General features: G+C 49.6%; 3 protein-coding genes across 6 annotated transcripts; 2 read left to right on the plus strand and 1 right to left on the minus strand.

The window, feature by feature from the left end:
- Positions 1-2,348: 2,348 nt before the first annotated feature.
- Positions 2,349-21,918, plus strand: SCNN1G (sodium channel epithelial 1 subunit gamma). The gene is made up of 13 exons (XM_063143663.1): positions 2,349-2,484; positions 3,887-4,211; positions 7,650-7,941; positions 8,654-8,847; positions 10,260-10,363; positions 12,637-12,800; positions 17,352-17,450; positions 18,065-18,182; positions 18,786-18,864; positions 19,609-19,666; positions 20,059-20,120; positions 20,263-20,338; positions 20,819-21,918. The coding sequence occupies exons 1-13, from the start codon at positions 2,367-2,369 to the stop codon at positions 21,233-21,235; spliced, it is 2,106 nt and encodes a 701-aa protein (XP_062999733.1). The 5' UTR covers positions 2,349-2,366; the 3' UTR covers positions 21,236-21,918.
- A 16,589-nt stretch (positions 21,919-38,507) lies between these two features.
- SCNN1B (sodium channel epithelial 1 subunit beta) lies at positions 38,508-83,963 on the plus strand. Of its 2 annotated transcripts, none has more exons than XM_063143179.1 (15): positions 38,508-38,595; positions 50,368-50,693; positions 64,973-65,291; positions 66,317-66,602; positions 67,158-67,348; positions 72,674-72,777; positions 73,973-74,136; positions 75,038-75,136; positions 77,931-78,029; positions 78,282-78,399; positions 79,018-79,093; positions 79,489-79,546; positions 80,338-80,399; positions 82,524-82,599; positions 83,347-83,963. In XM_063143179.1, the coding sequence occupies exons 2-15, from the start codon at positions 50,651-50,653 to the stop codon at positions 83,746-83,748; spliced, it is 2,097 nt and encodes a 698-aa protein (XP_062999249.1). In that variant the 5' UTR covers positions 38,508-38,595; positions 50,368-50,650; the 3' UTR covers positions 83,749-83,963. The 2 variants fall into 2 exon arrangements, with proteins under 2 accessions (XP_062999249.1, XP_062999250.1); XM_063143180.1 differs by lacking the exon at positions 38,508-38,595 and adding an exon at positions 43,954-44,000.
- A 5,100-nt stretch (positions 83,964-89,063) lies between these two features.
- On the minus strand, positions 89,064-139,132 carry COG7 (component of oligomeric golgi complex 7). 3 transcript variants are annotated; one of them, XM_063143347.1, is made up of 18 exons: positions 139,007-139,132; positions 133,706-133,897; positions 130,583-130,731; positions 129,275-129,391; positions 128,391-128,559; positions 110,326-110,408; positions 109,045-109,167; positions 101,783-101,981; positions 100,484-100,611; positions 99,233-99,387; positions 98,611-98,727; positions 97,867-97,932; positions 97,461-97,644; positions 93,385-93,522; positions 93,053-93,136; positions 91,868-91,982; positions 89,745-89,888; positions 89,064-89,470 (listed from the first exon to the last, which is right to left on the minus strand). In XM_063143347.1, exons 1-18 carry the CDS (start codon positions 139,014-139,016, stop codon positions 89,304-89,306), a joined length of 2,340 nt encoding a protein of 779 aa, XP_062999417.1. In that variant the 5' UTR covers positions 139,017-139,132; the 3' UTR covers positions 89,064-89,303. The 3 variants fall into 3 exon arrangements, with proteins under 3 accessions (XP_062999417.1, XP_062999419.1, XP_062999420.1); XM_063143349.1 differs by having other exon boundaries at positions 138,973-139,029; XM_063143350.1 differs by lacking the exon at positions 139,007-139,132 and adding an exon at positions 138,678-138,788.
- Between the last annotated feature and the right edge of the window lie 2,546 nt (positions 139,133-141,678).

Here is a 141,678-nt window from a genome sequence, read left to right on the forward strand (position 1 = left end):
CTGGTCTCAGAGAACTGAGGAGGTAGGTGGGAACCTGAGGACATGCACAGTAGACGGTGGAGGAAACTACTACCTGCCAAAACTACTCAGCTTTAGAAGTTCCGGAACGAGCTCAGCGCAGCAGAGCCCATATGTGAATGCACAGATGACCACTCAAAGAACCATAGTTACAGGTAAGCAACCTGTTCTTATCCCTGTGTTATTTATTTATTTATTATTTCTATGCTGCCCCATAGCTGAAGCTCACTGGGCAGTTACATAAGATTATAGTGGTGTGGCTGGACCACAGTGACAAAGATGGCTCCAGGAGAACCCACAAGCGTGCTTCTTCAGGGGGAGTGCAACCCCATCCAGAACAGGTTGAGCCCCCTCTGGCCTCCATAGCTGGAGCTGCCCAGACCATCTTGAGATACCAGATTCACAGGGGTTTACATCACTATGCACTATTATGACTTGGCCCAGGGAAGGAGCTCCCAATTAGTATAGCAACAAGATGAAACTTTTGACATGATTTCACAGTTCTTGACAGAAGGGTTGTTTAACATTCACATAACCCCCGCCATCCATGTTCACACAACCTTACAACTCACAGTCGGGGTGCTGTGGCTTAAACTGTAGCAGCTGGAGCAAGGTCTCAGAAGCTGAATGGAGCATGCAGGGATGAATGGTCAGAAGAAGACCATCCTGAGATACCAAGGTCACAAGCCATTTAAGGCTTTAAGGTTAAATTCAGCACTCTTAAAGGGCCTGCTGCCTAGCGTTCAGTTTCCTCTCAGTCAGTTGTGTGTTGCCTGGGCTGGGGAGTGGGCACTAGGTAACATGAGGGCCACTTATTGTCCACTTGCATTTCTTTTGTGTAGGGTGACCATATGGCCCCTGTATCTTTAACATTTGTACAGAAAAAGGAATTTCAGCAGGTGTCCTTTGTAGGCATGCAACACCTGCTGAATTTCCCTCTTTCTCCTGGGCCGGATCTACACTACTGGTTTAAAGCGCTTTATAACAGTTATAAAGCGCTTTAACTGCTTTAAAGCGCTATAAAACTGTTATAAAGCACTTTAAAACAATAGTGTAGATCCGGCCCTGCACACAGCAGGGGATAGCAGCAACTTCCATCTTTAAAAATAAGTCGAACTTACTAGGCTGTTTTTTCCTGGCGAAGAAGAAAGCTAGAAGGTAAGAGGCACAAGGGAGGCAGGGACCCGCGAAAATCTGTGAGTGAGCGTGCAATAAAACACTCATCTGATGGAGCTCTCTGCTTGGGATTAAGTTTGCAACCTTGAGCAACTCTCCCATTGCAGTCAGGCTGTGCTTGGGTGGTGCCTCGCTCTGCTGCTTCCTTGCTCAGGACTCATAGTCCTGATAACTGTGGTACCTCCAGTATCGGAGGCAGCAAGCCTACACCACTTGCTGGGGAACATGGGCGGGAGGGGGCCACTGCACCCATGTCCTGCTCCTGGGTTCTGGTGGGCAGCGTCGTGAAAGGAATGCTGGACTGGACGGACCCTTGGTCTGAAAGCTTCACTCCACGTACCTGTTTCCCTCGAATTATCCCCTACAGCGCTAAGCTGGCGTTGTTGTTAAAAAATCACACCCTGGGCGGCAGCGCTCCTAAGATCCTTTGCAAAGGGTTTAAGGGGGGAAATGTAAAAAAAATAATTTAAATGGATGACTCAATCCGATTCAAATTTGGTATACTTAAAGCTCTCCTTAATATCTATTACTGTGCCAGTTTATCTTTAAAGCTTATGCAGATGTAAGCACTTGTTTAATTTTCTTTAAACATATCAAATCCTGCTCCTGCGCCCCCAGTGGCCGCTCGGAAAACAACAAATGTTTCGCTCGATATAGCACAATTAAAGCAGAATGCATAGAGTACTTCCCAGTCAAAGCAGATTATAAGATGGAAAACTTCTTCGGAGTCCTTTGCACGCAATTTGCAGTGATTTTGCACAGTATAACGCTGGTGTGATAAAGCTCTGATGCAGCATCAGGGCGCTTCTTACGTCCTTATGTGTGGGCGCGGGGAGGGGCGCGTCGGAGCCCGCAGCTCCGCGCCCGCCTGGCCCGGCCCCCGCGCCGGCTCGGCGTCCTTGGTGCCGCCAGAGGCCGCGCCAGGCCAGGGCAAGGCGAGGCGAGGCGAGGCGCGACGCGACGCGACGGCCGCAAGCGCGCGCTCGCTGTCTGGGCGCGCGCGACGGGGCGGCGGAGGCGTGGCGAGGGCGGCGCCGGGCAGGGCGCCGGAGGTAGAGCACGCCGCGGCTCCGTCCGACGGCCACTGCCCTCTCGCCGCCGGCCTCATGCAGCCGCAGGAGCCGGCCGTAGGTGTCTGTGAGGGCGCTTCCTCGCAGCAGCTCGAGGGCGGCATGCCGGGCTCGGGGGAGCCGCCGCCGCCGCATGGGGAGGAAGCAGCGCCAGAGCGCCCCGCCGGGCTCGGGCGCGTGTTGCGGGAGAAGACCTGGGACGAGACGGGGCTGGCGCGAAGTGAGCGGCCCGGGCAGGCGGGGTCGGTTCCGCGGGGTCCTGCTCGAGGCAGAGGCCTCTCTCCGTGCCCGTCCTCCTCCGGCAGCCTCTGCGCGCGCGAGTCGCCAAGAAGAGCCGCGGCAGACGCCGGCTGCTGCTGCTGGCCGTCGGAAGAAGCGGCGGCGGCGGCCCTCGCCGTCCCTTTCCGCGGCCGCTTGGCTCTCCAGCGGACGGGCTGGCCGCTCTGCTGCGCCATGCCGCCGTCCAGCGAGGGGCCGGGCTGGCACCGGGAGAAGCGGGGCGAGGGCGAGGCCCCGCGCTTCTGGCCCGGGATCGGAGAGCAGGGCGAGCCTCCTTGGCTGCGCCGCCTCGGGCTCCTCGGGTGGGCTGGAGCTTCGCAGCATCGTGTTCCGGACCCTTCCCCCAGCCGGACCCGACTCTGCCCCCCATTGCCCTCTTGTCCTTCGGGACCCCCGCGGCCGCCCTGTCATCTAACTCGACCCCGCAGTACGTGCAACCAGCGCTTGGGCGCAGCAACAAAGCCCCGTCGAACACACCGAGGAGCCGGGCAGGATTTTAGGCATTAAGCCTTTTAGGCAGGAGCCTTTTAGGCATTACGAAATGGCACCAAATCGCGAGTTATTTGACGTTCTCCTCCTCACGGAGGGGGACAGAAGCGCGACGTGTGAAAATAGCTTAACCTGCCTTATGCCACCCCCCTCCCGAGCACTAGGGAAGAAAGGGGGCACCAGTGGCTGCTCCGCCTGGGAGAGAAAACCCCTCAGAGACCCGGGTCGGACTGGGCTGCCCTCTCTCGCTTCCCTGCTCCACTGTTGTGTCAGTGAAATGGGGCGGGGGGGGGGGATGGACTGGTGTCTTTTGGGGGGCAGGGGGTTGCTGTGTGATGTTTGAGTAAAAGACCTGAGGCGTGAGTTGTGAAGCTGCTTCTGCTTTACCCTCTTGCAGTCCCAGCTGCAGCCTTTCCTTTGGAGGAAGTCAATGGCCGGTTAGGGCGGTTGGTTTTAATGGCCCTCTTGATTATCCTGTTATCTGCGTCCCAACAGTGCCTTTCAGTGTGTTTGAAAGGCAATGCAAATATAAGAACTCAGCATGCACAGAACCAGGAGAAAGGGACAAAACATTGGAGCAGGGCAAACCTAGGCCAGATCTACACTACTGCTTTAAAGCACTTTATAACAGTTATAAAGCGCTTTAACTGCTTTAAAGCGCTATAAAACTGTTATAAAGCACTTTAAAGCAATAGTGTAGATCCAGCCCTAGATGAAGGAACAATACCCCCCCCCCCCATATCTGTGGTTCAAAGCGGAGTTGTGATGGTTAAAGAGGTTTGCAACTGGTTTAACTACGCAGTAGGGACACCTGGTTCAGCTCTCCATTGGTTTTGCTTTGCTTCTCCTTAAAGCCTCCAGCCTGGCTCCTGCCAAGAAGATCAAGGCCAAGATCAAGAAGACGTTGCCTGTGACTGGCCCCCAGGCACCAACCCTGCATGAACTCATGCACTGGTACTGCATGAATACCAACACGCACGGCTGCCGGCGCATCGTCGTGTCCCGCGGACGCCTGCGCCGGTGCCTTTGGATCCTACTCACCCTGACCGCTGTGGGGCTGATCCTGTGGTACTGTGCACAGCTGGTCATGAACTATTACGTGGCCTCTGTCTCCGTCACAGTGCATTTCCACAAGCTCCCCTTTCCAGCCGTCACGATCTGCAACATCAACCCATACAAGTAAGTGGGGATGAGTAATCCTCCTGCATTACCAGGGACAATAAAGAGTGAGGATTAGGCTGGGCTGTTTTCAGCAGCTAGGAGAGACGAGGAGGCATGATGGCCCTTCTGTTAGAGTGATGGAGGTGAGTAACAGTGAACACAGTTAAATCACACTTCTGAGCATTTGACACAGTTCACGTATATGAATAATCTCCCAAGGATGCCACCCTCTGCTGTAAATTCAGCTGAGGGAGTTCTGCTGAGGCTGTGGCCATTCACCTCTGGAACTCCCTGCTTAGCAAGGACGACGATCTGGCCTCTTTTAAGACGCCGGTAAAAACTTCCCTCTCTAGGAGGATGGCTCTCCTTTCTCCCTCTTGTGAAAATGTCTGGAGTAAGAAATGCTCTGCAAATTGGTGGCTTTACAGTGGTTTTAATTTTTTATTTGTTTTGATGTCTTTGGATTTGTTTTCAAGTGTTTTAAACCCGAGTGAGTTTTTATACAGGAAATGGAGTAAAAATAATATATATAATCTATCTCAGAAGTACTTAAAATAACTCTGCTAGGTAGACTTCTAGAGTTGTCTGCATTGCGAATCTGAGTGGTCATAATAGAACATAATAGATTTTGTGTTTTGCTGTAAACTATCTGGGGTGTTTTAGTTAAGCATGATTTTATATTTGTTTTTAATATTTACTGTATTGTATATTATGCTGATAACAGCCCTCAGGATTCTAAGGAACCACTTTTGGAATGCAAATGACAAAATAAACGAATTAATTTTTTCCCCATGTTGCAAACAATGGCTGAGCAATATTGCCTCCCTAAAGAGCTTCCCTCTGTGGTGAGAGTTCCTGTAATCCAATCCACTCAGCCTTATAAATTCAGTGGCGCTTACTTCAGAGTAGACATGCATAGGATTGTATTGCCACTGACTAAAGTTCATAGCCCTGGCTGTCAGTTTTCACTTTAACAATATAAATTCTTGGTGGAGAAGGATATCCATGGCTACTAGTCCTGATGGCTATGCCTCCCAGTATCAGAGGCAGTAAGCCTGTGTGCACCAGTTGCTGGAGAACATGGGTGGGAGGGTGCTGTTGCATGTGGTGGATCCTGCTGGTCGACAGCTGGTCGGCCACTGTGTGAACAGAATGCTGGACTAGATGGTCCATTGGTCTGATCCAGCATCAGGGCTCTTCTCATGTTCTTAAAACTTTTCTGGCACAGAGACTAAAAGTGTGTGTGTGTGTGGGGGGGGGGGTTCAATAAAAGAAGGGTTTTACATGCCCAGGCTGATATTAACAAATTAAAGTGAGAGTTGCCTGAAACAGGAACAGGAATATCCCTTGTACCAACTTTTAGATTTAAGCTCCTTGGGGCAAATACCTGTACTCTTTAAACACCAGGTACATACTGTAGCTGATATTACCGTACATAAATAATAAGTAACAATAATGTCAATTAAGGTACAAGCTGTCTGGTCTTGCTTGAGATGTCACACTAGACCCATATGGTGTCAGATAAAATACTTTTACATATACAATTTTATTATTTGTCAATGCCATTAGAGCATAGAAAGTTGTAGAGCAGGGCTTCTCAAACTTTTGAAGTCACAAAATGATGACAGATGGAGATGGAGTTGGCAAAATCAGCTGGGAATTGCTGATAATCATTTTATATTACTAACTAATCACTCTTTAAAAATGCTATTTTTTTGCCACAGCTATTTCCTTGTAGCAGGGAGCTCCATAACTTAGCTCTCCTGAAGTTGAGTACAAACAGTGGCGCTGGAGATATCATGACTCAACATCTCCATTTCAGGAAGAATTTGCTGAACCAGAGGCTCTAAGCCTGGGTTTTCAAGATGGTGCCCATAGACACAACTGTTGGCACCTACCAGGCCTTTCCTGATTTTAATTTTATTTCTTAAGATTAACTTATTTTTTTGTTTAACTGGGAGTCTGCTGTGTGTGATTCTTTATTTGGATCCAAAATACTTGGGTTCAAAAGAGTGTTTTTGTATTCTGTAGTTCAGCACCGCCACCGCCCCCATCTCTGCCTTGTACATAGGTTCTTGGGATGGTTGCTTTTCTGTTAGTATCACCAGTTTGCATTCTGTGAAATGAATGTTTTGTGACTGGCCATGTCCAACAAGGCAGCCATGTTATGAATGAGCAAGCTTCTCCATGGCAGCCATTTTGTGAGAGTGCTCATGACACTGTTAAAACGTGCCCTCTAATCCTCAGGGCAGGGGAATGCCATGCCACTTACTTTTCTAAGCTGCTCTGGCAGCCTGTTTGGTAGCAAGTAAGCAAGACTGGTTCCCTCTGCAGCTCCCTGCCCAGGCCCCTCCCTGCTCTACGGAAAAACTCTTTTCTCTAATCAGGGCTTTCCTCTGCTGAGTGCTGAGAAAGGGAGCCTTTTCCAGTACTCAGCAGGGTAATGCTCTTGCCTCCAATCTGCTGCTAATTTCCTACTGGCAGAGGGACTAGGGCTGGGTGAAGAAACTAGTGGGCTAGATGGAGAATCCCCACGGGCCACATATGGCCATGGGCTGGAGGTTCCCCATCCCTGATTTAAAGATGTTGCACTGATCCTACTATGGTTAGAGGCCGTTACTTAGGGTGACCCTATGAAAAGGAGGACAGGGCACCTCTATCTTTAACAGTTGTATTGAAAAGGGAATTTCAGCAGGTGTCATTTGTATATAGGGAGAACCTGATGAAACCTGGTTAAAGCTGCAGGTGTCCTGCCCTTTTTAAAATCCGGTTACTCTAGTATAACTCCTGCACTTTAACTGTTGTGATGAAGAGGGAATTTCACCAGGTTCTCCATATATACAAATGACACCTGCTGAAATTCCCTTTTCTGTGCAACTGTTAAAGATACAGGGGCCCTGTCCTCCTTTTCATAGGGTCACCCTACCTTACTGCCACATTCACATTCTTCTGGAGAAATTTCACCCTCAGGTAAATGAAGATACTTTGAACTAGAGTCTTGAAAAAGCAAAAATGGGATTTAAGCAAATATTTAATTTTGTATAATTACTGGTGGGAAAAATGGGGTACAAACCTCTAATTAAAGAGGAACCTGCATTATGCCAGTCAGATTGTTAGGAACCTAGGAAGCTGCCTTATCCTGAGTCAGACCATGGGTCCATCTAGCCCGGTATTGTTGACACTGACTGGCAGCAACGTGTCGCCAGGGTTTGAGGCAGGACCCTTTCCTCGCCCTACCTGGAGAGGGTGCTAGCGATCGAACCTGGGACCTTCTGCCTGCAAAGTGGGGCTTCTGCTACTTCACATTGTCCCAAAAGTGTTTCCATCCCAGTGTGGATCTGAGTGGAGGCAGCCAGATCCTGGCTGTTTCATTTTAACACACATACACAGGATGTCCGGCCTCTGCACATCCAGACAGATTTTCCCTCTCAAAAAGAGCTCCCTTCTCCTCGGCAGGTACAGTGCTATAAAAGGGCATCTGGCGGAACTGGACAAGGAGACCATGGCTGCGCTGAGGTCCTTATATAACTTCTCAGAAAGCAAGCCCAGGGACCGGCGTGATGCAGGCAGTGAGAAGTCTGACAAGAGCAAATTCCTTAAGCACTTTCCCCTGAGGAAGATGGATTACCTACATCCCACGTCTGTGGCCAATTTTTCTGCTGGCCACAAGCGACGGATCGACGCAAGCATCAACCCAGAAGGCCCTAGCATGGTGAAGAACCCCCAGGACATTGTGGGCTTCCAGCTGGTGAGTCTTCCCTCTGCAGGACCCTGGAGTGCCATGGGGGAGAACTGGGAATTCTCTAGGTCTGCGGCCACTAACACATTTGGAATCTGTGGCCCTTTTCTGAAACTCATGTGGGGCAGGGGGTTGGCCGAAGCTCTGGAGGATGGAGAGCCCTTTGCAATGTCTTGAGGTCGCCTGAATGGACTTTCCCTCCCTACAGCACATGACAGGAGGCCTCACATCTGCAGAAGTGGGGATGAGCAAGAGAGAGGTCTGAGATCTCAGAGTACTTTTGCTGCACTGAAACGTGTGTCTTGGGTTGTGCCCTGAGTGCTATTCCAGTGCCCGCTGCTCTCGGAAGTCTAGCTTTGGAAACATGTGGGCAAGGGGGGAGCTTATTGTGGTGCCCATTATGTGGGATTTCCTGCCGTACGAGGGTGGTTGTTAGCCACTTTGGGCATCTCCATTTGAGGGAGGGAAGTGGGTTGTACCATCTACTACAAATAAATGCTCTGAAGGTTTTCTTTCTAGAACGCCTTCCTTGCCAAATCAGAAGCACCTGCAAGGACATTTCCCTCCCTGTTTCCATCCTGTTCTGTATCTCTGCTTTGTTGATCCACCTGGAGCCATCTCTCTTCGGAGCAGCACCTCTGGGAAGGGCCCCGGAGTGCCAGCCGCCCACCCCCTCGCTGCCTGCATGCCTGAGTGCCCTCTTTCCACTTCTTTTTTCCAGTGTGATTCCAACAATAAGAGTGACTGCGCCCTTTACACGTTCAGCTCAGGCGTCAACGCCATCCAAGAGTGGTACAAGCTGCACTACATGAACATCATGGCTCAGATTGATGCCGAGGAGAAAGTGAGGATGAGCTACTCGGCTGACGAGCTCCTGCTGAGCTGCTTCTTTGATGGCAACTCCTGCGACTCCAGGTCAGTCAGGGGTGTCCCGGCTCTTCCTGGCAAACACAGGCAGCGGTGAGGCAGAGTAGCAGATAAATAGGGAAAGAGACCCATCTGAGACAGCATAGTTTGGGGCAAATTCAGTCTCCTCATCTGCAAAATAGGAATAATAGAGGCCAACTTCTCTGGGCTGTTAAGCAGGGGGGGGGGATCTACACTATTGCTTTTAAAGCGCTTTAAAGCACTTTGAAAACGTTTTGAAAACTGTATATGCAGTGTGTCCTGGGCCCCAACAGTTGTCAAAACTGTTCTAAAGCGCTTTAAAGCAGTAGTGTAGATCCCCCCCCCCCCCCCCGGTGAATGCCATAAAGATCGCAAAGCCTATTTCAAGTGAAAAATGCAACACCCCGGGGAGTTAATGGAACCGTTTCTCCGGTGTCCTTGAGCAGGCAAGCTGGGTGGCAAGTGCTGAATATGGGGTGGTATTTGGTATCCGAAGGACCTTTTACTTTGATTTTTGGTTTGTTTTTGTTTTCTCAACTACATCTTGAGCCTTTGTGATTTGTGTGGCTGGAATGAATTTCAGGCTGAGTTCTTCTCATGGTGAAACTCCGAGGCAAGGCAGTAAGCATGCGCTGGGGTCGGTGCTGTTGATGCCCTAAAGTCCTAAACATGTTTGTCTAGGAGGAAGTCTTCTTGGATACAGTAGAACTTACCTCTTAGTAATTGCGCTTAGGATTGTAGCCTTTGATGTATTTGCATGACACCCCACCCAGATGCAAGGCTATCATGAGTTGATAGTTGTTTTTAAATGACTCACAGAGACTGAATAAAGAGAAAATCCACCCTTCTGGAATCTGTTGCCCCAAAGCAGCTGTTCCACGTCACTCCATGGCAACGACAGCTCTGGTTGGTTTCCACATTGGGATAATGATGAGGCAATTCAAATACCTCTTCGTCACAAGCAGAACCCAGACGCTCATGCCTGCATAGCCATTGGGTTAAAGGTTTTTTGGCCTGGCTTAAAATGCTACCTGTGGATACTTTAAACGTTTTTGCTCGATGCCTGCCTAAGCAGTGATGCTTTGTTGGCACAAAGGAATCTGCGTGGGTGCTGGGCTGCCTCTGGCGTTCTCTGGGTGGGGCTCAGGTGCTTTCAAGGGACAAGAGGCAGACATGGGAAGTGATACCTTTGTGCTGCCTCCAACCCTGTTGTGTTTTGGAGTGTTTGAGCACTGCCCAAATAATTTCCAAATTAACAGTGTCCTCATCTGTTGAGAAAATTATTTACATTGCCAAAACTCCCTTCATAGACATTTAGTTTATTTTTAATGGAAATTAGTTGATTGGATCATTTTAGGTTTTTGTAGAGTTGATATATAACAGGTGGAGAAACTACTTTTAACATAAATAATAGCTGGGCTCTGTTTGATCTGCATCAGGAACTTCACTTCCTTCCACCATCCAATGCACGGGAACTGTTACACCTTCAACAGTGGCCAAAACGGGGAGATCCTGAACACATCCACAGGAGGCAGTGAAAATGGTAAGGAGGCCCTGCAGTCCGGTTAGCCCCGCCTGGTCTTAATGGGCGGTGAGGCCCTGAGTTAGCGCGCACCTCCCAGATGCCAACAGGAGGTTGTGGAGTCACTGCTGGTACTGCTGGCTGTTTTCCCAGCTGCAGTTGGTCCCCAGCACATTCAGTCACCAAATAGCTCTAGATTGTAGAACATGATACCGAATCTCCTTGGGCTTCACCAGGGCTAATTCTTTGTGGAAGCCACTGACTCATGCGCTGCGCAGCCTGGCCCAGCGTGTCCATCTCTGCTCCACTGTTTCAGGCTGCCCCGTACCTTCCAGTGTTGTAAGAGAATGGCTTTAAGACCAAGCCATGTGGCTCACTGGCACAAATGGTTCACTGAAAGGGAGGGAAAACAGGAGTAGAGAGTGCTGGGGTGTGTGTCTTTGGCCCATGAATCCCCCCTGCCGCCGCCAAGTAAAGCTGCTGGAAGTGTGATTGCTGTGCCAAGGCCCAGAAGGCTCCCCTTCTGCTCGCAGACTGTGCCCCCCTTTCTCACCCTTTCCTCTTCTCCCATCTATGTTTTGGAATTTTTAAATGAACCGCACCCCACCCCCTCAGCAGTGCCCGTCTCTGTTTCCAGCAATACTTTTCAGCCTCTTCTATTTTCCAAACTCTCTAGACCTTCTTTGCCACTTCCCTCAGAATCCATTGTGTTTCTGCTCTTCACATGCAGGGGGATGCAGGCATTGCTTAGCTGATTGCTGAATTTTAGCATGCTTATGATTCGATTTAGCTATAACTGTGTTATTTTTTTTCAGTTAGAGAGAAATTTAGTATTTATTGTGTTTTTTTAAAAAACTCAACTTACATCAAATTTTAATGTTAAAAATCTGATTTTTAAAATTTATTATTTTCAAATCATCCATTTCATCCAGCTGGCTGCAATACGGGGGCCCTTATTCTAACCCCACAGAGCTAGCCCTGGAGAATTGCCCCCGTCGCTGGTATCACAACCGTCAGGGAGAGACAGGGCAAGCAACCCGTGCGTCCCCCCCTGCCCCTTTCCCGATATCCATCCAAGTGACCTAGGCCAGTTCTAGCCCCCAACCAGGCCTGAGCCCAGACTGAAATGGATCCTCCCAGAGCTCCTACAGGGCTGATGCACCTCGTGTGCCGAAACTACTGTGGGCTCTCCCCCTCACACGGGCCTGGTCTCCTGAGCCCCGGCATCAGGTGTTGGCTCTCTACCTGGACAGAACTGGTGACTTCAGGAAGAGCACAAGTCCCAGGATCGGGGCGGGCACATTCCACCGGGGCCGGGGCTGCATCGGCCGCCCTGCTCTAGGGAGCTGTGGTGGCTGACGTCTGCCAGCTCTCCACGTTCGCCCACTGCTCTCCGATGTCCAGGCTGGGATCGATGCTTCCTTTGGGAGGGCAGAGCTCAGCCCTTTGGCTTCTGTACACCTGCCCACCTCCAGGAAGTCCTCTCGCTCCCTGGCTCACAGGTGGGACGGTGCGGAGGCCATGAGGAACTAAGGCGGGTTGTTTGCCCGCAACTGCCATTCTTCGCGGCTGCCTTGTAGTTGCCCACCCAAGCTTCCTCCCTCACTGCTGGCGCCATGACGCCTTTCCACTGCCATTGTGTCAGGCGAAGGTGAGCAAAACAGGAAGGCGGGAGCCGCACCCCTTGAACACCTGATTGGAGGGTGGGGGTGGGACTCCCTCCAAAATGCCAGCCAAGCTATAGAGGTTTCCTGAATGGAGCTCTGCACAGGAGCAGGACCCAGCTGTATGGCTGCACACTGTCTCACTTAAGCAGCCCATCTTTCAAAGGATTTAAATCCAAGTTTTGGGGAGAAAATTCGAGCTAGATTTTTTCCTGCCAAATTTGCTAAAGCTTTAGCATTAGAACTAATGATTGTACAGCAAGTACTGTAAGTTCCCTCAAATTGCATCCCCAAAGTGGCTCCCATGCTATAGGACAACAAGGCTCTCCCAGTTGGGTTACATTGCTGCTGCTTTTTCTCCACCAGGTGATAATGTGGGTTTCCGTGCTGTTATGAATGGCTTTAATTTGCCTCTGTGTGTTGTGAACTTTGGGTTTTAAAACAAATAATGTTCACTTATATTTTGTAAACCACTTCCAGTGCTGCATGAAGTGTCTGAAGAACAGATGCACACAGGGGTGGGGAGAGAGACTGCAAAGCTTCTGTGAAACTGCCAGGCTTTTACACCCTGTCTCTGGTGCTTTCTCTTCCACTGGGCAGCCCTAATTCTGTGCTGCTTTCTCTGCACAGGACTGCAGGTGATCCTGTACATAGAAGAAGCCGACTACAACCCCTTCTTGGTGATGTCCACAGGAGCCAAGATAGTGGTCCATGACCAAAATGAATACCCCTTCATTGAAGACATTGGCACCGAGATAGAGACAGGCATCGCCACCTCTATCGGGATGCACTTTGTGAGTGGTGCAGCTCAGCCCCCACCCCCACCACCAAATTTGTCCTCTGAAGTAAATTCTGGCTGGGGCCAGCCTCCAGCAATCCAGTGCCCTGGCTAGAGGCCCTTTGGGGAGCAGGTATGCCCACCATGTTCTCGGTCGGGCACTGCTTTGGCTAATGCCTGGGGTGCATATTTTAGAAGTTCTTAACCATTCTGCATCTTTGCCACCTGAAAAATGACACCTTTGCTTCTGCTGTGTAGTTTCCTCTGCTTCTGCTGGTCCTAAAGGGAAGGAGGTTCATGGCTGCAAGTGATGCACAGCCCTGAAGTCCCATTCCCTGTGGCCTCCAAAGGCCTGGTCCAGCACTGCTTGCAAGGACTGAGGTCCATCTTTTCAGCTGCAAAGGACAGTGAATTTGCTTTTCAAAAGAAAATGGAGAAATGTGGCTGATGAGTCCCTTGCTAAAGTTCAGCTTCTTCCACAGTGGCTTGATTAGATCATGGACTCTGGTGGAAGAGAGTGAACAGACTTCCCAAAAGTGATTGATTTGGGCCTGCTGTGTTGACAAAGAATTCTAAAGGAATTCTCACCTTTTCCATACAGTCTAGGAACGATATGAGGGGGAAAGGAATTGAACATGGGCAAAGTGATAAAAGAAATGTGTGAAAATGTTTCTATTCAGAAAGTACAACTCATTAGCATATATAAAATCAAAGCAGGAAACCACCCTTGAATTTCCATTTCAAAATGGCGGCTGTGTGCTAATTTGTAGTTAAGTGTTATGCACAGAGCATGGCTGATACTTCACAAAGTTCACTGTTTCGAGTCATTTATAGAAAGCTCTAGATTTTTCAATCCTAGAAAATCATGAGGTGGTGACTGAGCCTTCCCTAGGAGGCCACCCGCCCCCCCCCCCCAATGGATAGTTGCATGTACTATCACCACCGACTGTCGAAGGCTATAAATGTTGGTTAACTTCTGTCATTATATTTGAATACTGTGAATCTCTCATGGAGGTGTTCATATTTTTTACTTTCCTGTCTATATACATAACACTGTGAGAATGGGCCCTTGATTGATCCCTGCAGGGAAAGCTTTTTGTCCCTGTGGAGCAGCCATAGGGGTTTGTGGAGGGAGAAGTGATCCCATGAGAAAATGGGATCTCCTGAGGAGGAAGGAGAACAGAGGAGATGGCAGTGTTCCCCTGATGGAGCTCATGACCTGAGGGAGCAGCTCCACAGGCAGCCAGCGAGGAGCGATGACCTGAAGGCCTCATTGTCAAGTCTGAGATATAATAATAGTGATGGTGACGATGATGATGGCTAGGTTGTCAGACATCTGTGTATATCAAAGTTGTTTCAGAAATCTCTGCAATGGAAGAACATCCCACAGCAGTATGCAAGTAATGAACATCTGGCCAAAACGTTCAATGATTACACGACATTACGTAGAACTGAGGACATGACGTTACTTAGAAGCAAATGGTGAAGAACAGCCGACTGTTACAGAACTCCTATCACTAATGAGTCCATTCCTTGAAGGTGGCCGTTCACAAGCATAGGATAGAAGGCCCATCTGTGAAGGTTCTGAGCCCCGCCCCCTCCAAAATGTGAGGCAAGGGAGGCTCACTGTGCAATTGACAAAGTCTTTATTCAGTCAGGAAACTCCCCCCCCCCCACCTCTTCACACCTGTAGCAGCTGTGAAGGTCACAAGCTGTCCTCTAACCTAATTCACTGAACAAAGCCAGGCAGTTGCCTATCTACTGAATGGACGGTTTCCCACCGAACCCGACAGGCTTTTGCCAGACTTCTTGAATAAAGTGCTCGTTGCCTGCTGGCTCGGCACAGATGTCACTGATATATCAGAAAGTATGTCTGTTCTAGTTACAGACAAGGCAGACCATAATAACTTGCACACCCTTAATGACTGCATTCCATAGTATGGGGAACATTGTGATATTTGGAGCATCCCTGCAGGAACACCTGTCAGGAAAGCCATGAGGGTTGTTCCGAGGCAGGACAAACTGGCCATGGCATAAAGCCCACAGGGAGAGCAGCAAAGCACTGGCTGAAGCATATCCCTCATGCGCGGCGCTCCCCATGCTGATGAGCGCCTGCAGTCAGCTGGATGCTGCAGCAGATGCCATCCTCGTGTGAAACATCAAAACCGCCAAGTTGGTCTAGAATGATGCAAGTCGTTCACAGTGACTGAACTTCTGACCATATTGGGAAAAGCAGCAGTTGTGTTGTTGCAAGACATTGAAAGGACTGCAAATGAGTGGACTTGTTTTGGGAGAATCCTGCCCATGTCTAGAATGCACCAGCTATTATATCAATGCAACACTCAGATGCGCTGCCCAAACGCACGCTCTATGGCTCTAGCTCTGAAAGTGATGCAATCTAGCTGCGAAATAGGATGGCCGAAAGAATGCAGATGAAATGGCCTGCCTTCTTCAACTGCTTGTGGTAACTGGCAAGTCAGTGGATGTGACAATGGTTTGACAGGGATGTATGAAGACAACGATTGTGTTGAATAAGTCATTCATTGGATGTTTTCCCTGGAAAAAGTTTTATTACTTAACATAATTCTATTAGTCTATTTTTAGTTTACTGCTCTTATATATCATAAATGCAGTGCCGTGTCCCTGGGGCTGCAGTGGTTATTTCTTAGGCCTTTACAATTAATTACTAACCACTGGGAAATTACAAAATGGAAAAATAAAAGTTTAACAAGAAATGATACTTAATTGCAAATTAGCCCAAGGTCGCCATTTTGAAATGCAAATCTGAGGTTGTTCCCGTACTTCAATTTTGTCAGATTTTGGCTATGATAATCAGTTACCATTCCTGAATGGAAAACCGTTTCAAATACTTCTCTTACAATTTTGCTCACATCAGACAGTATTTTTCCCCCTAGAATAATAATATCTGGTGTATGAAAGAGACTCCATGGTCATTCTCTTACAGAGAGTAGGGAATGTAGGCAGCATGTGGTAAGATGGTTGATGGCATAGATCCTTTCTGCACCTCCCCACAACAGAAACACCCGTTGTCTTTCCACGCATCCTCTCTTTGCCTACAGAGTGACATTCTTCAGTCAAGAAGTGCCCCTCAAGGAAAGATCCCGTTTTTCACAGATATTGTTAGTGGATGTGGAAATGAGGAAGCCCACCCATGCTGCATGCTCAGTTAGGGAGGGGCCTGGCATGAGGTTTGGAGGGAGGGTGAACCTGGCTCTGAGTACCAGTTGCCTACTTATAAGTCAGTGATTTTAGGACCCAGATTTGCCATGTGGAAACTTTCTGAACACGAAGGGCTGTGTTTATGCCAAAACCTCTTGGCCATGTGCTGCCCCTGACAGGACCTTTGTGGGTTTTGCACATGGCTGGGTTAGCTTCTCACAAGGGAGCATTTTGTAAGCTAAGAGATTTACATTGGAGGTATTGTGCAACATTTGGAACAGCTTGGTGGAGCTCTTTGAATGAGGTGACTTGGTTGTATAGGCAGGGAATTGTTTTATTGTTCCTTCTCACTTTGCCCCATCTCTGCACCGAGATGCCTTTGTTCCCAATAGCTATTGCAAATGGCTGCGATAAGCTTCAACAGGCTCCGGGTGGGGCGGAGGGTGGGGCGGGGCGGGGAGAGGAGAGAGCTGCCTGGGTGCTTCGCTTGTTCTCTGTGACTTCATTTAAACATTGTTCCAGTTACCTCTGGAGGGAGCAGTCCAGGACGATCAGTCTTTCTAGTGCCACATGGGGACGAGAGTATGCCAGGCTGTTCAACAAGCACCTTGCTTAATTACCTGATCTCTCTGGTTTGGTAGATTCTGTGGGTTGACGTGTTGTCAGAACAGTTCCACCATGTCAGTCCCTTGTTTTATCGTGGCCTTTGGCGTGTGTTTTTCCTTCAGGGCGCCATCTGCATCCTTCACTGCAGGGCGCTGTTGTTTCCCCTCAGTTGTATTCTCTCCCCACCCCTGCCTGCCCACTTTCCTGGCACTCTTTTTGTGCTGCCCTCCAACCCTCCTTGCCTCGATATTGGTCCACTTGTGTGGGGCACCCTGTGGACCAGAGGTGTAATTGTAGATCCCAGCCACTGCAGTGAAGGGTATTCCTAGGAGTCCCAAGTGCCTGAGGTGGCCTGGGGCACACCCAATCCCTGCAGGGTGGCATTCTGTCTGCGTGGCCACCAGGGGCTCACTGCTCGTAGTGATTTAACCAATCCTAATTTCATTGGATCACCTGGAGACTAATTTCAGCCAGGAATTGCCAACCCTGAACACCGTTTTGGAAACAGGCTATGGCTAGCCTAGTTAACTTGGGAAATACTATTAATGCAGAATAAAGTGCATCTGAGCATTTGCAAAGTGCCTTTCCAGCACTCCTCACCTCTGGGATAAAGTGGGACATGTTTCTGCATTAGGCAGCCTTGACAATGCCCACCCACCCCATTTCGGGTGTTACGCACTGGGCAATGGAGCAACTGGATTTGGGGTGCCCATCGGCCATGCCCACCTGCCCCCTCCTCGGTGATCTCAGACCAATGGATCTCTTCCTCTCCATTTTGTAGACAAAGTCCCATCGGCTCAGCAAGCCGTACAGCAACTGTACGGAGAATGGAGCAGGTGTCCAAGTGGAGAATCTCTACAACAAGACCTACTCTTTGCAGGTGAGCTTTCTGTGGTGGCTGCAGGATGACCTGATCCCATCGCTGGGCCTTTGGCCTTCTCTGGCTGAACCACGGGGCTTGTTCCCAAGCCGCTGGTGCTGCAGCTGGCGCACTGCATCCCTCTGGTGCTGCTGACTGCATTGGACAAGCATGGCTTGGCAGTCCTGGTCCTCTAGCCCAGATCAGGCTGAATGGGCAGCTTCTGCCATCTCCGCTGGGTCCAGCCAGCCAGGCCCTTGCAGCAGACTCCATTCCACGGGCAGCGTGTGCGCTGCGCCTGGCTCTTGCTCCACCCAGTTGGAGCCCTTTCCACTGTTCTTGGGATCGCAGCTATCCTGGCAAGCTTGGGCTGGCTTTGATCAAGAAATTCTTGGTACTGGGCCAGCAGCACCAATCCTGGGATGTTCCTGATCATTGCCTCAGCACTCTTTCTTTGAAACTCAGTTTAGCCAAGGCTTATAAAGCAGTACCTAAAGATCATTGCGCCTTGGCTGAAAGTATTTCTCCTTCCACCAAGAACTCCCACATCACTACAGGTATTTGGAATTCGGGTAAATGGCTTCCAGGCTATCTTAGCCTTTGGCGTTCACCGCTGCTTGGTTTCTTCTTCATAGATCTGCCTGCATTCCTGTTTCCAGAATTCAATGGTGAAAAACTGTGGTTGTGCTCAGTACGCCCAGCCCCTGCCTGCTGGAGCTGAGTTCTGCAACTACAAGAAATTCCCAAACTGGAGTAAGTCCCCCTGCGGCAGCTGCTGCCTTTCGCTCCTCGGGAGTTGGGCCAAAGGCATCCCTGCAGAACCCCTCCAAGCGTGGGTCATAAGTTCGACACATAATGGAGATGACGGGGTCGCTTCCATGAACGTATCCAGCTCTGCCTTGAATCCGGCGTGCTTTCTCAGCTTTCCCGAGGAGCACGTTTCCCTTCTCTGAAAGCTGTCACCCTCCAGCCAGGCCAGGCTCTGCAGAGGCGAGGAGAGGAGAGGCAGCAGCAACCTCCCTCCTACTGTTGGCCTGTCTGCAAGCTGGCCTGGCACAGGGCTGCAGCGCTGCCTCCCTTCACAGCCGCTGCCTCCCTTCACAGCCGCTGCCTCCCTTCACAGCCGCTGCCCCCACCCCCACCCCCACCCCCAGTGGCTGGGGTTGTTGTCACTCACTCTCTGAAGGTTTCAGATGATTCCACTCTGGTTCCTGGGGAGGCGGCAGGGGCTTCAGCCCTTCTGCACTGCCTGCTAGGGCTGTCCTTTCCGATGTTGTGGGGAGGGGGGGTGTCAGGGTGGCCCCTCCCTCCCTCCCTCCCTGCTCCTAACTGATGCTCTTGCATGCTCTTCTGCAGTGTACTGCTACTACAAGCTACACGAGCAGTTTGTGAAAGAGCAGCTGGACTGCCAGCAGATCTGCAAAGAGGCCTGCAGGTAAGCTGCCTCGAGAACTCGTCAGCCGCCGCCACAGTGCAGGCACTGCCCTGACACCGCTGGGATTTAAAGCCCCTGCTGTCTGTCTGGGATTTCTCTCCCAGCAAGGGGCTGGCAGCTGCTGCTTTCTTCTCACTGGTGACATCCTCAGCCACACTCCTACGGAGGAAGCGACGTTGCCCCAGAGAGGCGCTGGGCTTGCAAGGCCCAAGAGAGAATGCCTGCCTGCACCTTGGCCCTTCATTTGCACGCTAACCCAGAGCAGCCGGGGGTCTTCTGCCGCTCATCCCATTGGTTTCAGGGCAGCCAAAGCAATAGCTGACTCGCTGTCAGCAAAGGACTCCCAGTTGAACATCCTGCCTGGTGCTGGGTCTGAGCTGCTCAGGAGGAGCAGAGGCTTTTAACTAACTCCCGAGGAGCCCCCTTTGCAGCAAGTGCCTCAGTCAAAGTTTGCAGGGAGCGTTGCCTCTGCCGACTCCTCATATAAAAATTAGCAACGTTAAAGCTTTACGAATGTTTTTGCAAATGCTAATATAGGGCCCTTAAGAATATTTGTACAGTTTGCTTACATTTAGGAACATAAACTAGATAGAAGTGAAGACAAGATTTTTAAACGTGACTTCACATTGTGAGGAGGAGCAATAAGCTTGAATTTGGGTTTCAAAAGCTTCGTAGGAGCTTCTTTCACTGCCCTTTGGGGCGGCCTCATGGTCTCGCCGGCTCACTGCCTGCCTGTCTCCTCAGATTGAAAGAATGGACGCTCACCACCAGCCTCGCTCAGTGGCCTTCGACTGTGTCTGAGGTGGGTCTCCCTTCTTGCTTGCCCCACCCTTCCATTGACCTTCACACAGCTGGCTTTTTCTGTACGAGGAAGCAGAGGCACAAGATCCGCCGTGTGCGTAGTGTGTCATTAGCACCACCGTGGCCTGGGGCCAGGATGGAGCATAGTGCTCCTGCACTGCCCCGAGGGCTCCTAGACTCTGGAGGGGTGGGCAAGGCGGGGGTTTGGGGCTGGTTTCAGTGCTTGGCATGCTAGTAACAGGCGCAGGACAGGACAGGCCGAACTGGCTGGGCGAGAGAAGAAGTCCTGAAGCCTCGACCCGTGGGGAGCAGGAGGACGTGTCCTGGCACCAGGCAAAGGGGGCCCATAAAAGTGGGGTCAAGTAACCCATGCCCCTTTTTTCTTTCTTGAAGGAGTGGATGCTCAGAGTTCTCTCTTGGGACAAAGGCAAGGACAGCAACAAGATGTTAAACAAGTAAGCTTCCCTTCTGTCTCCAGCCCTGAGAAATTGGGCTGAAAGCGTCTGCAGCTGGGCAAGCCCTGCCACCACCCCCACCCCCACCCCCACCCCTGCTTTCCTGAGCTCTCACCCTGCTCCTTTTCTCCTCCCACCCCAGGACAGACCTGGCAAACCTCATGGTGTTCTACAAAGACTTGAACGAGAGGTCCATCACAGAGAAGCCAACAAACACCGTGAGTCCTGAACGCGTCTGGCCGAGCTCTGCACAGCCCCTCCCTTCCTTCCGGCAGGACGCTGGCCAGCCCCCCTTGGAGCATCAGCCTCCCCCCTGCCCAGCCCGGCCCTGTCTTCAGATTTTGTCCAGTGCCAAGCAGCCTCTCCTCAGGCAAGGCTGCAACGCGCCACCCCGGAGAACTGGCCCTGAGCCTCCTGCCCTCCCCTGCACAATGTTTGGGCCCTTGCTGGGGGAACACACCTCTTCCATACTGAGGAGTGTGTGAGCAGGGCGGGGCGCACTCTGGTCATCAGGACATGGCCTCCCGTGGCGGGGTGGGTGGGCAGGTGGTCTGAAGAGCACTGTGGGCTTCAGGGTCAGGCTTACCCCCCCCCCAGACCCCCCCTTCTGGGCTTAGAAAGTAATCCCGGCCAGGGATCCCGCCTGTGCTGTGGTCATGTGATGTGATGAACACCACGAGGTTTGCCCTCCCTGCCAGGTGGTTCTGCTCCTGTCCAACTTTGGTGGCCAGCTGGGCCTGTGGATGAGCTGCTCCGTGGTCTGTGTCATTGAGATCGTGGAGGTCTTCTTCATCGACACACTTTGCATCATCTTGCGCCACCAGTGGCAGAAGGTCAAGAAGTGGTGGCAGAGTCGGAAGGGGGGGCGAAGCCAGGAGGCCACGCTGCCCCCCCAGAGCGGCACACTCGAAGGGCAGGGCCATGACAACCCTGCCTGCACCCAGGATGATGACGACGACGATGACGACCTGCCCACCTTCAACACGGCCATGCGGCTGCCGCTTCCCCCACAGCACCTGGCCCCCAGGACTCCGCCCCCCAACTATAGCACATTGCGGCTGGCCAGCCCCTTTCCTGAGCAGCTGGAGGACACGCTGGAGGTCCGGAGGCAGTGATGCTGGGGCGACCACGCTCTGCCCTGCGCTGAGGTGAGGGCGAGCCGGGCCTTTTGCAGCAGCTGCTGTTGCGACGCTCTGCATTGGCGGAAGGCGATCTGTGGCCTTGAAGCACGGAGAGAAGTGGTGGCTCCCCCTCCCGGAGAGTAACGGCTTCTCCGGAAGAAGGGGGCACGTCCAGCTGCACCTTCTGCGGAGACCAGGCCAGCCGTGGGGGGACCTGGCAGAGCCTCCCTTGGCAGCAGTGAGAAGCGGCTCTGTGATGTCGCTGACGTGGAAGTGGGCCATTGGAGTGGTGCGGGGGGGAGTGGGGGGCAACTTCTTGATCCCATGATCACTCTGAGGCGCAGGGACTGCTTCTGATCTTAAAGCGGCTGCCATTGGCCACTTTTCTCCTCCTCCTGGCAAAGCCTGCAGACCTCTGCAGCCGCACCACATGTGCAGAGGCACTGCAGCTGCACTCGTTGGGATGAGAGGGGTCCATCTCCTCCCCACTTCCCCTGGAGGAGCTGCAGCCCAGGCACAAGGAGGCCGAGCAGCGAAGGTGCAAGCATGATCAAGGACTTTGCACATGTGCAATACAATGTGTTGTCGTTCTTAAATGGAACTATTTAACAACAGCCAAGCCAAAGGCTGGGAAACGTAGAAGGGAAAATATAATTTTAATAAAGCTTTCTAAGGGACGGTCTGACTCCGTGCGGTGGGATCCTTCCTCTGGGACGGAGAGATGGATTTATCCATTCCCGGAGTCTCCCTCCTCCTCCTCCTCCTCAGGCACTGCCCCAGCCCAAACCAACGGGGCAGGAGGCTGTCACCTTCCGGCCCATGAGCCTCTGCAGCCGCTCCCCAAGGATGCCCCCTCCCTCTGCCAGGCTGTGGCAGCCCTTGCGCCAGCTTTCCTTCTGCACCATGGAAAGCTGCCCAGAGGGGAGAAGTGGATCCTCGTCCATTCCCCCCCCCCCATGAACTGCCTTGCTGTTCCTCTCCAGAAGGAGCAGGAGAGCAAGGAGCTGCAGGCCCATTGGTCTTCCTCCTCCCTCCTTGAAACGGTCCTCCAAGGGCAGCTCCTCACAGCCCCACATCCGTCTCTTCTCCCTCCAGGCAGTGAGTTCACTGCTCCTGCTCCAAAGCAGCAGCTTCTTCCCTCTGCATGTGGGGAGGGGCAAGGGCCCCTCCCTCGGCCAGATCAGATGGAGGGTAGGCTGTGGTTGGTCCTGGCAGAGCTGGAGCCTGAAGGCATCTGCCTCTGCAGGATGTGTTTTGACCTGGGGCCTGCTCCTGCGCTGCATGGCATTAGACGCAAACCTAGGAACTGCCTATTAGCTGGAGATGCCAGGTGTCTCCAGTCCTTTGGGCCGCTGGAGCCAACAGTAAAGATGCTGGGAGCTGGATCTCACTCTGGGGAACAGCCCCAGGCCCACTGCAGTCCCAGTCAGGAAGGAAACAAGCCTCTGCCTGGGCATCCTGAAGACGTCTTGATTTGAGGGCACACGGCTGCCCAAGGGTGGTCAACTGTCAAGAGTCAGATAGGCCACAGCACATTTCAATCCCTGGGCAGTGTAGCATCTCCAGGTAAATTAGATCTCAGGAGCAGGGTGGGGAGGGCCTTCGGGCTACTGCCAATTGGCATAAACTGGGCCAAAGGGCTTCTAGCTCAGCAGAAGGTAGCTTCATTTTTAAGGTTGCCCATCGATGCACCACAACAAGGGCAGGTTCTGTCTTCTGCATCAGTGCCATGGAAGTGCAGCATGAAATCCCACCGCACGAAACTCTGGGATTGCTGCTTCTCAGGTCCTTAACTTGTCCCCCATGGAGCAAGATGTTCCATCGAGTTGCAACAAACTGTTGTGAGTTTGCTACACCCATTTGTATGAATGTGCCCACCCCCTTGCCTGGCCTGAGAAACACGAGTGATAAAAGGTCTTTAATCATTCCGAATGGCCTGGAACTGCTCTCCAGCCCTGGAGATGTGAACCAGCCCATGGGAAGGGCCAGCAGCACAGCTAGAAGCAGCCTTGCCGCTTCCGTGTTGAGCAGAGAGAGTCGGGGTGTTTCCAGGCAGCCTCCTGGCATCGCCATTGAGCCTGTGTAGCAGTTCTGTCTTCCTCTCCTTAGTTGATTTTCTGTGGTTAGAGAAAAGATGGAAGAAGCTGTGGAGAAGCGAGAGGGTCACGAGGGGGAAACGACGACGTCTGGAGCCCCCTTAAAATTCTGTGAATGAGGGGGGCAGTGGCATGCCAAAGCCTCCCATGGGAGCCCCGGGAGTATTTGAAGAGAGGGTTAGCAGGGCTGGAAACGGACCCTTTTGGGGTGGGGGGTGGGCAGGGGGCGGTAATTGACCCAGGCCTCACACATGGAGGGGGCACATCCATGTTGGCAACCAGAACTCTCTGGCTGAGAAGAAAACGGCGACCTTGACACAGAGTGCAGCGAGAGGGAAGGCCCTCCCCAAGAACGTGCATTCAGCCCCAAAGCATCCCAGACTCTGTAGCTTTTGGGCATGTGGGGCAGGATCAGTGGTTCTGCTGCTTCCCCGCGTCCTCAATATTACAGAAGTTGCCTCAGTCCCGGGCGCTCTCACAGCCAAAGGAAACTCCGCCCTGTAAGGCTGGCCCCACGGCCGGCCGTGTGCTTCTCCTTACTGTGGGCCCTGCAGGCCTCTTTCCAAGGAGGGCCCAATGGCACCAATCCAGACCGTGTGTGTGAGGTTCCCTTGAAAGCCTTGAGGTTTCCTTGCTTTGCAGCTCTGACTGTTGCTGCTGTGCCCGGGCGAGCACTGGCTGGCACAGGCAGCCTTTTGCGCACGGTGTGAGCTGCCCCCTGGCGCTTGTTTCCCAGCTGCTTTGGTGCACGAGTGGGGCCATCAGCTGTCAGCAGCCACCATTCCCCACTGGCTTCATGCCAAAGTGGGGGAGGGAGCCTTTTCCTTTGCAACATAAACCAAGGGCTTACAGCGTGTTCCCACTACCTGAGCAATAGTGATTTCTGCAGTGGGGGAGGTTGGATCCAGAAGACAGGCCCTTGCAGGTGCTGCTCCAATTGCAGCCCAGTGCTATTGCACGAGAGGAGGGTGGGCTGGGGAGGAGCCCCTGCCACGACACAGGCTCTGAACACCAGACCTCACGGCTGCCACCACTTCTCATGGGGCGACACAGGCTCTGAACAACAGACCCGGCCGAGGCCACTCCCTGCTCAAGCCAAGCACCACCACTTGATACGCCTGAGGCAAGGGATAAAGCCCACCTTCCTCCAAACTATGTGGAGAAAGGGGTTTAAAATGGAGAATGGATTTTAATATATATAATAATGCACTGTGAGTTATATCTGCTTAGGTGAATGATTGTCAGAGTGGGTGTTAAATGTGTAAACTTAAGATGATAAATGCCAAACAGACACGTGGGATTTTTGTGGTAGTTTTAAAAACAAAACAATTAAAATTTATTTTTAAAAGTTCATAAGCTTTGTTTCAAATAACAACATTTAAAAACCTTTTTGAAACCTTCCATACAATCCTGTCACTCTCACATTCGCGCTTTCCTTTCTCTCACACAATCACTCTTGAACTTTCTTTATTCTCAGTATTGATTAATATACTTCCACTACGTGCACACCACACTCTAAAGACACCACTCACTACACTGACTCTCAAATTTCCCAGAACTTAAGTACCATAAATACAGAGAGCACTACAGACTCTAAGAGTACCTAACAAGTCTCCCTGAAAGGTTCTCTCCTGAAAAGAACAAGAACAAGAACTCACAATCCCCTCAGTCATTCCCTTATATATCACTCCTCTCCCTCCCAAGACATTCTAACTCCGCCCACTCAGGCCAACATTCTAAAAACCACAGACTTACACACTGCAGACATACATTTGGAATTGACTTGTGGGGTGTAACGCCACAGCCCCCCCCCCCCCCTCAGTCTTGCTCCCACACACCATCTTGAAGCACTGTGGTGCAAGGGAGAGGCAGTGGCGCATTTCCATGCTTGAAGCGTTCCTCCTCACTGGGAGTTCAGCCAGGGTCATGACTGTCTAGGAATGCTTCTGCCCCAAACCCGTGCCTGGGTGTTTCATGGGCCTGAAAGACACTCTGTCCCACCCAGGGTGTGGGGAGCCACTGGCAAGCCATTGCTCCGAACGGAGGGCTCACACTCGCTGACCTGCGCGCGCACGTTCTCACACGGCACCCGGAGTCTCCCGGCCCCTCCGCAGCCCCCGGCCCTGCCCAGTTGTGTGCTGCTCAAGTCTTGGGACATCATGCTCGGGACATCATGCTCAAAGAGAGAAGGGGGCGGGGGAGGGCAGAGTAGGGGCAGCTTTGCCCATTCCTTGGCCTGCTTTTGCTCAAAATCACACATATACGCACAGAGCTGCTTTCCTTTACTCTTCTAGGGGGAACAGATCTTGCGTTGCTGTGGCATCTTTGACCAGGGGAGAGAAAAGCTACTAGAGGCGATAGGCAAAGAAATGGCAGCAAATGGACTGTGTGGGATGGGGGGTGCTTAAAAAACATGTAAGAAAAATAAGTCCGCCCATTGTTTGCTTGTCCCCCACCCTCCAATCTCTCGAGTGGAGCAGTGGCCATGGGAGCCCACCTTCCCCATGCCTCCAGGGCTTTCCCCACACGGCTTAAAGTGCACGCACTTCCTGAATTCAGCAGAGGGGAAGGCCATTGGAGGGAGGGGGTGATGCTGACTGGCAAAGGCAACGATTAAGCCAGGGTTGGGTCATGTTCGGATGACCGCGCTGCCGGGGGAAGAAGCGACTGTGGTTTCTCCACCAGCCCCTGTGGGGCCGCCATTTGCATTATTCCCCAGGCTGCAGCGCAGGTTGGCATGACGTCCAAACCTGGTACGCAGCATGGGTGGCTTTGTACTCACACTACACCCTCTTCTGCACATCCATGCAATAGTGGTGAAGAAGTAAGATGGCTTTGCTGCCATCACCACCACAGAATAAGATCACAAATGGATTCTTCCCTGTGTTCGATAAAATTTTTATAAGTCTTCTACCATTTGCATTCTAATGGGTAACATAGATGTTTCCTTGCCCTCAACTCCTCTGAATACTCAGGAGCTGACACAGTTCTACAGCTGGGTCAAGGACGTTTGGGAGCAATTATATTAACAGCTCAGGCCATCCTCTCATTCCAAGCAAAGACCAGGGCCCTGGCAGGGCTACCAGCGAAGCCTGCAGGAAAATCCCCAAGAGACCTCAGAAACCCACCTAGAGTTATCATTCCCCGAGGGACAGACCGTCACACCCCTGAAGAGGTTACAGGTAGCCTGAGAGTCAAAACTGATCTGATAATGATCTGTCCATGCCAATGGATTCACTTCTGGCTCCCCCACCCACAGATCATTTTCTCCCAATCCAGTTCAGAAAACCAGGCCCAAAGTGTGAGTTGGGCCAGATAATACCAAAGACAAGCCCATGGTTGACATGGTGGCCATGAAATCCTGAGCCAGTCCTGGTAATGTTGCCTCAGTGAATACTAAAGTCCCCCCAAGACCATAAGCTTGGGGTCCTCAATACTACATTTGAGACCACTTCAAGGCAGCTCAGGCCAGGAAACTGTTATGCAATGAGGTGGACAGTTTACCAGCAGAATTCCCAACCTGTCTCAGGCATCAGGTACAGACACTGGATGGGATAGCTGGCCAGGGAGATGGCATCCCTATCACCAGCATTTGCCCCTCTTGCTACAGGGTTGCCCAGCTTGTACAAGCCAGCAGATGCTCAGGATAGGGCCTTGGTTCGCTTCCAGGTCCAAAGAGGGTCAAGGTGCTCAGTTTTCCAAAGAGCTGGGCTCCGCCTCCCTACCCATTCCAGGCCTTGGGGGAAGGGGGAGGCGGCGGCGGCAGCAGCAGCTTCAGGTGGCCTTTGAAACTCTCTTGTGACCCAAAAGGAAGCCACTCTGATTTTTCCTGGTAAATGAGACTAGAGAAGGTGCTGAGCAAGTTCTACCAGCTGCTGCTGTCAATGATGACTTCATGGGCATGTTTTCCTCCCAAGTCATTGCATTAACTAGGTCAAACGCCATTGGCACCCAGCCATTTTCAGAGGATCATGGCCCAGCCTTTGCAGGGTTGAGGAACACATTCTCACAGCAGCACTATCTCCCTCCTCTTATTCATCCTGATGATGCAGAGTGCAATTGAGGTGATGTCGTCCTCACATTTAGCCATCCTGGATGCATTGCTTGGAGCAGGCAGCCTTGGCTTTCCAGGATTTGGACATGGGTGGTGGGAATTCCATTCCCCCCACCCCGTTTGACTCAAGGTAGACTCTCTTCCATTTGGCCAGGAACCACGAAAGCCTAATTCAGGAAGCAACGTGAATGACTCAAGAGAGACAGGGAGCTGCTTTAATGAGAGCAAGGCAGTGATGCCAACGGGAAGCCAGGGCCATCAGTAGGAAGAGGTCAAAGTGGAGCCCCTCCCAGCTTCATTGCTCTGTAATGGGGGTTGGAGACTGGTGGGGGGAATTTGCTGTCCAAAGCACTTCCTTTAGGGCTAGGCCAGCCCTTGGGCTGCCTCTTAATGGTACCAGATGCTCGTGTCCAGGCAAAAAAAAGCGAACCGGCAAAATGCCCAGAGCTGTACAGGAGGGTTGAAAGGCTTCTGCTTGGAACTGAGTGTTTCAGAAATTCTGGAAATGTTCAGCCCTTGCAAGTGGCGTCCTCAGTTGCCTTGTTCATATCATCCTACACTCTTGGACAAGGAGATCTGTGCTCATTCGTCAGGTTTTGGGGGCTATATGTGGCTTCCTTAGGAAGTAACAGTGCCAACAAAGCCCCATTATTATTTATTTATTTATTTATTTATTTATTTATTTATTTATATAGCACCATCAATGTACATGGTGCTGTACAGAGTAAAACAGTAAATAGCAAGGCCCTGCCGCATAGGCTTACAATCTTGAACCAGGGAAGAGGGAAGAGCGCTGACGAGTCCTCCGCCTGGAAGGACGGAAGGGCAGGACGTGCCCCGTGACGGCTGCTGCAGGCAGGGCAGGTCTCAGGAGAGCAGAACCTCACAGGGTGGCTTGGGTCCTTTAAATGCACCCAGATCATCCTTGTGTCTCAGGCAGTGCAGCTAATCAGTCTGCAAACTTCAATAGTTTTTCTGGGATATGTAAGTAACAGGGGCCTATATGCCCTCTCCAGAGACTGCAGTGGGTCTCGTGAGGTCAAAAACGATCCCCCACCCCAGAGGAGCTCAGTACAACATGTGGGATTTGTTTGTTTGTTTGTTTCAAAAAGAGCAGCAGCAGCTCTGATCATGAGAGAGGAGCAGTCAGACCATAGTCTTCCAAGACATACATCCAAGCCAGTGCGATGGTCACAGCCTGACGCCTGGGCCAGGGACGGGCAGCTGGGCCTTGCTCTGACCCAGCAAAGCCCTTCTTGAGTTCTTCAGCAAAGGGATCACTGGACACAATTATGCCGCAACTGTTCAGAAATCTGATCCCAACTGTGTACTCTTGCTTTGGAACTGAGCACTTGTCTGCGGTCCATGGGGACCCTAATAACTATAAAGTCAAGACTGAAGTCAGCAAATCCTGGCTCAGAACCCCTTTCAGGAATTAGGAAATGATGCACACATGAAGTCACCATCTGATAGTTTGTCCTGGACCTCTGCAAGGCCGCCTCGCCAGAGTTCAGAATGGCATGGATTGCAGCCGCCACAGCAGGGAAGTTGTCACCCTCCTCCTGCTGCGTTTTGCAACGTCTGCGCAGGAGACCACCCAGGGCATCATGATGTGGCTGAAAAGCAGCATGGGGACATTTCTTCAGGCAATGCGTGGCTTTTGCTTTGCGTTCTGTTCCTCTAGTAATTGTAGAGGGTGGAATTGTTCAAAATACCTGAGCCTGGCCTCCCTCTGATCTCCAAGCAGGGAGATTAGAAAGACAAAACATGCCCGGAGCCAGGAGGCTTGAGCGATGCTCAGGTCAGCACAGAGTGCCAGCAATCAGCCCAGGGCCCAGTGGTCCTCTTTCCTTGCCTGCACCAGCCATTTTTTCCAGAATAATATTGAAGTCGCCCCTACTGGGCCGCATGACGCACAGCTGATCCCGAGTCCACCACTCAGTTATTCTGGGATATCCCTGACTGGATTTGTTGCTGTCCCCCCCCCCCCTCCTTTGCAACAATCCCGAGGTCTGAGACCAGTCTGCCCCCTCTCGCGAGTTCATGACTCAGCGAACAGCCAACCAGATGCGAGGGGAGTGTGCAAGGGTGTCGAAGGTGCGCAGGAGGTACTACTGATTTTTTTTTTCATACAAACATATTTCTGCCCAGGAGCACATATTTGACACAGTTCTTATCTCCCCGTGTGTTGCTGCGCATTTGTGCTCTTGCACATCCCTCAGCAGTCAATAAAATCAAGAACACCTGGGCCCTGGGCCCAGCCCACTTCTACCAATATACATGCGCAAGCGCTGTCAGGGTGCACACGTGCTCCCGCCACGGCACTCCTGTCATTGTGGGAAAGATCAGTCGCATGTGGCCCGTGAGCGCCGATCGTGGAAGCAGGGACGTTCAGAAGCAAAGAATTCTGTTGCAAAAGGGGTGTGAGCGTAGATGAGCTTTGGGTTGAACACGGCCACGTTCTGGACAAAAGGAGCCGCTTCCGTCACAGAAGCCGCCCCCTCGTTGGCATATTCTGCGGGAGGGGCCTTGGAGGGCCCCTTCCCACTGCCCAGTTGTGGACCATCTTCTGAATGGGTTCCACTGGGATTGGGAAGATTTGTGCAGCAAAGGATTTGAACTGCCCAGAGAGCTTGTGAACCGCCCAGAGAGCTTCGGCTATTGGGCAGTATAAAAATGTAATAAATAAATAAATAAATAAATAAATAAATGAAGCCGCAGGAACCTTTTGGCTGCAAGCTGTACACAAGCTCACACCACTGGCTGGCGCTCCACGGCTCATTCTCTTCACCTGAGATGGAAGCTCCTTCTTCTTTATCTAATTAGGGCCAAACTACTTGAGATGGGAGGGGAAGTGTGCGTGCGTGCGTGTGTGCGTGCGTGCGTGCAGGGGGGTGTCTTTATGAAATTAACAACTGTTAAAGCTGCAGGAGCCCTGCATAGCATGACCAAAGAGAGCAGGACTCTTGCAGCTTTAACAGCTGTGATGAAGAGGGAATTTCACCAGGTGCTGCATGCATATAAATGACACCTCCTGACAGAAGTTAGCCAACATTTATGGCCCTTGACAGTAACTCGGTGGTGATAGTACATGCAACTATCCATTGAGGGGGGTGGGCGGCCTCCCAAGGAAGGCTCAGTCACCACCTCATGATTTTCTGGGATTGGAAAATCTAGAGCTTTCTATAAATGACTCGAAACAGTGAACTTTGTGAAGTATCAGCCATGCTCTGCGCATTACACTTAACTACAAATTAGCACACGGCCGCCATTTTGAAATGCAAGTTCAAGGGTGGTTTCATGCTTTGATTTTGTATATGCTAATCAGCTATAATTTCTGAGTGGAAAATACTCGCACATATTTCTTTTATAGTTTTGCCCACGTTCAATTCCTCCCTCCCCCTCCCCTCCCCCACCGCCCCATATCTTTCCTAGCCTACCTGGCAATGCCCTGTGAGGGAGCTCCGTCCCATGCTTCTCTTTTCACAAGGAGAGCCCTAAGCCAAGATCTTGTCCCTTTAGGTCTGTGGTAAAGCCAGGGGCTGCCTTCTCGGTGCCAATTAGGGCGCTTCACCCCCAAACCCCATGGTATCGCTGCTGCAGGGTGGCATCGAGTGATCCTGACAGAAGCAGGTACATGGGCTTGCCCTCTCCCCCTCCCCCTCCCCTGGCTGACAGCGACCAATCCAAGGTCGCCTTTTGCCAGGGAACACCCTCATGCTAACCTCACTCCTGCAGGAGAAGTCCCCAACTTTTTTCCTGCGCATCTTTGCCTCTTTGCCCCATGGTGGCTCTGAATTGGCGGCTGCATCAAATAACCGATGCAGGACCGATTCGGAGCCACTGCAGGGCAAAGATGACGTTTAGACAGCCTCAATCTTCAAAACCCAGCCTCCTTTGGCTGGCATCTCCCTGGGAAGTCACTGGCAGACAACCAAGGTGTGTAGACAATGTACCATGTGCACATAATCATGTTTCCATGTGATTTAGTTTTCTTGCATCAGTATCCTATAGTGGCCTACCTTGCAGGGTGGTTGTATGGATTACTGAAGTCATATGTATGAAGCCCTTTGTATGCTTTAAACTAAAGCACCATATAAATGCTGGTGGTAGTAGGAATAGCAGCAGCAGCGAGATACCCAACATGTTTGACAGGCATGGAAGTAGGGAGGAATTTCTCATTCCCTACAACCCTTTGAAGCAGAAGGCGAAACAAGCCCCACCCACCCCTGGATCCCGATTTTGGGGGGGGGGGGGTAGAAGAAACACACACACGAAAGCAAACAGCAGCCAAATGCCTTGATAAAGGCGGACGTACAGGGCTGCCATCTGGACGGCTGCTACACCTCTTCCTTGTTTGTTGACCCTACCAGAAGGACAAAAGGGCTCACCCAGCCCTGCCTGCAGAGCCACGTCCTTCCGGGGCCCTGAGTCCTCAGCACACTAAAGCTGACACAGCTGGCTGTTATGACTGTAGGAATGCCTGCCCTTCGAAGAGCAGCCTTGTAGCTGAGATCAGTTTGCTCAAAGCTTCCCAGTGAGTTCTGGAGTTCAGCAAGGATTCAAGCTAGTGGGCTTCTTACATGCAGACACTGCCGCTCTCTAGCCACCACACTGCACAGGTGGCCAGTGGGGCTCTCGTGCCCTGCAGGCTCTGGAGCGTACGTGCCGAGCGCTGATGTGCTTTTATGTCTTTTTGACACTGAGTGTGGGGGGGGATCGCATTTCCTTACCGTCGCTTCTCTGCCCCCGCTTCTGTCACTCATTCTTCCCGGCCAGGAAAGAGGAAGAAAACAAAGACCATGTGGCCCATTCAGGGGGTGTTTTTATCACACTGCTTTTCATGCCCACAGCAGGAGATTGCAGCACATTCCAGTTTTTTAAAAAGTTGGATTTTGCGACAGAAAAACGAGTGGGAGGCTTGTGGGAGGGGACACGCGCACATCTGTAAGTGGGCAGTAGCGAGCGTGCGATAAAGTGCTCGTCTGACCGCTTCTGTGTGTCCATCTTAGAGGGAGCAGTGGTGGCCTGGATAGTCTGAGGGGTGGGGGCACAGGCTCTCACTGGGCGACCTCTCTGGCCAGGGCCCCAAGCGTCCTCCCCCATTGCCCCCTTCATGGTGGCTGCCTGCCTGCCTGCCTGCCTGCCTGCCTGCCTGCCTGCCAGCACCCCCATCCCCCACCTGCCCTCATCCCTTATCGGACCCCTCCCAGGTGGCCTCGGCAGGGACTCCGGCAGCTGCCTGGAACAGGTGCAGGGCCCCGTGGGCAGCTGGCCCCAGGCACTTCTGCACACCAGCCCCAGTCCGAATCCTGCAGTCACGGTCACCGCATGAGGAACTCGAGTGGCGGGCGGGTTGGAGCTCCACGGCCATTTCATGCCCCGTCTCACAAGCGGCTGCAGTGTTTGGGCTACAAACACAGCTGTGGAGGGGGCTGTTTGTCCTCCAACAATTGTGTTCATTGAAATTTTAAAACGTGTGTTGGAGAAACATTTTAGCGTTTATAAAAAAACATTTGTCTATCAAATCTACTGATAGCATTTAAAAGAAGCATTTTCACCAGCTGGATTTTTTCTTTGTGTCATAACAGGTGAAATTATTTGTTTAACGTGTTTATATTCTACCTTTAAATTTAAAGAAAATCCATATTAAAAACAATATAAACATCATTCAAAAAATAGAAAAGTACAATACAAAATTAATAAAAAGCACCCTGTAACATCAGCAGATAAAAGTAATTCATACTGTTCAATTAAAACCCTGAGCAAATAAAATTGGTTGCCTGAAATCCACAGCTGGAGCACTTGCGCCCCGGAGGCCTCTTGCTCCAAAGCCCTGTCTGAGGAAGAGGCTGGTGGGTCAGATGCCAGTGGGGCATTGGATCCGCTCTTGGTTTCAGTCAGCACAAGTCAGAACTCTAAAGGAGCCACCCAAGATCGCTCCTTCAGAGCTCTGACTGGTCCTGACTGAAACCCAGAGCAGATTCACTGCCCCACTGGCATCAGAGCCACCAGCCTCCACTGCCTCATAGGAACATCTGAACAACCAGACAGTCCCTGTAGGAAGAGCACGAGGTGGTCCTTTGGGGCTCAAGGTGAGAAAAAGGGCTTGATTTTAAATAAACAACAGTGCTTTGACTTGCACCTGGAAACATTCTGGAAGCCAGTACAGCTGTTTTAACACTAGTACGATATGTTCCATGTAGCAAGTTCCAGTCAATATATTTTGCACTTGGAATGTCTAAGTAGTCATTAAAGGCAGTCCCACATATAACACATTGCAGTAGTCTAATTTGGATGGCTGGTTAAAGGGGTGCTAAATTTTGACAGGTGTTGTTTAAATTCAGAGTCAGCAAAGTTCGTCCATGTCATAAGAAGTCACTTCTGATGCAAGTTTATTGCACATTATATTCTAGGTCCTGGGATGCCTTGTCTTTTAAAATCTTCCAGTTTGAAGAGAATTGAGAATGAATGAATGCTTCTTTGAGGGAGGGAATGGTGCCTCCCATCCCAAAGACGATGGTTCTGAACCTTTCTGAAAAAGAAAAATTAGATTCTACAGTCTGTGATAACCACCTCTTCTGTCCAATCCTCCATTTCTGGAGCAGATGATGGCTTCTCAAATCTAGGTAGTCTTGGAGAATAAGAACACAAAAAGAGCCCTGTTGGGTCAGACCCAACGGGGCCTCTCTAGTCCAGCATCCTGTTCCACAGTGGCCAAGCAGATGCCCTCATGGGTAGCCCACACGCAGGGCATGAATGCAACAGCACTCTCCGGCTCACATTCCCTAACAACTGGGATTGAGGGGCATACTGCCTCCGGTACTGGACTAGTAGCCATTTATCAGGACCAGTAGCCATTGATAGCATCCTCCATATAATAGTATTGATTTTCTGGATCTGTCCCCATCTGGGTTCAGGCCTGGCTTTCAGATGCAGGTAGGTGGGGTCATTGCAGAGGGTGACCACAACAGTTTCTGTTCCAAAACCAGGACTGACACAGGATTGAAATGGATCTAGAAAATCAGTTTCCTCCGCTTGAGCACCAAATCCAGGAAGGGGATGTTAGCAACCAGACTATAGTTGCTTTCATCCTCTGGGTCTAGGTTAGGTTTCTTTAGGAGTGGGATGACGTCTGCCTCTCTCTCTCTCTTTTTTTTTTAAAAGGCTGATATCTCCCCCCTCTCAGAGAGGATTTTACAACCTCCTGGACCATCTGGAATTCCATCCCTACTAGAGGTGATAAGCCAAGAGGGTCAAGTGTTGGCCAAATTTGACAAAGCACCTTGTGTGCATCCACAGGCCTCAACAACTGAAAGTCCCTCAATGTAAGTGGGCCAGGTGGTGTTCTGGACACCCACCCTCCACTACTGGAATTACACTAACTGCGGGGTCTTAGAGCCCTATCACACCAACCTTATAGTCTGTTGTCGTGGCAAATTGCTTGCAAAGGACTCACATGACGTCAACATGTTGTAAACCGCCCAGAGAGCTTCGGCTGTGGGGCGGTATATAAATATAATAAAATAAATAAATAAATAAATAAATAATAGTCTGCTGTTGGGGCGAGGAACTCCTATGATGCCGACCATATCCTGCTATAATTGTAGTTGCCCCCCCCCCTTTGGTGTGTGGAAAGTCCGGTTCTTCCGTTCATGTGAAAGTGCCCCACTCAAACTGTAGCATGTATTTTCATCAGTTTTGAATCCGGTGTTCTGTGGGCGCGTTTTCAAGGGGCGGTATCGATGACGAAAGAAAGGGTCATGGCTTGTCTCCAACGGGTGTTTTTAACTGCTCATTCAAATCCTTTCCTCTGCCTGCTTCCTCCATCTTAACTTGTTCATCTTAACTTGTCCATCTGAACTGTACTACCACTGGATCGAGGGAAAGAAAAAGCAGACAACTCTAGTTCTGTTCTTACACCCTTAGGAGGAAGCAACGCAACACTGTTCACTTCCTCGCTGGTGGCAGCAGAGATGCCTATTACAGGGACTCATGTGTTCGTCCACCCGTGGTTCTTGCTGTCCCTACAGGGTGAAGGCGATGGCGAAGGAACGGCAGGCGATGCAATGCACCCCAGTTATCCAATAATCTTTAAACAATTTACTTTGGAATCAGTTACTGGTAGGGCTGTGCAGGGACCCCCCAATCTGCCTCAGAGGCTGATCCGGAGCCCCCAAAGCAGCCCCAATCTGCCTTGAGGCTGCCTCGTGGGTTCCCGACCTGCCTTGACACCGAAGCCGGGCCAAATTCAGACCCTCCGAGGTGACTCAGGAGTTTTCTGGGTGCCAGGTGTCCCCACTTACCTGGTGCCTCCGCCGCCTGCCATTGCAGATGGCAGAGGCACCAGGTAAGCTCCCCTCCCCCTTTCCCCACTTATTTGTTCCACCACCGCCTCTGTCTTTGTGTCCGGCGGCTGCCACTGCCGCCAATGCATAAGACTGGAAGTAGGCTGCGTGCTTCTTTGCCACCTTCTCTGCCACGGAACAGGCTTGACCATGTGCTCTAGCTGGGGTTCCGTGGGATCCAGCAAGCGCTTTCCTCACCCATGTCCTAGCTGCCATCCCTTTTTCAAACGGAGAAGCGGGTAGGAAATAATAATAATTATTATTATTATTATTATTATTATTATTATTATTATTATTATTTCTATATTGACCTCAGCACAGATGTATACCAAGAAGCTGGTGTGAGAGAACGTTTGGGCACACTTGGATCTCCCACCTGGGTCATATCCCTATGCCAGAGAGTGACCAGGGCATTGGCAGGTGCACCACAGCCACACCGGCAGGAAAATGCCCAGGACCCTCCAAGGCTGGACCATTTTAATAGGTCCCCCACTCTGGCGGTGGGTGGGTGGGTGGGGGGAGAAGCTGCTGGCAGTCTAAACCTCAGCAGGAAATGATCTGCCCATGACAAGCATGTGGCTGTGAAACCCCACACCGTCAGATCCTCCTGCTGCTGCCTGATTGAGAAAACCACTCCCAGCATGTGTCCGGCTGCCACATATGTTGGGCTGATGACATGTTGGGGCAGCCCCAGAGTTGTCATGGTGGCCATGAAGTCCAGAGGCATCGTGGAACCCCTGGCCTTGGCATGCATGTTGAGTTCTCTCAAGACAATCATCCTGGGAGTTCTCAACACCAAGTCTAAGACCATCTCCGTCAGCTCAGTCTGGGAGACTGATGGGCAGCAGGGGTGGGTGGTGGACCAGCAGAACCCCACATCTATCCCAAGTGCTCAGCCCAGGAGGCAAACACTCGAGATTGGCACACAAATGGACAGGTTGCCTGGAGAAGGTACCCCTCTAGACCTCCATGCCATCCCCACTCCCTGGCCCTCAAGTCTATGCTGGTGCTGTATCAAGGCAGCAAGAGGCAGCCTGGCAATGCCAACCCCAATAACAGGCTGGTTTTGCTTCTGTTTCTGCTGCATCATCCTTCCTCCATCCCTCTGCTGGTCACAAGGGCAAGACAACAGGTGTTCCAGGCACATGGACCTGTCGCCCAACCCTCGGAGGTCCTGCTCAGACCTCCCTCCAGTTGCAGTGATCACCATCCATCCAAACCAGCAAGTGCTGATTGAGAGTCAGAATATGGCATTGTTCTCCAGTATGGAGTTGCACCCAGTGTGTATCAGTTCAATTGTCAAGGCTGCCACTCAATAATCCCGAGGGCCGTAGTTTGCCAATGATGCTCACGCTGCTCAGCCAGGGATCCTCACTTGGGGAGAAAGAAGGACCGGAGATATTAAAGGACTGGAGATATTAAATGGACTGGGGACCTCCTGGCTCAAAACCCAGACCTGGCAGGCCAGAGTTCAAAGCACCGGCCGCCCACCTGAGAATTGGCTTGCTTATCAAACCCCACAAAAAGAAGAGAGAGCAAGGTAATTAAGAACAGAGCCCATGGGAGAGCCACCACAGGAGGGGTGGGCAACTTGTGAACCCCAGATGTTGGACTGCAACTCCCATCAGCCCTGGGCAGCACAGCCAATGGTGAGGGACAATGGAAGTTGCAATCCAATGACATCTGGACCCCCTCCCCCTGCATTGCAGACTCACACTGGCTTGCCCACTCTTCCATTTGCCCAGAGACCTCTGAGGACCATAATCTTTGAGCAGGACTGGGGGGGGGGGGGGCTCGATATTTTCACCAAACTTCAGCCCCAAGGGTTCTCTTGGGGGAAGCAAGCCCAGCCAAGGCAGCAGCAGGAGTACAAAATGGACAGATCTTGAGTCTGGTTCTCTTCCTGACACTTCAGGTAAAAGGCCAAATTTGTGAAAATTGGCTGCCTATTATGGCAACATTCTTTACTGGGGCTACGATTGCCATTCACTGGATGGGGACCCCAAAAGCATCAGGGCAAAGTTGTTGATGAAAGCAGAGACTATGTGGGTCTGAGGTCAAAGAAGGCAGCTTGGCAGAAAGGAGATTTGGAACAGGAATTTGGAACTAAACCCGGAACTTTGTGGTTTGGGGAGGAGCAATAGGGCCAGTGGCAGAGCCCCGGCTTGGCACGCACAAGGTCACTGGTTCAATCCCCAGAGGCATCTCCAGCTAGGGCTGGAAAAAAATTCTTCCTGCTGCCAGTCAGTGTTGACAGTACTGGGCCCGATGGGCCAATGGTCTGACTCAGTACAAGGCAGCTTCCTATGAACACAGTCATCATTATTTGAAAAGCAAAAACACAACCAGTAGTTTCCTCCATGGGTCTAAACTCGCTAAACCTGAGCCATCAGGAGATCTCAGAAAGGGAGAAGCAGGAGTTTCAGGCAGAGGAAGAGGCGGGGCTTATTATGATGCATGCCAGGGTGACATTCAAGGCCAACGTGGCTGAAACAGGTCAGAGGTGCTGGGAATGTGGGTGGAAGGGCAAACATTTGGCTAAGGAGAGTCACACCCTCGATTGGCTCGTGTTCTGCAACATTTCGTACAGTCTACTTTGAAAGCATCCAGCATTACATCGTAGCTGAAGCTACATGGATCTGAGCTTCCTCAGGGCCTGGAATGGGAGACTGCAGGGAACCCCCTGCCACAGGCCGGCCACTCTGCGCTCTCTGAAGGGGGAGGAGCCTGGAAGTAGTACAACGCATCACTCTTCCCTAGCATTGTCTCTGGAATGGAGGGCCGGGTTTGTAGGCAAACATTGGCTTCAGAGTTTTCTCCATTTCTGTGACCTCTATGACAACCTGACCGGAGCAGGTAAGAAGCAACAAAGTGAGAGTGAAGACGCCTGGGACATGTTTAGGGCAGTGGGCTGCTTTGGAAGCTCCCTCAATGGGGTCTTCAGTCCAAGTGTACCTCCACACCCACCCCAATTGAAAAATGATATAGAACGACATGACAAATTAGGCAAAGGTAACACAAGGTAATTAAACAAGCACACAAAAAGCACGCATAATAGGTATTACACAAACAGAAGATAACACCGAAGCATGAATGTTTTAAACACAGATGAGCAAAGGTTTTAGAGGAATCCAGTTTCAGTCTTGTTTCATCATGCACAGTTTCTTCAGAAAAGCAAGCAATAGATTTGTGTTTAAGAACGCCGCTAATGAGCAAATGCCGTGGGAATAAAGATAAGGCGAACACTTAGGACATCTCTCCCACTCAGGATGTCTTATTAATTCTCCCCGAAAGAAGATTGACTCAAATTCCCGGCAACACAGTCAGTAAAGCCTCAGTGGCGGTAAGTTCTGCCAGCATGTGATCCCTGTAAAACTTTGCTCATCTGTGTTTAATGACGGTTTTGCCTAATTTGTCACATTATGGATCATTTTTCGATTGTATTGGTTTGCTTATCTCCCCTTGTCACCCTTTACAAATATTGCTTTTCTGTATTTTTGTGCAGCTGTATGCTCTTTAGCCTTTATTTTTTGGCCTTAGAAAAGATGTAAGCCCATTTCTCGCCAGGGGGGCATCCAGAGCAGAGCCTCTGGAAAGGATCCGCACAGGTGCAGGAAGAGGCACCTCCACCTCACATGATGCCAGGGGCTTCACTGTGATTAAAGTCCTTAACGAAAGGCTGGCCTGGCAGCTGATCTGGAAGCCCTTTGGCAAATCCATAGTGAACTCTCTCTCTCTGTTTACATTGCTCTGGGTTCCTGTGCCAAAGAGGTGCCCTGGGTATCGTCTCTGTGTGTTTTGCTTGTCTCGGAGCTGGTCCTTTTAAGATGATGTATTTCCTCAGAATCTCATTGAAGAAAGCACAGCTGCCAGCCACCAGCCACACTTTGCACAAGGGCTTCCTGATGCAAATAGCGGCAATTGCACATGAAACAGCACAAAGAGGGAAAATAGGACCAGTGGCCGGGGGAGGGGGGGCTTCAGGCCCACGGTACAGTGCCGGGGAAGCTTTCATGATGGGCAGTATATTAAACTTTCATATATAACAGGAAGGAACAACATAATCTATGTCCAGTGCCAGAAATATGTTAGGGAAGAAGAGTTCCTGTAAGCATGTGCGGAGCAAATGGCCCTTTCTACACCTAAGGATTATATCAGGAAAATGGAGGGATCATCCCTGCCTCCTCCCCGGATCCCGTGTGTGATTTGGATGCACAGGGATGATCGGGGGTGTGGGGTGGGAGGCAGGTGTAGACATGCCCATTGTCTCTTACTACTGGCTACAGCCTCCCTCCTTCACCTGTCACAGATTAGGAATCTAGGTCAAAGCTCATGACTTCAGCACTCACATCCCATTTGAGAAAATCAGGAGTGCTGGGTGGGAAGGTGTACAGGGAGCCCACATTCTCTTGAACATAAGAAGAGCCAGGCTGGATCAGACCAAAGGCCTCCCTACTCTAGCATTCTGTTCACACAGATGCCCCAATGGGGATCCCAGAAGTAGGGCATGAATGCAATAGCACCATCCCACTCGTGGAGCTGCATCACATGCGCGCATGCGCACTTTAAGTCCGCTGTTTCTCCCTCCATTCCTTCAGCGAGTCTAGCGCCGGGCACTTTCACGTCTGTGTGCTGTCGGGCTTCTTCAGTTCGTGTCATCTTTTCACCTGTATCGCTACAGATATTGCTATTGTGCCGACTAAACCCTCCTCCTCCACCACCCCCCACATTCTCCTTCCCCCTGCAGTTAATTTATATATAGTTCTATGTTTTTATTTCTGTGCAAATACAAGAGTACGGCAGCCTGAAACTGCACAGTTACGGCAAAACAACACACTGTGCTTTCCCCTAAGATCATGTTAAACAATATAAGTGAAGAGAAAATATTACAATCAGTTTTGGAGAAGTTTGTGGTCAATGTTGGCATGGCAATAGGAAACAGACATTGTTCTGGTCATAAAACCTAGACATGCCTACTCAGGAGTAAAAACTATAGCGTTGAATGGGACTGAGTTCACAGGCTGAACATGAGCCAACGGTGCGATATGGCTGCAAGAAAGGCCAATGCTATTTTGGGCTGCATTAATAGAAGTATAGCTTCCAAATCACGTGAGGTACTGGTTCCTCTCTATTCGGCCCTGGTGAGGCCTCATCTAGAGTATTGCGTCCAGTTCTGGGCTCCACAATTTAAGAAGGATGCAGACAAGCTGGAGCGTGTTCAGAAGAGGGCAACGAGGATGATCAGGGGTCTAGAAACAAAGCCCTATGAAGAGAGACTGAAAGAACTGGGCATGTTTAGCCTGGAGAAGAGAAGATGGAGGGGAGACATCGTAGCACTCTTCAAATACTTAAAAGGTTGTGACACAGAGGAGGGTCAGGATCTCTTCTCGATCCTCCCAGAGTGCAGGACACGGAATAACGGGCTCAAATTAAAGGAAGCCAGATTCCAGCTGGACATCAGGAAAAACTTCCTGACTGTTAGAGCAGTGCGACGGTGGAATCAGCTACCTAGGGAGGTTGTGGGCTCTCCCACACTAGAGGCCTTCAAGAGGCAGCTAGACAACCATCTGTCAGGGATGCTTTAGGGTGGATTCCTGCATTGAGCAGGGGGTTGGACTCGATGGCCTTGTGGGCCCCTTCCAACTCTATGATTCTATGATTCTATGAGTCCAGGAATGGGCAGCAGTGGCCGCACTCACCTTCTCTGCGGGGTGTTCGGGCACCCTCTCTTCCTCCCCCTTCACGGTTAAGCAGTTGAGTGGAGAACTTCACCACCCTCCTCTTTTGTCAGTGAGACTGCCCTTCGACAGCCCCCAGTAAAAAACGGGATGGTCTGATATAGCGCAAGGACAGTAATACATGGGATGCAGGAGCGGCTTTATTGTGCACGGAGGGGGGAAACAGGACTTTCCCTGCTCCAAAATAAGATGGAAAAGGGAGGGGAAGAGGCAAGATTTGCGCAGGACAGGGACGACATAATGTGAGGACCCCCCTGCAAAAACACATGCCAGGCATGGCGAGAGTGCAATAAATCTCTGGTGTGATGGAGCTCACGTTCCCCAGCCCCTAGTATACAAAGGCATACTGGCTCAGATTCTGGCGGTGGCATATAGCCATCAGGACTAGTAGCCACTGATAGTCTTACCCTCTTTTCGTTTGTCTAATCCCCTTTAAAGCCAATCCAAATAGGTGGCCATCACTAAGTCTTGCAGTAGCAAATTCCACAACACACATCTATTTGCTGTGTGAAGAAGGGCTTCCTTTTGTTGGTCTTGAATCTCCACCAATCAGCTTCATGGGACGACCCCATTGGGTTCTAGTATTTTGAGGAAAGGAGGAAATATACCTGCCCGGACCCTAAGGTCATCCTCAGGGGTCCTTCTCCGCGAGCCCCTGCCAAAGGAAGTAAGGCAGGTGGCTACCAGGAGAAGCAGGGCCTTCTTTGCTGTGGCACCCCGGCTGTGGAATGAGCTCCCTAAGGAGGTTCGCTTGGCACCTACATTATATGCTTTTAGACGCCAGGTGAAGACCTTTTTATTCTCCCAGCATTTTAACAGTCTATAAATAAATTTTAACTTGGTGTTTTAAATTTGTAATTTTGCATTGCTGCTGTTTTTATCTGGTTGAGCTTTTATATTGTATTGTATATTATGGTTTCATACTGTTGTTTTATACTTTGAATGGTTTTAATTTTTGTGAACCGCCCAGAGAACGGTATATTGGGCGGTATAGAAATGTAATTAATTAATTAATTAATAATTAATTAAAATGTCTCCCTGTCTACACTCTCCACACCAGGCATACTCTTGTACTCCTGCTACTTGCCTTTTTTCTAAGCTGAACAGTCCCGGACATTATAACCTTTCCTCATCAGGGAGTTCCTTCAGTCCTTCCCTTGATCATTTTCGCTGCCCTTTTCCAGCTCTACAATATCCATTTTTAGGTCCGGTGACCAGAACTGTATTCCAAGTGTGGACATGTAACAGAGTTGTATAAATGCACTATGACTCTGGCCGTTTTATTCTCAATTCCTTTCCTAATTATGCCTAACGTGGAGTTTGCCTTCTTTACAGCCGCCGCACACTGGGTGGACCCGTTCCTCAAGCCCCTGTTCACCAGAACCGCAAGATCTCTTTCTTTGTTGGTCACCGCCAGCTCCCATCACATCAGGGGATACAAGATCTTGAGATCTGGGGCATCCATGTTCGAAATAGTCAAAAATGATGCACAACAAACTTGGTTTTAAAATATTCACATGAAACTTGACAGCAGAACTGTAGCAGCAGCAGCAGGAGGAAACCAAAAGGCCACATCTCCCTGGTAAACCTCACCACAGTCCCCGGAAAGCGTTTTGCCCCCTGCAGGGAGGCTGGCGGGAAGGAGGCTGGCGGCCTGTGGCATCCCAGAGCACGAGCAGGCCTGGACAGAGAGCTCCAGGCCTGGTCGGGGCGCACTGCAGGGAGCGCGAGGCACAGCTCGGGTGGCCCCTTCTCCGCCTTGGCCCTAACACCTGCACCAGAAGGGGCCCTTGGGAAAGCCACAGCAGGCAATTTCGGTGGCAGGAAGGCGTCCCGCCGCCGGCGCAGAGCCCTTCCGTCTGGGCTCCTCTCTCAGAGGGGGCGCACGGGCGAGCGCCACGTCGGAGCCAGCCTGGCCTATCTCGGCGCCCCGCTGGGCTGGAGGGGAAAGCTGGACCAACGGACGGACGCGCCGCCCCCGGCAACACGCACGGAAGGGGGCGCCCCCCTACTCGGGGACACCCTCACGAGCTGCGGACGGGGGAACCGCTAGCCATGATAGCCCAAAGCATAGCGTCTCCTATCAGAGATGGCAACTGATGCCTCATAGACGAGAGGGCCTCTGAGCAGGTTCAGAGTGCCTTTTCTTCCCTAAGGCCCCCGTAGGGGCGCCACGTTTTTCCTGGCTCGGCTCCCGCGCCTTTAGATAGCAGGCAGAAATGCGGCGAGTGAAGTGCCGCCCCTCGATCTCCATGCCATGAAAAGCTTCGCCGGCTGCATTTCTGCCTGTCGGGCAGCTGGATAAAGGCGCAGGGGGGAAGTGGCGAGCCGAGATTTGGCGGCGGGGGTGGCGCTTGAACGGACGGAGCTGCGAGCAGTGCCAGGGGCAGGCGGAGGCCGGCGGAGGGGCGGGGAGCGGCAGGAGCCGCCGCCGCGCCTGCTGGGTGTCACTCTGCCCGCCCCGTCGGGGAGGACGCGCGAAGGGAGCAGCTGCGCCAGCTGGAGCGCCGGGCGGCCGACGAGGTGAGCACTGGGCGGGCGGCCGGGCGGGCGGGCGGCGGGGGAGACCGAGCGGCCGCCTTCCTGTCCCCTCCCTCTGGCGCGGCGCGCCCTGCCGGGCCGCAGAATTGCCCCTTGGCGCCGGGCTGCGTGTGGCGAGCTGGGCTCTGGGCTTCGGGTGGCCCGTCGAGCCGCCGGCCTGACACCCTGCCAAGGCCGACACTGCCCTGACCTCCCAGCGCCGGGCGCGGCAGGACAGGCCGGGCGCCCGCTTTCAGGCGACACGTGTCCCTTGCTCGGGAGCACCGGGTCATAAAACGCAGCCCCGCAAGAACTCCTGCGATGCCCCCCCGCCTCCGCCTCCGCCCCCCTCCCGACCCATGTCTTGGGATCCTAGAACAGCCCTCCTCTCCCGGGTGAGCAGGGCCAGGGGCAGCGGCATTCCCTCCAAGCCCTTCACCACCGCAGGCCTCTCTGGGCAACCGTGCCCCACTTCCACCCCACTCCCCTGCCGGTCTCATCCCCTCCAGCAGCAGCCTCCTTTCTGGGGCAGAGACCTTTCCAGGCTGTGGGCTAGCCCGGCGGTCTTCACTGGTGGGTCGCAAGATCAGTCCAGATGGATCGTAGCAAAGCTGTTGTCGGCATGTTGGGCATGGAGAAAATTGTGAAAGTGGGTCCCATGTGGCAGGTTGGGAGCCTGAGGTGGGTCTGGACCAGTTGAAGACCACTGGGCTAGAAGACCCCCTGGCCAGGAATGCTCCAGCCCACCTTGTGAGCATCCTACCTGCAGGGTAGGATTGTGAGCTAGCCCATGGCAAGAGACCCTCAGGATCCACTGGGAGCCTGGCACCGCACCACCCCCGCCCAGGCATTGAGCAAGCCATAGCCTCCTTCTCAGCTACAGACTCTGGGCTCCAGTCAACGCACCCTCTGGAGGCTGGCCAGCCATTCTGGGCCATGAAAGGCACCGAGACTGAGCGTGAGCAGGCAACCGTCCACTGCCCCGCCCCGCCAGAGTTTGCTGGTGAGATGAGCTGGTCTCAGCAGGGCCACACCCCTTCTTCATCTGTGGTGGGCTGCTGTGGGCATTAAGATGGCAGAAAAGTGAAGTGATATACACTGGGGGGAGGGGGGAGGGGATCCTGACTTCACGTATACACGGTTGGGGGCTGCGCTGGTGCAGATTGGGCAGGAAAGGGCCCTGGTGGTGGTGGAGGAGGAAGAGGAGGAGGAGGAGGAGGAGGAGGGCAGCTCGATGCAAACACCGACCCAGATGTTCTTCACTGCTCTGGGAAAGGCAAATTCCATGTTGGGCATAATTAGAAAAGGAATCAAAAGCAAACCTGCCAAGACCATCCGGCCTCTGGAGCATCCACACTGGGGATACTGTGAATGCCTCTGCTTGCTGCCACTCAGAAAGGACATTGTAGAGTTGGGAAAGGTGGAGAAAAGGACAAGCAAGCTGAACAGGGAACTGTGAGGAAAGGCTACAACATTTGGGGCATTTTAGTTTGGCAAAAAGGCAAGGAAGGAGGGACATGGCAGAGGTGTAAACAATTATGCATGGCATGGAACAAGGGGATCGGAAGATCTCCCCCCCCTCAGATAATACTTAAAGGGGTCACGCTGTGAAGCTGAATGGTGGGAGATTCAGGACAGATAAAAGGAAGTTCTTCACACAGTGCAGAGTCAAACTATGGAATTTACTACTGCAGGATGTAGAGATGGCTACCAATTTGCATGGCTTTAAAAGGGAGTTGGACAAATTCATGCAAGAGGCGTCGGCGGTGGCTATCAATGGCTACGTACTACCTCCAGTATCAGTAAGCCTATGTACACCAGTGGCTGGGAAACATGGGTGGGAGGGTCCTGTTCCACTGATGTCCTGCTTATGGACTCATGTCATACTTACTGGGGCATCTGATTGGTCCCGGTGTGACCAGAAGACTGTACTAGAAGGGACTTTGATCTGATCCAGTACAGCTCTTCTTACGTTCTTTGATGCAAGTTGTCTCACAGTAGAGCCTTCACATGTCACTTTGCATGTTTGTCATTTTTACTGGGTCTAACTGGTTTTACTGGGTTCCTTAATGATTTTGACAAGGAAGTGCAGGAAATACTTATCAAATTTGCAGATAACACAAAATTGGGTGGGATAGCTAATACCCTGGAAGACAGAAACAAACTTCAAAGTGATCTTGATAGGCTGGAGACCTGGCCTGAAAATAACAGAATGAAATTTAATAGGGATAAATGCCAAGTTCTACACCTAGAAAAAAGAAAACAAATGCACGGTTACAAGATGGGGGATCCTTGGCTCAGTAATACTACAAATGAGAAGGATCTTGGAATTGTTGTAGATCACAAGCTGAATGTGAGCCAACAGTGTGATGTGGCTGAAAAAAAAGCAAATGCTATTTTGGGCTGCATTAATAGAAGTATAGCTTCCAAATCGCGCGAGGTACTGGTTTCCCTCTATTCAACCTGGTTAGGCCTCGAGTATTGTGTCCGGTTCTGGGCACCACACTTCAAAAAGGATGCAGACAAGCTGGAGCGTGTTCAGAGGAGGGCAACCAGGACGATCAGGGGTCTGGAAACAAAGCCCTATGTGGAGAGACTGGAAGAACTGGGCATGTTAAAAGCTCCATCACACCGGGGAGAAACATGCTCCCTACCGGTGCTTCTCCACACTGGAGAAGAGAAGATTGAGGGGAGACATGATAGCACTCTTCAACTACTGGAAAGGTTGTCACGCAGAGGAGGGCCAGGATCTCTTCTCGATCCTTCCAGACTGCAGGACACGGAATAATGGGCTCAAGTTACAGGAAGCCAGATTCCGGCTGGACATCAGGAGAAACGTCCTGACTGTTAGAGAAGTACAACAATGGAACCAATTGCCTAGGGTGGTTGTGAGCTCTCCCCACACTGGAGTCCTTCAAGAGGCAGCTGGACAGCCATCTGTCAGGGATGCTTGAAGGTGGATTCCTGCACTGAGCAGGGGGTTGGACTCAATGGCCTTAGAGGCCCCTTCTAACGCTACGATTCTATGATTCTATGTGCCTGCTGGAAAGCATGCATTTGTCATGTGTAGGTGTAACAAATGTAACAAAGGTCCTGTGGGGAGCAAACGGTTGAGGACAGCCAGTTCAGAGCAGATAGTTATGGCTGTGTGGAAGAGGGTGCAGCAGCGTGCAGGGTAGGGACACGAATGTACTCAAGGGAAATGAGGGATCAGCATAGATCCAAAAGAGAGCAGCAGCAGTGTGCTCTTGCGTGAAACCCACGCAGAGAGGAAGTCTACCATTGCCAACAAAACACCCAGTCCAATGCCTTCAATAGTACCCTATTGAAGATTAGTTTAAGCGAAGAGTGTGAGGCAGCAATCAATCCATGTTCAAGAGAATCCTGTTGGTGGCATCCTCCTCCCTAGAACACATGCCTGTGTTCTAGGAAGTCCCTCAGCCAAGCATGGAAGCAGCCTTAGGCCAGACCTCTCTGCCTGTCCAAATGGCATTGAGACCAGAGCAGGAGCCAAAGCTCAAGAAGCCGAGAGGGCCCTCTCGAGGGCAGCCAGCTCTTCGCTCTTCCCCGACTGAACAGTTTGGGGTCTGAGCTGCGAGGCCCACTGCCAGCTGGCTGAAACTGGAGTGCCATTCCATTTGCCATTCCAATGAAAGCACTTCCCTTCTACCTTGTTGCTTAACCACCTTGTCAAAACCACTAATCCTTGAACGAGAGATTCTCTGCAATGGAAAACATGGGGCTTCCTCACGGGCAACATGTGTCTTGCTTGTTGGAAAGCCATGTGGAAGCTCTACCAGGTGAACGGTGTCCTGCAGAATGTTCTTTGCTGCTGCTGCAGATAAAGGACTTATCAGATTTCAAGAATGATGTAGATTCAAAGCTCCTAACTGAGGCAGCAAGCCATGGATTGGTTAGTTTCAGCAGCTGGTCAGACGATGAGTCTGGCTGGAACTGGCCACCAAAGGCTTCCCTCTCAAGGGGACCCCCACCCGCCGCAACGGTTTTCTCCTTCTCACATTCCCCTTTAGTTCTCAAGGTGCTTCCAGACAAGGTTTTTACCCTGCTTCATTCACTGATTTTTTTGGGGTGTGCATGGAGGGGGCAGACTTTGCCGCCTTCTGTTTATAAAAAACAACAACCCTGAGTTTTCCAACCACTTCTCCCATCTCTTTTCATACCAGAAGCAAATCTGTTAAGGAGGAAAAGACAGACTAGCTGCACATGACCTAGGAGCCCTCCGTCCATCTGGCAGCCCCTCAGTTGCACAGCTGATGGCACAGCGCCCAGCCCTTCTGGGACCCCTCCACCACCTGCCCCTCCTGAGTCCTCCAGCTTGCTGGTTTCCATCTTTATTTTATAAAGTTGGCTCATATTCGCAAGCTGAATATGAGCCAACAGTGCAATATGGCTGCAAGAAAGGCAAATGCTATTTTGGGCTACATTAATAGAAGTATAGCTCCAAATCACGTGAGGTACTGGTTCCTCTCTATTTGGCCCTAGTTAGGCCTCATCTAGAGTATTGCGTCCAGTTCTGGGCTCCACAATTCAAGAAGGACGCAGACAAGCTGGAGCGTGTTCAGAGGAGGGCAACCAGGATGATCAGAGGTCTAGAAACAAAGCCCTATGAGGAGAGACTGAAAGAACTGGGCATGTGTAGCCTGGAGAAGAGAAGATTGAGGGGAGACATGATAGCACTCTTCAAATACTTAAAAGGTTGTCCTGCAGAGGAAGGCCAGGATCTCTTCTCGATCCTCCCAGAGTGCAGGACACGGAATAACGGGCTCAAGTTAAAGGAAGCCAGATTCCAGCAGGACACCAGGAAAAACTTCCTGATTGTTAGAGCAGTACGACAATGGAACCAGTTGCCTGGTGAGGTTGTGGCCTCTCCCACACTAGAGGCCCTCAAGAGGCAGCTGGACAAGCATCTGTCAGGGATGCTTTAGGGTGGATTCCTGCATTCTATGATTCTATATTTATTTATTTATTTATTTCATTTTTATGCCGCCCAATAGCCGAAGCTCTCTGGGCGGTTCACAAAAATTAAAACCATAATAAAACAACCAACAGTCTAAAAACACAAATACAAAATACAGTATAAAAAGCACAACCAGGATAAAACCACACAGCAGAAATTGATATAGGATTAAAATACAGAATTAGAAAAGTAAAATTTAAATTTAAGTTAAAATTAAGTGTTAAAATACTGAGAAGATAAAAAGGTCTTCAGCTGGCAACGAAAGGAGTGCGGTGTAGGCGCTAAGCGGACCTCTCTGGGGAGCTCATTCCACAGCCGGGGTGCCACAGCGGAGAAAGCCCTCCTCCTAGTAGCGACTTTGCCCATGTTTTGTCTCTGCTGTCTCAGGAAACAGAGGCTGTTACCATGGGACTGATGTGCCCATCCCAAATAAACTCCTTCTTGCAAACGCTCCTGGGTGCGTCACGTAGATTCAGAGATCCATGAGGTTAAAGGACCCGTGGTGACTAGCAGGCCCAGGGAGAGAACGTCTTTACTCTCTTCTGTCCCCCCCCCTTCTGTCCCCCCACTCCACCTCTTATCCCGTTGAAAGAAGGTTAGCGATGAACCCTCTGCAAATTCTAACTTTGGCAAAAATGTTGAAACCTCTGTTCATACTTGCAGATGTTGAAATCACTACCTTTCGGGTTTGCAATTCATTGCATCGGGGGTCTCAGAGTGGGAGGGGGCCTCTGGAGTCGTCTCACCCAGCCCCTTGCTGAGTGCAGCTTCTACAAGGCGGGTGCCGCATCCCAGAGCCCAGGCTCTGCTTAGATACGTGCAATAAGGAGAAGCCATCACCTCCTAAGGCAGAAATGTGTTCCATTTTGAGGGTGTTTTTTTTTTTTTAAGCTGTGCCCCTCCCAGGTCAGTGAGATCACAGGCCAACGTACTTTCCTCATTTGAAAGAACGAGGAAAGTCCGTCGTCCTGTGATCTCACTGCCCTGGGAGTGAAAACACAAAAACCTCCTAAACAATATTTTTTTGTTAACCTCTCTGCCTGAAAAGGTAGAGTGTTTTGTGTTTGCTTACAATGGCTTCTGTCCTGCCTCTTATGAAGGCTCAAGGTAATTAATGTGTTTTGGGGAGTAATTAATATAATAGAAATCAGTACACAGTTAAGATCAGTAAAGCATAGAACAGTTTGAAGCATCCCCACATCTGCTGTTAGCGGCCAACCCAAGGAAGAGGTCTTGCAGCGCTCCCAGGCTCACCCTTTGACTCTTAAGGGAAGACGTTCCACACTGAGGGACAACCACCAAGCACACCTGTCAGGTTTGCAGGTTGCTGAATGGCTGGCGGAGTCTTGAGGGTCTATGCAGGTGTGTAATTTGCCCTTCTTTTTATTGCAGGTGATGCCAAGCCCACCCACCTCCAGGTGCCAGTAGCTGTTGCTGGCCGCTCTCTCCAGGGGACCTGCCCTGTTGTGCACGTGTGACCCTGAAAACAGCCACTGCTGCCAATGTTTGAGACATTCAGCGCCAAAGGAGACCATTGGTTGAAATGCTGCTTGCTCTGCCTGGCACTTGAGCAGGTTTCAGGACCCACCCTCTCTCCCTGGGTGAATGGACAGCGGTGCATTTCCCTGTGGCATCTTTTGAGTTGAAGCAGCAACGGATGCAGTTCTAGATTACCATGGATCCGCTGGCTATTACAGAAGAAGCTGGGAGCGTGCCAGGTAAGGGAACGAGAGACTGGGTTGAAATGGAGGTTGTGGCTTCTCCAACTTCAGAGGTTTTTAAGCAGAGGCTGGGGCACCCCACCTCTTGTGGAGGGTTTCATTGGTTTTCCCGCACATTGCAGAGGGTTGGACTTGTGGTCCCTCCCTGCTCCACAGTTCTATGGTTCTATGGATGCCCCAATGGGAAGTCACACACAAGCCAAAGGTAGCCATGTTGGCCTTAAGACAAGTTCCCCAAAATGTGCAAGCCTTTGAGATCTCTTCATCAGATAGTCCAAAAAGTAGGTTGGGGGAATGTGGGCTGAGGGGTGGGGAGTCTGAATTCATGGAGTCTGTGTGGTCAGAATCTTAAGATGAAACGTGAGGAGGGGGCTGCAGACATTTAAATTGGGCTCTGCCGGTTGAGGTCTTGTTTCACTTTTTGTTTGTTTGTTTGTTTGTTTCGCTTTTTTGTGACCATTGAGTTGGCCCAGTAAAAGTAAACTGCCCAGAGAGCTTCAGCTGTGGGGTGGCATATAAATGTAATGAATAAATAAATCAAAGTGTGGCTCTTCCGTTTGCAACCGGACACGATACTGCCACATGCTCCATGGTGAAACAGGTGGTGAGCATGAGAAGCACTGACCCAGATCCCTCTGAACCCTTTTCTGGCTGGCGTTTGTGCCCTCCGAGCTGCAAGCAGACGTGGGCAGAGGCTGGAGCCTCGACACCGGACCCTCCCTCCCTCCCTCCCTCCTCCTCCTCCCTGTCCGCTTATCCTGACTCCTCCTGGGGAGGGGGCTGAGCCCCTTGCTTGCTGGGGACCCAGAAGGATGGGTCTCCTCCTCTTCCAGTTCTAGCCTGCTCCAGCAATGGGAAATGAAGGGGCAGTCACGAAGCGAAGGGGTGGGCAGGGCAGGGCCCTTGCAGGGCAGGCCAGAGTGGCATTCCAGTCCTGCTGTGGGTCCAACAGGAGGGCCCTCTTGCCCCAGTCCTGCTGGGTGACGAGAACTGAACTTGTCCTCTGGAATTCTTCCACATTGGGCTTGTAAAAATCTACACCTCTGTGTACCTCTTTCCAGGGTGCGGGGGAGCTGCTGCTGTGCACACACTGCACTTGGCACAAAGCTGTGCAAAGGTTTGTCGGGGTGGGGGGGGCGGCGGCTCCAGTTCAGAGTTTGCCAAACCCAGGCTATTATTTCTGGCCTTGCGTGTACTCCCAGTGAAGCAAAACGGTGGCTGATCAAATTACAGATCCTGTGTGTTCTGCAAATGTTTTCCTTGCCTGACCACACCACATCATTGCTGGGTTCTGTTGCTCCTTGCCAGCCCGTTGGCCTGTGACATTTGTGATGAATGGCAAAGGGCTTGAGAGGAGAGCCTGTGAACCATCCGGCAAGTACTGGCTCTGTTTACTGAGCCCGGCCCGGCCCAGGCCTGGTTGCCAGACTTCTTGTAGAATTCACTGAGCAGGTCAGCTGAGGCTGACTTGGGCGAGCTTCAGCCTCTTACCTTCACCTGGTCTCAACCAGGGGTCTGCCAAGTGGCCACCCCAGGTTATCATTTGCTAAAGGCTGCGACCTTGTTCTCTAATGGTTACGAACAGTTGCCAGTGTTGATACAAGTTGCCCCTTTCCCCAGCCCGGTTCACATGACTCGGGTGGTTAATAAGCCACAGTGCTGGTTCCGTGCCACCCTCATCTGAACCAAGCAAGGGTAGATAGCTGGGGTGGTTAACAAACTGCCCAAAACCGATGGCCTCTTGTAGGTTTGTGGGTTGGTTTGTTAACCACCCCACAAGCCACAGCCACTGGGTTCTGGACCACGTGAGAAGCTGCAGGGGCATGAATCAGCAACCTGGAGCTCATGGGTACCACAACCCCTTGTGGCTTAAATAAGCCACAGTGGCTTGCAGTGATCAAGTGAACACAGGTGACGTAGGGCAGAGCAAGAGCACATAAGGACCGTTCGTGACGTATGACGTCGCTGCCACTCTGCAGGAGCTGCGTGGCTTCCCTCTTAAAAAGGAGAATTTTCACAGTCCTTTTGCTGCATCTTTTTTCCTTAAATGCAGCTCCTGATTGGTCCCACTGCAGTGTGCCCTGTTCTCCCAAATTAAATCCTGCGTACTGGGCGTGCCTAGGGGTGTGTCTGGTGTGTCTGCCCCCTTTCTCCCCTGCCTTGGCAGGAGCACCTTTCCCTGCGCAGCACCATTACACCAGAGTAATGCCATTTCGCTGCCCGCCTTGCCTTTGCACCATTTATCAGTTGCTCTGTTTCATTTCTGTGTAGAAAGGAGGCTTCAACATTGCTATTGTGCATTAGCACAATAGTCACAATTCAGTTGTACTGGGGTAGTAGCTCAGGCAGGGAGCAGGGCTTCAATAGTGCTGATTCTCGGTCCTGGTGGATGCGAGGAGAGAGGCGTGGGGTAAGCTGCGGGACGTCATTCATCTCTTACATGAAACTACCCTGAGCAGGGGGGCATTGAGAGGGGCTCTTGTTCGACGCTTGATGACTGTCAGTTCTACTCACCGGACTCCACCCATCCGACCCCGAGGTTTTAGGAAGTGGGTATACTTCACTTTTCTTGCTTTGTGTGCTGCTGATGGAACAAAGTGATTTCATGAAAATCGTGATAAAGCCCGAAAACGCTTCTGGAACTGTTTCTGTGTAGATCGGGCCACTTTCTTGGCTTTGCTGAGCCTGCATATTCATGCCACCTTTTCTCCCACTCTTACTGCTGTTACAATACTACTTTTAGTAAATCATGTATATAGAAAATCATTTAGGGGCGATTTCTATTACTATTTTTCCTTCAGCAATAAAATATATAATTGGATTTAGGGTTTTTCTAATTGTTACCTTAATATTTAATAAGTATTTAAGTGCATTGGACCAGGGCCAATTTCTTTTTTGCATTTCCAACAATTAGGGTGGTGGTGGTTGTTGTTGTTGTTGTTGTTATTATTATTATTATTATTATTATTATTATTATTATTATTATTTGTTGCATTTTTATACCACCCAATAGCCGAAGCTCCCTGGGCGGTTCACAAAAACTAAAACTTGTAACTTCCAGTTAACTTCTTAATTTTGACATAATGTTGAGACAGTTTTACTCAGATTTGTACTTAGAGGTTGGTGCTTCAATTTTTGTATCATCATCATCATCATCATCATCATTTCTCTTTTCTCGCTGGTGGCAGTTTTTCTAGACAGGCATGACGAGCTTTGCCAAGTCATGCTGTTCTTTACTGACTCAGAAATCTCCTTACTATTGGACATGTTTTAAGTATGACTGCTTTCTGGATGTTGGTGTGGATGTATTTTGGTACACCCAGTTTCTGAAGGTGTTTCTGTATAGTTTTTTGATGTGATGCCAGTGACTGATGTGACTAACAGAATAATTGTGACCTTTTCCTGTTGCCACAGTTCTTTAATTTCCATAGCCAGTGGTGTTTATTTTTCTCTCTTTTCCACAACATTTTTGTCATTAGGTATTGCTATGTCATTGAGGTAAGTGTGTTTTCTTTTTTTGTCTGTAACTGTTATGTCTGAGTTTGCAGCTGTATTGTGTCTGTCCATATAGTCCATTCAAGCCAGATTTTTACATCCTCCTGTTACATGGTCTATTGTTTCTTGGAATTGATGACATTTCCTACATGAACCTGTTGTTACACTGTTATGTTTAATGATGTATTTTGGGTATTTCTTGGTTGTTATGACTTGATCCTGTATGGCTATTAGGTATTCTTCTGTTTCAGGAAATAGCTCGCCCTTCCTAAGCCATTCATATGAGTGTTCTTTGTTTATTTGTGTGTTCTGTATTATGTTGTAGTGCTTGCTACAAAGTGCTTTTTGTGCCCATTTTTCTTTTTTCCCTACGAGTGTGAATGGTCGTGTTTGGTCTTCGTTTTGAAGTGCTAGGTTGAGTGGGGTGTAATTTTTATCTGCTTTTACTATGGCTTTATGAATGGGGGTGTTTTAGTGCGAAAGAATTCTCTGAGTGATTTTATCTGTTTAGCATGAATTGTGTCAATATACAGCAGGCCTCTTCTTCCTTCTTTTCTTCTGATTATTATTCTTCCAATGAATGAATTGGGATGCAACATGCTGAATTTTGTGAGTTTTGTGCAGTTGAATCTGTTTATTTCTTTGAGGTCAGTGTGTGACCAGTGTAGGCTTCCAAATGAGTATATGAAGATGAGTATTGCGTAGGTGTTGATGGCTTTGAATGGCTTTGAAAATGTTCTATTAAATGTAGTAGTAATAGTAGTGAGAGTTGGAGAAGAAGGCACGTGAATATCCAGGCTCACCAAAGCCATCACCGCAGCCCACCACGGTGCATTTAGCTGATATATTTGGCCAAAAAGGGACAAATTTATCAAAGATCATTTTTCAATTTGCTCTTCATTCTTTCTGAACAATTTGCCATACTTATTTTTGAGGAGTTTACTTCCTTCTTTTGAAAAATGTATCCCTAAATATTAGATTGCATGTGAAGAAAGGTGTTTCCCTATGTATTGTTTTGATTTGGTCTTCAGTTTTGGTTGATTTCTGCCTTTTCTTTAAGTCCAGGCAATTTAGAGCAAACTAACAGTATGAGCTCCATCACCCCTACTTTTTTTACCGGGTTTTCATCCGCAGTTTCCCCTTCCATTTCCTTAGCAAGTCAAGCTTGGTTTTCTACACCCCCTTTGGACCCCTGCAATTCTGGGCTGTTCTACATCATCATCACCAAAAGCAAAGGCTGCTTCATAAGCAAAAGCAAACCAACCCAGAGACAGCTAATACCTTCCTTAGGACCAACCAAAAAGTCACAGAAGTTAGCAAGCTGTGAGGTTTCCCAGAACTCTTCATCATGCTGATAAGCATATGGCATAGGAAGCTGCTTGATACGGAGTTAGTCCATTTCGCCCAGTATTGCTGATACTGACTGGCAGCAGCGTCTCTCCAGGGTTTTTCAAGCAGGATTCTTGACTAGCTCTGCGTGGGGATGCTGCTGGGGGTTGAGCTCGGGGCCCTGGGCTTGCAAAGGAGGGGTCTCCTCCTCTGCCCCGGGGCTACAGCCTCACAAGAAGGGTGGTCAGGAAGGAGCTGGCTTGGTGTTACAGCCGCAAAGTTCACATTTACCCCGTCCCAAGTGGCTGGAATTACACAGCACCCTCCTACCCATTGAACTTAATTGAACTTAATGGGACCTCCTTCTGGGCAGACATGGGCAGCAGGATGCTGTGAAATTCCAGCCACTTGGGACCGGGGGTGGGGTGGGTGCTAAATGTGAACTTTGTGGCTGTAAAAACAGGCTCACTCCAGGCAAGTGGGCGTGGGGTTGCAGCTTGAACTGCGTTAATTCTCTGCTAGATACGATGGCGGGGGTGTGGTGGGGGATCTACCCTACGGGCCCTTTTGGGTCTGAGGCAGCAACATGCCAATATTTTCAAAATGCAATTGTTGCTGTGGGGGCACATGCTAATGAATTAATTGCCACATTCACCATGTTTATATCATGATCGCGCACGGCACATGCATGCAATTGCAGGAGAAGTCGTAGGAGCTTGAAAAGTCCTGGGTGTCCTCTGTCGTCTATGTTTGTAGCACAAGCGCATGACACAAACCTCAGTATGTTCTGCAATTGCAGGGGAAATGGCTGTTTCAGTTTCCTTCTTTCTTTTTTCTTTTCTTTCTTTTTTAACTCTACTCTCTGCATGCACGCCTTCAGCAGTGCACAGCGACAGAGGTTTAAAAATAAGTTGCGTAGTAATTCACAGCTTCACTCCTCCATAGGTGTACAGTCCAAAGTTGTTGTTTATTCGTTCAGTCGCTTCCGACTCTTCGTGACTTCATGGACCAGCCCACGCCAGAGCTTTCTGTTGGCCGTTGCCACCCCTAGCTCCCCCAAGGTCAAGTCTGTCACCTCCAGAATATCCTCCATCCATCTTGCCCTTGGTCGGCCCCTCTTCCTTTTGCCTTCCACTTTCCCTAGCATCAGCCTCTTCTCCAGGGTATCCTGTCTTCTCATTATGTGGCTGAAGTACTTCAGTTTTGCCTTTAATACCATTCCCTCAAGTGAGCAGTCTGGCTTTATTTCCTGGAGTATGGACTGGTTTGATCTTCTTGCAGTCCAAGACACTCTCAGAATTTTCCTCCAACACCACAGTTCAAAAGCATCTTTCTTCCTTCACTCAGCTTTCCTTATGGTCCAGCTCTCGCAGCCATAGGTTACTACGGGGAATACCATTGCTTTAACTATGCGGACCTTTGTTGTCAGTGTGGTGTCTCTGCTCTTAACTATTTTGTCAAGATTTGTCATTGCTCTCCTCCCAAGAAGTAAATGTCTTCTGATTTCCTGGCTGCAGTCAGCATCTGCAGTAATCTTTGCGCCCAGAAATACAAAGTTTGTCACTGCCTCCACGTTTTCTCCCTCTATTTGCCAGTTATCAATCAAGCTGGTTGCCATAATCTTGGTTTTTTTGAGGTTTAACTGCAACCCGGCTTTTGCACTTTCTTCTTTCACCTTTGTCATAAGGCTCCTCAGCTCCTCCTGGCTTTCAGCCATCAAAGTGGTGTCATCTGCATATCTGAGATTGTTAATGTTTCTTCCTGCGATTTTAACTCCAGCCTTGGATTTGTCAAGCCCAGCACGTCACATGATGTGTTCTGAATACAAGTTGAATAGGTAAGGTGAGAGTATACAACCCTGCCGTACTCCTTTCCCAATCTTAAACCAGTCCGTTGTTCCGTGGTCTGTTCTTACCGTTGCTACTTGTTCGTTATACAGATTCCTCAGGAGGCAGACAAGATGACTTGGTATCCCCATACCACCAAGAACTTGCCACAGTTTGTTATGATCCACACAGTCAAAGGCTTTAGAATAGTCAATAAAACACAAATAGATGTTTTTCTGGAACTCCCTGGCTTTTTCCATTATCCAGCGGATATTGGCAATTTGGTCTCTAGTTCCTCTGCCTTTTCTAAACCCAGCTTGTACATCTGGCAATTCTCGCTCCATGAATTGCTGGAGTCTACCTTGCAGGATCTTGAGCATTACCTTGCTGGCATGTGAAATAAGTGCCACTGTCCGATAGTTTGAACATTCTTTAGTGTTTCCTTTTTTTGGTATGGGGATATAAGTTGATTTTTTCCAGTCTGATGGCCATTCTTGTGTTTTCCAAATTTGCTGGCATATGGCATGCATCACCTTGACAGCATCATCTTGCAATATTTTAAACAGTTCAGCTGGGATACCGTCGTCTCCTGCTTCCTTGTTATTAGCAATGCTTCTTAAGGCCCATTCAACCTCACTCTTCAGGATGTCTGGCTCTAGCTCACTGACCACACCGTCTGAGCTATCCACGATATTATTATCCTTCCTATACAGATCTTCCGTATATTCTTGCCACCTTTTCTTGATCTCTTCTGTTTCTGTTAGGTCCTTGCCATCTTTGTTTTTGATCATACCCATTTTTGCCTGGAATTTACCTCCGATGTTTCTAATTTTCTGGAAGAGGTCTCTTGTCCTTCCTATTCTATTGTCTTCTTCCACTTCCGCACATTGCTTGTTTAAAAATAATTCCTTATCACAAAAATAAAGATCAGGGAGAAGGAGAAGAACGTGTGTGGGGGGGAAGGGTGGAGATTGTGGTGCTGCCTCCCCTCCCCCTGCCTGGGCAGGTGCTGATGGGGGACATGCGGGGGCCCACTGTCTGCCTTCCTGCTCCTTTTCTGGCTGCCTTGGAGCTGCTGCCTTCGCCTCCTCTGCTTGTGCCTTCCACAGGCCACCCAGTGAGGGACCCCACCCACCCCAGGCCCCCTTTGCCTTTCTCACTCACTCTCGCGTGGGGCCCGCCATTCATCCAAATGGCTCCTCACCCAGCTCTTTCCCCAAAGTTGCCCAACCTTCACTCCCTTTGCAGTCGTCCTGCCCGCAGATCTTGTTATAATCTAGGGTGACCCTATGAAAAGGAGGACTGGACTCCTGTATCTTTAACAGTTGCATAGAAAAGAGAGTTTCAGAGGGTGTCATTTGTATATATGGAGAACCTGGTGAAATTCCCTCTTCATCACAGCAGTTAAAGCTGCAGGAGCTATACTAGAGTGACCAGATTTAAAAGAAGGCAAGGCACCTGCAGCTTTAACTGTTGTGATGAAGAGGAAATTTCACCAGGTTCTACATATATAGCAATGACACCTGCAGAAATTCCCCTTTCAATACAACTGTTAAAGATACAGGAGCCCTGTCCTCCTTTTCATAGAGTCATCCTATATAATCAGTGTGAGAAAAGAGCAGGAAACCAGAGGAGGAGGAGGACATGGGGAGGGGGGAGGGGGAGGAAGCTTTAGGGCCACTCCCACTGTTAAGGGTTATAATACCACCAGGTTGGAATGCTGCACACGTCTCCTTAGCACATAGAAGCTGCAAGCGTCGTCAGAAAGCCCACCTGGAAAGTAGTTTGGGAAACAACCGAGGGAGACGCAGCGAGAGGTCTGCAGGTGGGGAGGGGGGCTGTGTGCCCCACCTGCGAGGCGAGTGTTACAATATCAGAAAAAATGCAGGTGTGAACCGGGCCCTGGTGCTGGACTCGCCTGCCCCCTTCGCAAACATGTCAGGCTCAGAACACGAGTATGGAGCGGCTGCCGGAGCCCCAGGAGTTTGCACGTTTTTGTCAAAGTGCTGTGCAGAACCCTTTCCGCAGTCTGTGAGGATGCGACTGGCTGAACCTCCCCTCCATGTGCCTCCCTGTGCCACGCCGGAGGCATTTTCAGTTCATCCAGGCGTCCTTCCTTACACCTTAAGCCAGGGGTGTCAAACATCTCTCATCCTGCGGGCCGCATCCCATTTGGCAGATGCTCCCAGGGCTGCATCCCAGTGATGAGAAAAGGGGTCGAAGGACAGAATCCCAAAACTACCCGCCTAGCTTAGCCTCCACCTCTCCTGCCGCTCATTCGGCCTCAGGAGCGGCAATTCAGCCTTTTAGAATGGGGGGAAACTTCACAAAACCCAGCTGGGGAAACCACCTGGTGGGGGGAGGCGGGGCTTGGCCCTCCGGGGAGCCCCAGGTGGCCTGTTTGGGGCCACAGCCATCAATCATCCAAGCCCTCTCGTCTGAACGGCAACAGGCTGTCTCTTTTCCTGCACTTGTTTTGAAATCCCACCTCGGGATATAAAGATTCAGAAATATGCGTTCTTGCCTTGCAGGAGGAGGACAAGGTGTGCCTTTTCGGACTTGCACGGCCAACGCAAACTATGCCACAACCCTCCATGGGCAGGACAAAATGTACCGATGGTATCTTAAAGGCGAAAGAATTCGAAACACATCACCTGTAGCCCTGTCCCTGCTAGGCAGGCCTTCAGTCTCAGGGAAAGAGAGGCGTGGTGAGGGGGGGGGTCCGTTTCCTGCTCCTCAGGGTTAGGCCGGGGGTGTGTGTGCAGTTGCCTCGCCTCAAGACACCATCAGGAGTCTCCCCCAGCAAATCACTTGAGGACAGGGATGGGGGAGCAACCAAGTCTTATGCCTGTCGAGCCCCCCTCTCCCCTCCCCGCGATGCTCTTTTCACCTCTTTCTCGCTCACAAATGCAAGCACTGGGGAGGGGGGGTGTTGAACAGGGGGAGTGTGCATTTTCCAACAGGTAATAGGCACAGTCTTCTAAGCGTGCACCCAAACACGCTCCCCACTCCATTAATTAAAGCATTTTAGAAAATGCACAATTTTAAGTGCACATTTTCAAAAAATGTCGCAAGCTCAAAAGTGTACAAGCATTTCCCGAAAGTTGCACTCACATTTTCACTCACATCCAGACTTGTGAGCAGCATGTTTTCGAACATGAATGAAATTTCCATACATCCCTGCTTGAGGTCGCAGTTCTAGAAATATTGTGAGGTGCCCAAAATTTTGCTCTAAGCCAGTTTGTGTTCATGCAGCATTGCGCATAGATGTCACAATCGAGAAACTTCAGTCCATGCATGCTCCCGCTGTGCCAAGTGCACCAAACATAGAATCATAGAATCATAGAATAGCAGAGTTGGAAGGGGCCTACAAGGCCATCGAGTCCAACCCCCTGCTTAATGCAGGAATCCACCCTAAAGCATCCCTGACAGATGGTTGTCCAGCTGCCTCTTGAATGCCTCTAGTGTGGGAGAGCCCACAACCTCCCTAGGTAGCTGATTCCATTGTCGCACTGCTCTAACAGTCAGGAAGTTTTTCCTGATGTCCAGCCGGAATCTGGCTTCCTTTAACTTGAGCCCGTTATTCCGTGTCCTGCACTCTGGGAGGATCAAGAAGAGATCCTGGCCCTCCTCTGTGTGACAACCTTTTAAGTATTTGAAGAGTGCTATCATGTCTCCCCTCAATCTTCTCTTCTCCAGGCTAAACATGCCCAGTTCTTTCAGTCTCTCTTCATAGGGCTTTGTTTCTAGACCTCTGATCATCCTGGTTGCCCTCTTCTGAACACGCTCCAGCTTGTCTGCATCCTTCTTGAATTGTGGAGCCCAGAACTGGACGCAATACTCTAGATGAGGCCTAACCAGGGCCGAATAGAGAGGAACCAGTACCTCACGTGATTTGGAAGCTATACTTCTATTAATGCAGCCCAAAATAGCATTTGCCTTTCTTGCAGCCATATCGCACTGTTGGCTCATATTCAGCTTGTGATCTACAACAATTCCAAGATCTTTCTCGTTTGTAGTATTGCTGAGCCAAGTGTCCCCCATCTTGTAACTGTGCAATTGGTTTCTATTCCCTAAATGTAGAACTTGGCATTTATCCCTATTAAATTTCATTCTGTTGTTTTCAGCCCAGCACTCCAGCCTATCAAGATCACTTTGAAGTTTGTTTCTGTCTTCCAGGGTATTAGCTATCCCACCCAATTTTGTGTCATCTGCAAATTTGATCAGCGTTCCCTGCACCTCCTCGTCCAAATCATTAATAAAAATGTTGAAGAGCACTGGGCCCAGGACTGAGCCCTGCGGCACCCCACTCGTTGCCTCTCCCCAGTTTGAGAAGGTTCCATTGATAAGTACTCTTTGAGTCCGATTCTGTAGCCAACTGTGGATCCACCTGATAGTTGTTCCATCTAGCCCACTTTTAGCTAGTTTGTTAATCAGAATGTCATGTGGTACTTTGTCAAAAGCTTTGCTGAAGTCAAGATATATGACGTCCACAGCATTCCCACAGTCCACAAGGGAGGTTATCCTATCAAAAAATGAGATCAAATTAGTCTGACAGGATTTGTTCCTGACAAATCCATGTTGGCTTCTAGTAATCACTGCATTGGTTTCAAGGTGTTTACAGATTGACTTCTTTATAATCTGCTCCAGAATTTTCCCAGGGATGGATGTCAGACTGACTGGTCTGTAGTTCCCAGGTTCCTCCTTTTTGCCCTTTTTGAAGATAGGGACAACGTTAGCCCTCCTCCAGTCATCCGGCACCTCACCCGTCTTCCATGATTTTGCAAAGATAATAGACAAAGGTTCTGAGAGTTCTTCCGCTAGCTCCTTCATTACTCTTGGATGCAGTTCATCGGGCCCTGGAGATTTGAACTCATTCAAGGAAATTAGGTGTTCTTTGACCATTTGTTTATCAATCTCAAACTGCAATCCTGCCCCCTCAACTTCTGCTTCACTTTTTCCAGGGGGGTCATAGACCCGCTTTTGGGAGAAGACCGAGGCAAAGTAGGAATTGAGCACTTCAGCCTTTTCTTTGTCATCTGTTATCAATTTGCCATCCTCATTAAGCAGCTGAACCACCATTTCTTTCCTCTGTCTTTTACTACTCACGTATCTGAAGAAAGCCTTTTTATTGCTTTTAGCATCCCTCGCTAATCTCAGCTCATTCACAGCTTTAGCCTTCCTGACGCCATTTCGGCACTTCTGCGCCACTTGTCTGTACTCTTCTTTTGTAGCCTGGCCTTCCTTCCACTTCCTATATGTATCCCTTTTTGTTTTCAGTTCATCAATAAGCTTTTTGTGGAGTCACATTGGTTTCCTCTGTTGTCTTCTATCTTTTCTCCTTGTTGGAATTGTTTGTAACTGTGCCTTTAAAATTTCATTTTTTAGATACTCCCACCCATCCTGCACTCCTTTTCTCTTTAGGCTTCCTTGCCACGGGACCTTACTTATTATAGTTCTGAGTTTATTAAAATCAGCTTTCCTAAAATCCAGAGTACGTGTATGGCTACGCTCGACTTTTGTCTCCTTCATAATCAAGAATTCAAGTATGACGTGGTCACTTTCCCCCAGAGTTCCCGTAACTGCCACTTTATCCACTAAGTCATCCCTATTGGTCAATAACAAGTCAAGGATTGCCGATCCTCTAGTTCCTTCCACCACTTTCTGTAGGAGAAAGTTATCACCCATACATGTCAGGAATTTCTTGGAAGGGCCGCTTTTGGCAGTAATGGTCTCCCAACAGATATCAGGGTAATTGAAGTCCCCCATCACTACTACATCACACTTCCTTGAAACACTGGTAATTTGTTTCTCAAAAGTTTCATCCTCGTCTTCTCCTTGATTGGGTGGTCGGTAGTAGACTCCGATTATCATATTCTTTTTATTCCTAGCCCCATTTATTTTAATCCAGACGCTCTCGACGGGGCTCCCAATCTCATCCGCCTGTATTTCTGTGCAGGGATAGGTATTTTTAACATATAGTTCAACTCCACCTCCCTTTCTATTTCTTCTGTTCTTTTTGAACAAGTTATATCCTTCAATTGCTATATTCCAGTCATGGGAGTCATCCCACCAAGTTTCAGTTATACCTATCAAGTCATATTTGCCTTCATGTAATAAGAGTTCAAGTTCATTCTGTTTGTTTCCCATGCTCTGGGCATTAGTATATAGACAGTATATAGTATATAGTGTATAGTATATAGTATATGTGAGTCCGCCATGTGGAGGAGGCAGCCTGCATTCAGCATGTGGTCACACATGTGCTAGTCTGCACATGAGGCCTGTGAACGTGGTGCTAGTTGCAGCTTTGTTCATTTTATTATTGCACTTATATCCTGCCTTTTTTTTCTCTTGCAAAGAACCCATTTTATCCTCACAACCTACCCTGTGAGGTAGGTTGGGCTGAGAGTCCGTGACTGGCCCAACATCACCCAGGGAGCTTCCTGGCCAAGTGGGGACTAGAACCTGGGTCTCCTGAGTCCCAGTCCAGCACTCTAACCACTATACTATGCCACCTGAGCACAGCTATTGCGCTCTGGATCATGGCCCTTTTCTGTGTATATGCTTTAGGGTGGATTCCTGCATTGAGCAGGGGGTTGGGCTCGATGGCCTTGTAGGCCCCTTCCAACTCTGCTATTCTATGATTCTATGTAGGGTGGTGCCATTGTATTATTTCACATATCAGCTGCTGTGCCGTACGTGTTTAGAGACAGTCACATTCTCAGGCTTTTCTCAGTACACTTGTGGTTGAGGCAGCAGTCACAGCTCGCAGGAGGAGAATTGTTCTTGGGAAATTCAGGTGAGCGCCAGGATCGCTGAGTCCAGAGGGATGAGGCGACCACCCAGACCCCCTCTTGCTCTGGCCTGAGTCCATCTCTGCTGGCCTTGTGGCCTTGCTTCTGCCCTCTTGGGTGGCTGTGCTGAAATGTTGGGTCTCCACTCGCAGCTCTGGCTACTGCTACCCAAGCGCTCTGGCTCTTATTAAAGGGCGGAAGGTGTAGGTGACAGGCAAAGTGGACGGATTTCTTGCAGCAGGAGCTTTGATAGTTGACAGTCCGCATCATCAGGTGCACAAACTGTCTAGATGGGCTGACATAGATTTTGGGGCGGGGGTCATGCTTGGTCCTCAAGAGAAGAGGAACGCCAAGACCCTGCCTAGATGGCCAGAGAGGGAAATGAACCGTCCTGGTGTGCTCTAAGTTCCATTGGTGCCTGAGGTGGACCATTCAAGTGGCACCCTACTACACACATGCACACACTCCCATCCGTGAACAAGGGAGTACAAGCCACCAGGGACTGAACCATTTCAGAGAGGCTGGCCATGAGAAAATGCCGGTGGGTTGTGCCCCATGCCTCCCTGTTGGCTGCCCTTAAGCCTCATGGTAGGGTCTGAACTGGCTGGTGCTTCAGAGCACAAACCCAAACACTGGAAGGAAGATGACACCTTTTTGTGTGAGGAGGAAACAACAAAACCTGTTCCTTATTCTCGGCCTTTTGGCTAAGATCAAGTGTAGTATTGGGTTCCTTATTCAATCCCCTGAGAAATGGTGTCAAATGATGTTGCTGATGAATTCCAGTTTTCATTCCAGCTGTCCCTGTTTTTGCCTTCTCATCTTTCTGGAACAGACTCCCAAATGACACTGAAGAAGTACTTTGTGAGAGCGCTCCACCGCCTCCAGAAGGGCCCTGGCTACACCTATCGGGAGCTGATGGTCTGGTACTGCGACAACACCAACACCCACGGGCCGAAGCGCATCATCCGAGAGGGTCCCAAGAAGAAGGTCATTTGGTTCTTCCTGACCTTGCTCTTTGCCTCCCTCGTGTTTTGGCAGTGGGGGATCCTCATCAACAGTTACCTGTCCTACGACGTCACGGCCTCCCTGGCCATTGGCTTCAAGACCATGACGTTCCCTGCCGTCACCATCTGCAATGCAAGCCCCTTCCGGTGAGTTCCCTTGGCATGGACTCAGGCCAGACAAGTGGGCCGCCCAGTGCCGCTGCCTCCAGCAGCAGCGGCGAAGAAGAAGGAAAGGCCTGTTTACCACTCCAAGTGGATGATTTTCTGCTGCCATGAATTTCAGCGACATAGTGGTGGAGGTCAGCGGGGGGGGGGGGGGCGTTGCGTGCAGCCTACACGTGGCCCACCCCGATCTCGCTGTTTGTGGCTTGCCTGACAAGCGATGGGTGAGGGGGGTGAAGCCCTGGCTCTCCCCCCTGCCCTCCGCTTGGGATGTGAGAGGGTGTGTTTTGTCTCTCGCAGACTGTGAGGGATGTTGTGGAACAGGCGTTTCACGCTGGGGTGTCCTGTACAAAAATGGCCCTGGCCCTCCCAAAGCCAAAAACGCAGGTCTATTCACACAATCAGGTTTTTCTTGGTGGTGGTGGATTTCTCCAGTTGTATTGTTATTATCATTTAAATCTCTTAGGCACCTTTCTGAAGAAAAAGTCTCCAAAATTGAAACATACAAAATTTAAAGCAGCTACAACCACCATCCATTAAAATGCAGCCAGTGATGAGGCAGTTGCCCTCTGCATCTGCTCAAGGGCACTCTTGTCTACATTTACTTCACAGATTCCAGGAAAACAAGGGCTGAGGCAAGGGAGGGGGCGCCATTACGGGCAGCAGCGGGTGGGACGGCCACAGCCCAGCCAGATGTTCTCCTTTACGGGCAGCAGCGGGTGGGACGGCCACAGCTCAGCCAGATGTTCTCCTTTACGGGCAGCAGCAGGAGGGACGGCCACAGCTCAGCCAGATGTTCTCCATGGTGAGCCTTGCTGGAACGCGCTGGAGCTGCTCAAGGGCTCTTGCTTCTCTGTTCCACAAGGCTGGAGCTGAGGACCCCCAGCTGGGCTGGGCCCTGTCTGCCGCCTTCATCTGTGGCAGCTCCGATGGGCTCTCCTGGGCGAGGTGCCCAGATGCCTTTGGCCGCCCCACGCTCCTTGCCCAGCGTGCCTCTGGTTGCCTTTCAGCTACTCGAAGGTGAAGCCCTTCTTGAAGGACTTGGATGAGCTCATTGGGGCAGCCCTCCAGCAGATCCTGCAGAATGGGACGGGGTCTCCCCCAGCTGGCCCCAGTGAGGAGCTCAATCTGCGGCTGTGGAACCAGATCCCCTTGGTGGTGATTGACGAGAGCGACGAGGCGCACCCGGTCATCCTGGACCTCCTCGGGAACAGCTCCGTCGGCTCGGGGGGGCAACACAACTACTCCTCTTTCGCCACCCCAGAAGGAAGGAGATGCAAGCTGGCCCTGAAGCTGGTGAGCAGGGCTGCTGGGGGCGGAGTGGGGCGGGGGGGATCTGCCAAGCAAAGCCCCCCCTTGCCTCGGCTCCTACCCAGGCCTTTGGCCCCGCCTTGTCCCGTCCTGCCATGGTGCTCATCAGAGCCCAACGCACACGTGCGTCCATGTGGGGCAAACCCGTGTGTAAGGCCCCATAAGGCCGCTGGGCAGCCGGGCTGGTGAGTGGGCTCCACTGGGCCTCCCGGAGGAGCTCGCAAGAAGGCCAGGGGTGGGGGTGGGGGGGGAGAAGTGCCAGCAAGTCCCGGTGCTTCTGCCCCAGGGAGAGAGGGCTGAGCTGCTGCGTGGGGAGAGAGAACCCGGGACATGGGGACCCTCTCCTCTGCTGGACCTTGCTGGATGAGGCCGAGGGGGTGGGCTGTGCTCCATCTAGCCCAGCCGCCTGTTTCCTGGCCCCCAGGGGCAAAAGGGGCGCCGTCCCCTGCGCCGTGCTGCCCTCGGCCGTGGCGCTTCCATCAGCGGCCCGGCTGAGAGCTCTCCCGGCCCCTTTGCCCCCCTCTCTGGCTGTGCCTGCAGTGCACCGACAACGGCTCCCGCTGCACCTACCGGAACTTCACCAGCGCGGCCCAGGCAGTGACCGAGTGGTACGTCCTGCAGTCCACCAGCATCTTGTCCCAGCTGCCGGTGAGCAAAAGGATCGAGATGGGCTACCGGGCAGAGGACATGATCCTGGCCTGCCTGTACGGGGCGGAGCCGTGCAATTACAGGTGTGTACCCCGGGGCCCACATCACATTCAGCTGGAAGGGCAGAGAAGCCACACGTGCCCCATCCGCTGAACCTGGGAGGGGGCGAAATGTCGAGGCGTGTGATGCGACGGCAGCCATTGGGGGCTGGGGCTGGGGGGTGGCTGTAGTCAATGCCTCTGGAGGGCACCAGGTTGGGGAAGGCTGTCCTTCTGCCTGCGTCCTGAGGAACCTTTTTGCCTCTACTTCTGAGTGGGAAATAGTGGCACAGGTCCAGGATCAGCACCAGATCGATTCTGAATTGGGAAGGGGTGTGCGCAGAAATCTCAGGGCATGCACTTAGTTAGGCCATGACTGCGCTGGACAAATGCAGGCCTCCTCCTTGTGTGTCAGGTCTGCAGAGAACGCCGGATTGTCCCTCTCACCACCCAAGCCCAAGCTGTGCTCCCTCTTCAGTGGTGCTGCTGAGCCGGTGCCGTTAATTGGTGGCCATTCTCTGCTTCAGTGGGGAGGGGGGGTGAGCCCGCTTGCTCCCCCATTTCCCTGGGTCTTTGTGACTGGTGCTGATTGCTTGATTTGATTTAATTAAATTTTTGCTGTAACTCAGTCCCAGGGTTTGGGGTGGATTAGACTCTGAAAAATAACATTCAGTGGACTACAGTCGGATTAAAATAAAATCCTGGATCCTGAGAAGCTTCAGCCTGTCTGCCACAGGCCAGAATAAATAACAAGGCAGGTCTGCAGTTTGCCTGAGTGAAACGTGGGTGTTGGTGAGTTTCCAGGGCAGCGGGCAGGGAGCGTCGGCCACTGTCTCATCTCAGAAACGACACAGATGTTGTCTAAAATGTCAATGGCTGTGTCAGTCGCACCCAGCAGGAAAAGCAATATATGTGGGTGAGTTTGCACAACACGACAACCCTTCCTGGTGAATAAACTACGTGGTGTGGGTTGTCTGCAGAACACCCCCACGGTGAACCCCACAAACGATCGGGCTCCCCTTTCCCCCTAGGCCCTCCAGCCACCTCCACTGCGTAGTCCTCTGGGACTTGGTGGCAGAACCTGTCTCGCTTGCTCCGATTGCAGCCCTGAGTCTGCAGCGAGTCTTTCTAGCAGAGATCCTCAGGGCGCCCCCTTTTGGTTCCCATTTGCACTAAACTGTGGCAACCTTTGACAATTGTTGGGGACTCAGGCAAGTGTGGATTTGAAGCAGGGCACCCCCGAGTGCCAGGGCAACACGGAGGACGCGGGAAATCTATAATGTTTCAGGTTTCTATGGCTAGGATGAGGAGGGGCAGATTGCAATCACTCCCAAGACAAAAATAAATAGATATTTAACAGAATTTACTCAACGTTAGAATATTTGTTAATAGCAATATTAACAAAATGATAATCCAATAACCTTACACCACAAGACTCATAACAATTCCTTGTCCCAGTTCCATTAGAGTTTTGTGTCCGGTCTCCGTTGTGGAGGTTCACTCTTCTTCTACTTGAAGGCTGCTTTATTAGTTCCTTCCTTTTCTTCACCACTCTGCTGGTTTCCCCCACTTTCCTTCTCAGCCCTTCTCTCTCCTGCTGCCTTCAGCACTCCTCTTGCACATCTGCCCTTTTTCCAACAGATGTTTTGCTCCCCCTCACTGCATTCCATGACACACACCCCACTTGACTCAGCCAATATTCCAAGGCCCTCAGAGACGGGCATTACAGCGTCCCCTTGCTAAAGGGGTGAACTTGACTCCTTTTCCTCACCTGGCAAATCATCCCATGAACAGTCTCTGCATGTTTGCCAGCTGAAACGGACAAGGCAACAAATAAAGTAAGCCCATTTGAGAGCCAGAATTTAATTTTAGGTTTTGCACACATTCTTCCTGGGGCTAAAAAGGTTTTTTAAAAAGTCAGCCTCATTTGCACACATGCCAGGGCCCGAGCAAATAATAATAATAAAAAAGGAGGGTTGGCAAACGAGTGACAGTTCTTCAATGAGCTGCGCTTGCTGAGCAACACCCTCACTGACGCCCACAACCCACCATGGATTGGCAGTGCTGGTTTTGGACGACGTGACAACCCATTGTGGGTTGAAACAAGCCGTGGATTTTCAGGGTGGCTTGTTCCCCACAAACAGTACAGGTTTGGATGACATGACAAACCACCTAGCTTGTTCCAGACAACAACCCACAGTGAGTTGCTGTGTCATGCGAACCCAGTCAGTGTCAGAGCAGCTACTGGTCAAATTGCTTGAGCCAGACGTCTTCTTCAAACACAGATGTTCAAAGCACACATCATATTAACATTCAGGAATGATATAACATGCTCTGGCTGATGTCAGCTTGGTAAGACTGTTCTTCCGTATGAATGGTTTCACGTGGAATGGTGTAAAAGTTCTTGGAACACTCTAATGGCACTGCATAAGTGCCAAGAATGATCAACAGCCGGGTCTTGCTTTGAACACTGAGTTGCCAATGGCTGAGCTCTGTATAACTCCGGAGTTCACTGCCAGCAGCTTGAACATGAGCAGTCCTATCAAATAACTGCCTGGCTTTTCCCCGTGCCTTGTAAAGGGCTTTTCTGCTGCTCACTCACCCCTGTCCAGTACACTGCAGTGAGTTATCAGTCAGCAAACACCGGGTGATTTAATTAAGCGGGGCACAGATTGGTTCTCACAGCTCCAAGCTCAGCAGCAGCCTCGGCTTGCCGCACCCGGGTGCTCCTGGCTACATGCCACATTTCTGAAGCCCCAGAAAGGACCGTACTAATATTGTCTCCCGGTGAGCCGGAATGAGTGGCACCTTCCTCCTCCTCCTGGCTGCTTCCTCCGCCTTCTCACCTGGGCTGTGACAGCTGCCGTTGCCTGGGCCCCCATCCCCTTAAGAGCCCTGCAAGGAGGACGGGGGCTGCTTCATCCATGGACTTCAGACACATGTCCAGATCCAGTTGTCTCCTGCACAGACAGGCGCTGGGGTTGTTGCTTTGTCCTCTGCCTTCCCCCGTCACCTCCCAAGGCTGAGGCCTGGCTATGGGTTGGGGTGGCTGAAAGACCAAAGCAGTCCTGGCCTGCCTGCCTGCCTGCCTGCCTGCCTGCCTGCCTGCTTCTTCATGGCATAGGCCTAGCATTGGGTGGGCTCTGGTCACAGCCCTGCACTGGAGCAGAGCCCTTGAATTGGAGGGGCGGGCTCTAAAGGCCGAAAATCCAGAGCGGGGGCAGCCCCCTGGGAGACGGCTGACCAGACTTCTGCTTGAAGACTTCCTGGGAGGCCGGCTCACCCAGCGCCCCTCCACAACCCCAACCCCACCCTGGGAATGGGCTCCCAGGGGAGCTGCGTTTCTCACCCGACGCTTGAGCAAGCGCTCCCCTCCTGTGACTTAGGCCCTTGGAGCTCATGCTGCCCTCTGGGGCAATGCTAGCCTGTCCCTCACCACCTTCTCTTCCCTAGGCTAAACATATAGGACTCAGTGCTTCACAGGAATTCTCTGATCCCGTTTCAGTTTGCCTAAGTCCTTCTGAAAGTGCAGTGCCCAGAAGCGGAGGCCGGACTCCAAGGCCCCATCTACACCAAACAAGATATAGCACTATGAAAGTGGCATGAATGCGGTATATCAGGCAGCTGTTGCTGGGCAGTCACGGATTTTGGTGGGTCCCTCGCATGACCTCATTTGCCTCCTGCCCTTCCTAGCTGTCTTTGTGCCTCAAAAAAAAAAAAAAAAACCCGCCCAGAAAGTCCAATATATTTTTTAAAATGGAAGTTGCCGCTGTCCCCTGCTGTGTGCAGGAGAAGCAGCAGGATCGGAACGGCCCACTGAATGGGCCACGTTAGGTTGTTTACTTCCTCTTGGGAAAGAGGGCGTATCAAGGAACGAAAGCGTGGGCGAAGAAGCGACGGCAGGGAAACGTGATTCTCCGCCCGCCCCGCCCCCGTCCCGTCATGAGCCCCAACAGTTGTCAGTGCACTTCTTTACCTCTGTAAAGCAGCAGGGTAGACCCTGCCCAAGTGAAATCTGACGAGTTCAGAATAAAGTGGAACATCGACCTCCTGTGACATAGAAACTGACTTCATTAGCGCATCCTAATATTACATGACCCGATCTCTATTGCTCGCCCATCTCCCGTACCTCCTCTGCTGCTTTACCTGATTCTGGCTGCATTTGACGTTCCGCGGCTGATCGATTGACTGCATTTCTATACTGCTCAAGAGCCAAAGCTCTCCTGGCAGTTAACAACACTTAAAACCATAAAATACATTCCTTGGGTTTGCGGAGGGGACGACTTCGGATAAAAGTCAGATGTCACCACCTGGCATATTCCTGACCATCGCTCTGCTCCCGTTTGCCCTCTGCTCTTCACTGCAGGCCCTGCCAGGCCCCTTGTCTTCTGTTCACAAGGCCCTTCGGCATGGGATTCCCTGGAAGAGCCCCCAAAGAGCTCTGCCCAAGCGGCCAGTGGGCCTCCTGCCGCTTCCATCAGGCGCTGCTGCCTTCCCGTCTTTCAACAACCGGCACGTGGAGCATCTCTGTCCAGAAAGGCCCCTTTTCTCAGAACAAGCCTGGGCCCACCTGGTGGCGCGGTTCTTCCGCTGCAACAATGGTGATGGATGCTCGGACGGTTGTGGGGAAACTGAGGCCATCCCAAGAGATTGCCTCTCGACTTGCATAGCGCCCCTTTCCTTTACCAGGTGGTGCTGCCACCAGCACCCCCCCCCCTTCTTCTGGACACTCATCACTAACGTATTGGCAAGAGAGGAGACGGGGGGCCCTTTCTGCAGGCATTCAATAAGGTTGCTGTTACTCTTGTCCTTTAGGATGTTTTGATGGGATAAGAGTTGCTGATGTCACATTTTGGCTCCGACTGGCCTGTGAGCTTTGGGGTTTATTTATTTATTTATTTAATAATAAATACCCTGTAATGTGTAGCTTGGCTCATTGGCTTGAGTCTCCTGTGTCTTTCTCCAGTGTTCCTATTGTCTGCTTGTGGCACAGACTGTGTGTTGGGCTGATGGAGTGTTGGCCGCTCCCTACCAGCTCTGGCTGTGGCTTACTAGCTCTTAGCATCTGATAAATACAGACAGCTCACTAGGGGCCAGAGTGCTGTAGGGCTGGAGCGTTCACTGTGGAAGACCCAGGCTAAAACGCCACTGTGCTGCATGTCATGATGTCTCAGCCCTGACTTGTCTGGGCAGGTAAGAACGCTTTTCTAGATCTCTTTGCACAGGGAAGGAGGGAGCTTGCGAGCATTGGCTGCGCGTGAGACAGAGGGGAGGGGAGGGGAGCCCCTCCCCCCCCTGACCTGACCCCCTGACTAGGTCCCCTTTTGCCCCTTCTGAGCAGGATCCCTTGATCACATCGGCTTTTTTCAGAAACTTCACCCACCTCTACCACCCGGACCACGGCAACTGCTACATCTTCAACTGGGGAATGGACAAGAAACCGCTCATCTCCTCCAATCCCGGGGCAGAGTTTGGTAAGTGGAAGAGCCAAAGAGGCAGCAAAAGGGGGTGAAGGAGCTGAGCGGAGGCCTGGCTTGGCGGGAGGGCAGCTGCCTCTGGCGGTGGGGGTGGGGTGGGGTGGGGTGGGGGCTTGGTAGCAGCAGCCCCCAGCCAGCCAGCCACAGCGCTGGGCGCGCCAGGCAGCCTTCCCGGCACCCCACAGCCAGCCTGCTGCCCTCGCATGCGCAGGATGCTGCCTTGCCTCGAGGGTAGACGAAGATGCAGCTGCCGGTTCCGTCCTCCCTATGGCCTGGGGAGAAGCGCCTCCGTGCCCCTCGCCCCAGGCAGCAGCGTCTCTTGGACTAGCCCCGTTCCTTCACCTAGAGCTGGGGGGGGGCATGCGCACCCATGCGTGAGCACGCTGGAGACTCATGGTGCCACTCTGGAATCTTGTCTACAGATTCCAGACTTAGTCTACAGCAGAAGATAGCCTGATCAGGAAATCAACGAGGAGGCTGGGCGTTCCTTTTTTTCAGGACAGTTGCTGGGGAACATGGGCGGGAGGGTGCTCTTGGACTCTTGTTCTGCTTGTAGGCTTCTCAGGGGCATCTGATTAGCCAGAGTGGGAACAGAATGCTGGATAAGGTCTGATCCAGCAGGTCTCTTCTTATGTTCTTATGACCTGCCCCCCACCCCACCCCACCCCGCCGAAAGAAATCTCTGCCAGGAGTGCCCAACACTTCGGGGCCTGTGGGCACATGTGGACATTTGAGGAACTGCTCTAGGCAGCACCACCACAAAATGGCTGCCATGGGGGCACAGCTAGTCACAAAGGACAGGTAACGTGCCCAAGACACTACAATCAAAGCAGAGTAGCATCGGGAGCTGCCTCCTACTGAGTCAGACCCTTGGTCCATCCAGCCCAGTGCTGTTGACGCTGACGGGCAGCAGCAAGGGCTCCCCAGGCTTTCCGGCAGCATGCCTTCCTGGCCCTCCCTGGAGAGGCTGCCGCCAGGAATCGAACCCGCAGCCTTCTGCATGCTAAGCATGGGCCCTTCTGCCACAGCACCACGCCCCCTCCCCAACGCGCTAACCAGCTCCAAACGCCCATGCCCATATTTGATTCCAGAAAGAGCAGCCAGACGCCCACTTCCCAGAAGGCAAGCTGGGCCCAGACGCCCGCCCTTTGTCACCAGGGTCAGCAGCTGACGGGAGGCTTTGCACCCACAGGATTGAAGCTCATCCTGGACATCAGCCAAAACGACTACATCCCGTACCTCACCTCAACTGCTGGGGCCCGGCTCATGCTGCATGAGCAGAAGAGTTTCCCGTTCTTGAAGGACCAAGGCATCTACGCCATGTCTGGGACCGAGACCTCCATTGGGGTCTTGGTGGTACGTGGAGGGTGCCAGTTGGGTGGAGAAGGGGGGGTGGCGTGCCACCTGAGCCACTTTCTGCTGTGACATCCAGATGGCCACTTGTGGGGACACTGCAGAGGACTCAAATCCCAAGTGAAAAGGCCCAGCTTGAAGCCAGGAAATAACGGAAGGGGCACCTCTTGGGGTGCATCTAAAGTGCTGGGCCATCAAGAGTTGTGTCCAGGGGTGGGGTGGGGGAGGGGAGGTTCTTGCCGTCATGCAGGCTCTGGGTGCTGTTGGTTTGTAGGTCTTCAAACAATCCTGCTGGTGCTTCTGGTGCTTTCGAATAGGGCTGTGCGCTGCTTCGGATCTGGATACAATTTCTGAGCCAAAGGGTTTGCTTGGCCAGGATGCAAAGCAGGGCTGGGTTGGTCCGAAATGCCCCGAAGCCTCTCCTCCTCCTCCTCCTCCTCCTCCTGCCCCACTGGTACCACTGCCACTGTGGTAGCAAAGATGAGAGGAGAAGGATGCTTCCTTCTTTTCCTCTCATACAGCTGCCGGCGCCTCCCTTCTCCTTTCATCCCAATTGCTACCGCAGCGGCAGTAACTCCAGTGGGGCAGGAAGAGGACGAGGGACTCTCATCCTCTTTCTGCCCAGCCGGCAATGCTACTGGAAAATGGACGTCCAAGTAATTTGATCAGGAGCTGAAGTGGGCCGGATTGGGGCCAATTCGGAAGAAGCGTGTTAGGAGGTCTTTCTAACACTTTGATGGTATGCAATAAATGGAGAGTTTATGCATCACTTGATTTCAGAACAGTATCGCTGCCATGTGGGGATGTGCTGCTTCCTTCCTGGGATGGCGCCAGAGAGAGAATCATGGCCAACTGCCATAGGGTTTGCTTGCGCCTTTAGATTCTTCTCTCTCTCTCTTTCTAGGATGAACTTCAGCGGATGGGCAGTCCCTACAGCGACTGCACAGCAAATGGGTCAGACATTCCTGTCAAGAACCTGTATGAAGACTATCCTGCTTCTCAGGTACCAGGTCCTGGTCCCTGGCCACCTGCAGGCCGGCTTGGATGGCTGTTCTCCTCTGAAGCAGCCCAGGCGCTGCCCGACTGCCAGAGGAAGAGCGGTGGCATGGGGCGGGGGCGGGAATCAGGGTGTTCCTCTGTCCCCTCTCACCTGCTTGGTGCAGGCACAAGCGGGGAGGGGCCCCTAGCCGGCCGGCCGAGCGCACCCAGCAGCGGCACATTTTCCGACGGCGTGGAAGGGGCCGTGTGCTCACGGAGCACCTCGGTCTGATGGGCCAGATTGGAAGAGCCGTATGTGCACGCCCCTCCATGCGCATGCACGCTTTTAGCGCTGAGACTGGAGGTGGAGCGGAACGCTGGGTGGGCTTGGAGGCAGGTGGCAGGGCTTTGCTGTTTCTTCTCCTTCTCCTTCTCCTTCTCTTTCCTCTTCTTCTTGAAAAGCACTTGTCGGAGGGTGGGGTCTTGAGCCCTGGAGTGGCTGGAGGTGGGGGCTGTGCGGAGAGGACTGGGGTGGGGGAGGGGAAGCCCAGCTCTTGCACGGGTGTGTTTCCCAGGGCATGGGGGTCACCAGCAGTGTGTGGCTTGGCCCTGTGAAGTTTGGGGCCCAAGAGGCCCCCCCTTGTGTTCTTGGGGGCTGCCCTCGCAAAACTGAATCAGAATTCAGTATCTGCTCCCCTGGCAGTAAGGTATCCTGAGCGCCTCCTTCGCTGGGAGGGATCTCGGTGCCAGAAGCCAATAGTGACATGGTTGAGGCGCGCCTTGGCTCCCCTAACCAGCTTAGGAACCTGTGGGCAGGGTGTCCCTGGGCGTGTGCAGAGTCTGTCTTCAGTGAGGCATTCTGTTTACTCGCACATTGGGGGTTATGAGGCAGGAGCTTCCAGGCCTGTGGCCTGCAAACACGAGCCCCGCAGCACCTCATTTCCTCGTGGAAGCCACGTTTCCTTTGGCCCCCTACTCACGGCCGCAGCTACAGAGAAGACGGCTGAGCAGCTTGAGGGCTTCAGTTCTCCTTGTCCCATCTCCTTGTGGGATCAGTCATTCCTGCTGGGCTGCTTTCTGCAGAGCAAGTAGCGTGGCGAGTTTCCCAGCATTCCATGATGTTGCACAAAATCCCAAGCATCGCTTACAGGCGTCTCCTCCCGCCTCCCGCCTGAAAATACGGCGTGTGTTGCAGACTGCAGGAGGCTGCCTCCCTGGCCCTTGAGCATGGCATGCCCTCCACGCTGTCCCAGCTGCCTGCCTTGCACAGGGTCAGGCCATGGCTCCATGCAACCCCAGCACGGCCCACAGACCGGCCGAGCGCTGCAAGGGCTGGGCCAAGGCCGCTTTCCACCCTGCCGTCCGAGTTTGTTCAGGTGGGAGGCGCCGAGGCGCTGGGCAGGAGCCGGGACGTTCCGCAGGTGCACCAGGGGCCCTGGCCCCCAAAGCCTGTGCCTCTCTTGCTGTGGTTGGCATTGAGGCTGCTGGTCAGCTCTCCAGGAATGGGTGGCAGCACGTGTGGGTCCTCCTGATGTTTACGTCAAGTCCACTTAACAATTCGTAAGGCAAGAAGTCTGGGCTTTGCTAAATGAGTGCTGCATGCCCAGTTGTTGTGGTTTTTAAATGCCTCTAAATCCAACAATTACTACAATTTGGAGCGTTGTAAAGTGTGTGTGTGTGGGGGATATTGAATAGGGGGTGACAGGGTGGGGGTGACTGGGAAGCCCCCAGGCAATGGGCAAAGGGACCGTCTGGCAACAGTTCTGTGCACTGTGCATCACCGTGGCCGCACCAGGGCAGAAATTAGGGGCAAACTTGAAGCAACACCATGGAATGAGCCATTTTGAAAGTCCGTAGTGCCAGCGCAAAGAGCAGGTGCAGGCCCCCAAGCCAGATGGGGCCCACCACGATGGGCAAAGTCCTCTGGGCCCCTTGGGGGTTTTGGCCTGGGGGCTAAATTCCAATTTGGGAAGGGTCTGGGAGGGGGCAAGTATACCTGCTTTGGGCAGGGCCAGGTGTCATCCTTACAGATTTGGACATTTTCCCACCAAGCATGCAGCACATGGCTCAGAAGTAAGCCCCAGGTAAACAGCTTTCATGCCTGCAAAGGTCAGCTCAATTCCAGGCCTTTAAGCTGTTCCGACGCAAGCGGCTTCTTCCCTAACTGGAGGCTGGTTGTCTTGTTTGGCTGCTGCACTTGCTCAATGGGGGAAACAAAGGCTTTTTTTCTCTAGGAAATGTCAACAAGGTAAAAGTCGACAGGGGAAGAATGGGTGGTAAATATGTGCCTGATGAGGCTGGGGGGAAACCAAAGAGGGTGAAGCCAGCGCTGCGGATCCCGCTATTGTCTGGCAGTCAGCCGGGACTTCCTTGTTCTCAGGAGCAGAATAATATCTCTGGGAAGAGGTTTCTCCCAAAGTGTGCTTGACATTAGGAAAAACGTAGTGGCTGTTGGAGGAGACTCGGTTTAGACTTGATGCAGTTGCATTTCTGCAACGCCTCCCAGTTGGCTGGTGGGCCAGAACTGCTTAGAACTCCCCGTGCTCGTGATGGGACCTGTGCATGGATTCAGGCACATTCCCCAACCTCTGTGTGTGTTGTACTTGATTTTGGTTTTCCTGGCCACTGCACGTTGCAAATGGAGTAGAATCCATTTGCCTGAAGGTCTCAGCAGCACAAGGTCGATGCCGCTGTTCACACAAGAAACGGTCAATGCCCAAGTGGTCTAGATTATTCCTCACTTTCAGGGACTGGGAAGAGCGATAAGGAAGGGTCTCTCGGCACCGCCAGTATGTTGCACCTTTTCCTATTCCCCACAGGGTGACATCAGTCCAGTGGAGCCCTGTACCAACTGCACAGCTGACGGAGGCAGAATTGGCCCCACAGGAAGCCGGTACAAGACAATGTATTCTATCCAGGTAAATAGCAGAGATGTTCTTGGCCTCTTCCCTGGGCAATTTCAAGAGGGCCTGAAAGTGGTGAGTTGCTGAGACCCTATTTGGAAGCAACCCAGGTCTCCTCTGCCTAGAAATGCAACTATTGTTGCTCAGTTGCTCTCCCTGCTCAGATGGAGGGCTGAGAGAGGGCCTGGGCACCCAGCTCTTTGGAACAGGCTGGCTCTTGGCATCTCTGACTCTAACCAGGATCTCTTCCTCCTCCTCCTCCTGCAGGCCTGCCTGCGCTCTTGCTTCCAGGATCAGATGGTCAAGTCCTGCCAGTGCGGCCACTACTCCTATCCTCTGCCCCAAGGGAAACATTATTGCAACAATGAAGATTACCCGAACTGGGGTAAGAATGGGCGCGGCCTGGGCATGGCTAGCTTTTTCGGGGACTGGCGTGAGGAGGAGTGGGCTGCCTTGCCCCAGATGCTGCAGGGTTGTGAACCCTGGCTGTGCAAGATGCAGACCGGGGTTGGGGGCCGCGGTTGCCGTTTGCAGGAAAGCCAGTGTGCTGGACTCTGCACTAAGCTCTATGGTCACTTCCCAGCCTCTGCAATTAAGAGATCTAAAAGCACCTTTATCCTGCATATTGAAGCCCATTTCCAAGCAATCAAGGGACACTGGAAAGCTGTGTACCCCCTTGAATGAACTTGGATTTGACATTATTCTTACAAATATTGCAATCATCCTTAGTTTTTAAAGTGTCCTTCAATCAGGTTTTAAAGGTGAAATTTCAAAGCTTGTAATTTTAGGTTCTGTTTGTGAAGACATTACCAGTTTTGTGGAAATCTTAGTTCTAGCTCCAACCAGTGCAGGGGGCAGCTTGAGTTGGGGGTAGGCACAGACATTTGAGAGGAACAAAACTCAAATCAGCAGCAAGTCAATGCACAGCAGACGCCCCGCGCACAGTTCCTGCCGGTCAGCTTGTGCTTTTTCTCTCTCCCCTCTGCCCCCCACCCCCACCCAGCGTATTGCTATTCCACCCTGCAAGTGAATCTTGAACAGCGGCAGAATTGCATCAAGTCTTGCAAAGAGACCTGCAAGTAAGTGCAAAGGGCATCTTGGGCAGCTCTTGAGGCAGAGATGTTCCGCCCTTCATTTTGCCATGATTTAAATGCCTCCCCTTGAGAGGAGCTTGAATAAGCTTGGCTGGGTTTGCACAGTCACTGCTGCTTAAATAAGCCACGTTGCTTATTGAAACTACGGCGCTTGCTTACCCGCCCAGGCGTGGCTTGGATTGGATTGGATTGGATTGGATTCTACTCTGTTCTACTTGTACCCTGCCTTTCTACCCCAAAATGGGACCCAAGGCAGCTCAAGGTGCCTGTCTAAACCTGGGCGGCGTGGCTTGTTGGAGGGGGACACAGCCCTCCGATCGTCCGGGGCTGAGGGGGGAAAGGCCCTTGGTTGTGACTCTGTGCTCCAATCTCTTCTCCAGCAACACCCAGTACAAGATGACCATTTCCATGGCTGACTGGCCTTCCGAAGCGTCCGAGGTGGGTCGTGCCTTTTATCTGGCTCTTAGAAATAGGCGGGAGGCAGCTGCTTGGCAATGGCATTGTGTAGATTCTTAATGCCCTCAAGCCTAGAGGCTCTAGCTGGGTAAGATTAAATTTTAAAAAAAGCACTACCAAGGCAGCTAAATTAAAATGAATATAGTTGTTTCAGTGTTATATACCTTTTTTTAAAAAAACCCAACTATTTCAATGCTTCATAATTCTAAAAATATGCACCACATTAGAAAGGCAAGTAATATGTTTTAAATTATTTATTTCCAAGCACTTTATGCTGGTTCAGGCACTGTAGAAGTAAGAATAAAAGTTCTTCCTAACAGCTGTGTCACTAGTCTAAGAGCAGCTGCATCGGTCTGACTCCCTGCCACCAAACAAGGCCTTCGAATGCTCCAACGGATGCAGCTCTGTGGGGCGGCCCCCAGAAGCACCACTCTGCATGCGTGCAGAGGACCAGTGGTGCTGCTCAGTTGATCGGTAAGATCCTGAGAGAAGCAGCCCTGTACAGGGAGGCATGGAGGAGGCCGGCTGGCCGGCCGGCACCTATCTCACCAGGGCCCACATGGGCATGCAGGGTGGAGCACAAGCGGCCGCCCAGTCCTTCTGGCGTTGCCTGCATTGGGCACATATGTTTGACCTACAGGGATCAGATACACCAGAGGAGCAAGCGCATCCCTGCGTGAGCACCCGAAGAAAAGCCACCGGCCTTTGGCTCACCTGCATTGGGCCTCTCGCCTGCACTCAAGTTATGGCATCATTTTGTTTCCTGTTTCTAGGACTGGATTTTCCATATTTTATCCTATGAAAGGGATTTGTCTACCAATGTGACTCTGGATAGGTACGTAAGTGAAAGCAAGTCCCTCGCTGAGCCACGGGAGCAGGTGGGGCGAGCCCTGGTTCTGACCGGGAGACGCGTGGAAGCAGGAGAATGGAAGGCATCTGGTTTAGTGCAGGGCGGGGCGGGATGCCGGGAAAGGCAGCGAGCTAGCAACATGTTATGAGCCTATAGAAGTTGCGGTCAGCGTGGGGCAATGGCCGGAAGGGGTGTGAGGTTCATGGGGGGGGCAGGGGCTCCTCACCCTGCGGGCGCAAGAGCTCTGTTGTTGCCCAGCATTCCCGGACTGCTGCCACCACTTGAGGAAGCCTGTTCTATTACCCACAAGTATACAAAGGTAAATATGTTGCTGCCGCTGCTGCTGTGAAAGCTGGTAGCCCTCTCCATGTGGGAACTTTGTCCAAGCCCTACTGGAGAAACAACTAATCTTCCTTTTAAATACTGGTGTCATAAAGCCAAGTGCATCTTTAAACCATAATAAAACAAAAGCCCTATTTGGCCATTCAAGCACATATGATGCAAATTGCAAGGGGAGGCGGAGGGAGCTGTGTGCAGAGGGAACCTCTGCACATGTACTACTGAGAACCCTCATTTTTCGGGCTTCTCAATTGCACCACCGGGAGCCCCTACCAGTACAGCAGGCTCCCCACCCCCAGAGCCTTCTCCCGTCCTGCGCGTGGAAGAGAGGCAGCAGTCGGGGCGAGTCCTGCACTTCCTCCGTGCCGGCTGCCCCTGTCGCCTGAGCAGAGAGCTCCTGCTCTCATCCTGCCCCCTTGAGATCCGGCTGCTGATTTTCCATGCTCTTCTTCTGCCAGCCGCAGGGCAGCACTGAACGCCCCGCCCGGCCCCGTTGGCTTCTGAGACTTTACCAGTCCGGCAGCCTAACAGCTTCTGATTCACCATTTGAACCCCCCAAGCCCAGAGCAAAAAAATTTTTTTTTACAATTTTATTGTTTTTTATGAAGAAATAGAAAAAAAAGACAAAGAAAGAAAACATAGCAGAACATCAGACACTTAACAATACAATACACTACATCTATTAAAAACACATATGCAAAACATGTAAGGCCATCTTCCATTTGAGGCAATCTTCATGTCAGACGTAGAGGCTATCAGGAACTTCACTTGAGCCAGCCCAGTGTCATGGACCACAGGCGATATGTAAAAACCATCCCAGAGCAAAACGTGAAAGATGCCCAGAGCAGCAAGTTCAGGCTGAGGGCGCCTCCACTGTTCAAGGCGGCCCGGAGTCCCTCGCCACTGCCCTGCTGCTGTGAGCCTTTTCCCTTGGCTGCGTGGGACGGGCGGCGCTGTGGCATGTCCCAGCCTTCCCCTGCCCGCTTCCACCAGGTCCACCCTGGCTGCTGCGCTGCAGCGGGGAACCAGCTTGCCAGCAGCCGGGCACCAGCCGCCCCTGGCTTTATCAGCCGCCTTTGGGGCAGCTTTGTCGGCTTGTTCCTTCGTGCCGCTGATGGGGAGGAAACCGATGGGATGCTGGCGGCAGGCTGCCTGACGTGGTCCTCTTGAGGAGCAGGGAAGCATTCGCAAACCGTTGCAGGCATCGGGTGGGTCTTCGGAATAGCCACAGTTGGAGTCCTAGAAACAGTTTCCCAGAGGATCGGGCAGGCATAGGGCTATTCACAGCCCTGACTGAGGACTTGGCAGCTCAGCAGCATACAAGCAAGGGCTGCACAGCAAAACGTGCTAATCCCGTAACGCCTTAGGAGGGGGCTGTGGAGAAAGCCAGGTTCCGGTCCACTACTGTGAGCCATTCGCGCACTCTGGTGAGAGAACCACGTAGGCTGGATAAATGTAATGAACCCATTGCAGTGTCACCCAGTTACACCAAAAAGGCCAACCGCCCCGCCCCCCCAGCCTTGGCCAAGCTGCTGTTCCAAGCTGTTCAGCCCTGACTCCCCCCCCCCCAAACCCTTGTCTTGTGATAGTGCTCCTCAGACAGACATTTGTAGGCACAAGAGAACGTTGTCGAGGGAAGGGTAGGTATTGTCAGCAACTCAGAAAAGTGGGGGGGGCCATGGAAAAGGAGGAGCATAATCTCAGACAGCTGGGAAGGCCTGATGTCTTCAGGAACAGGAACTGCACCAATTCTTTTTTTTCCTTCTGCAGAAATGGGATAATCAAACTGAATATCTATTTCCAAGAGTACAACTACCGAACTATCTCTGAGTCAGCAGCTACAACTGTAAGTGGCCCATCCAGACTCCAGCCTTGCTGGGAGCACCTGGTCCTGCCCCATGCGAGCCTTTGTGGGTTGGCCCAGGTCCCTTCGTTCATTTTGCTGTTTCATGATCATTGGCTGGGGGGAGGGAGACAAGCGGAGGTGAGGTGACAGCCCCGTCCTCTGAACGTGGTGAAGGAAATGCCCTCTGCTTGCGCCCAAGGGTACTCTTCTTTATTATTATTGCCTTACATGTTGCAGTGATGAGTCACTGGGGGTGGGAAATTATTTGAGCTAGACTGGGGTGGGTGGGTGGGAGGGCAGCGCATGAACATGGCTCCTCCTGAGCATTCAATGGACAAGATGGCGGGGGCATTTTCGAGCAATGCCTGAAAGCTCCTTCTAACTTGAGAACAGAACTTTGCACACACACACACACAATGCAAACTTCAAATTCACATTGAACTTTTTAAATCTCTATTTTCAGCATCACTACTAGTTTCCGAAGTTGTTACTTTTCATGGAAAGGATCTTGGCTATTGGTCCTTGGATCCAATGGCATCCTTCCTTAGGAATGTTGCAGCAAAACAAAGAAAGCCCACAATAAGGGTTTTTGAGAGAATGCCTAGGAAGGAGGACTTGCTTAAGAATCCTCCTGGATTTGTTGCCCTGGACTAGGAAGCCCTCGCAGCAAGCAGTGGTCCCCTGGGCTGGCCACAGGCCGGGGCCTCCCTCTCCTGGCTTCTCACATTCCAATTCTCCCCATTGCAGATCGTCTCGCTTCTCTCAAGTTTGGGTGGCCAGTTTGGCTTCTGGATGGGAGGTTCTGTGTTGTGCCTCATTGAGTTTGGCGAGATCGTCATTGACTTCCTGTGGATCACCATTCTGAAGCTCATTGCTTGGGTCAAGGGGCTGAAGCAGAGGAAGACCCAGACCTCCAGCCCAGATGCACCTCCGTCTGTCTCTGAGAAAATGGAGGCCCACACAAACCTGGGCTTCCAAGGGGAAGATGCTGACGGTGATCCTGCGGGTGAAGGCTCGGTCGTTATCGAAGCGGCGTCCGAACCAGGCACGCCACCTCCCAAGTACGACTCACTGCGGGTGCCACCTCTACACCTCATGGATCTGGACAGCGACGGAGAGGCTTCTGTAGCTGACCTGAACACAGCGTAATGCAACACCTGGCTTCACTGTGCCTGCAGCAGCCCAGCTCTTTCTGCCAGGCTGCCCGTCCCATCCCAGTTGGCGCCTTTCAGGAGTGCCAGCACCGTGTGGAAAAGTCAGATAGTTGCTGCTGAAACAAAGCACTTTCTTTACTCATCTAACTTGATTGGACCAACATTGGGTGGTGTAGGCATGCAGAGCTTTCGCCTGCACTCTTCGCTGGGCAGGAGCTCTGTTGTGGAAAGCAGAATGGCCCTTGGCTCAGTCAAGGATCACATTTTACATACTTTGTGGCCGTTCGGCTGTGCTAGCATGTCCGTGTACTTGACACTCCCCTACTTTGCCAGGAGAGCACAGGTCCCCTCGCCATCCCCACGGGTGAGCTTTGAAGTGTCTTGAAAGAGGAGGCAGCTGGTGCAGTTCTGTTGGGCAGGGCGAGAGCCCTTTGTAGCACAAAAGCTGGTCTGCAGTGGTGGAAAAGTTCCCATGAGCTGGACTTGCAGGGGGCCCCACGGCCAAGCTTGCGGAACCAGCCCTTCGTCTCCCTGGGCTTGTTTTGCTAGTGGCTCCGCTGCCAGGTTCCATGCCTTCCACAGCTTCCTCCGCCTAGGTCTGCGGGGCTCGCAATAGAAGGGTGGGAACAAGCCTCTGCTTCCTGGAACGGACTAGTGTGCCTGTGCCACCTTTGCTTTATTGGAGCTGGTGAACTGGTTAATGTGTGTGAGGTAAAGAACCATTTTATGCTCCAATAAAGGAACGGGTGACTCCGCTTTCAAAGCCGTTTCCCAGGATGAACCCAGTTTGGTTTAGGGTCAGGTTGCCTTTTTTCCTGCCGGAATCAACAGAGGCTCCTGGGTGCCTTCCTGGGACCTGCTTTGCGTGCACGTGTGATGGCCATATCCCCCCAACAGGAAACAAGTCATGCTTTCAATGGGTAATGTGCTTGGCCTTTAAAATATTTTTATTGGTACTCTGTTTAGGCGTCAGGAAGAGCAGTGGGAACAGCCTGCAGTCCGTCTGCTCCTGGCTTTGCTCTGACTTCCAGTAGAGACTGCAAAGAGCTAAAAATGGCAAATTAGTGTTGAATCAAACTGCCCTGCCTAGGATGAAATCAGCCAAAAGAGGATTCCCTAGTTTTATCATGGCCTAATGGGAGGAATGCTGAAGCACTCAGAGAAAGGATATTGCAGAGCTGGAAAGGTGCAGGAAGGGGGCATCAGAAATGATCAAACCAAGAGAGTCTTGTGGCACGTTAAGAACTAAGAAATTTATTATGGCATACCCAATTTATTATGGATAATAAATATGTTAGTCTTTAAGGTACCAAAAGCTTCTTTGTTGTTTTTGCTGCAACAGACTAACATAGTGACCCCTCAGCAAAGTATCGAAATGATACCGGAGGCACACCTGTGTGAGTGAGTTTGAGGGCTTTTCAGCTTAGAAAAAGGGCAGGTAAATGGGGACAGGATAGACATATATCAAATGTACGTTGTATGAACATAGACAGTCTTAATTCATCATAATAGCATCCAGTTAATCCCCTGAAGCTGAGTGGTGGGGAGATTCAGGGCAGACAAAGGTCGTCTTCACTCAGCACGTGGTTAAACTATAGAACTGGTACCACACGATGGAGAGATGGACCCTAACTTGATGGCTTTAAAGGGGGATTAGACAAATTCATGGAGAAAGCTACTGAAGGCTGCATATTACATCCAGTATCAGATGCAATAGGACTCTCAATACCAGTTGCTGGGGAGCAAGAGGGGGGGGTTTGCTATTGTGCCCATGTTCTACTTGTGGGGTCCCAGAGGGCAGCTGGTGCCCCCCCCCCCCCCGTGCGAACACTGGACTAGATCTGTCTGTGGCCTGATGGGCTCTTCTTACATTCGCATGGCATTGTACTACAGCTGCTTTTTGCACCTCTGGCCCCTAAAACAGACACATGCTGTTCATGGAGAAAAAGGAAAGGAAATATCTCTTAAAATGTTGTCTGCATTTATCCTAGTGGAACAGCTTCCTCCTGAATGAACAAAAAACTCCTTTCTTTCCAGCCCTTGCAGCTCAAGCAGGTACTTCAAACTGCCCCCCTCCCACCCCTGCTCCCGCTGCTGCTGCTCCTCTTGGTTGTAATGTTACTCACTGAGTTGCACCACCTGCCTTGCAAATGGGGCATCTTTGGTCAAATACACAAAATGCAATTTTGCAAACAAGCGTTATGTGAATTTACAAATATACTTTGCAGAAAGTGGCACGAGGTTTAGACTTTACCACAGAAAGACTTGGGTTTAAAAAATAAATAAATACATAATAAAAAATAGAAAACTTGGTCATGTGCAGGGAGAGGGTCAGTATAGTCTCAAAAAGCGGTCGGGGTGGGGTGGGGTGGGGTGGGATCGCAGCCAGCATCCAGGCCTGAGCAAGCAGGCCGTTTGCAATGCCTTTGCTTAGCAGAACACGTCCGACCCAGCCAGGACAGAATGTGCCACTGCTGGAGAGCACAGGCCTAGCACAGCTGTGGGAGCCCGAGACTGCTGCGTGGGCAAAGGCAGGCCCCTCTGTGGCAACCAGCCCCCACGCACTGCCCATGGCAGGCTCCACTAGGGAAGTTTCATGGAGCGGCACCTCCGTACACATGACTCCTGGTTGCCGATCTGGGCTCCCCTTGCCGTCAGCCAGGCAGTTGCACCCCCCTGTGCCTCTTCCTAGGAGTCTCAGCTGGCCCTGGAGGCCAAAGGCCTGCGAGGCTGTGCAGTGCTCCACTGCAGGCACCGGCCGCCTGCTTTCTCGTGGTGGTCGATGCCTTTGCATTCACCACCCAAGCAGGTGGCTGGACAAACCCTGTCACCACGGCAGTGAACGTAGGCGAACCATGTTTTGTCACTGCCCCCGTGACATGCCCTGTAGGAATAGGATTGCATGGGAAGCGGCTTTGGACTGGCCTCTGCTGAGAAGACGATGGGTCGAAGAAAAGAATCGCTGGGAAGGCGAGGGAGGGTCGGGCCCAGCAGCAGAGCGTGGGCAACTCGGCAGGCGGGCAGCCACCTCCAGGCTGGTAGGATGGGTGGCCTTCCAGGTGTCGCGACGCCCACCAACAGCAGCCAGCATGGCCAATGGGCGGAGTGGTGCAGGTTCCCCACCCCTCATGGAGGAGGACAGAAAGACCCTCAGAGCTGCAAAGGAGGCTCCAGGCCCTCCCACTCTCTGGGCAGAGCCAAAGCCTTCTCTAGCCTTGCACTGGAGCCTTGTTGCAGCCTCTCCTGGGCCGGGCCCTTCCCAGACTGTTGCAAGACTGTCCCACCCTGGGTGGATCGAGAGCTAAGCCATGAGCAAGCACGTAAAAATTGGCAGAGTCGTCGAGAGGGCAGAGAGCGCTGCTGAGCCTGGCTCAGGAACCTGTTTCAGACAGCAGAATCCAGTTCACACAGCCTCTGTCCCAGTTCTGTGACTTGCCTGTCTGCGTGAGTCTTGGGAAAGGGGCTGACCCTACGGTCAAGGCAGGCGAACCAGCGCAGCCCACGATGGGGCGTCCTTTTCTTGGCGCATTCCCTTAGCCAGAGCCTGTGGGCACGTGGCAAGGGCTCCTGGAGGTGCTCCTCAGCCAGGCTCCCCTGTACGTGCACACGTGCGCGCGCACACACACACACACCCAGGTCAGACTTCATAGTAAACAGTGACACCACAGGCAGATGCCCCAGTGCCACAATAGCCACCGGGCAGCGTGGAAAGAGGAAGCAGCCCAGGCTGCAGGGGGGGCCCTTGCTCTCCCGCCCCGCCCCGCCCCGCCTCCCTCTTGGCAGAACAGAGCACCACATTCCATCCCCTGGGAAGTGCACTTCTCCCCCGCCAACAGCAAGGGAAGCAGCCACCAGGGCCTCCGGGGCTTGAGGCAGGCCCTTCACTTGCCTGCTTCTGCAGCCCCTTGCCCTGGAACCCCAAGCCAGCCAGGCCAAATGCCAGCCCCCGCCTTTAGGAGAACGGGGCCCTCGGAGGACAGGCTGCGTGTCGCTGGGCCAGCGAAGGTGGGTGTTCAAGTGAGTCTTGAACTTCACAGAGCTCTAGCCACTGAGTAGCCCTGTGAAATTCAAAAGCTGGTTCAGGAGAACAAAACACATCACCTGCTTTTCTCTCTTATGCCGTGAGCCCAAAGCTCTGCTGCTGGGAAGGGCCAATGCAAAACCACAGCCCTCTCAGACACAAAGGCAGCAGCAACAGAGGCAGCTGCCTTCAGCCAGGTCAGCCCATCTGACTGTTTAGCCCAGGATTGCCTTCAGTGACTGTCAGTGGCTCTCTGGCAGAGAGCGTCTTTCCGGCTACTAGACCCCATTTAGCCAGAGACTGAACTTGGGACCCTCTGGAGGCAACGTGGGTCCTCTGCCACACAGCTGGGCTGCTGCACTGGGGCCTCCCTACCGGTGAGCACGCCAGCCCTGGCACTGCCTGCCCCACATTTGGCTGAATTAATGATGGCTTTACAGGACCGGCTGCTGCACGCTCAAAGTGGCTGGGTTTCCCCAGGAAGGAACACAAGTATTACACCCAGCTCTGCCGAATTAACACAGCCTCCCACGGTACAGAGCATTAATCTCATTACTGCAACCTACAGAACTGGTTTCTTTGCTAGGCTCAACACTCATGGGCCCCTTCCTGATGACTGCAGAGGTTCCACGTGCTGCACAAGGACAGCCTTGAGCAAGAGGCCTGGGCATGCGCCTCTGCCGTATGTAGTGCCCCATCATGCCAGATCCAGCCCCGCCTAATCAAGTGGTTCCTTCCTTCTGCATCGCAAGGCAGCAGCAACCCTGCAACACCCCGCCCCATCTGCCTGACAATAAAGAGCTGTGAGGATGGAGCTGGGAAAGGGGTGTGTGTGTGTGAGAGAGAGAGCAAACATGCCTATCGTGCCCCTCCCATGTAGGGTCAGCACTATTCTTGGCCTGCCCCAAGTTCTAGCCTCATCCCCAGCCGGCCAGGCCACCTCCCACTCCTTGCTCTGCTGACAGATTTGCACCAATCCCTGGATTCTGCCGGAAGTGCATGTTGGGACTTCCAGTTCCTCCACCTCTTTTTGTCCAGCATGCCCGAGCTCACATGTGGTGCAAGCGGCCACCAGCCAGACTCCCAACCAGAAGCCTACCTCCAGATCCATCTTCCCTGCACCCCACAAAGCCCAGGTTTGTTTTTGTTTGTTTATTACAAGTTCTAGCAACTAGTTACTCAGAAGTGGTCAGATTGATGATGGGCCCCCAACTCCGAACACAGGACCGCCATTCCGCTTCGCCAATGCAAATGCTCACACACACACACACACTTCACTGGGTGACGGCTGCCTCTTTAAGGAGCATTTTGAGCTCCTGCATTTATTGAGTTACTTCCTCCAGCCACACACATCTCATCTGCACCCTCGCAGCTGCTTCTCCCCACGCAGGGCGCAAGGGCATCCTGTGGGAAGGAGGGAGGAGTGGGGCAGGGGATCCCCAGGCACACCACGGAAGAGGCCTCGCGCCCCGAGACTGCATCAAGACGCCAGTCTAAGGCTCCAAACGTTTGCACACAAGTTCAGGAGTTCAATAATCCAGGCCCCTCATGGCTGCAATGCTGCTGGCCAAGCGCCGGGGAAAGGTTTTGGCAGCTTGCTTGTAATCCTCAGGTTTGGTCTTCAGGAGGGCAACCGTGTTCTGCAGTGCCTTGGAAGGCTGGAGACCCAAAGCGTCCATCACATTGACCAGGTAATCTGCAAGACCAAGCACCTGTTTGAGCAAGAGAGGCAAGGCAGCCATTCCTCTCACAAACCTGGCCCAACTTCCTTTGTAACCCAGCCGAAGACTGGCTGTGGCACCAAGAGGAAGGGGCAGAATTCTCATGACGGCCGCCAGCATCCGTACTGGGTGTCCCGGGGGAACTTAAGGGCCAGCATGCAGCACAGCAGGCAAGAACGCTCTTCCTGAAGCCAACGGAATGGAGATCCCAAGCTCTTTCCCAGAAAGAGCTGCAACCCCAGCCCTCACCAATATCTGTGGCCAACTGCTTGGTGGAGTGTGGGGTGAGCTCAGGGATCTGCAGGATGACCTCGCAGTAGGTTTGCATCGTGGCCCTGGCAAGCGAGCCCAGCCAGTAGTCCGCCATGTTGTCCAACTCGGGAAGCTCATCACCTGCGGAGGGGGAGGAGGGAGAGGAAGTGGACAAGTGGGCTTCTTCATCCCTGACTCTGCCACCCTGGTGTGCCTATTGCCTGGAGCAGAGGAGCTGCACCAGTCAACTACCCCCAGCACCAATCCCAGAGCCCAGGACCAGCATGCCCAGCAAGCCAAGCTATGCGGAGGCTTCCAAGCATCACCTGCAGCTGAACGAATGCTTGAAAGTGAGAACAGCAGACCCACTCTGGGGTTCCAGGCAACCTGGCACAGTGAGGTCAGCTGCCTCTTGCATTTATTGATATTTCCCTCTAGCATGAACATTCAGGACAGAAATCAGTATATTAAAAACAGTAACAACTAACAAAGCAAGCAAGCAAGCAAACAAACACAAAAACCTACAGGCTTCGAATATTTGCCAACTCTCCCTAAATCTCAAGCCATTTCCAAGATGGCTGTAGACCAGGGCTATGGCAATGGCCCAGTGGAAGGGAGAGAGGAAGCGCCATAATTAAGAACCAGCGCCAGAGAAAGCCTTGATGTCCCAATGTGGGGCAATAGAGTAAACACATGCAATATCTGGCATCCAGAAGGATTTCAAGAGGAGTTTAGCATCCAAGCAGTAATTTAAATTGCATCCAGAAGACCCTGGAGCATCAGCAGCCCCCTCCCCTCTGGAGACAATCTGGTTGGCTCTGCCCCCGCTGCAGCCCCTGGAGGCAGCCTCATGTATAGAGCACTGGAGTCACTGAACTGAGCAACAGCTACCAGTAGAGACCCCTAATGCTCCAGGCACCCACACCGAGTCAAGGAGTAACCCAAAACTGCGCATCTTTGTAGAAACGGAAGCTGAGCCTACTCAGTGACTGTGATACACCTCCCCTCTGAGGACCCAGGGCTGGCCAACTCGTGTGACCTGAAACTGACTCACCTAGAGCAAAAAGCCCCTTCAACATTCAGATGAAGTGTCCCACACCTGGCTCCCAAGCCCTAGCGCAAGAGCCAGCCTCACACTCCTTCCAGACAGATCTGGTACAGGATGACCGCAAACTCTGAGAAACACACTGCTGCCTTTGTACAAGTAAGCAAGTACCAAGAGGGGATTAGAACACAGGAGCCCGGGCGGTGGCCAACCGTTCACCTCCACCACGTGGCTTAACAAAGGCAGGATTAGTCATGCTCTGCAAACGTTTCTACAAGGCCCACCAGGGAAGGCAGCAGACCCCAAGGCTCTTCAGAGACCAAGGGTGCCTCCAGAATCTAGTGACCAGAAGACATTGCGCAGCTGCTCTTTCTCTCCTCAATGGATTTTCTGCATTAAGGAAACGGACGAAGGAGTTACAAAAACACCATAGGAGGGTCACGTGAAGACCCCCCCATAAACTTTTGTGAATGAGGCAGGGTGATGACACCATAAAAGCCACGTCTGGAAGCACCCCCAAGTGGAGCGTCCTGTGCTAGGCTGCTGAGCAAAAAGGTGGGTGCCCCCCCTCCATCGCAGCCTCCAATGCCCAAGAGGAAGTGAGGGGTGGAAGAGGGGGACCGCAGCGTGACGCTATGCAATGCAAGTGGAGGGGGGGCTTCTTATATGGGCCGAAGGCCAGGCTGAGGGTGATGTGAGGCTGCACAGCTCCAACTGCGTAGAGATCCCCATGCCTGGTTCAGGAGCGCCACTAACCAACTCCACATAGGGGCAACTTTTTACGTGGCCCATGTGTCTGGATGGAGGGATGGAGGGATGAGCAGGAACATGGAAGGCGAGGCTGTCAATGGCTTCTAGTCATGATGGCCATACATTACCTCCTGGATCAGAAACATTAGACCACCCAATGCAGGAGTGGGCCAGTGCTGTGGCACACTTGTCCTACCTGTGGGCTTCCCTACAGGCAGTACTGTGCAACAGAGTGCTGGGCTAGATGGACCCTCGTGGGTCTGATCCAGCATCAGGGCTCTTCTTAGGTACAGTTGTGGGAAGTCCCAGGAGTTGCCTCTCCCACCTTGCTCTGGAGGAAAAGGGAGCTTCCCAGCATGCAGTGCTAACTCCAACGCGGAGTCCTCCTGGGTCACAAAGGGTTCCAGATGGAGAGGGAGCGACATGATGTATTGGCCGATCTGGGGGGGTGGGGAAGGGTGACAGTGAGAAAGGCGGCCTTCTGGCCTCTGTGGTAGCTGCCAGTTACAAGCTTCCTTGCAACACAAAATCCCACCATCCTTTGACTTGGAAGCCCTGCCAGCTAATCCCACATTTGGGCTGTGATCACTCTATGGTGATAGAAATGCACCGACCGTGCTCAAGGACTCTCTTTCCTAAGCCTTGCCCTGGTGTTGTAAACAGCTGCTGAGGCTGAACCTGGGCTCTACCACCGGGCTACAGCCAAGCCCTCCTCCACTGGGCTACAGCCAGACCCCCTGCCCCATCTCTCCCCTTGCTTGCTCATTTCTAGAGACTCAACCTTTACCGTCACGTCCTCCAACAGGATCGTCACTTCCACCCTGCAGAGCTGGGTCTCCTTCAGCTTTCTCTCATGGCAGAATCTGTATCTCTGAGTGCTTCATAAAGCAACACCTTTGCGATGTCGTGGGAGACAGACAGGGACACATGGAGCTGCCTTGTACCAGACCAGGCTTTCTGCCCATCTAGCCCAGAAGAGTCCGCTCATACTGGCAGTGGCTCTCCGGGGTCTCAGGCAGGTGGGTGGGAACACTTTCCCAACATCTGCCAGGGATTGAACCTGGGACGTCCGGCATGCAAAGCAGCTCTGCCACTGAGCAAAGGTCCCTCCCCAAGAGAGAGACAGAGACACAGAGTCCAGCGTTCACAAAAGAACGCCTCCTTACCCCGGACTGAGCAGCAACGAGGGCAGCTCTTGGTAGAGTTTTAGACTGAGCCCCTGAGGAAGAGCTATAGATCAGAGATAGGGCACATTCTTCGCATGCGCAAGTTCCCCATGTTCTCAAATAGGCCTGTGTCTGGGACCCAGGAGAGCTTGTCCCAATGAGGGTGCACATGACAGACTAGCTGGACTAGTGAAGGCAGCTCCTTCTCAAGGGCATCTGGCTGGGCACTGTGGGAAGCACGAGGCAGGACTAGATGGGTCTGAGGCCTGATCTAACCTGGCTGCTTTTATATTTAATGCTCCCACCTCTCCCTCCCTCCCTCCCTCCCTCCCTCCCTCCCTCACATTGCTGATGTATTCCAGAGGCGTCAGGCTGAAGGTGGGCAGGTCATCTGTGAGCATCTCCGCAGTGCCACTTGTGCTCCAGCCCTGATTCAAAACAAAGCAGAGAGACGTGGCTGAAGCCACATTCACAGCAGGACCAACAGAATGAAAGAAATGGTGGGAGCAGGCATACTTGCCATGAAGGCCCCCTAAGAGAGCTTACTGTTACGACCGTCCTCCTCCTCACTCTCCCCAGAAATCTGGGATTCTCCTCACTGGCATTTACAGGGGCTCCCCATCCCCCAACCATGGCATTTGGGCGGTCGTTTGTGCTTGACCTGCAAGATGCTCACCTCCATCTTGGCTACCAACAAGAGCTGCTGCTTGATGCGAAGGAAAACAGAATCAAAGGCCAGCTGGTGGGCAAGCTGATTGAGCCGCGTAAGAGCTAACCGTGATGACGACAGCAGGTTGTGGCTGGTCCCTTTCTCCTGCAGTGGGGAGGGAGAGGGGGGCCAAGAGCCAGATTAGTCTCTGCCACAACACATGCTGTTTTTTGAAACTGCCATGCTTTGGGAAACAAGTGGAGACACTTTGCACATTGCACCCCTTCAAACTAATGGACCCCATAGCTAACACTGGTATCAGCAATTGTGAGAATCCATTTTAACCAATCAGTGCTGGCTATGGAGTACATCATACAATGGAGCCCTTCATATTAATAAGCTCCACTTGACTGTCAATAGGTGGGAAGTGGGACAGAAACCGCCTTAGTCACTCTGTGGGATTACCTTTGTAGGAGTGTGAACCAGTTCATAGAATCATAGAATAGCAGAGTTGGAAGGGGCCTACAAGGCCATCGAGTCCAACCCCCTGCTCAATGCAGGAATCCACCCTAAAGCTTCCCTGACAGATGCTTGTCCAGCTGCCTCTTGAAGGCCTCTAGTGTGGGAGAGCCAACAACCTCCCTAGGTAACTGATTCCATTGTCGCACTGCTCTAACAGTCAGGAAGTTTTTCCTGATGTCCAGCTGGAATCTGGCTTCCTGTAACTTGAGTCCATTATTCCATGTCCTGCACTCTGGGAGGATCGAGAAGAGATCCCGGCCCTCCTCTGCAGGACAACCTTTTAAGTATTTAAAGAGTGCTATCATGTCTCCCCTCAATCTTCCCTTCTTCAGGCTAAACATGCCCAGTTCTTTCAGTCTCTCTTCATAGGGCTTTGTTTCCAGACCCCTGATCATCCTGGTTGCCCTCCTCTGAACACGTTCCAGCTTGTCTGTGTCTTTCTTGAATTGTGGAGCCCAGAATTGGATGCAATGCTCTAGATGAGGCCTAACCAGGACCGAATAGAGAGGAACCAGTACCTCACACAATCAGGCCACTTCCCCTTCAGGCCCTGCAGCAACTCTCACCACACAGGAGCACATGGCAAAACCACAGCCTCTTTGAATTGGCAACCTTCTGGATTTCTTTGAAGCCCCTCTTCTCCCCCTTGGAAGCTATACTTCTATTAATGCAGCCCAAACTAGCATTTGCCTTTCTTGCAGCCATATCACACTGTTGGCTCATATTCAGCTTGCGATCTACAACAATTCCAAGATCTTTCTCATTTGTAGTATTGCTTAGTCAAGGATCCCCCATCTTGTAACTGTGCCTTTGGTTTCTATTTCCTAAATGTAGAACTTGGCATTTATCCCTATTAAATTTCATCCTGTTGTTTTCAGCCCAGCACTCCAGCCTATCAAGATCACTTTGAAGTGTTTCTGTCTTCCAGGGTATTAGCTATCCCACCCAATTTTGTGTCATCTGCAAATTTGAAAAGCGTTCCCTGCACCTCCTCATCCAAATCATTAATAAAAATGTTGAAGAGCACTCTTTGAGTCTGATTCTTTAGCCCACTATGGATCCACCTAATAGTTGTTCCATCTAGCCCACTTTTAGCTAGTTTGTTAATCAGAATATCATGGGGCACTTTGTCAAATGCTTTGCTGAAGTCAAGATATATGACATCCACAGCATTCCCACAGTCCACAAGGGAGGTTACCCGATCAAAAAATGAGATCAAATTAGTCTGACAGGATTTGTTCCTGACAAATCCATGTTGGCTTCTAGTAATCACTGCATTGTTTTCAAGGTGCTTACAGATTTTATTTTATTTTATTTATTACATTTATATACTGCCCCATAGCTGAAGCTCTCTGGGTGGTTTACAAAAGTTTAAAACAGTGAACATTAAAAAGTATACAAAAGTATACTTCTTTATAATCTGCTCCAGAATTTTCCCAGGGATGGATGTCAGACTGACTGGTCTGTAGTTCCCAGGTTCCTCCTTTTTGCCCTTTTTGAAGATAGGGACAACGTTAGCCCTCCTCCAGTCGTCCGGCACCTCACCCGTCTTCCATGATTTCGCAAAGATAATCGACAGTGGTTGATTCTCTAGGATTTCTCAGCAGCTTCTTGTACTATCAATTATCATATCCTTCTGGACAGGGTTTCTGAACTGGGTGTGGAAACCACCACTTGGCGGGGGCTCCACTCCTAGTTGGAGGGCTAATTCCAGAAGATGGTGCTAGAAAACCATTGCTTGACATCTTGGCGAATATGATTTGGGGTCTTGCAGGGATCTATGGTTTCTCTTCTACTGTTTAACATCTGCATGAAGCCACTACAAGAGGTGATCCATTTAGGCTGAAGTGTCCCCAGCATGCAGATGACACCCAGCTTTCTCTCTTCCCTTTGCCTCCAGATGCCTTGGGCTAAAACTGCCATCAGTCATAGCCAGCTTGGCCAATGGTCAGGGATTGGGGGAATGAATAGTCCCAAACATCTGGAAGGCTCCAGGCTGCCTCTTCCTGTCTTAAAAGAACAAGTTCACAGTTTGGGGGAGTTTATTGATCCAGCATCGTCACTGGAGACTCAAGTGGCCGCCGCAACTTGAAGCACCTTTTATCAGCTTTGGCTGACCAGCAAGCTGCAACCTTACCTAGATGGACAATTACCTGGTGGCCTCCTGTTTAGACTGTTGCAATGTGTTGTATGTGAGGCTGCCTTGAGAAACTGCACTTGGCCCGAAATAGGGCTGCACACATGACTAACAGAACTGGGCATTCTGATCCTATTGTGCCAGTGCATCGTCAGCCATACTGACAAAAGCTCTTCATGGGTTGGGACTGGGTTACCTGAAAGATCACCTTCTCCCACATAACCTGCCTGAACCTTAAGAACCTCTTCAGACACCCTGCTCCATGTGCCCCTGCCAAGTGATGTGAGGCAGGTAGCTACTAAGGAGAGGGCCTTCTCAGAGACAGCATCCTGACTTCAGAATGGCCTCCCCAGCCAGGCTCACCTACCACCTTCTTAATGGTCTTCTCAGTGCCAGGACAAGATCTCTACTCACCTAAGCTTTAAAAATCTGTGATCGTAAAACCTATCCCACTGATTGTATATTGTGTACTTTTAGTTATACTGTGAATGTGCTGTTCAGACTCTCTTGATTGGAAATGTTTGTGCTGCAATTGTTGTTACGATATTTTTAATATTGATTTTTACCCATTTTTGTGGGCTGCCCAGAAAACTACATTGTTGGGTGGCTGATATAAACACCATAAATAAAGTGATGGCCACAGCTCTATGGCAAAGCGCAAGCCTTGTAGCCAGGCTGGGCTTCCAGAGATTCCCGAGAGCTGCTGCAAGATAAAGCTGGCTGAATGGACTCAGGTGTGAAGGCGAGATCCGTAACGGCGCTGCAGAGGGCAACGCACACTGTGGAATTCCATACCCCTTCCCAGAAGCACCTTTGCCTCACATTTCCTGCCAGCTTATGCTCTGCATCCTATCCACCAAGGCCTGCCTCAACCGTGGCCTCTTCCCAAGTAGTTCATAAGCACCCTGAGCAGAAACAGTGTTGCTTGGTGCCCCTGTACAGAGCCTACGTTGAACTCAGAGACCGCCCGATAGCAAAAGAGATGCCAAGTGAGCTTTTTGTCAACAGCAGCCCAAGTAGAGCACACTTGTTCTCAAAAGCAAAACTTGCCAAAGTGGTGGGAACATGGTTCTGCCACACAGAAGCTGCACAGCAGGGCCAATTGCATCAATGGGATGTATTTTCAGTAGCTGGAGAGTCCAAACACTATGAGAAACCAAGCAAAGTGGCAGGCCCAGAAAAAGCAAACACGGTGGCAGGAGGGAGATGTAACTGGAGCCACTGCCGTCTCCCTCCCATGGAACCTGGTCAGAATGGCTACCTGGGAAAGGGACGTCACAGCAGAAAAGGAAGCCCTGTGGCCACAGCTAGGGAGACCCTGTTGCCAGTTCCAGCACAGCAGAAGGCCCACTTCAGAGAATCATAGCTACAAAGGGCGCAAACCACCTTGGAAGGTTCAGAGGGAGACAGGCGGCCAGCAACGCCCTGCCATGCGCCACTCTACCTTGAGTGTGTAGAGCGTCTCCAGGAGGGCAGCGTATTCGGCGGGGTTCTCTAGCTGCAGGTAGTTGTGCTCCTGCCAGGGGTTCTTCATGGGACTCTGCTTATCTGAGCCAGAGTCCTGGAAGCCACTCAGGCTGCAGGGGCTGTAAGAGTCTGAAAGGTACTTCCCGGCTGCAGAGAGGATCCTGCAAACAGTACAAGGAAACGGTGCTGTTGGCACCCAGGCGGGAAGAGTCCCTGGCCCGACATCACCTCCACTCAAGGGAGGCCCAGGGGATTAGGTGCACATTCACCTTCGCGTTCTGCCCGGTGCCCGGTGCAGTGTTGGTGCGCAGTACACCACAGCCGCCACGCAGAGCACAGCCCCCGCACCCTGGCATCTTCCCCTTTCACTCTGCGAGCCCCACCTGTTTGCCAGCTGCTGCTCGAAGTCTCCACACTGACGCAGGAGCTCCCCACAGGTAGCAATTGTTCTGGAGGGAGGAAAGTTCCCGTGACATCACTGCATCCACAGCTCCTGCTGCAGACTCATTGTCTTGCTGCAACTAGAAGTGCCCTGCTGGGTGCTGAGGTGGGGCACAGCAGTTGCCTGCAACCTATTCCTGGGAGGATTCAGTGGATGGGTTTTATTTAAAGACTGCCCAATTACTACAGTAGGATTTGGAAAGACTCTGGGGGGTTCTTTGCCTTCCCCTGTAGCACATGGCTTAGGCAACCCACAGCGATTCACTCCACAAATGCCTTCTGCAGAGCACATGTTCTCTGCCTGTGGCATATGCTGTGCTGTCTGCAGAGGAAGGGGGAGGGGAGAGAAAGAGTGCTAATGGGGAGATGGCGCAGACGAGTGGTGAGCCAATAGGCCCTCTCTCGAGCCTGCTCCCGGTTCATGTGCAGCAATCATAGAATCATAGAATAGCAGAGTTGGAAGGGGCCTACAAGGCTATCGAGTCCAACCCCCTGCTCAATGCCGGAATCCACCCTAAAGCATCCCCGACAGATGGTTGTCCAGCTGCCTCTTGAAGGCCTCTAGTGTGGCCTTCAAGGGAGAACATGAGGAGGAAGGCTGCTGCACCCTCCCAGGAACACCTGCCAGGGCCAGCCACCGTCCCTCCAGACCCCTCCGCCTCTCTCACGCACAGCGCCTTTCTTACCGGATTGCATTCTGGAAAGCGGTCCAGTCTTCTTGGAAGAGGGTATCTGAAGGGATGTCATCCAACCTGCATTTCTTCCTGATAGACTGCAGGGCGTTGCTGAAGTCAGAGACGTATCTGGAGAAAGGGGGCAGAGGTGCGCCAGCCAGGAAACAGAATCAGGGGCCCAAAGGTATGATAATTCGTGCAGTTGAACACCAACACTTCAGGCAGGAAAGGAAGGGCTACGACCTTTCTCATAACCAGGCCTGTGTGTTCTTTGTGCTAAAAGAACCCCCAAACTCTTAAAACAAAAAAAGCAAAACTTGGTGACTTGCGTATATTATCCAAACTGAACAGATGCCCACATATTGTTTATGGTGCATCTTTAATTCTCCTTGTTGTGCAGATCAGCTAGTAACTACACGGGGCAACAAAATCCCAGCATGCCCCACCACCTGTGCTTGTTGGAAAGCCAAATTCTCCACCCATGACCACATTCTGTGTGTGCGAGAGAGAGAGAGAGTTGCGCTCTGAGAGAATCATAAAATACACCCAACCTTGCCAATTAAAGAGAAAATATCAAGCCCTCTCCTAGCACAAAAGCCAGGTCTAACTTGCCAGCCAGTTGCCAAGGACTTACTTGTTGAAAAGGGCTCGCAGGGCCTTGAGGAGGCCACCCACACCCAGGCCGTCCGTCAGCTTGAGGCAGTTGTCCACAGCCACCAAGGCTAGGCCAAAGAGCTTGTTCACCGAGTGGCTGAGCTCCTGGACACAGTCTATGACTTCCCCATGCTCCTGCACAACCACATAAAGTCACAGTCCACAATCACCCCACGCCTTGGACATCCGAAGGGAGGAAGGGAGGGAGGGAGGGAAGGAGGATGCCTCTGGGAGGCAGCAGGGCCAGCTCTGTAGTGGCAGCCAGGGAAACAAGGCAAACGTTTCCATTTGAACACAGAAGTCTGCATTTTTCCTCAACGCATCCATCCCTGCCCCCCAACACTTTCTAGCTATTGTGAACAGTCCATCTTTAGCCCAAAACACCCAGCAGGGTACCGAAGGCGTTATCCCAAGACGTTCTCTCCCAAATGAAGCTGCGGCAAGTGCAGATGAGCACGTACACCACCGGTGAAAGTGGCCTCCAAGGCACAGCTGAGATAGTCCAGATGCCTGAGCCATCAGCAAAGCAGTGGTGCTTACAAGCCCTGGCCTATAGAAGACGCTCTTGGGGAGCCTTCCTGCCCTGGAGTAACGAGATGGCTTGTAGGGCCTTCCGTTTTTACCTTGCACCTAATGTTGTGGACTTATGAGCAGACTCCGCTTTTGGTGGCTTTGACTGATTTAAATCAAGGTCTGCCCCTGCTTTTCAACTGCATGGTCTCTAAAACAGCTCAAAATAGAGTCTACTTGAGATAATCAAGACAAACAAAAATATAAAAAACACAGAGAACAAAAACTGCTAACATAAGAACAGCCTAAATTCCATGTAACCTCCCCACTCAACCCAACAGCCATGCTGACCCATAAGGAAAAAAATCCAAAATCCACAGCTGGGTCATAGCTGGGTCACATCAACAAAATTGTGCAAGTTTTCAAGTTCTCCAGAAGTTTTCTTCAGGCTAGATGGTACAAAAGTCCCAAGGGTTCCACAGAGAGGGCTCCTCCAGGAGCTCCCAACCTTCCCTCTGCAGGTGAAGGGTACCCGGAACAGGGCCCTGGAAGACGGTCGAAACAATGTATTTTAACTTACACAGTTTTAATGAGTTTTGGCATTACCCTATTCAATCGTTGTTCATCACTTTGGGAGTTACAAAAGTGGGTTTAAAATAAGTAAATGGCAGCTGCAGGACCCATTAGGGGAAGGACAGAAGGGAAGAACAGAAGGCCTCACCAAAGGGACAGCGCTCATCTGGATCAAGAGGTTCTCCTCCTCCAGGGCTCCGTACTGCAGCTGGAGTGGCTTATAGGGGCCATAGACAGCTTCCACCAGCTCCATCACCTTCACCAGGTTACATTCCCCTAAAAGCCCAAGAACACAGGGTCACAACCAGGTGGCTTCTGATATTATCCACCTTTTCTACACACACACACTCAAGAAATTCTTAAGTCAAGTTTAAACTTTGTGGCAAGAAGAGTAACTACCCTAAACCCAACGCTCTCAAAGGAGCCGTGTAGAAAGAACCGCCTCACAGCCGCAGCAAGACCATAGGGAGCCCCAACGCCCCAACCCTTCAGTGGCCCTACTCCAAACTCTGAGGGGGGAAACCCCTGAAGAGTTGTGGGGTGGAGAGGGGGGCACATCTGGGGCCAATAACTGGTAGACAAAAGAGCAGCTGCTAATGAAACAACCTGGGGGGGAAACGTTTAACATCGTTCACGTTAGGAAGTAGGACACAGAGCAATTTGCATTTCTTGGGCTTTTCCTTAGGACTAAATCTACAAGTCCTTGATTAAGAACATTTTAAATCAAAGCATTCAGCACACCTCATTGTACACCTTAATACTCTTTCCTGCGTTTTATCTACCACTTTGCCCTAGAGAAAGGAGGCTCTAATAGGATGCCTGCTAAAACTTTCTCCTGAAGAGACCTTGGCACAGAACACAATTGTGTTTTTAAAGAAACTTATTTTTTTATATGAAAACTGGCATCCTGTATTTTAGCTGGGCCAAATAAGGCTTCTTTGCTCACATGGCTCCATGTGGCTAGCATCCCTCACTTCCAACACCTCAAGAGCAAGCAGAAGGCTTCCATGAGTTTGCCACACCTGCTGCACGCGAGGACACGGGTGATGCAGAAGCACCATCTAAGCGCAAGTAACCTCAGGCAGCTCAAAGATGGCCCAATTACGGTATTTCTCCCATCAAAAGGCTGCATGGGAATAGAGAGGTTGGGTTACTAGTGTTTGCAAGAAGCAAAAGTACCAAGTAGTATTTACTCAAGGTAGAATCCAAAATGTTCAGCTTCAGCAAACACCCTAAGAACTGTGTCAATACTGCTCAAGCAAGTTAAACAAAGTTTGGTACAAATGTTGTGTAACCGATAAATACCATCAATGTAATGCTAACAAATTACATTCCCGTAAAAACTCCAGGCACAGAAAGAAGAAAAAGAAACCCATGCCCTCAGGGAATATTTGCAGGTCCGTACCAGAACAGAGTGTGAGAAGGAATGGCCAGAGTGGGCACTTACTCAAGCTGGGCAGCATGGCAACTTCCAGGCCATGTGCAAAGTAGGCGGTGGTGTCGTACAGCCCCAGGAGCCGGCTCAGCTTGCTTTCGGGGCCAGCGTGCTCCATGGCAGTGTGGAGGCAGGTGGGGACCGAGGGCACCAAAGCACTGAGCACCTGGATCAGCAGCACAGCCACCACTTGGTGGGGGTTCTTGAAAACCTGCAGGTGGGGGGAGAGGTTGGAGGCTGCTTGTGCTCTTTGTAAGCATTTTACTGGGAAGGCATGGTGGGGGTGGGGGTGGGGGTGGGGGGGTAGGGGAATGACACACTGGAGCCAAAGCTGGAAGCCAAACAGCTTAGTTAAAAAGGCTGGGTAAGAAAACAGGAAACCCACATTACAGGAAATGAGTTGGGGGGTTCCAGCAATAAGAACACACATCAATTGAGTGATGCTGGCCTCAAAGGGTGAAAAGCCCACGAGGTGCTTTTTAAAGATGAAAGAGTTTCTGCTAACAAAAGTCAGAGAGCAAACACTTTTCAAGAAAAACTGAAACTGAAAAACTGATTTTGGTTCCAGACACAAAAACTTCCCCCAAAATGTATTTTAATATATTTAATATATTAAATATATATTAATATATTATGCTTAAATGGATTTTATCTTAGAGAAAAATGCTTTTTATATGCAATGCATTTTAACTTCTATCCAAATGTATTTTATTAATTTAAAAAAGTTCCCACTAATTAATAGGTGGCAAACTAACAATAAACTATTTCTATTTATATTCTGATTTTCAGTTCGAACTGGCTTTCAAAGTAGCTTACAATTAAAATCTACAAGATGCAGTGTGTGTGTGTTTGTGTGTGTGTGTGAGAGAGAGAGAGAGAGAGAGAGGAGGAAGAAGTGATGTTTGCATTTCACTATTCAGTTGCTGCTATTGTTGCAGCCTGATTGGTTGATTGTTCCATCTGTGCATTTTAAAATAAAGCCAACTGCTGATTTATTTATTTATTTAAAAAAAAAACAGCAGTATTCTGATTAGTGCAGAGAGCTGTACAGAATGAAAGAAACTTCACCAAATCCTGCTGCTGCCAAACAAGACAATATTGACATAGAAAGGAAGGTTTCCTTCCAGCTTGGGGACGCACAGAAGCCTGCCATCCTAAAGGCCAGGACTGACATTCAAAGCAGAATGCTGTATGTGATAATTTGATCCCCTCACCTCTTACCCTCTTTTGACCCTATTTTTTCAATTTACATTAAAGCTTCAAAATGTCAGCCCAAGAGTCACCAGGAAAACCCACTCATCGGGCATTAATATCTACCTGTTTGAGCTCAGAGGAAGGAAAGATAGTCAGTTTGATTCCTACGATAGTACACATCTTAGTTTTGATAAGCCTGCAGAGACAGGATTCTGGCCATTGTTTAAGTTTTCATGATTAATTTTGGGGGCATCTAACCTGCTCCTGGACTGCTTAATAGTTAGGTATCTTTGTATTTTTTTGTAAACCGCCCAGAGCTTTGGCTATTGGGAATATAAAAAAGCAAGCAACAAATAAATAAATAAACTTGACCCAAAAGAAGCCTCCCTCTCTCTCGCAAGGAGAATCTTGTGAAACTTGCTCTTCTTTCTCCCTGTAGCTCCTCTTTTTTTCTGTCGTCATTGCTGAAGGGGCACCCCAGGCTGCGCAGATACAGTATGGAGAGGGAAGAAACCCATTGCTAACTTCTTCTCAACAAGATCTCTCTCTCTCTCTCTCTCTTCTCTTCTCTTCTCTTCTCTTCTCTTCTCTTCTGGTATTATCCCCACTTTGCTGGAGAAACCACTCAACTTTCTCTGGTTCTTTCTTCAGAGGTGGGCAACTTGCTAGCTGCTTCTCTTTGCCCACCAACTCTGCTACCTGCCTCTCTTCCCTTCCCATGCCAGTCCCAGGATCCATTCCCCACCACCACCTCTCCACGGCTAGGACTTCTCCCTATCCCCCACCCCCACCCCTCTGCTTATCAATGTGTCTGTCTTAGTAATAAGAACATTTTGTACAAATCACCTTTAAAATGCCTACTATCATGATATGAACTCTTGAATGTATGTTTTAATTCTTTTCAATAAATTACTCTTGGGTTAAGCAATTGTGTTTCTTAAATTTCTAAAAATCCCCTTAAGTTGCTATGCTTTGGGATACTCAGCGCTCAGTGTTAAAAGAAGCGTCCAGATTGCATGTCTGAAAGTGCACACTCAGGCATAGTGCGACAGGGACACTTGCTAACACTGCAGCAGCAGCTGTTAGGGCCAAGCAGGCTGCTGAGAAGCCGGCGGCGTCAGTGGCAGGAGATGAGGAACGATTAAGCTCAGCAGTCATACAAATTGGAGAAGTCTCAAAACAAGTCCAACCCCAATGGCGGTCGAGAAAAAACTGAAGGAATGGGCAGGAATCCTTGGAACATACCCAGTGGGACAGTGGGGGAGGGTTCCCACCAAAACTTGCTCAGCTATAGAAATTTCCCGATTTGATGCTCCGCACAGACACAGAGCCCATATGTGTGATGCACAGAGACCACGAAGAAGAAAGTACCTTTGCTTCCATGTGCTGCCACAAATAAATCCAGTATGTTTTCAAGGATTTCTTACAGGTGTAAGAAAACTTGGATGTCCCTTTTTAACCTTTATAAGCAAAGAGGAGGGCCCCCTTATGCTCCATGACAGGAACGACTTCTGGCACCACCCTAGCTCTCCTCAAATGAGGTGCTGACTGGGTCACCTGGCTCCCAGGCCTCCCTTATTCAAGAGAAGCCCATAAAACAACAATGAAAAGTTGGCATTCCCTTGATCCATCATCATCATCCAAAAAACCTCCAAAAGATATAAATGTAGAGTTTCAAATGTTTTATTCTGGAAAATTTCTTTTCCGATTTGATCCTTCAACAACTGGATTTGCAGCAAAAAGAGCTGCTTGCACATAGAAGCCTTTGCACATAGAAGTGTTTTTCCCATAGAGAATATGAAGAACAGGAAAAGCTCCGGGGCCAAACCGTTTCGCTACAGAATATGGCGCATTTACCTTTTTTTTTACTCCTAAGCTTTACTGTCTTCATTGCAAGGCTTCTGAGAATCAGGAATGCTACCTGTTCTTTGCAGGATGCTTATATACCAGTTATCCCTAAACCTGGCAAAGACCATCCCAACTGTGCAAATTATAAGCCAATTATAAGCCAAATTATAAACCAATTACCATAATTAATGTGGATGCTAAAATATTAATGACAATTTTGGCTAATATACTTCAGCATATATTAGTGGATCCTGATCACGTGGGGGCCATTTGCCACTGACAGGGAGTAGATAATTTAAGGCTTCCAGTATATCTGGTTGCTTTGAATTCTGAAAGAGAAACCATTTAAAAATATATATTGGCAATTCATGTTTATGACCTTGGGGAAAAATGTATTTCCACAGGATTTTTTAAGATGTATTAGAATTTTATATCTCTTTCCTATGTCACGTATGAAGACAAATTGATTTTTATTTATTTATTTTACTTTTTTTTAGACTGCAGTGGGGCACTAGACAGGGCTGCCCTCTGGTACTTGATTTGTGTGTAGAACTTTGGTGTATGCAGTTAGGAAGAGTAGAGACATGTTCATTTCTTTTGCATGAGCATGTTCAGTATAAAATGGCTTTATACACAGATGAATTGTTGATGTTTATCAGTAGGTTAGAGTCTTCTATACCGAAATTAATAAGAATATTTGACACCTTTGGTACACCTTCAGGTTATTCTATTGATTGGTCAAATCTGAAATAATGCCTGTAGGTAGTATCAAGACACCCAAACTGGTTACTAAATGGCAACTTTGCTGGTGTCCAGAACTGATTAAGTATTTTGGTATATTGGTACCTAGAGATATCTCACAAATGGTTAAACTGAATATAAGTGTATTACTGGCAGAAATATCTCTTGACTTAGAAAGAGATATTTAGGTACTTGGCTAAGCTTAGCATACTTAAGATGAATGTCCTGGCAGATAATTTATGTATTACATAGTATTCCTTCATATGTTCCCCAAACATATTTTAAAAAACTTTACGCAGCATTTGGAGAGTTTATTTGGGGGGGTTCTACTCCCCATTTTCACTGAAGATGCAGTTGTCAAATAAAAAGGGAGGATTTAATTTTTCAGATCTTAGTTTATATCATAAAGCATATTTGTTAATCCACACTAATAACTGGAAAACAACTTTTTAAATTACTCTTCCATGAGATGTTTTGGAGTAAAATTATTTGGCTGGATGGCGTTAGGATTTACTTATATTAAAAAGAGAATAATGACTCCACTTTTAGCAGTGAGACAGACTTGGAACGCAATGTCTCATCAGCTGCAGTTTGATCCATATTCTCACACTAAATTATGGGAGAATCCAGTTTTGAAAACAGAGATATGGCCTTTTACATGGAGGTGTTTTACAGAAACCTAAAGGACAATCACGGTTTATAAAATTCTGACTCCGCCACTTCTCTGAGGTGTGTGTGAGGGTGGGAATGAAATTCGACAACAGACTCTACACTGGTCCTGACATAGACAGATGCAGAAATATGCCAGACCCACTCTTGAGAAACACAAAAATATGAACATGTCTGCTGCAAACTGTCCAAGATTCTCATAATCCAGAGAGGGAGAATTCATTCCAGGTCCCTTGCCGAGGAGGCCTCCACTGTGCCTCCAGCAGCGGCCACAGATAAACATCGGCTTTCCCCTTCACGGGTGAGAGGCCCCATCAACCTAATCTGATGAAGTTCGCAGATGCCTACAAGAACACAAGCCACAGTAAACCAGTTTTGCCCAAGATTCCACCAGGGCACTTTTTATCTTGTTGCTGCTGCTGCTGCTACGGATTTAAGGCTGTGTTATGAAACAAGAGATCAACAGCAGGCAGTACTGCAGGAGTTATTTCAGGGGTGCCCTGCCTTATTTCTGTACTGTCCGCACAAGCTTTCTGTACAGGTGTTTGTGCTCCACAAAGATCGTGTTCAGTGAGGTTATGAGGTTCCCTCAGAATTCACCTCTGGGCTGCTTTTCTAGAGTGGAAGCAGCTCTCTTTTGCCCATGGTGGGCAGACGAAAGGGACAAAGGTGTGCACTTGGATGCATTAAAGAGTTAAGAAGTAAGATGAGTCCCTAAACACAGGATCAATTGACACCTTTTCTGAAAGCAAAGAGATGGACCTGGTTCACACATCTCTGTGGCAATTCCTGGGTTGCTTAATCTAGGATTGTTGGGAAGGAGTGTCACACATGGGCCGCTTCCAATTTTAATCGATTGTTTTGCAATGTCTGAACCTGGAAACATTGGATTGTTCAAGGGTTAAACAATCCAGAGTTAACCCAACAATTGTCCATGTTTGTTGTTGACTGGCTCACACTCAGCACTCATCCCTGACAATTCTGGAGCTAAACAACCCAGGAATTGCAGCCATGACATGTGAAATGGATCATTCTGCCTTTTGCACCCACAGGCCTGATAAATTTATAACAGTTCTGCTGTACATATGTGTGCAACTTGAGTTGTCTAGAGACACAAAGGTTCCAGAAAGATAACTACATCTGGTTGGAATAACGAGGAATTTATTCCTAATTTATACCCTGCTATTCAACAGGGAGTTGTTCCCAATGCCTAAACTCAGCTTTATATATCCGCACTCTGCTGTTTTAGGGTTTAAAACAGGGTGCACAATAGAAGAGCAAAAGAAGAGCCATCCTGGATCAGAAAAAGTCTCCATCTGGTCAAGCATTCTGTTCACGCAGAGGCTAACCAGCTGTCTGTGGGAAAGCCCCCCAGAAGTCATGAGCACAGGAACACCCTCCTGTTTGTGTTCCCCAGCAAATGGTATACAAAGGCATACAAAGGCCTCCGACATTGGAGGCAGCATATAGCCATCAGGACTAGAATCATAGAACAGTAGAGTTGGAAGGGGCCTATAAGGCCACTGAGTCCAACCCCCTGCTGAATGCAGGAATCCTAGTAGCCATCATGGCACACCCAGGTTGTGCTTGAGGTTCACTTTCACAACTGCATATCCTGGAGGGTAAGGGAGATGGGACAGCCATGATAAAGAGTGTGTCCTGGATTCCTGCACCTAGAAACACGCATTGAACTGTTGCACCAGCAAGAAGTTGCTGCTGGATCAAGGGTTAATGGACCTCACAGTTTTATTATCACCATCAACACAAGAAGAAGATGATCCTTGCAATGAGGCAGCCCACTTCCTGCCGGTATGGGTGACACCATTTGTGAGAGGGTATTGCCTTGCCAGGGCTCTATGCATGCTCTGTGTCTTACTGTCAGTGGAGAAAACGTGGCATGAGATTTTGGGACATGTTTGTCCTCTACAAATTTCCCCCCGCCCCCCATTCATTCATTTTTTCCATTCATTCATGAGTCGCTCTTCCACTGACAGCTTTCTCCTCCTCCTCCTCCGACTAATCCTCTTTTAAAGCCATCCAATTTGGTGACCATCACTCATTTCCATAGTTTATCTACCTGCAGGTTGGACGTGCCCTCCTCCTCCCAGCCATTACTATGAACCCTCTACTCCCTGCCGCCTCCAAATTCCCACCCCAATTTCCCTACCGCTACAAGCAGCAAGGAAAGAGTGCTCTGTATCATGATCACTGGGATACACATGTGTGTGTATGCATATGCATATGTATACATGTGTCTGCCTGTGTGCATAATACATCTTGCCATCACAGTTGAAAAGATTGTACACACCTGATGGAAAACAATTCTGCATCACCTATTCCGGTTGGGCTTTCAAGATGTCAAATCCCATATTTGCACAATGCCATCACAAATGCACTGAAAATATTAGTGCCATCTCTTTGGAGACTCAAGCATGAATCTCACTGTTGCAATGACCAATTTATATTCAAGCACTTCTTTAGGAAGACAGATACTGCTAAAAGTTCTGCAAGGGAAGTTCCCTTGGAGCTAAAATCCAGTAAAGCTTTGCAAGTTGGTTAAGAAAACCCCAGAGGGAATAAATGCGCCAAACCGGGTCAGGCCAGAAATAAAAAGCAGTCACCGAAAGAGTTGCAACCGTTCCAACTGCTTGGCTGACCAATTCTGCTGCCTTTCAAAAGATGAAAGCGATAGGGCAGCCTTAGGGGCAGCCGCAGCCGCCACCAATCCCTGAGTTACTGCCAGATCTTCAACCCTTCCGGATCATCAGCAGGGAGATTCCAGCCCTCACTGCTCCCTCCTCGTCCATCAGCCACAGTCATACCTGCGCTGCCCACTGTAGCTGCGAGTGCCATGTTCCAAGCAACACATCATAGAGTTCTGTCAGCTGCCGATCCAAGGGGAGGTCGGATTGGCACAAGTCCTGCCAGGTGGCTATTAGCTGCACCTATGAGCAAAAAAGACATCACTTTCATCACTTTTATGACCTGCCTTCCTACTGTGCAGAATCAAAAGTACATTTGTTCTTCCAGGCTAACTAGGAAAACAAGGGTGAGGTCTTTCCTACATAGAACTAGAAAACCTGCTTTATCACTTCATACTCCAACCCAAAAGCACTGATCAACAATGACACCACTTCTCCAGGATCACATCTGATCCAAAGAGTGTGAAAATCTGCCTGCAACAGATAAACTGAAGATGGTGCGATGTACAACAAGTCCCAGCTTTGCTCAGCCTATTCGGTGGCCTTGGGCCTAACCTCTGCTTCATAGAGCTGTTAGGGGGATAGAATGAGATGGGCTGACTGACGTGGGCCTGAGGACCTCGAGGGAAATTTGATAAATTTGATAAATAAAATAGCAACAATTTCAGGGACCCTCCTTCAATGTAAGAAGTCTCTGGACTGCATAACAACCCCCCTCCACAAAGTCTGCTGACTGCATGACACACATACACAAGTATTCCTTGAGCCACCTGTTAGAGCATCTCTGAGCAAAGTCCCATCCTTTCTCAAGCTCAGAACACAAAAAAGAGCAAAGAGGCAGCTTCCTGGCTCCCCCACCAATTTAATTAAAGTTGGTATGTTGCTCATAACTGAGGATGAAACCAACACCACCCACGTTCCTTGGCTGGATTGTTCCCAGGGACGAACAATCTGGAGAAGAAAGGACTAGGTGAGGCTGGCCTGCTGCCCCAAATGAGGAATCAGCAGACCTGACATGTGGGGCACAATCCACCAGGCAGCTTTCCTGGCGAAGCCCATCAAAACTGGACTGGACTGCTAGTCATCTCAATGGGGCTTGTGCAAGAAGACTGCATGTTCATTAGCAAGAGGTGTCCCAGCCACAAAAACATGTCCTGAGTGGGCTCCAATCCGCCCACCCCGACACACACAATTGGAAAGCACTTCCCCAAACTACTGGGATGCAGTCTGCAACCGCTTTTATTATATTAAGTGGTATATAAGTATTAATCAATAAACAAACAAACAAATAGCCAAGAACAGTTTTAGAAGAGGTATTCTTCATTTCATCCAGATTAAGGAGTTCATCAAACGCAACCGGCATGTTTCAGTGGAGACAGGACAGCAAGGGGGGCTGGATACCTTGTGGCATTTGTAGTAGTAGGCCAGCAGCTGGGGCATCCGGTCGATTTCTGTGAAGACTTTCACAAACACTCGGGCCTGATCTAAAAAAATACAGATGCCACAAAAACAATTAAATATAAAATACAAATATTTAAAAGACTATAAAATAACATAATGCAAAACAACAAACAGCACAGGAATCATTAAAACGGCCATAACTAGGTCTCTAAAATGCCTCGGAGAAAAGAAAAGCCTTTGCCTAGCACCAAAAAGATAACAACATTGGTGCCAGGTGAGCCTCTTTGGGGAGTTCATTCTGTAAGTGTGGTGCCACCCTTCTAGCTTCCTTCAGCAGTGGCACCCAAAGATGACTGTGGCGTTACACCCCACAAGTCAATTCCAAATGTATGTCTGCAGTTTGTAAGTCTGTGGTTTTTAGAATGTTGGCCTGAGTGGGCGGAGTTAGAATGTCTTGGGAGGGGGGAGGAGTGATATATAAGGGAAGGATTGAGGGGATTGAGGGGGACTTTTCGGGGGGACTTGTTAGGTACTCTTAGAGTCTGTAGTGCTCTCTGTGTTTAGGGTACTTAAGTTCTGGGAAATTTGAGGTTCAGAGTAGTGAGTGGTGTCTTTAGAGTGTGGTGTGCACGTAGTGGATATATATTAATCAATACTGAGAATAAAGAAAGTTCAAGAGTGATTGTGTGAGAAAAAGGAAAGCGCGTATGTGGATGAGTGACAGGATTGTATGAAAGGTTTCAAAAAGGTTTTTAAATGTTATTTGAAACAAAGCTTATGAACTTTTAAAAATAATTTTTGATTGTTTTGTTTTTAAACTACCACAAAAGTCCCACGTGTCTGTTTGGCATTTATCATCTTAAGTTTACACATATGTAGTAGAAGACATACACATAGAAGACAGAAACAAACTTCAAAGTGATCTTGATAGGCTGGAGTGCTGGGCTGAAAACAACAGAATGAAATTTAATAGGGATAAATGCCAAGTTCTACATTTAGGGAATAGAAACCAAAGGCACAGTTACAAGATGGGGGACACTTGGCTCAGCAATACTACAAACGAGAAAGATCTTGGAATTGTTGTAGATCACAAGCTGAATATGAGCCAACAGTGCGATATGGCTGCAAGAAAGGCAAATGCTATTTTGGGCTGCATTAATAGAAGTATAGCTTCCAAATCACGTGAGGTACTGGTTCCTCTCTATTCGGCCCTGGTTAGGCCTCATCTAGAGTATTGTGTCCAGTTCTGGGCTCCACAATTCAAGAAGGACGCAGACAAGCTGGAGCGTGTTCAGAAGAGGGCAACCAGGATGATCAGAGGTCTAGAAACAAAGCCCTATGAAGAGAGACTGAAAGAACTGGGCACGTTTAGCCTGGAGAAGAGAAGATTGAGGGGAGACATGATAGCACTCTTCAAATACTTCAAAGGTTGTCACACAGAGGAGGGCCAGGATCTCTTCTCGATCCTCCCAGAGTGCAGGACACGGAATAACGGGCTCAAGTTAAAGGAAGCCAGATTCCAGCTGGACATCAGGAAAAACTTCCTAACTGTTAGAGCAGTGCAACGGTGGAATCAGTTACCTAGGGAGGTTGTGGGCTCTCCCACACTAGAGGCATTCAAGAGGCAGCTGGACAACCATCTGTCAGGAATGCTTTAGGGTGGATTCCTGCATTGAGCAGGGGATTGGACTCGATGGCCTTGTAGGCCCCTTCCAACTCTGCTATTCTATGATTCTATGATTCATTATTATTATTATTATTTATTTATATAGCACCATCAATGTACATGTATAACACCCACTCTGACAATCATTTACCTAAGCAGATATAACTCACAGCGCATTATTATATATATTAAAATCCTTCTCCATTTTAAACCCCTTTCTCCACATAGTTTGGAGGAAGGTGGGTTTTATCCCTTGCCTCAGGCGTATCAAGCGGTGGTGCTTAGCTTGAGCAGGGAGTAGCCTCGGCCGGGTCTGGTGTTCAGAGCCTGTGTCGCCCCATAATAAGTGGTGGCAGCCGTGAGGTCTGGTGTTCAGAGCCTGTGTCGTGGCAATGACCTAAGGGTCCGAGCAGGGACATATGGGAGAAGATGTTCAATTAGGTACTCTGGTCCCAAGATGTTTAGGGCTTTAAAAGTCAACACCAAAACTTTGAAGTTGCCTGGGAAATAGTTTGGAAGCCGGCGCAGTTGATGAAGCACTGCAGTCACATGATCGTATTGACCAGTCCCAGTTAGTAACCTAGCAGCTCTGTTTTGAACTAACTGAAGCTTCTGAACTATCTTCAAAGGTAGTCCCACATACAACACAATGCAGTAACCCAACCTGGAGGTTACCAGAGCATGGATAACTGGTAGGCAGCAAAAAACATACTCATTTCCCAAATTCCCCTGAGACCAGATGCAAGCTGGAAAGGACTATCCCTCTGGCCATGGCCTAGCCATGCATGATACCCCAGCCCTGCATGGCTTTCCCACGCTGGGGACAGGAGGAGAGATAGACAAGTGGAAGGCAGCCCATTTTGTGGCATGTACCAACCACCGCATGGGAAACGCTGCACTGGATTTCAAGAGAAAGGGAGTTAGCCTGCCCATCCTTGTGATGTGACTGGGCAGGACCAAAGCTCCCCCCTGGGGTGGGATAGGGCACTGCTCCAAGTAACCCAAGCAAAGGCCCACTCTCAGTACATGGATGCCCCCTCCTGGTGGCTTTCTAGCAAAGCTCGAAGTGATCTCATCACGGTTGCAGGGCTAGCGAAGGGTTCTCCAGTAGACAAACACATTGATTGATCTGCCCCCATCTGGAATGCTCAGGCCGTACTACCATGCCCACTGTAAACGTGATAGCACATCACAAATATCATTCCCCCACCCCACAGGAGCTTAATCCAAGTTCAACAGTCAACTACAAGAAGTGCAGGTTTGGGATTGAGAGGAGAGATCAGCCCTCAAGAAGACCTCTGCATGGGCAGCCCAGCCTTTGGTGAATTTCCTCTCTAGAGAGCCTAGGCACAAGGCTAACAGTTGCTTTTCATCTAAGGACCCAGCTATTATACACAGCTTAAGGCTCTCATAGACAGACCGCACTGCCACTCCACTGACAGCCACAGGACTGGAAAGCCTGTATTTATGGAGCAGGGACAAAAGCCTGAGTGACTCCAACACCAGCTCCGAGACCAGTTCTGTGAGCTCGGCCAGGAAGTCTGACAGGTAGCGGGGTGGTTGGTAGACTAACACTTGCAGGACAGTGGCGTGGATGGACAATAGGGATTGGGCAACGGTGCTCAACCTTGTGAGGTCCATGGGCAGATCTGGGTTTTTGAGAATGTGTTGTCAGCACAAGTCACAAAAGGGCTGTCATGGGCTGTCGTGGCTGATCACAAAAAGTACTACTGCAGCAAACACATATTTCATGAAAAGGCCAACGAGGCTAAAAGGCAAGTAACTTGGCCAAGGACCTGGACTACAGGGGCTGAGGCAGAAGTCTGAGCCCGGACACACAAACACACCCGTTTGAACCCAGTTTTCTGTTCCAACCCCAAAAACCCTTCACAAAAAGGCAAAGCCAATTAATTTCCACTCATAACTTTGGGGAAGCTACTCACAAAGGTCAGGTAGCACAACTGCAGGCACTCTTGGAAGATACCGATCACCAAGACCCATTTCAATATGGTTTCTGTCCTGGTCACAGGGCTGAATCAGCCCTGATTGCCTTGACAGATGGGACAGATGGCAAGCCTGCTCAGCCTCTCATTGGCTTTTGATGCCATCGACCATGGTATCCTCCTGGACTAGCTCTACGGGTTGTGCAGCAGAGGCATTGCATTACAGTGCTTCTGGTCCCACCTGCAGGGCCAGTTTCAGAGAGTAACACTGGGTGACTCCTTAGCAACTGAGCTATGGGCTTCCACAGGCTACCTTCTTGTCCCCAATGTCATTCAGCTATATAAAGCCGCTGGGAGTAGTCATTAGGGGATTTGGAGCAACGTGACAGAGTGGCTATGGCTCAGTGGTAGAGCACATGCTTTGCATGCATAAGCCCCCAAATTCAATTACTGGCATCTTCAAAGGAGGGCAACCAGGATGATCAGGGGTCTAGAAACAAAGCCCTATGAAGAGAGACTGAAAGAACTGGGCATGTTTAGCCTGGAGAAGAGAAGATTGAGGGGAGACATGATAGCACTCTTCAAATACTTCAAAGGTTGTGACACAGAGGAGGGCCAGGATCTCTTCTCGATCCTCCCAGAGTGCAGGACATGGAATAACGGGCTCAAGTTACAGGAAGCCAGATTCCAGCTGGACATCAGGAAAAACTTCCTGACTGTTAGAGCAGTGCGACAATGGAACCAATGACCTAGGGAGGTTGTGGGCTCTCCCACCCTAGAGGCCTTCAAGGGGCAGCTGGACAACCATCTGACAGGGATGCTTTAGGGTGGATTCCTGCATTGAGCAGGGGACTGGACTCGATGGCCTTGTCGGCCCCTTCCAACTCTACTATTCTATGATTCTATGATCTCTAGGTGGAAAAATCCCTGTCTGAAACCCTGGAGAGCAGCTGCTGCCAGTCAGCTTCAGCAATACTGGGCTAGATGGACTAATGGTCTGACGCAGTATAAGGCACTACGCTGATGACACACAGCTCTATCTCCCTGTGACATTTGGATCAAGTGAAGCTGTGCAAATCCTGGATCAGAGTCTGAAGTCACTGATGGGCTGGATGAAGACCAATAAACTGAAGCCGAATCGTGGCATATCAGAGGGCCTGTGGGTGAGTGGTTCCAGAATCCAGCTGATTGCTTGTTCTGGGTAGGGTTGCACTCCCTCTGAAATAAACAGGCCTGTAGTCTGAGGTTCCTTGAATGCCTGTCTCTAAGGGCCATGGAATGGGGGCTGAGTAAAGTGGGAGGGGCATGGAATGGAGTGAGGGAGGATCAGAATGTCAGTGGGAAAGGGAAGCCAGAGGAGGAAAAAGAGGCAGAAAAGGAGTGACGGAGGAGAAAAGAGAAGGAAGGACGGAGAAACCAGCAGCATGGTGGAGAAGGAGAAGGAGGCAGGCTGCAGCTCAACAAAGAGTGCACCTGCACACAGAGACAGGTGAACAAGGCCTAAAGAACTGGGCTAAGCAACTGTTGTTGGTCCAGCACCAATAAACATGGCTCTTCACAGTGAACTGTGGGTTGAAAAGGGAGTTGAATATGTTTGGTCCATAGTTCTGGTAATTGTTTTGTTCCTGTTATTATTCACCAAACATTCTTAAGTAAATATTGTCAAGTATTGTTTTGTTTGCCTCTGTGGTAGAATCATAGAATAGTATTATCATTATTATTAATTTATTTATTTATATAGCACCATCTATGTACATGGTGCTGTACAGCGTAAAACAGTAAATAGCAAGACCCTGCCGCATAGGCTTACATTCTATTAAAATCATAGTAGAGCGATAAGGAGGGGAAGAGAATGCAAACAGGCACTGGGTAGGGTAAACAGGCACAGGGTAGGGTAAAACTAACAGTATAACAGTATAAAGTCCAAACAGCATCAAGTTTTAAAAGCTTTAGGAAAAAGAAAAGTTTTTAGCTGAGCTTTAAAAGCTGCAATTGAACTTGTGGATCTCAGATGTTCTGGAAGAGCGTTCCAGGCGTAAGGGGCAGCAGAAGAAAATGGACGAAGCCGAGCAAGGGAAGTAGAGGCCCTTGGGCAGGCGAGAAGCATGGCATCAGAGGAGCAAAGAGCACGAGCGGGGCAATAGTGTGAGATGAGAGAGGAGAGATAGGAAGGAGCTAGACCGTGAAAAGCTTTGAAGGTTAACAGGAGAAGTTTATATTGGATTCTTAAGTGAATTGGAAGCCAATGAAGAGATTTCAGAAGTGGAGTAACATGGTCAGAGCGGCGAGCCAGGAAGATGATCTTAGTGGCAGAGTGGTGGACAGAAACCAACGGACTGATGTGAGAAGAAGGAAGGCCAGAGAGAAGAAGGTTGCAGTAGTCCAACCGTGAAATAACCAGTGCATGAACAAGCATTTTGGCAGAAGAGACAGACAAAAATGATCGAATCCTGGCAATATTATACAGGAAAAAACGACAGGATTTATCTACTGCCTCAATATGAGGAATAAAGGAGAGCGAGGAATCAAATATAAAGCCAAGACTACGAGCTTCCTTGACCGGAGTAAGCGTAACATCATTGACAGTAAGAGAGAATGAGAGATGAGGAGAAGGTTTAGGAGGAAAAACAAGCAGTTCAGTCTTTGCCATATTAAGTTTCAAACGACGATGAAGCAACCAAGCTGAGATATCTGAGAGACATGCCGAGATACGATCGTGAACATCAGGAGAAAGTTCCGAGGATGAGAGATATAATTGAGTATCATCGGCATACAGATGATATTGGAGGCCATGAGATTGAATAAGCTTACCCAAGGGCAACATGTATAAAGAAAACAGTAACGGGCCAAGCACCAAGCCTTGCGGAATCCCTACTGAAAGGGGAAAGGAGGAAGACGAGCTGCCATTAGCCAACACGCTGAAAGAGCGACCCGCTAGATAGGAGGCAAACCAGTTATAGACAGAGCCACGGAGTCCAAGGTCATGAAGGGAATCTAAGAGAAGATCATGATCAACCGTGTCAAAGGCTGCAGTTAGATCAAGGAGAATAAGAACGGAATAAAGGCCTTTAGACTTGGCAGTAAGGAGATCATTGGTGATCTTAGTAAGGGCTGTTTCAGTGGAATGCAAAGGACGGAATCCAGATTGAAAAGGATCCAGAGCAGAGTTACTAGAAAGAAAGTCAAGACAACGAGAGTAGACCACACGCTCCAGGATCTTTGAAACAAAAGGCAACAAGGAGACAGGTCGGTAGTTAGACAGAGATAGCTATCAAGAGTAGATTTCTTGAGAATGGGAGAAACTGTAGCATGTTTAAAAGCAGAAGGAAATGAACCAGAGGACAGAGAAAAAATAATAATATGAAGCAAGGAAGAGAGGATTGCGGGAATAAGATTTATAAAGACGCGAGAAGGAATCGGATCACAAGAACAAGTGGAAGGCTTCGAAGAGCGCAGTACTGTAGACAGTTCATCAGCTGAGACCGAAGGAAACGTGGAGAAATTTGCAGGAGGAACTGACAGATGAGGAACAGGAACTGGAAGAGGAGCAGAGCTGGCCAGATCAGAGCGAATAGTTTGGATTTTAGCATTGAAAAAAGAGGCAAAGCTATTAGCAGACAGAGAGGCGGGGAGAGATGGTGGATTAGGCTTCAGAAGAGAATTGAAGGACGCAAAGAGCCGCTGAGGATGCCTAGCATTTGACTGGATCAACATTGAGTAGTACTGCTGTTTGGCCAGTGAAATGGCAGAAGAGAAAGAGGAGAGTACAAATTTGTAATGGACAAAGTCCGCCCAGTCCATGGTCTTACGCCAAAGGCGTTCAGCTGCCCGGGAACAAGAGCGAAGGTAGAGGAGGAAGGAGGTGAGCCACGGTTGGGGTTGAGAAGGGCGAACTATCCGAGTTGTAGATGGGGCAAGATTATCAAGAGTTGAAGATAAGGAGGAATTAAAGGAGGAAACAGCTGAGTCCAAGGAGACAGCCGAAAGGACAGAAGGAAGAGAGGAGGCTAGAGACTGAGAAAAAGCCTCATAGTTGATAGATTGCAAGTCATGACAAGAGCGAGAAGCGGGACGTGAAGGAGGAGGATTGTGAGTAATATTGAAAGAAACTAGATGATGGTCTGACAAAGGAAAGTCAGCAGTAGAAAAGTCCAAAACAGAGCAATTCCGAGTGAGAACAAGATCCAGACAGTGCCCAAGGGAATGTGTGGGTCCATCAGACCAAAGCTTGAGATCATAGAAGGAAGATAAGGAGCGAAATCGTAGAGCTGCAGCATCTTGAGGGTCATCCACATGGATATTGAAGTCACCCAAGATAAGAGTAGGACAGTTATCAGAGAGGAAAAAGGACAGCCACGAATCAAAATCAGAGAGAAATTTTGAGGATGAGCCTGGGGGGGCGGTACAAAACTGCAATCCGCAGTCACAATGGAGTGAAGAGCCTCACCACATGTGCCTCAAAGGAGGAGAAACAATGTGATGGTGGAATGGAGAGAGGCTGGAACTGGCACAAACTAGATAATAAAAGACCCACACCACCACCCCGACCCTCTGGGCGACTCGAGTGAGAGAAAGAGAGTCCTCCAAGAGAGAGGGCAGCCGAGATGGCGGTATCATGGGCCGGAAGCCAGGTTTCGGTAAGAGCAAGGAGTTGGAAGTAGAGTTGGAAGGGGCCTATAAGGCCCTCAAGTCCAACCCCCTTGCAACCTGCCCCTCCTGGATCCATCTCTGCTGCTGTAGGCCCATGTGGCCACTCCAGCTCAGAGGGCCTTCTGCCAGCTTCCGCCTTTCCTGGACAGGGATAGCTCAGCCACAGTGGTACAATGCCAGGACCCTCAAGACTGCAACGCGCTCCCTGTGGGGCTGCCTTTGAGGTTGGTCTGGAAGCTGCAGCTGGTGCAGAATGCAGCACCTTGGCTGCTGCCTGGGGCTGCCCCCTTTCAGCATGATAACACCTCTGCTGAGGGAGCTGCACTGGCTGCCATTTGCCCCTGGGCCAGGTTTAAGGTTTTGTTCTTGGTGTATAAAGCCTAAACTTGGGACCAGGATATCCGAAAGCCAAGCCTGCCTTCTCTCTTACCAGCCTGCCTCATGGTGTTGGAGGAGGCATCCCTAGCGGTCCTGCATGGACCTGAGGTCCACTCAGAGAAGAGCTTTTAGTGTAATGGTTCCTGCTCTGTGGAATTCTCCCTGTGGAATTCAAGGTTGGTTTGTATTTGGTGTCTGCTAAAGACATTTTATTTAAAGAAGCTTCACCTGAATGACCCGTTTTATTGGTATAACTTGATTTAAAATATTTTTATTGTTTTCTATTCTGGTTTTTCTCTTTACTGTTCTCTACTAAGGAATATTTTAAAGATATGGAGCAGTTTATACATTTTGTAAGCCACTAAGTAAATAAATAAATAAATAAAAATAAATATTACCTCTACATAAATTCTTCTAAAAATTTATTCATCCACATTTATTTCCCCCAAACCAATAGGAAGGTCAATCCCAAATAATTTCCCCCAAACACATGCCAGGACACAAAAAACACACATCCAATAGTACACACACATAAAAAGCACAATTTTCGGGATCCCACTCCTGCAAAAACCGCACTCTGCCCTTCAGGATTATGATTATATGGCACTTATAATCATATTCCATCGAAGGTTTACCATCTTAAATAGACACAAGGAAACAAAGGAAAGTGGAATAAATAAGGCATAAGCAAGCAGGCAGGCAAAGAACATGTGATTATTTCAATTACATGTGCTTGGCTTAGTTACAACTAGAAAATTGACCCAGCTTTGCCCGAGTTGGAATGGCCCTTAGTTTGATACAGCAAAGCCTTCAAGCTCAGCTACACAGCTGTCAAAGTTGGGCACATTGTGCCTGCCCCGTCTGAGCGAAGCCACTCTTGCAGGTAGCTGTAGGCATGGCCCCTGCCACGATGCACCCCTATAGTGCCCTGAGAGACTATAGTCCGCTCCATTCGCCTGAGGGGTGAGGGCGGTGGCCCATAGCAGGATACAGCGGTAGGTCTATAACTCTGTGCCTCTGCTAATAGCTCTTGGCTGGGAACTGTGTGGATTGCAAAGCTGTGTGCCAGTTAGGGAAGCCAGCCCCTAGTGGCTGAAGATGCTACAGCAGGCTTCAACCACATAGACACACTTAAATTAATTAAAATTAATGTATTTTAGAAAAATAAAATAACCCTGAAGTGCACATTCCTAGGGTTCGCTTTGTATATATGCAATATTTCAGGTGTCTAGCTTTCATGCTCTTGGAGCTATGGCGATGACGGACAGACGGATGGATAAAGACACATCCTCTTTTATGATTATAGATAATGCTATGGTAAAAATTTGCTTGCTACAGTGCTGAATCATCTTGACAAGTTTGGTTAAAATAAATGAAACGGCATTGAATCTATAAACCTTTAAAAATTTTGATTGGCCACCATTTCATTTCAAGGTGATGGACACAATTTTGTATGGTGCAGTGCTGAATTATAGGCGAAGTTTGGTTGACATTGATGAAATGGTACTGAAGCAGTACAGCTTTAAAAATTTTGACAGGCTGCCTTTTTGTTTCAAGATGGCAGACAAATTTTTAATGGTGCTTAAACCATCCCAGATAGATGTACAATCCTAAAAGTCTCCTAACAATTGGATGAATGTTTTCCGAGTCCATCGAGGGCATACAAACACTCTTCCTTTTATATCTATAGACAAGGTATAGGTACTAGGGGGTGGCTTAAAGGATTCATTGAAAAGGTGAGTTTTGGATAGGAAAGCAGTTTCAGGCCTAAGGAGCAGCAACAGAAGATGAGCAGTGTCATTTCAGGCGGCAGGAGACATGAAGGGAAGCCAGTGAGAGGATTTAAGGAATGGAGTCCCACGGTCAGAATGATGTGAAAGTGACGACAAGAGAGGCAGCGAAGGGCTGGATGGACATGAGTGGTGAAAGGTGAGACAACGGAAGGTAAGAAAAAAGACTGCAATAATCAAGGTGATAGATGACCAGGGCATGGGCAAGAGTTTTCAATGAAGGCAGAGAGGAAGTGTCATATTTTTGAAATATTGTTGAAAAGTGAGAAGTGACAGGATTTGGCAACAGGCTGAATTTGAGAGGGGGTATTAAAGAAGAGCCAAAGGCTGGATGGGGGAAGCAAGGCAGCATGGGTTGTTCCCCCCGCCCCTGTGCATGCCAGCCCCATGACCAGCATTTTACTTGCACCATGTCACAGGTTGCCATGTTGTCCGGACCCAGCGCATGGCATGGAGGAAGTGGCTTCTAATCCACCCCACAACCCCTACAGCAACACCACACCTGCGGCACATTAGGAAAACATCGGCTTCAAGCGTGGGGGAAACAACCCCCACAACCTGCTCTGCTCCCCCTGCTGATCATCTGAACCAGGTCTTTTCTTTATTTTTTTCTGGGCGATCTGCATAGCTACCAGACTTCATAATTTTCTAATCATCATAGAATCACAAAAGAGTAGAGTTGGAAGGGGCCTATAAGGCCATTGAGTCCAGCCCCCTGCTCAATACAGGAATCCACCCTAAAGCATCCCTGACAGATGCTTGTCCAGCTGCCCCTTGAAGGCCTCTAGTGTGGGAGAGGCCACAATCTCCCTAGGTAACTGGTTCCATTGTCGTACTGCTCTAACAGTCAGGAAGTTTTTCCTGATGTCCAGCTGGAATCTGGCTTCCTTTAACTTGAGCCCATTAGTCCATGTCCTGCACTCTGGGATGATGATGGAGAAGAGATCCTGGCTCTCCTCTGTGTGACAACCTTTCAAATATTTGAAGAGTGCTCTCATGTCTCCCCTCAATCTTCTCTTCTCCAGGCTAAACATGCCCAGTTCTCTCAGTCTCTCTTCATAGGGCTTTGTTTCCAGACCCCTGATCATCCTCGTTACCCTCCTCTGAACACAGTCCAGCTTGTCTGCATCCTTCTTTAAGTGTGGAGCCCAGAACTGAGCACAATACTCTAGATGAGGCCTAACCAGGGCTGAATAGAGAGGAACCAGTACCTCATGTGATTTGGAAGCTATACTTCTATTAACACAGCCCAAAGTAGCACTTGCCTTTTTTGCAGCCACATCGCACTGTTGGCTCATATTCAGCTTGTGATCTACAATTCCAAGATCCTTCTCATTTGTAGTATTGCTTAGCCAAGGATCCCCCATCTTGTAACTGTGCATTTGGTTTCTATTTCCTAGATGCAGAACTTGGCATTTATCCCTATTAAATTTCATCCTGTTGTTTTCAGCCCAGCACTCCAGCCTATCAAGATCACTTTGAAGTTTGTTTCTGTCTTCCAGGGTATTTGCTATCCCACCCAATTTTGTGTCATCTGCAAATTTAATAAGCGTTCCCTGCACCTCCTCATCCAAATCTATATAAATAAAAATGTAAATGTTCGTTCGAAACAGACGTTATATCTCCGAAAGTTCTTCACCGATTGCTTTGAAATTTTGACACAACGTTGCATTCGAATATGTGAGCGTTGTTATGTAACTATGTTCTATATGGGGACAAAAGTTCGTCTTAAAATCGAAGAAATAGGCCTCCTCAAAACCAGTCCTGCTGATCATTGTGACATCGCCAACCAGTAGGCCAATCCACTGCCTCTGCCTTCTCTCTTATTTGCATGTTCTCTCACAATTGGCTGAGTGAATATAGAGGTCACACCTGTGACAGTTACACGTTCTGAAGAAAGGTAACTGCCAGGAGTTTCCGCTAACCTCCTCACCGTAAAAACATCCTTTTTTTAAAACCAAACAATTTGCTTTACTTCATCCAAATAATGCCTCGCAGAAGATCACACTTAGGTCGTCGTACTCGCAGAGCGGAAGCACTGTGATAAGAAATTGCAAATCAGATTGAGGAAGAACGGGCATCAGCAAACGAGAAAAAAAGAAAAAGAATGCCTCAAATACGTGCCAAGGAACCAGGAAAGCAACATTCAGCCAGACTTGAGGATGCACGATTGCGAGCACGGCAATCGCGTTCTACAGCTTCAGATCTGCTTTGTTCTCAACAGAATGAACGCGGCAGGCTGAGAGTGGCTGAAAGACGTCAACGAGAAACAGCACATCAGCGTCAAACACGACTCCGTGGTAAACAATCACACGATTACAATCGCCTTGCATTCCGGTACAACCCAGCTGATGATTATAGTTTGAGGCGGCATGTTCTCATCGGCACTATGACTGAAGTGTGTCCTTATTGCAAGGCTCTTAAATTTAATGGAGAAACAAAAGGAATGTGTTGCGCTGCTGGAAAAATTAAACTGCCTCAACTTGGAGAACCATCAGAACCATTACAAACTTTGCTTGCCGGATATACCGCAGAATCAAAGCATTTCCTATCTAACATCAGGAAATATAACTCATGCTTCCAAAAGACGTCGTTCAGTGCAGAAATCATCACAGCTCCATTTATGCCAACTTTCAAAGTCAAAGGACAAATTTATCATAAAGCCGGCTCCTTCCTTCCGTTTCAAGATAGTCAACATAAATTCCTACAAATGTATTTCATTGGTGATGGCAATGATGAATTGAATGCACGCTGCGGAATTTATACCGGCATAAAAAGGTCCATCGTTTCAAAACTGCAACAGCTACTTCACGAAAAAAACAATTTAGTACATTTGTTCAAAACAGCAATTGACATGATGCCATCTGATACACACAAGATTGCTATTCATGCTGACAAAACGCCTGCTGGAGAACATGTGTGAAGATTCAATGTTCCAACTATAGACGAAGTGGCAATTGTTATAGTCGGAGATCAATCTTGACAGGACCTTTCAAAGGTGAAGATGTCCTCATTCCTCGCATTCCTATGATTCCAACAGATATGCCATTTCAATTTAAGAGATTGCAATTCCCAATTCGATTGGCGTTTGCAATCACCATCAACAAAGCTCAGGGCCAATCTTTAGAATTGTGCAGTTTAGATCTAGACACAGATTGCTTCTCACATGGACAATTATATGTTGTGTGTTCTAGAGTTGGCAAACCAGACAATCTCTATATCTACACAGACAATGGAACAACTAAAAATATTGTATATCCACAAGTATTGTGAAATTAAACATATTAGAAACATCCGCTTTGTCTTTTCTTTCTTTTCCATTTAACCAGACTGAGCCACAGCAACGCGTGGCAGGGTACAGCTAGTCATTAATAAAAATGTTGAAAAGCACTTGGCCCAGGACTGAGCCCTGCGGTACCCCACTCGTTACCTCCCTCCAGTCTGAGAAGGTGCTGTTGATAAGCACTCTTTGAGTCCGATTCTGTAGCCAACTGTGAATCCACCTAATAGTTGTTCCATCTAGCCCACTTTTAGCTAGTTTTTTAATCAGAATATCATGGGGCACTTTGTCAAAACCTTTGCTGAAGTCAATATATATTCCCAAATGTTGCTCAGATGCATTCTGGAGGAATGAAGATGGTGATAATAAACTAAGATGTCAGCTTACATTTGGCGGAAGTGTTTGGGGGGAGTGTTTAGGAGAAAACATTCTTACATGTAATAGTTTCTGTAGTCAAATGTTTTTTAAAATATTTTAAAATATTGTTTTAGTTGCCCTTTGCACCCTCAATCTGTTTTCTAATAATGATGTAAGTCAACCTATGGGATTAAATAATTACAATGTTGTGTATGCAACTCCCAGATTCTCTTGCCTTCTTAAAATTCCTCCACCTTCCACAGCACGTGAAACGAACTAATGTATGTTTGAAAATAAATACAGACCTAAGCAAGAAATAAATTAACATGTAAAAGTGTAGACAAGCTAGCTTCATTTCCAGCAAATTCCATGGAGATAAAAATGAAAATTCAGAAGCAGAAAGTGATTTGGATTAGAGAAAAATAGGGAGTTTTATTTTTTTATATATTATTGTCTAAATGGAAAGATTGTTGCTACACATCGCTAATTTTGTCCACAATCACTATGATACATATGTGCAATTATGACTCATTACTGGTGCCTTAGGAATTTCAGCTCACTATCCAGATTTACTAGATTTTTTTATTCTTCAGGGCTGGGAGCAGCTGGAAAGAGGAATCATCACTAGTTGTGTTGTACATACTCATCCCAGGTACTGTTTTGTACTGTTTCTTCTGTTTTTAGATAACATTGTTGGCAAAGTGACCAGCGGTTTGAACAGCCCTCCCCTATGTAAGTTTGCTTAGAAATAAGCCGCACCATGTTCAGTGGGGTTTACTGCAAAGGAAGTGTGCACAGAATTGCAGCCTTAGTTGAGGTCATGGGGAGATCAATACTATGGTCCCTCAACAGAGCCTGGGGAGCCACAGGATACTTTGAATTCCTGGAGTCTGAGCTTCCACCACCACTCTCCCTCACAGCTGGTGCAGAGAGAACTACAACAGCTGCCTTTCCAAGGGGGGCGGCTCCGTGGGCAGGGAGGGGAGGGAACCAGGGAAGCAGGAATATGAGCTATCCCCCCCCTCATCCCCGTCCTCCTGCAGAACCCTAACTAGATGGGCAAAAACACCCGTCTACTGAAAATGGAGAGAGGAGGGAGCGCAGAGGCTGCTCCCTCTCTGCATAGGATTCTCATCAGCCTCCAAATTCAGAGGACAATAAGAATCCCAACAGGATTGCGCCCTAAATGCTAACAAAAAGGGATACATATAGGAAGTGGAAGGAAGGCCAGGCTACAAAAGAAGAGTACAGACAAGTGGCGCAGAAGTGCCGAAATGGCTTCAGGAAGGCTAAAGCTGTGAATGAGCTGAGATTAGCGAGGGATGCTAAAAGCAATAAAAAGGCTTTCTTCAGATACGTGAGTAGTAAAAGACAGAGGAAAGAAATGGTGGTTCAACTGCTTAATGAGGATGGCAAATTGATAACAGACGACAAACAAAAGGCTGAAGTGCTCAATTCCTACTTTGCCTCGGTCTTCTCCCAAAAGCGGATCTATGACCCCCCTGGAAAAAGTGAAGCAGAAGTTGAGGGGGCAGGATTGCAGTTTGAGATTGATAAACAAATGGTCAAAGAACACCTAATTTCCTTGAATGAGTTCAAATCCCCAGGGCCCGATGAACTGCATCCAAGAGTAATGAAGGAGCTAGCGGAAGAACTCTCAGAACCTTTGTCTATTATCTTTGCAAAATCATGGAAGACGGGTGAGGTGCCGGACGACTGGAGGAGGGCTAACGTTGTCCCTATCTTCAAAAAGGGCAAAAAGGAGGAACCTGGGAACTACAGACCAGTCAGTCTGACATCCATCCCTGGGAAAATTCTGGAGCAGATTATAAAGAAGTCAATCTGTAAACACCTTGAAATCAATGCAGTGATTACTAGAAGCCAACATGGATTTGTCAGGAACAAATCCTGTCAGACTAATTTGATCTCATTTTTTGATAGGATAACCTCCCTTGTGGACTGTGGGAATGCTGTGGATGTCATATATCTTGACTTCAGCAAAGCTTTTGACAAAGTACCACATGACATTCTGATTAACAAACTAGCTAAAAGTGGGCTAGATGGAACAACTATTAGGTGGATCCACAGTTGGCTACAGAATCGGACTCAAAGAGTACTTATCAATGGAACCTTCTCAAACTGGGGAGAGGCAACGAGTGGGGTGCCGCAGGGCTCAGTCCTGGGCCCAGTGCTCTTCAACATTTTTATTAATGATTTGGACGAGGAGGTGCAGGGAACGCTGATCAAATTTGCAGATGACACCAAATTGGGTGGGATAGCTAATACCCTGGAAGACAGAAACAAACTTCAAAGTGATCTTGATAGGCTGGAGTGCTGGGCTGAAAACAACAGAATGAAATTTAATAGGGATAAATGCCAAGTTCTACATTTAGGGAATAGAAACCAAATGCACAGTTACAAGATGGGGGACACTTGGCTCAGCAATACTACAAATGAGAAAGATCTTGGAATTGTTGTAGATCACAAGCTGAATATGAGCCAACAGTGCGATATGGCTGCAAGAAAGGCAAATGCTATTTTGGGCTGCATTAATAGAAGTATAGCTTCCAAATCACGTGAGGTACTGGTTCCTCTCTATTCGGCCCTGGTTAGGCCTCATCTAGAGTATTGCGTCCAGTTCTGGGCTCCACAATTCAAGAAGGACGCAGACAAGCTGGAGCGTGTTCAGAAGAGGGCAACGAGGATGATCAGAGGTCTAGAAACAAAGCCCTATGAAGAGAGACTGAAAGAACTGGGCATGTTTAGCCTGGAGAAGAGAAGATTGAGGGGAGACATGATAGCACTCTTCAAATACTTAAAAGGTTGTCACACAGAGGAGGGCCAGGATCTCTTCTCGATTCTCCCAGAGTGCAGGACACGGAATAACGGGCTCAAGTTAAAGGAAGCCAGATTCCGGCTGGACATCAGGAAAAACTTCCTGACTGTTAGAGCAGTGCGACAGTGGAATCAGCTACCTAGGGAGGTTGTGGGCTCTCCCACACTAGAGGCATTCAAGAGGCAGCTGGACAACCATCTGTCAGGGATGCTTTAGGGTGGATTCCTGCATTGAGCAGGGGGTTGGACTCGATGGCCTTGTAGGCCCCTTCCAACTCTGCTATTCTATGATTCTATGATTCTATGTTTCCTTATTGTCCCAATGACAAAAAACAAGATTTTTAGGCACCTTCACGTACAGCAGCTTGCTCCTCCATCTCTAATAATGATAATAGTAGTAGTAGTAGTTCTACTTTTACATTTCACTAGTATACCAAAAAAACTGAATTTATGTACTATTGTGTCTTTTTTATGTTCAGTAAAATAAGTTTAGATCTGATAATAAAATAATTCTTGCATATATATTCCATTTCTTCCCCCACAACCCCCATCCCAAAAAGGAACACAAGTTTTCATTGAAGGAAATGTTACATCATTACCTGAACGTGAGGTGGACACTGCTCATTAGGCAGTCCTTTTAAGCTCAAAATCACAGTGTGAGGGAATCTAGGGAAGCTTAAACAGCCCAGGAGCTGCATGCCCTCAAATCTGCCAAGGACACCCCCTTCATGATTCCAACTATGCACCCAGTTTGGACAGCACAGCCCCCCACCCCCCAAGGAGTGCCTCCACAAAGGAGTGGCTTGGGTTCTCTTCCTAGCCAAAATCACAGCCTGAACCTCTTTTGGAAATGCTGCAAGAACTTTCTTATCTGGGCTGGCTTAAGCTTTCACCTATGAATAGGTTTTATTCAGCATAATTCTAAACCAACTCTTTGTCTAAATATTTTATCCAACTTTCAGCCTTAAGGATGGCATTGGATAGAACTCCCAGAAAGAAATGTTAAAAATATCACTACGAACAACTATCATGTTCCTTAAGCAAGTCACCTGTTACACAATTCGAGGGCCAGCTTGATGGTGAGAGGCCAGTAGCCAACAGAGGAGCCTCTCTGCCTCCCCGGTTCCCTTGCGAAAAGGTGGCCAAGACCACGGATTCCCACTCACCAACAGACTGAGCGTTGAAAGCAGACACGATCTGCGGGCTGGCGAGGGCCTCCAGTCGGTTCTTGAGCGCTTCCAGGTGCACACACTTCTCCGAGTAGTCTGGTGTGTCCACTAGCACTGCCAAGCTGTTTTGCATGCTGGTCAGCTTGGCTGAGATCACAGATACATCCTGAATCCAGAGAAGAGAACCACAGCATCACTGCTTCACAAGTACACAGCCCACACACACACCCTGCCAAGGTACACTTCTGTTCCCCACCCATAGCCAGCAAAAACAAAATCAGTGCACATCTCCAAATCTAACAAATCCTGAGAGCGTATGAGATAATTCTGTCAAACCAGCAATCTACACAAAAATCGAATCACAAAAGTTGCTCAGATTATATAGACAAATAAGACAAATGTTCAACATACTTTGAGCACTACACTCTTCTTCAACGTTTGTTTGTCTTAAATCAGCAGTTCTAAATTCTCTTGTTTTGGGTCCTATGCCTACTGATCTCCCGTTTTGGTGCTATCATTTGGTGTAGCCTTTTTCAACATCAAGCATAGCCAGTCCCAAATTACTCATTTTCCCATCCCAGATCTCCACCTTCAGTCCCTAAATACCCTTTTCAGTCCCAACTAGCTGATGAGAGGCTTCCTGCTTACATGGAAATTGCCATTTCAAGAACCTAAATTGTCTCCATTAGGTGTCTGCACACAAAACCATGGTTTAGCACAATATGCAAAAGCTGGAACGATCCCAAGTGAGCCTCTGGGTGGTGCCCTCCCAACCTGAAGAGCCAGAGGTGCAGAGGAGAGGTGGAGGCAAGTAGACTCTAGGTCCATCCCAAATCTTGTTTAAGACACAGGATGCCATTTGCAGCAAAATGTGTATAAACCTGTGTTTTAAAGGTCTCTTCAATGTCGGCACTGAGGGTGCTCCACTTGTCCGCTTCCTGGAGCGAGTCAGCTGCCAGCTGCATCCTGGATTTCACATGATCCAGTTTGACTAAGACCTGAAAGAGATAGAACCAAAAGAGTCACAGGATGTCTCCATCATCCATTGTGAGTGAAATCTGTCCTGAATATAATTAATAGTCTTTCTATGAAAGTGCAACTTTTCACTTCAGTATAAAAATTCCAATGAATTACATCTCCCTTGTATGTTTTTTAAAGAGCTAATGATAGCTGAATCCTAGTATTCGGTTTATAATAAGTATTAGCATAACTTTGGGGGTTCTTGGTACTTCACCTATTTTCCATTTAGCACCTGTGAAGAACCCTGCTAGGACAGACTAAGATGAGTCCATCTAGTCTCACAGTGGCCAACCAGATACCCCTGAGAAGTCCACAAGCAGGACCTGAAGGTTCCTGCTCTTCCTCCTTCATGAGTTTGCTGAATCCCCTTTAATAGCTATCTGTGCCAGTGAACCTCATCGCATCTTTTAGCAGTGAATTCCACATATTATGTAGAATATTGAACTTGCAACCAAATAGTTGGGTTTGTTTGGCTGTAGGTCCCTGCATAAGGTCCTTCAACCACTACAATCAGGCCTTCTGAGCCTCTTCAACTTCAAACAACTGCCTCTCCCTTGCCCACTGCAATTTTTCCTGCATCTTTCTTTCAAATTACTATATTTTCTGGTTCAGTTTGAATTTAGATTCAGTGGTGACTGAAGCTTGACTGGTTTGGTTCCAATTCAGGCCAATAAATGTTCAGCAACTGAATCAATTCAGTTCTGGTTCACATATGAATACATAATTAGCACATTGCTGACTTGTATTTGTGGTAAAGTAAGGGGCCAATTAGACCAAATAATTCCGAGTAAGTAACCTGACTTTCTTCTTTTTCTTGTTTAAGGTTCTGTTTGGCTTCGGATCCAACATAATAGTTCAGATTCTGTTTGTTTTGGGGGAGGAAACACAAGTTCAGTCTGGGCTGTAGTTCAGGCTAGGTTTGATCTTTAGCATTCCTGCTGCTCCAGATGGATGCCGGTGCCCCATCTGGAGCAGCATTGCCTTGTGATTCTGTACATACAAACTAAGCAGCCAGAACTGGCTACTACCATAAGCACAGATAACTGAGGGTCCCCGGAGTCAGGAGTTGGGTCTGGCCTGCTCCAGTTTAATGGGGCTGAACTTATCTAAAGCTACTTCAAGGAAGTGACAGTGTACATCCCACCTACTCACACAAGAGGAGCAGATACCTGCATGGACTGAGCTGTGTCCTGCTCCAGCTTCTTAATATCTTCCCTGACCAGGACCATTTGCTCCTTCAGGAAAGTTGCCTCCTGCTTCAAGGCTTCCACCTCCCGCAGAACTCTGGGCATGTTCTGGAGTGCCTGGTGACTAGTCTCTGAAGAAATGAAAAACAATTGTCAAGGACCTAGAGGCTCAGTGTACAAAGGTAAAGATGCATTGCATAGAAACTCCCAGAGCCAGATAGCTATTGTGCTTCTGGAGTGACTGGAAACAGGCTGAAAAGGCAGAGCACAAGGATAACCAGGAAAGGAGGGACAAGAAAGTGCAAAAAGACGGCACTATGGTTCAACACAGCAGCAGAACTACAGACACAAATATTCTGCCGATTATTTCAAATCAATGTGACGTTTACTGACTCCTTGGTTCCCCTACCCACAGTCAGCAAGATTCCACAGTTCTATTGCATGGCTACTCCTGCCTTACTAACAGCACACAGGCTTTCCTGCATATGTTTTTTCTTCAAGTTAAATAATCTCTTCATTTCCACCACTAAACACCTACGCATGTCTAGTAAGAAAAATGTCCTATCACTCCCAGCATTCCCCAGCCAGCCAATTATGGGAGCTGTGGGACTTTTTTCTGTCTAAAAACGCATTGGATTGCACCCTAGTCACTAGCAGCAGCAAAGTGCTTCGTACTACAGACTATCCTTCTGGTTGGTTTGTTCCTTGTGAACCACAATGTTTTCTTTCATTATAGCTGGAAAGGCTTATGAATAAAGTCTCAATTTGGTCTGCTCTCATAAGAGCACAATAAGAGTGGTACTGGATCAAACCAAAGACCTACCTAGTCTAGCACCCTGTTTTCACAGTGACCAGATACAAACCAAAATACTTTTAAACTGTTAAAACTTTAAATGAAAAGGTGTTTTTTTCACTTCTGCAGTGTAAGTGGTATTAATGAAAGCTCTAAAGCTCTTCTTTCTCCTATTTTCATCAAGGGCTCCCACCCATCTCAAAGCACACCCACTTGCCAAGGTAATTATAGCATCAGGCTTTCCTTTTTTAACAGGTGATAACAAGGCTTTAAGTTTTACCACAGTTTGCAATGATTAGCTCAAATTCAAAAGTTGTGGTGATACAGGAGGCCAAAGGAGTCACATTGTAGATTAAGGATCCTTGTTTGGCTACCTTATCTATTCTAATCAATTTGAACAAGCATAGATTCCAGGTTATAGACAATCGAGGGTGGAGCTTGATTCACTCTTTAGGTCTATACTAAAGTTCTAATGGTTCTAACTATTAGCTTGAACTGCAAGGACCCAAAAGCAGAAATAAAAATAAAAGAAATAAACAAAAGCTGGGTACTTCTTTACTTTTCTTTGATGGACTTCCTACTTCAGAAGGTACTACCTAGAGGGTAGTAGCTATGTAGTCTATTGCATCAGAAACAACAGATCCTTGTGGCACTTTAGACTAACCAGTTTATTTATTTAATTTATATACTGCCCCATTGCCGAAGCTCTCTGGGTGGTTTACAAAGATTCAGGCATAAGATGTCGTCCACTTCATCAGATTATTATCATTATTATTTATTAAATTTATATACTGCCCCATAGCTGAAGCTCTCTGCACGATTTGAGTCTTTATGCTAGAAGACTTTGTTGTTTCAACTTCAAAGTGACAAATTCTAGCAATATTTTAAATAAAATTCTAAAAATGAAAAAAACTTCCTTGTAAGATTGCTTTTGTTTTTAATTAAACACTAAAAGTTGCATTTCAGCTGGCTCAATGTGTTTTACAAGATGAACCTATGCATGTTTACTTAGAATTAAGCACGACTGGATTTCATGGAGCTTACTCTAAATTGTGTATTGATTGCAGTCAAAATACATAGTTGGGAACAGCTGGAAGTTAAGTAGTATTTTGTAACTGGAATACAGTATATTTTTCCACCTACCACTACCCCTTTGAACAGATATATTTACCCATTTGTTACAAACAAAACTTTATGGCCTTATGGAAGCCTAACAATCCATGCAAAAACTGTTGTATCTTTACAAAGTTCTAACTTGGCATTAAGAGTAAAGTGGCATCTGCTTCTGATGGCATGATTGGATCAAATTATCATTTGTCAGGAAGAGTGTTGAAGGAGGGAAGAATCAGTGTGAGGGCCCCCAAAGGAGTTTACATGCCAAAAAAATAGTTTTCATCATGAATTCTAATTATTTGTTTTATTTATTACATTTCTATCCTGCCCAATAGCTGAAGCTGATTAAAAGTAAAACATCCCCCCAGTAAAGCTTTTCCAAACTCCATGGGCAGAGTTTCAGTGATTCAGCTAAGAAAAAGCATCTGAGAAGCAGACTCTCGAGCCTAAGAAACGTCACACCACAAAAGGTGTTCAAAAGGTCTTTAAAAGGCACCACAAGATGCCTTAAAAAAAACTGGCCACACTTCTTAGACAGGCCATGACAACAATTGTCTTAGGGCGCAACTGTGTGCATGTTTTGACAGGAAAGAAGTCCTGCAATTCCCAGCATTCCCCAGCAAGCATTCCTAGTTAGGGAATGCTGGGAGTTGTAGGACTTTTTTCTCTCTAAACACGCATAGGATTGTGCCTTTATTGCCAAATTCCAGTTTCCCCACATTTTGAAGCTGTACCAAAAACAATATGAATGTTGTTTAATATTTAAATGTATACAAAATGTATATAGTTGCGGAAAAACAAGAATGTTAAAAATCTGACCAGAAAAATAACCTGTCAAAAGCTGTGGAATGAGTCTTAGGTTAAGACTAAAAACAAAACAAAAACCACACAGTAGAAATCAGCCTGCATAAAAGCTGAATTACCCAAATTATCTGCACTGATAAACTCATATATGGTTCCATCATTATGGTGAGACTAGACTTCACAGCTGCCTTGTAGACACGAACACTCTTGTGTGAACAGAGGGCTGGACTAGATGGACCCTCAGTCTGATCCAGCAGCATCATGACTCTTAGGTTCTCACCCAGCCATAATTTATAGGTGCTTGCACAACACAGTTTTGCAGCATCTGGCGCAGGCTAGTCCCTCCACTATTGCCCGAGATTCCCAAGGTGAGCTCCACCTGCTTAAAGCATCACCTTCCACAGCATTGTTGACCTCTTGGATAAAGAGCTGCAGCTTCATCACCAGGGTAGCTGCGTGGGCATCCACCTTGCCCGGTGCTTCTTGCTGTACTGCCCGGAAAGCCCCATTCACCCAAGTCTTCACCTCAAAGTCATCAGCCAGGAACTTGGAGAAATCCATGCTGGCTGTTGTGGGAGACTGCAGTGCTGGAAGGACACACACAGTGGACAGATGTGAGCCTTAGCTCAGTAGTAAAGCACATACCTTGCATACCTTAAGTCTCATGTTAAAAAATCCCATCAGAAAGGATAAGATTCACAAGTACTGTTTATTGTTACAATGCAGTACACCTAAGGCAAAATGTTAAGTGATATGATGAAACAAATTGTTCTCCAATGGGCTCAAGTTACCAAAGCCAGATTCCGATTGGACACCAGAAAAACCTTCTTGACTGTTAGAGCAGTACGACAATGGAATCAATTACCCAGGGAGGTTGTGGGCTCTCCCACACTAGAGGCATTCAAGAGGCAGCTGGACAGCCAAATGTCAGGTATGCTTTAAAGTAGATTCCTACAATGAGCAGGGGGTTGGACTCAATGGCCTTGTAGGCCCCTTCCAACTCTGCTATTCTATGATTCTATGATTCTAAGTATATTATTGAGATAGATTGTGTTTAGATTCCACCAAGATACGTCCCTTGGGCTTATGAGAAAAATAGTCAAAGGACAATATTTAAGAAGAAGTAAACGAAACATTAGTTCTGGAATTTTAGTATTGTATTTTTTCATATTTAATGAAAAAATGTAAATGGCTGTTTCAAAAACTGGAACTCTTACAAGGCCTTTCTTAAATGTTATGCATTTTATTTATTTATTTATTACATTTCTATACCGCCCAATAGCCGGAGCTCTCTGGGCGGTTCACAAAAATTAAAACCATTCAAAGTATAAAACAACAGTATAAAACCATAATATACAATACAATATAAAAGCTCAACCAGATAAAAACAGCAGCAATGCAAAATTACAAATTTAAAATACCATGTTAAAATGTATTTATAGATTGTTAAAATGTTGGGAGAATAAAAAGGTCTTCACCTGGCGTCTAAAAGCATATAATGTAGGTGCCAAGCGAACCTCCTTGGGGAGCTCATTCCACAGCCGGGGTGCCACAGCAGAGAAGGCCCTCCTCCTAGTAGCCATCTGCCTCACTTCCTTTGGCAGGGGCTCACGGAGAAGGACCCCTGAGGATGACCTTAGGCAGGTACATACGGGAGGAGGCGTTCCTTCAGATAACCTGGCCCCAAGCCGTTTAGGGCTTTAAATATTAATACCAGCACTTTGAATTGGGCCCGGGCCTGGACTGGCAGCCAATGAAGCTGGAAAAGGACTGGCGTAATGTTGTCTCGTCGGCCAGTCCCTGTTAGTAAGCATGCTGCCCTGTTTTGTACCAGTTGAAGTTTCTGGACTGTTTTCAAAGGCAGCCCCAAATATAACGCATTGCAGTAATCCAAACGAGAGGTTATCAGAGCATGGATAACTGTAGCTAAGCTATCTCTGTCCAGATAAGGGCGCAGCTGGTATATCAGCCTAAGCTGGTAAGCTCTTTGCCACTGAGTTCACCTGTGCCTCAAGTGACAGTTCTGGATCCAAGAGCACCCCCAAACAACGGGCCCGATCCTTTAGGGGGAGTGCAATCCCGTCCAGGACAGGGCAAACATCATCTCACTGGACAGATGAACCACCCGCTAACAGTACCTCCGTCTTGTCTGGATTGGGTCTCAGTTTGTTAGCCCTCATCCAGTCCATTACCGTGCCCAGGCACTGGTTCAGAACAGTCACTGCCTCACCTGGGTTTGATGAAAAGGAAAGGTAGAGCTGGGTATCATCCGCATATTGATGACACCTCAGTCCACATCTTCGGATAACCTCCCCCAGCGGCTTCATGTATATGTTAAACAGCATAGGGGATAAGATAGAGCCCTGCGGAACCCTATGGCTTAGGAGCCACGGCACAGAGCAATAATTCCCCAGCACCACCTTCTGGAATCGGCCATCCAAGTAGGAGCGGAACCACTGCAACGCAGTACCTCCAACTCCCAGCTCAGGCAACCTATCCAGAAGGATACCATGGTTGATGGTATCGAAGGCCGCTGAGAGGTCCAGGAGAACCAACAGGGTCGCACTCCCCCTGTCTCTCTCCCAGCAGAGGTCATCCCACAGGGCGACCAAGGCAGTTTCCGTTCCAAAACCAGGCCTGAAATGGATCTAGATAATCCGTTTCATTCAAGAGTGCCTGGAGTTGTCCTGCAATCACCTGCTCAAGCACCTTGCCCAGGAAGGGGATATTAGCCACCGGCCTGTAGTTGTTAACATCCTCCGGGTCCAGGTTAGGCTTCTTCAGGAGTGGTCTAATTACCGCCTCTTTTAAAGAGGCCGGCACCACTCCCTCTCTCAAGGAGGCATTTACAACCTCCTGGACCCAGCCGGCGAAAACTGAAACGGACGGCACTTTGAACGCCTCTACTAGTGGAGCTGCATTAAGTGTGGTGTCCAATTCATGACGAATCTGAGCGACTTTATCTTCAAAGTGCTGTGCAAACTTGTCACAGCGTGCTACCGAGGGTTCCACCATCTCTCACCCTGGCCCAGAGTATAACAGGCCACGAACCACACGGAAAAGCTCCGCCGGACGACACTGAGAAGACGCAATGCTGGTGGAAAAGAACTGCCTCTTTGCCACCCTCACCGCCACAGAGTAGGCTCGATAGTGAGCTCTAGCCCGTGTTCGATCAGACTCAGCACGAGTTTTCCTCCACCTGCGTTCTAGCCGTCTCCCCTCTTGCTTCATTGCCCTCAGCTCAGGTGTATACCAAGGAGCTGACCGGGCTCTGCTCAGAGGGAGAGGACGCTTGGGCATGATCATGTCAACCGCCCGAGTCATCTCTGCATTCCACAGAGCAACCTGGGCTTACAGGAGCACCAGCCATACCAGCAGGAAAATCCCCCAGAGCCCTCTGGAATCTATTAGCCTCCGGGGGGCAGACCATTTTAATAGGCCCCCCCACCCTTGCAGAGGGGAAAGGCTGCTGAAAGTCTAAACCTCAATAGGAAGTGATCTGACCATGACAAGGGGGTAGATGTTAATTCCCCCACTTTCAGATCACCATCCTCCTGCCCAGTCGAGAAAACCAAGTCAAGCGTGTGTTCCTTTGCATGCGTTGGGCCGATGACATGCTGAGACAGCCCCATGGTTGTCATGGCGGCCATGAAGTCCTGAGCTGCCCCAGATACAGGAGCCTTAGCATGGAAGTTGAGATCCCCCAGAACCATCATCCTGGGGGTCCTCAACACCAGATCCAAGACAACCTCGGATGTGTTTGTGCAGAGCCAATGTAAGTCTGAAATTGGGAGATCAGCTACCACAATGGTATCAATATTTACAGCTGAATAGTAATAAGAAAGACTGCAAACCTTAATATTGAAATATATATTTTTGCTGGTTTATTGCTATATGTGAACTGGGAATTTTGGCTTGTCTCTCCCAGACAAGTCAGATTCATAAACCTATGACTCTTGACTTTTCTAGATAGAGACAAACCAGAGTTCCTGGTTTACACTTTATTTATTTACATAACGATAAATAACTCATGGACAGGATACAAACACAGGAAGCAGACCCTGCCAAATGCCAGATCTGTCCCTCTATCTACTCTGGAAACACAATTACAAGCTCTAAGAACGTCACCCACAACATCAGGAGTTCATTCATTTGCTCATCTTCCAATGTGATATATGCCATCTTCTGTCCGCAGTGCCCTTCTGGGACTAGGGAGAGGCCTGATGCAAACAGGCCTGATTCTATGGGATGGGGGTGGGGGAATGCACACAAGTCTGGCATCAGCAATATTCAGCCTCCCAAGGACACTCTGTCACTGACCTTAAAGTCAGTGAACAAAGAAACTTCAAAGGGAGATTAGAGTGAGAGTCTGCTGAGTTACAATCCATCAACAGGTTTCATTCCACCACCAGAGACTTGAATTACACAGAAACCCAGTTTGCATGTCATGGTGGCAAATCGTAGGTTATTTAACCCACAATTCGCAGGGATGTGTGCTGCCAGCAAGCCACTTCCATTTGCTGAAAACAGCCTCCTAACAGCCCATTCGGGGTTATCAGTGTGACATGCAAACCTGGACTGAAGTTGTTGAACAAACCAATGGTTTGTTGTTGGGTTAACCATCGGGTTGGCGAGCCCCTAAACATTTCACTGGTTTGGATTCACATGTCATGCTGACAACCTCCAATCAGACTGTGCAGGTGCAAACAACTAGCTGTTAACCCAAAATTAGTTGTCATGAGGTGAAACAACAATGAAACAACTCATGATTTAACTGTGAGTTGTTTGGGAGTGAGGAAGTGTGTTGGCTCCTGACCATTCCCAGTGTGATCTGGCCCTGGGTGGCTCTCTGTGACATCTGTACCAGAGTTGTTGGGGAAGAAACAAAAACAAATCTGGCATCCACCAGAAGCAGGTAAGCTGCTGGGATTTTCATCATGGGGACCAGGGTTACATGCATTAAATGGCATACCCAGTGCCAGAGGGTTTGTGTTAGCAGCAACAATTGCCCTGCTAATGACTGGCATTAATCATGCGATTGTTGCACTTTGCATTTCTCTCTCCCTAGTCACAACGGTGCGCCGCTGGCCACCCCTTCCTTCTCTCGTGGTTTACAATTCTTCTACATAAAATGAAATTTTATTTCAGAACAAATCTGCTAGCGTTGTACAAATTAGGTTTATAATAAATCGTGGCCTATGCTTTATTTTCAGTGTAGTGTGCAATATGTAACATGTGTTTATATTATACGTATCGATAATCAGTATTTATGGCTGTTTCTTTTCATTTTTTTTAATGCTGAATGCCTCCCTCTCCCCCTCCCTCTCTCGCCGCTGCCCCACCCCCACCCCCGCCCGGGAAGCTTACGTGTCGGGGGTCTCCGGGCCCCCTCAAGCGCGGTCAGAGAGGGAGAGAAGTTCTGGGGGGGGCGGCGAGCTCCAAAGCCCCCAAACCGCGGCCGGCGCCCCCGCGCTTGCCCCAAGAGGGAAGGCCGGAGGGGCCGGAGGCGACTCAGGAGCCCTCGCCACGCTGACCGGGCAGGGGTCCCCTTCGTGGGAGGGCGGCGGGGCCCCTTCTGGGCCCCTCACAGGGCAGCCCATCAGCAGGACAGCGAGACCACCACCACGCCTGGGCCCGTGGCGGGACCCTCCGCGCCCCTCACCTGCCCGCCGCTTGAGGGGCCGCCCGGAACCTACCTACGCGCATGCGCTGTGCGGCGCCTCTCCAGCCCTGGCGGCCGCCATCTTAACGAAAGGGCGGCCTTGCCCTAGGCCCCGCCTCCCCCGGCTTCGTGCCCTTTCTGCAAGGATTGGCCGCCGCCTCCAGAGGGAGCCTGTCCCACCGCGGTTCGGAGGTTCTGCTCCTCAAGGTTCGCCAAAATCTGCTTCCCTGCCACTTGCATCCGTTTGGTTCCACCTCAGCCCTCGGGAGCTGCAAAGAGCAGAGCAGCTCCTTCTTCTGCATCACATCTGGAGACCGCCTCCGCATCTCCCCTTCAACTGCTGCTCTTCTTGAGACCCAGTTTCCAGGTCCCTCGCCATCCTGATTGCGCTTCTCTCAACGCTTCTCTCCTAAAATAGGGCATCCAGAACTGGACATAGTACTCCAAATGCAGCTCAACGCAATGCAGAATAGAGCAGAATTATTATTTTCTGTGACCTGGTTGCTTCTGGCAATGTAACCTAAGATTGCATTTGCTTTTTTAGCAGCTGCATCACACAGCTGACTCATATTTAGCTTGTAACCACTAAGACATGTACTGCTGGCAAGCCTGACCTTTCTCCCCTCATCCCCGTGCCCCTATGCTAGAACTGCAACTTTAAAAATCAATTTTAATTGTAAGTTTCAACAAAACAAACAATGCAAGTGTAACTACATACTTTAAAGGTCTCAATTTCAAATATTACAACATTCTTTTAAAAAGGAAAAAAGAGTAAATTACACATAAACCTCACTAAAGACAGACCAAATATACAAATATAAGTCCATTCGTGAATGGTGCCTCTATATCACTCTTTCAAATGTTGAAATCCCAAGAGCAAATAACGTTGACAGAAAAAAACAGATTTTAAGATAGTAAAGAAGGTAAAATATTTGGGTATTACGCTAACAAATATGAATTGTATGTTGTTTCATAATAACTATGTTAAGGTGTGGAATGAAATTTTAAAAGTTTTAGTAAGATAGGATAAGGTACAATTGTCACTTCTGGGGAGAATTGCTACAATTAAGATGAATGTTTTATCAAGAATGTTGTTTTTGTATCAGACAATACCTATTCTGACATGGGAGTTACCATTCAAGCAATGGCAGAAAGATATATCTAAATTTATATAGCAGGCAAAAACCCCAAGAGTTAAATATAAAATATTACATGATGCAAAGGAAAGAGGAGGTCTGGGTTTACTAGACTTAAAATTATATTTTTCTGCCTGTTGTTTGGTATGGATGAAAGAGTGGATGTTATTGAATAATAGAAGATTATTGGAATTGGAAGGACATGAATTGAGATATGGGTAGCATGGGTACTTGTGGTATGATAAAGTTAAGGTTAATGTAGAATTTAATAATCACTATGTGTGACGTGCTATTTTGAGAATATGGAATAAATACAAACTTAGAGTTTGTCAGAAAATGTGGCTATCAGTGCAGGAGGCTCACCATAGAAGAGAACTGTCAAGTATGAATAATTGGTTAACATATCGTGATGTATTAGAATTTTCACAAGGTGACTATAAATTAAAATCAAGAGAAGAGCTGATGAAAGAAGGTTATATATGCCAATGGTTTTCATATTTACAAATTTCGGAAAGGTTTAAATTAGATAAGAAAACGTGTGGTTTTGAACAAACAAAGTCTGAATTTGAAAGGGAATTATGTACAACTAATGAACATGTTGGGGAAATGTATAAAATTCTGTTAAATTTGAGACAGAGGATGAACAAGTAAAGGATTGTATGTAGGGTGACCAGATGCACCGAGAAACCCCAAAGACCTCCAGAAAAATGGAGGTCTCCGGGGCAACCAGGACTGGCCCCCAATTCACTGCGGAAAAGGGCTGGAATTCCCGTACTTCCAGGAATGGGTCCTCCAGCCCTCTCCCAGCGCCAATCTAGCACAGCAGAAGGCTAGATCAGCACTGGGGGTGGGGGCTGGAAGATACGTTCTCGAACTTCCGGGAATGCGTCTCCCAGCCCCTGCCTCCCCCCAGGGCCGATCTAGCCCTTCTGCTGTGCTGGTGCGATTGCCGGGGGGGGGGAGGACTCATTCCGTCCTCCAGCTCCCCCCCCCAGTGCCAATTGCCAGCCAACGAGGAGGAAGAAGAAGAGGAGGAGGAGGAGGCAAAGCAGGAGCAGCAAGAAACAAGAAGACGAAGCAAGCAGCAGGAGATGGTGGTGGAGAAGAATCAAGTAGGAGGAAAGACTGAGGTATGTGCATGTGTGAGAGAGTGTGTATGGATGAATGGGGTGCATGGGGCATTTGAGTGAATGGATGTGTGCGTGCGTATGTTTTGTAGTGCGTGATCCTAAGTGTGTGTGTGTGTGCGCGCGCTTGCAGTGTGTGAGTGTATTAATGTCTGAATGGGATGCCTGATTGTTTTACTATGAATGGATGCATGTGCATGTTTGCAGGGTATATGGGGGAGACTGTAGTTTTCTGTGAGTTGGGGGATGATTTGGAGGTGATATTCCTATTAAATAATGCATTTTAGACCCATAGACCTTCCTTTCCTATTTGTTTGATATAATTGGCATGACGTATATTTTGTAGCAATGGCTGATGATTGTTCATCCTTCTTAAAAACCTTTTAAAAATTTAACAGGGCTGCCACCACCATCATCATCATCATCTATCTTTCTTTTCTTGC

The sequence above is a fragment of the Elgaria multicarinata genome, chromosome 17 (assembly GCF_023053635.1).
Source record: "Elgaria multicarinata webbii isolate HBS135686 ecotype San Diego chromosome 17, rElgMul1.1.pri, whole genome shotgun sequence".
Classification (NCBI taxonomy): domain Eukaryota; kingdom Metazoa; phylum Chordata; class Lepidosauria; order Squamata; family Anguidae; genus Elgaria; species Elgaria multicarinata.

Coding starts and splice junctions, on each gene's coding strand:
- SCNN1B (XM_063143179.1), top strand. CDS start 50,651: ATGGATCCGCTGGCTATTACAGAAGAAGCTGGGAGCGTGCCAG. Junction 74,137..75,037: donor CCTCCATTGGGGTCTTGGTG/GTACGTGGAGGG, acceptor CTCTCTTTCTAG/GATGAACTTCAGCGGATGGG. Junction 82,600..83,346: donor CTGAGTCAGCAGCTACAACT/GTAAGTGGCCCA, acceptor TCCCCATTGCAG/ATCGTCTCGCTTCTCTCAAG.
- COG7 (XM_063143347.1), bottom strand. Junction 100,612..101,782: donor TGCCATGCTGCCCAGCTTGA/GTAAGTGCCCAC, acceptor TTGGGCTTTTAG/GGGAATGTAACCTGGTGAAG. Junction 89,889..91,867: donor CCCTTTTCCTCCAGAGCAAG/GTGGGAGAGGCA, acceptor CCCCCTCCGCAG/GTGATGAGCTTCCCGAGTTG.
- SCNN1G (XM_063143663.1), top strand. CDS start 2,367: ATGCCGGGCTCGGGGGAGCCGCCGCCGCCGCATGGGGAGGAAGCAGCG. Junction 2,485..3,886: donor CGAGACGGGGCTGGCGCGAA/GTGAGCGGCCCG, acceptor TTCTCCTTAAAG/CCTCCAGCCTGGCTCCTGCC. Junction 8,848..10,259: donor GGCAACTCCTGCGACTCCAG/GTCAGTCAGGGG, acceptor GATCTGCATCAG/GAACTTCACTTCCTTCCACC.